General features: G+C 38.1%; 11 protein-coding genes across 13 annotated transcripts; 5 read left to right on the top strand and 6 right to left on the bottom strand.

Moving 5' to 3' along the window:
- Positions 1–2,065: 2,065 nt before the first annotated feature.
- Positions 2,066–8,887, bottom strand: ppie (peptidylprolyl isomerase E (cyclophilin E)). Its single transcript, XM_028438559.1, has 10 exons — positions 8,816–8,887; positions 7,429–7,527; positions 7,292–7,335; positions 6,076–6,102; positions 5,918–5,999; positions 5,739–5,842; positions 5,516–5,639; positions 4,699–4,884; positions 4,415–4,557; positions 2,066–2,242 (listed from the first exon to the last, which is right to left on the bottom strand). Exons 1-10 carry the CDS (start codon positions 8,844–8,846, stop codon positions 2,174–2,176), a joined length of 909 nt encoding a protein of 302 aa, XP_028294360.1. The 5' UTR covers positions 8,847–8,887; the 3' UTR covers positions 2,066–2,173.
- Positions 8,888–9,308: 421 nt separating this feature from the next.
- pabpc4 (poly(A) binding protein, cytoplasmic 4 (inducible form)) lies at positions 9,309–22,307 on the bottom strand. Its single transcript, XM_028438162.1, has 15 exons — positions 21,748–22,307; positions 18,424–18,617; positions 16,866–16,981; positions 15,899–16,038; positions 15,731–15,825; positions 15,515–15,652; positions 15,335–15,430; positions 13,355–13,624; positions 13,144–13,234; positions 12,481–12,576; positions 11,089–11,219; positions 10,928–11,018; positions 9,972–10,102; positions 9,763–9,885; positions 9,309–9,689 (listed from the first exon to the last, which is right to left on the bottom strand). The coding sequence occupies exons 1-14, from the start codon at positions 21,938–21,940 to the stop codon at positions 9,781–9,783; spliced, it is 1,887 nt and encodes a 628-aa protein (XP_028293963.1). The 5' UTR covers positions 21,941–22,307; the 3' UTR covers positions 9,309–9,689; positions 9,763–9,780.
- Positions 22,308–23,424: 1,117 nt separating this feature from the next.
- On the bottom strand, positions 23,425–26,288 carry zpcx (zona pellucida protein C). The gene is made up of 9 exons (XM_028438620.1): positions 25,648–26,288; positions 25,471–25,580; positions 25,332–25,405; positions 25,025–25,196; positions 24,856–24,958; positions 24,709–24,794; positions 24,556–24,638; positions 23,568–24,483; positions 23,425–23,499 (listed from the first exon to the last, which is right to left on the bottom strand). Exons 1-9 carry the CDS (start codon positions 26,062–26,064, stop codon positions 23,478–23,480), a joined length of 1,983 nt encoding a protein of 660 aa, XP_028294421.1. The 5' UTR covers positions 26,065–26,288; the 3' UTR covers positions 23,425–23,477.
- Positions 26,289–27,709: 1,421 nt separating this feature from the next.
- tmem54a (transmembrane protein 54a) lies at positions 27,710–35,048 on the top strand. The gene is made up of 6 exons (XM_028437919.1): positions 27,710–27,892; positions 32,265–32,461; positions 32,581–32,640; positions 33,066–33,263; positions 33,345–33,482; positions 34,732–35,048. Exons 1-6 carry the CDS (start codon positions 27,880–27,882, stop codon positions 34,867–34,869), a joined length of 744 nt encoding a protein of 247 aa, XP_028293720.1. The 5' UTR covers positions 27,710–27,879; the 3' UTR covers positions 34,870–35,048.
- A 1,070-nt stretch (positions 35,049–36,118) lies between these two features.
- On the bottom strand, positions 36,119–45,348 carry LOC114456573 (probable histone deacetylase 1-B). The gene is made up of 14 exons (XM_028438433.1): positions 45,202–45,348; positions 43,085–43,197; positions 42,894–43,011; positions 42,167–42,241; positions 41,921–42,059; positions 41,696–41,837; positions 41,507–41,599; positions 39,947–40,055; positions 39,717–39,857; positions 38,930–39,038; positions 38,712–38,845; positions 38,447–38,617; positions 36,863–36,914; positions 36,119–36,782 (listed from the first exon to the last, which is right to left on the bottom strand). Exons 1-14 carry the CDS (start codon positions 45,251–45,253, stop codon positions 36,755–36,757), a joined length of 1,476 nt encoding a protein of 491 aa, XP_028294234.1. The 5' UTR covers positions 45,254–45,348; the 3' UTR covers positions 36,119–36,754.
- A 911-nt stretch (positions 45,349–46,259) lies between these two features.
- Positions 46,260–61,838, bottom strand: lck (LCK proto-oncogene, Src family tyrosine kinase). The gene is made up of 13 exons (XM_028437817.1): positions 61,641–61,838; positions 60,025–60,137; positions 57,593–57,653; positions 56,755–56,845; positions 56,271–56,369; positions 56,025–56,128; positions 54,981–55,130; positions 54,751–54,903; positions 52,409–52,588; positions 49,899–49,975; positions 47,699–47,852; positions 46,735–46,866; positions 46,260–46,658 (listed from the first exon to the last, which is right to left on the bottom strand). Exons 2-13 carry the CDS (start codon positions 60,130–60,132, stop codon positions 46,462–46,464), a joined length of 1,506 nt encoding a protein of 501 aa, XP_028293618.1. The 5' UTR covers positions 60,133–60,137; positions 61,641–61,838; the 3' UTR covers positions 46,260–46,461.
- A 3,422-nt stretch (positions 61,839–65,260) lies between these two features.
- Positions 65,261–69,992, bottom strand: fam167b (family with sequence similarity 167 member B). The gene is made up of 2 exons (XM_028437917.1): positions 69,662–69,992; positions 65,261–67,685 (listed from the first exon to the last, which is right to left on the bottom strand). The coding sequence occupies exons 1-2, from the start codon at positions 69,956–69,958 to the stop codon at positions 67,422–67,424; spliced, it is 561 nt and encodes a 186-aa protein (XP_028293718.1). The 5' UTR covers positions 69,959–69,992; the 3' UTR covers positions 65,261–67,421.
- A 1,785-nt stretch (positions 69,993–71,777) lies between these two features.
- On the top strand, positions 71,778–77,964 carry LOC114456261 (myotubularin-related protein 9). 2 transcript variants are annotated; one of them, XM_028437907.1, is made up of 11 exons: positions 71,778–72,201; positions 73,314–73,370; positions 74,012–74,120; positions 74,230–74,355; positions 75,140–75,313; positions 75,902–76,119; positions 76,199–76,360; positions 76,501–76,642; positions 77,084–77,304; positions 77,389–77,540; positions 77,628–77,964. In XM_028437907.1, the coding sequence occupies exons 1-11, from the start codon at positions 72,017–72,019 to the stop codon at positions 77,753–77,755; spliced, it is 1,674 nt and encodes a 557-aa protein (XP_028293708.1). In that variant the 5' UTR covers positions 71,778–72,016; the 3' UTR covers positions 77,756–77,964. The 2 variants fall into 2 exon arrangements, with proteins under 2 accessions (XP_028293708.1, XP_028293710.1); XM_028437909.1 differs by lacking the exon at positions 73,314–73,370.
- A 1,391-nt stretch (positions 77,965–79,355) lies between these two features.
- On the top strand, positions 79,356–83,751 carry tdh2 (L-threonine dehydrogenase 2). The gene is made up of 8 exons (XM_028437173.1): positions 79,356–79,530; positions 80,451–80,493; positions 80,566–80,636; positions 80,709–80,858; positions 80,937–81,109; positions 82,161–82,251; positions 82,333–82,602; positions 83,524–83,751. Exons 1-8 carry the CDS (start codon positions 79,356–79,358, stop codon positions 83,667–83,669), a joined length of 1,119 nt encoding a protein of 372 aa, XP_028292974.1. The 3' UTR covers positions 83,670–83,751.
- Positions 83,752–84,584: 833 nt separating this feature from the next.
- Positions 84,585–94,917, top strand: srrm1 (serine/arginine repetitive matrix 1). 2 transcript variants are annotated; one of them, XM_028437717.1, is made up of 17 exons: positions 84,585–84,726; positions 85,649–85,738; positions 87,675–87,797; positions 89,531–89,701; positions 89,848–89,948; positions 90,028–90,252; positions 90,346–90,531; positions 90,631–90,750; positions 91,180–91,388; positions 91,590–91,667; positions 91,987–92,073; positions 92,231–92,366; positions 92,454–92,540; positions 92,634–93,113; positions 93,197–93,395; positions 93,886–94,059; positions 94,154–94,917. In XM_028437717.1, exons 1-17 carry the CDS (start codon positions 84,706–84,708, stop codon positions 94,262–94,264), a joined length of 2,598 nt encoding a protein of 865 aa, XP_028293518.1. In that variant the 5' UTR covers positions 84,585–84,705; the 3' UTR covers positions 94,265–94,917. The 2 variants fall into 2 exon arrangements, with proteins under 2 accessions (XP_028293518.1, XP_028293519.1); XM_028437718.1 differs by lacking the exon at positions 91,987–92,073.
- A 1,706-nt stretch (positions 94,918–96,623) lies between these two features.
- On the top strand, positions 96,624–115,989 carry clic4 (chloride intracellular channel 4). The gene is made up of 6 exons (XM_028438635.1): positions 96,624–97,021; positions 106,890–106,999; positions 111,692–111,817; positions 112,220–112,326; positions 113,292–113,473; positions 114,388–115,989. The coding sequence occupies exons 1-6, from the start codon at positions 96,953–96,955 to the stop codon at positions 114,550–114,552; spliced, it is 759 nt and encodes a 252-aa protein (XP_028294436.1). The 5' UTR covers positions 96,624–96,952; the 3' UTR covers positions 114,553–115,989.
- Positions 115,990–122,174: the final 6,185 nt, after the last annotated feature.

Here is a 122,174-nt window from a genome sequence, read left to right as displayed (position 1 = left end):
CAGCGGCTCGTTCGCTCCGGTGCCCCGCTGCACGGCCCTTGCCACAAGGCCGGTGCGTTGACCTCAGCACACCTCACTGTCGTCTCGGTCCCACTGCCCTCGGTGCCTACGGGCCTGTGCACACGTTGGTCCTCCCTCAAGTCTCTCACGAAAGTGTGTAGCCCGGCTCCAGCTCCTGGTGCTGCAGTACCCGAGCTTCGAACTACAGCAAAAGCTGCCGTCTCGAAAGGAAACAATGTTATCCTTAATGTCTCAGATGGTCTAGAAACACGTTGCCCTGCGTCCCTGCTCGCAGCTAAGCCTCCTGCTCTCCTGACTGCACCGTGTGGTGATGGAGACTACAGCTCCTCTCACCGAGGGAGCGGGACGCTCTGGGGCTCACCTCTGTCCATGTGGGGGTAAAATCTCTGCCAAAGACAGGCACGAAGTCTGTCCCAGCTGCCTGGTTCTGGAACATGCCCGTATGGCGGTCCAGTCTCCGGGCTTGTGTTGGCACTGTGCCTCATTCATCGCTCAGATTGACTGTGGAGAGCTTGATGATGACTCCTCTGAACCTCTCTGCTCGGGTGTGGATGAGGAGGACGAACTTTTTCCTCACCTCGGCTCAGTGGCTCAATCTGTCCACCATACAGAGTGCTCGAGCCCCCTCCACTAGGTCTCTTTATGAATCTAGGTGGACGCTGTTTGAGGGTTGGTGCCTCCAGAGGAACCACATCCCTTTTCAGTGCCTGATGGGAGTGATTTTGTCATTTCTACAGGACCTGATTAACAAAAACAAAGCCTTTTCCACTATATGAAAGTGTATTTGGTGGCGATCGTTGCATGTCACGTTGGCTATGAGGATATATCGGCCAGTCAGCACCCGCTCATCTGCCGGTTTATGAAGGGGGCACGTAGGCTCCTCCCCGTGTCCAGATCACTGGTGCCACCGTAGGATCTGCTGGTGGTTTTGGAGGGACTTAAGCGTCATCCTTTCGAAACACTGGAGGAGGCGGGCCTGAGGTTCGCCTCTCTTAAGGCTGTCTTGTTGCTGGCTCTGGCTTCGGCCAAGAGGGTCGATGACATCCATGCGCTCTCGGTTCATCTGTCGTGCGCTCAGCTTTTCCCAGGTGATGCGAGGATCATCCTGAGACCCAACCCGGCTTTTGTGTCAAAGGTTGTGGTCTCGTGTTCTCCCATTGACCTTTTTTGCCTCACAAGGTGAGCAGCGGCCGAATGTGTTATGTTCAGTTCGTGCGATCCGCACTTATATGGATATGACGAGGGGCCTCAGGAGGAGCGATCAGCTGTTTGTCTCCTGGGCCAATCCCCGTAAGGGGAAGCCTGTTACTAAGCAACGCCTGTCACACTGGGTGGTGGAGGCTATTGCTTTGGTTTACTCGTGTCAGGGTCTGCAGCAATCTACGGGTCTGCGTGCACACTCGACTCGGGGTCTTGCCACATCCTGGGCTTTGTTCAGGGGAGTGTCTGTTCAAGACATTTGTGCAGCGGCGAGTTGGACCTCGCCCCTCATGTTTGTCCGCTTTTACATGCTGGACGTTTCCGCCCCGTGTATGGCATGAGTGGTTTTACCGTCCTGATGTGATCTGACTTCTGCCCTGGGGCTGGTACCGCTCGATGAGCATGTCTGCACTACAGGAGTTTCCATAACCCATAGTGAGACATCTCACAAAATATCATCTTTAGGTTATGTATATAACCCCGATTCTATGAGTAATATGAGTGAGATGTCTCACCAGAATACCCTTCTTGCTCGAACGAGGAGAAGAGTTTCTTATTTTGAATGGTGCGCGTCCTCCTTTTATAGGAGGTGGGTCTCCCCCTAGCGGACGGACGCACTTCACCGGCCAATCAGGATTGGCAGATTGAAATAAATGCTTCTGAGGAATGCAGACAGAGGTTGCATTCCATAGTCAGACATCACATTCATATTACTCATAGAACCGGGGTTATATACATAACCTTAAGTTTTCAGGCTAAAAACTCTGATTAAAAAATATAAAATCATATGTTTAGCAATGGTTCAAATGAAAAATGTATCACTTCAACAGGTTGTGTACACCAGTTACTTAAAAAATGTGTTTATTGACATACATACATACACAGCATGTGGCTTTAAAGTACAAAAGACTGTAAAACAGTCACTCCCTGACACACACAACATTTTATTTATTCACACGAGCTCCCCACAGTCAGAGATGATGACTTTCTGCTTCGGTTTGCCGTCTTTTGCTCCCTGAGCCTGCAGAGAGAAGAGACACAATCAGAACTGATCTTATTAGTCAATGTTTCTGTTGCACAATCATGGACTGAACCTGTAAATCCAAACCACTTAGCATGTTAGCTTAGCTTTCTTTGTATCATTATCATATTTCTATTATAAAACAGATGCTCATAAACCTCTCACAAAAACAAACAAAGTATAATCACATTACTCCTGATGACCCCACTGTGTGGAACATGAAATTCTAAATGATCTTGATAAACTAACTACACATCTGATGTCAACACAATCAGATTAGGTACCACCGAGTGTTGATATCAATGCAAAAAATAAAAATATATACATTTTCTTAAAAAATTGGTGGACCAGGATTTACATGGAAACAAATTGAAGATACAGAGATGAGGCACTTTTACCACAGTAGGTGCCACACAAGTGTGAAATTCTGATCCCAGGGCCACAATATAGAATAGAATAATGAGTAATCTAATCATTGATACAGAACACAGGTTTCTATCAGTTTTTGTCGCTCGTTCATATATTTTTGTTGTAAGTGTGTTTTTCTCTCATTTTTGAAGCCATTTTGAGCAGTTTTCTTTTGTTTTGTGGGTTCATGTCATATTTTTCTGTTCATGTTGTTAATTTATGTATTTGGAATAATTTTGTGTGTGCTTGTCGTTTTGTGTATTTTAGTCCTTTTGTGTATTGTGATGTCTTTTAGTTTTTCTTAACATCTTACAATTTTGGCGTTTTGTGTGTTTGAGCTATTGTGTTTGTTCAGAGGGGTATTTCATCAAACCCAGCTCAGGGTTAAGTCCAGGTTTAACCTGAGAGTCCGGCTCCGTTAAGCCGGGTTCTAACTGGAGCGGTGGTTTCATCAACAAAAAAACACCTTGGTTACCATAGTAACAGTCTGTGGGTCAAACCTGCTCCAGACCAGGTTTAAGCAGCAGGCTTGGCTTAAGCTGCAGACTCACTCTCATGAAACCGCATCATCATTTTTAACGAAGTCATTTAGTGATGCTTTAAAACACTCAGTAAAGATCTACAAAAGAAAAAAGGAGTCAAAAAGACTTCTGTAATACTTTTTTTTAAAATACCGCTTTAATACAGTATTTTAAAAGGAAATTAAACAGAATATCATGGTTAATGTTTTAATATGATTTTAAATCCATATAAATGACGATAGAATCATTGTTTTATTACATGTTTAATGTGTACTGTCTTTTTAATGAAATATCACAGTCTCCATGTGTTTAAACCATCAGTAATAATATATAAGGATTCGTACGGTATAAATGTGTACATTCATTGATCAGAGATTAATAATTTATTTATTCATTTATTTATTTATTCAGTTTATTTTAATGAGAAAATTGTGGCTATAAAGAGAGGGAGGGGCTTCAGGGACAGTCACAGGACAGAGCACAAAGGTCCCCGCTAACAAAGACACACTATCGCTTTTCGGGATGTGCACACACCTCCCGTACACAGCTCACCTACACCTGCAGCGTCTGGATGTGACATCCAACAGCACCGCTGACGCTCCCGATGTTCATTTAGTGCTGAGTTCAACAAACTATTCATCAAACACTCACAAGTCTCATAAATTACACATTATGTAATTGTGAGTTACGTCATCTCTTTTATTAAATGCTGACAGGTGTTAAAAAACTTGTCAAACGCATACGATCAGTGTGTGATCACATGCTTCAGTTGTTTGCTATGTTAAATTGACTAAATAACACCTTCTTTAAACCATTACTACTTTTAAAATGTCTTTTTGTGTATTTTGGTTGGTGTTTAGTGTGTTTGTTTTCATTTTGTGTAGTTTTCTCTGTATTGTTTTGTAGTTTTATCTGTTATTGTTTTTTTAATTTGTGTTTTCTTCTGTTCCTTTGTGTATTTTTCTGTCCCTTTGAGTATTTTTGTTGACGTTTTAATGCGTTTTTTTTGGGATCCGGACAAAATTCGACCCCAAGTTTCTAATCCTCTCTATTTCATTGGCGAGTCAAAATTGAGCACTTCTGAAATGGTAATTTTTTTATGATCTTCAAACAGTTTTCTCACTTAAATAAGAAGATTGGAGAAAGAGCATTCTATGAGTTGAAGATGTTAAATATTGAATATGGTGAATGGCAAACTTTACATCTTTGAAACACTAAAACACGCTTCAGGTTGAACTCTTACCTCCATCGCCCGCAGCACATCCATCCCCTCCACCATATCCCCAAACACCACATGTTTGCCATCCAGCCAGTCTGTTTTGTCAGTGGTGATGAAGAACTGAGAGCCGTTCGTGTTGCTTCCAGAGTTGGCCATGGACAGCTGTCCTGTGTTTACATAACACGCAGGTCAGCAACAGGATGTGATGTCAAAAAAAAGCCCTTTGACATCGTGTTGCAAGAGTGGGTTTTTTCGTTTTCTCTGATTCAGTGACAGGCAACGATTAAAATAACGTTGTTGCTCCTCACCTGGGCTGGTGTGTTTCAGGACAAAGTTCTCATCATCAAACTTCCGGCCATAGATTGATTTCCCGCCGGTGCCGTTGTGGTTGGTGAAGTCGCCTCCTTGGCACATGAACTGAGGGATGATTCTGTGGAAACTGCTGCCTTTATAGCCGAAGCCTTTCTCATGAGTGCACAAGCAGCGGAAGTTCTCTGGAGAAAACAGAAGATCATTCTTCACTGTCTTTCATAAGACCTTTAATCAAAGACTGATGCAGATCATTGACAACATGCATCATGTACAAATGGATTATTATAATTCACCCTCTATCACAGGGGTGTTGAACTCATTTTGGCTCAAGGACCACATATAACCCAGTTTCAAATCAAGTGGGCAGGACCAAAAAAAAAATTTAAGTTTTTGTGACGGAAAAAGTCAACCAATTCAAACAAAATCCTGAATGTTAAGCAATTGATCAAAATTCCATGACTGCGACTCATTTTCTGGAAATTTGCAATGTAATTTGCCAGAATTGTGTTTGATAATTTTCAAAAATGTTCCAGGTTTTTAAAAAAAGAAAGAAAAAAAAAAGTGATTTAATATTACTGTAAATAATGTAGTAGTGCAACCTCCATCATATTTTATCTACAACGTATAATAATTCACAAAAAGTTCTGTTTTGTTGTATTTTTTACTTTAAACAAAATTTTCCAGTGGGCCGGACTAGATGCTCTGGTGGGCTGAACTTGGCCCACAAGCCTTTGAGTGCATGTGCTCTATCAGAAGAAACCATAATAAGCGCACTAAATAAATAAACCATGAACATCACGTGAGTGTAAAAACCTGCTGTCATGGGAACAACGTCCGCCCGTAGTAAGAAGCGTAATCGTCCTGCAGGCTTGTTTCCAATCTTAATGTCCATATAAACCTGCGGGTTGACTCTGCCTTTCTTGGCCGGGGGCTCGCCCTATACATAAAATAAAAAAGAAACATTTTATCCACTCACTTTCTTTCAACACATTTAACATAAACCTGTAATTAAAGGTTGACAACAATGAGACAGCACCTCCTGTGTGGCTGTGTTGGTCGTTTCCACAGCTGCAGCCTCCGCCTCGGCCTCCTCGACTGTCTTCCCGGAGAACTTCTTCAGCCAGTCGTCGTCCGACCACACTGAGGGGAAACAAGACCTTAAGTCAGAATGGCACTTAACAAAAAACACTTGAGGAGGAGGTTTGGATCAGCCACCTGGTCGAGATGAACCCTCTTTGATTCTCATGGGCTTGGCAATGTTGACACGGATGGTTCGTCCAAAAAGTTCAGACTCATTCTAAAAAAGGAAGTGAACTTTATTAGAATCTGAACTGTTGAAGAAAAGAAGGACGTTAGAGAATGTTGGGACTCACCATGTTATCGATGGCTGCAGCAGCATCCTGTAAAGAGACAATATGTCAGCTGATTGTATGAACTGAAGTCACGTCTAAATGATATTCATCTAAATCTAATAACGTGCTTTTGGATGTTTTAAATCTTTTTTAATAGAATATTTGGGATCAACACTAGAATCACTACAGATCATCTCAGTAAACTAATGAAAAACATCAGGGTTTATAGTTTTCTCATGTTGACAGTTCTGAACTCTTAAAACACTACCGTAATTCAATTATTCCAGCCTGTTCATTTTGTCTTCTTTTTTAGATTAACATGTTATTTTACTTTGAAATCAATGTTATATTATTTTGAATTTAATATGTTAATTACTATGTTACCAATCATTTGAACTCTTAAAATTATACAACATCTAACTTGTTCTCTAATTTGGTCTGACCTTCAAGTATAAACCTAGTTTTTAACAATATTTTACCAATTCATCCATTTAAAACATTGATTCCCAACCTTTTTTGGATTATGACCACACAGAAATACATGACAGATATCAAGAATTTCTAACAACCCCACAACACTTTTTTTTTCTAGAATAAGTTTTTAAATCGTGTTTGTTATACTGTATACAAAATTAGTGACAAGTTATGCCAGCTCAAATTTTTTATTTCAACTACTTTTATATTTGGCAACGTAAAAGTATAAAATACAGTTGTTTAAAATTGTGTTTTTCAATTTGAAAAAGAATAATATTTTAAAAATCAGTATTTTTTTTTTTTTTTTTTTTTTTAAATCAATTACTAGACATTTCAGGTTGAAAAACATTTGTAGAGGATAAATCTGAACAGATTTGTGGCTACGAGGTTAAAATGTATATTCTTCTTTCTCTATGCCAGTGATTCTCAACTGGTGGGTCGGGACCCAAAAGTGGGTCGCGGACCTGTACTGAGTCGGTCGCAAACAGCTGGTCAAAAATAAATAAATACTTAAAGTCTCTCGTGTTGGAATTGTCTTTTATTTTGGAAGAAACTTTTCTTTTGACAGGCAAGCTGTGAAGTGCATGTTGCACAGGAAAATATAAAGATTTATGTTTAAAACAAAGAGAATGTGTATTTTCAACAGCTAGTTTTAAAAAACGTGGGTCGCGATTTAATGGCCGTGGAAAAATGTAGGTTCCAGGGTGAACCCACTTTAGAACCCCTGCTCTATGAAACAACATCAGTGACAATCTGAACATACCTCCGCCAGTTCAAACTCAACGAAGGCAAACCCTCTGTGCTTCTCTGAAAATCAAACACAAGACACATAAAACTTCAACATGCAAACGTCTCCGTGTAACTCAGGATAAATTAAAAAAAAATCACTCATGGTCATACCCGTCTCATAGTCCAGAGGTATCTGGATGTCCGTTACGTCTCCAAAGGGAATAAAAGCAGCATGCAACACCTTCTCATCCACTTCTTCAGCCAAGCCACCTAGAAGACATTCACCATTGGTCATCCAGAATGTGATCACACTGATGTGAGCTTGGTTAAATACAGAAAATTAATTTAGTCCAAGGAAACAAATGCGGGAAAATTTGGTAGTTCTTGTGTTAAGTTTGGCAGATCATTTTTTATTTCATCTTAGATTTAGTCCTTTGAAGATTACTTGAAAATGAAAAGTATATTGAGTCATCAGTCCTTTAAGATTTAGTATTTTTCAGGCAACTAAATGAATTCTAAAGGACTTTAGCTGATTAAATCTGCTTCACCTTATTCATTTCCTTGAGCTTGTTTTATTACGTTTTTAAAATCGATCATCATCATTAGATGGGCGACCGTGGCTTAGGTGGTAGTGGGTCGTCTTCTGATCGAGAGGTTGGGGGTTCGATCCCAGTACCTGACTATGTGTCGAAGTGTCCTTGGGCAAGACACTGAAGCGCGGCCGAAGGATTAATAACAAATAATAATAATACATCAATTTTATATAGTGCTTTTTTGGACACTCAAAGTCACCTAGTGGAAAAGCGTCTGATCGTCAAAACAAACGTGATCAGATTTTCCAAACTTCTCTCCTCACACCTTTCCTTAATCCCGTGACGTCATCCACGGGGTTATGGAAAAGCAGATAGGCGGGACTATTTGGAAGCAGCTCAAGACTTATTTAGTCCTTTCCTACCACTTTTTTGAGTTGTTGACTATGTAAAGTAGCCTATATCCACGAATGGAGTTAAATATGTGTATGTGTAACACTGAATAATTCTATCCGAACGCAGCGCCCCTATTTGGCCAGTTTAGGTCACGTGATAGGTCAGTCATTGGCCAGTTTAGGTCGCGTGACAGACTACACCTTACCCTAAAAATTGTTGATATTGATATTGACGTACTTTTACTTCGGTAACCGTACCAATAGCACCCAGGGTTGTCCGTACGGCAACCGTGAAAATAGACTCTTTCATAAATTATACTTTATAATAGCATGAAAGAGCAATGTTTACTTTAATGAAATAAACACAAGCAGAAAGTAGCATAATGTGCTGAAAACACATTAAAAGTAAAACGTAGTAAGATAAATCTCTTTTTAATTCCTGAGACGTCTTATTTAGCAAAACAACAAAGCTATTTTCCCTCTACAACGACGTTTAATATCTGTTACTTCCACAAAATCAGCATCTAGTTATGCTTAGTTTATGTATATAATAATATACATTAAAACACATACATATAGGTGGTAATTAACCGCTAAGGTTGATGCATTTTAATGAAAAAGTTTAGGACTTACCGACATACAGCACTCGTTTGCTGGCCGCCATCTTTGTTTTCACCCCTCAACTCTGACCTCAGCCGCTTCTCATTGGTCGAGGGACACTAAGCGCCGCCTTCAGATATTAATTTTAAATTTTAGCGCCCTCGACTGGCCAAAAATAGTATTACGCCTTATCGTTATATGCATGGTGGTTATAATATAGCGCTTCGCTCTTTGCAATAAAATAATAATGACAAAAAAATATAAATGTGTATGTACAAAACAAAAAAATCAACATAGGGTAGCTTTTCCAAAAATAAAAAAACTACTATTTCATTGCAATGACAAATGTGTTTCAAAAACAATAAATGTACAAAAATATGCCTAAAAATGACCACAAGAAGTGATTCATGATATAAAACCCAAAAATGAACAATCAACATAAGATCAACCTGCTAAATAAACATTGTACCACCTTTACCCTCACACGCACAATAAAATACACCAATAATTAATAACAAAGCCATGGTATCTTTGATAAGTTGTCCCTTTATTCAGAAAACCACACACCCGTGACACACAAAATAAGATGGAGGAGCCCAACTGTTCAAATCAAACATAAAGCTTTCAAGCAAAGATAAGAGACGGAAGTTTTATATTTTATTCAGGAATCAGATCATCTCCTTTGCTTCAATAACAAAAAAATATTTAATTCACATTTGAGCTCCATCATTGCTCTGGATATTTAGCATTGAAGTATTAAATAACTGGAAAATCATGGTATATTTTTCCAAAAAAAAGGTTCAAGCACAGTTTAAAATTTTAACTTCTTAATATTCTTAATATTTTTTGGTGCATGGGGTCGGTGAACCAGTGGATTTTCTCTTTTTGCTGTTCATCCTTCACGACTCTGAAATGACACAGAATCATCATTTTCAGCAAACCAACAACCATACCATGTGTGACGCTATGTGTCATCATACCAAGGCTTCAACAGGTCCTCAGGATGAAGGAGGAGCAGCGGTGGTGGTTGAGATGCTGCCCACTTTCTGAGTGGCGTCTTTCTTTGCTTGATGGGCTTGTAACACTGCTACAGCTTCCTCCACCTGTGGAGACGTGACAGTAAACATGAGCCGAGTGTAGATGGATAGAGCAGCGTGCCAGTATGGCAAAAGTTGAAGTAAGGAAGCACCTTTGAACGCAGAGATTCATGAGACTCCAGCATGTGCAGCAACTCCGAGTTGTCGATTTCCAGCAGCATGCCCGTTATCTTTCCTGCCAGGTTGGCGTGCATGGCCTGAATGAGTGGGAAAAGACGCTCACCTGTGGAAACATAAACATCAGAACGAGGGGAATATAAAGACAGACGTGTGTGCAGGGGAGGAATGGTCATCTGGCATACCGAGCATTGTCTCGGCGGGTCGTCGACCCAAAGTGGGCCGTTCCGTGACTCAAAGTTTTTTCTATACCAGTGAGTGGAGGCAGACATGGTAACAGGTGTCCAAAAATGGTCCAAAAGTTGCAAAAACATGGCAAGAAAAGAGTGTAAAGTGACTAAAATGGGCCAAACGAAGTCAAGAGTGGCCAAAAAAATTGACAAATAGAGAAGGTGGTACGTAATAGAGAAGGTGGTACGTAATGGCAAAGGGCAAAATGTGGCAAACAATAGTGCAAAAGGGAAAAAATGTGCAACAAAAAGAGGCAAAATGTAGGCAAAAAGGGAAACAAGTGGTATTTATTGGGCAAAAGTTAGCTTATTGGGATGAAAAATTAAAGGAAGGACAAAAATTCGAATAAAATGACAAAGAGAACATGCAAAACTTGACAAAAAATAGAAAAAAAGGGATATTTATTGGCAAAAGGAAGCTAAAGTCTGACATAAGTGTCAGAACTTTTTGAAAAGGGGCAAAAATTAGACAAAGGAAGTTGCAAAATGGGCAAAGGAAATAGGTAAAAAAGTTTTCTGGGAGAATAATAATTAAAATGAAGACATAAAGAGCCACATGTTGAGCATCACTGACTTAATAACAGCTTCTATGTGGTGTCGCTGATAATGTAGAGGGCTGGTCTGGAAAGAAAATGCCAGGGCGGAATATTTGTCCCAGTTCAGCCCCGAGTGTGTGTGTGAGTGTGAAATCTGAGTCGTACCTAACATTTGTTTCTGCTCCTGAGGAGGAGCAGCAGCCAACATGGAGGCTGTCAGAGGCTCCTGACCATGAACATGAACAGCTGCTTGAGCCTGAAGAAAGAGATCGAAGGTTTAAGATGCAATGTGTAGAAATAAAGTGACTACAACAACAATATCATACCTGCTGTAAGGCAATAGGCTGCACCACCTGCGGGTTGGGATTACGGACAGCACCGGCATATTTATAGGGAGGCATGGCCCGGGGGCCGGGGACTCCCATTGAGGGGCGAGGAGCCATCGCCTGTCCAGAACCTAGAGGGCAAATATATCATTAGAGATGAAGTCTTCTAACTTCATCTGAATACTGTTTAAAAAAGGTGTATAGGGGGTTTCAACATGTTTACTGGGACTGAGATCTTTGTTAGGACCATTTTCTTCTTTTCAAAATGTAATACTTTTCATCCTAAATGTGATTTGCTGCAAAATATTTTAATTGCACAGTATTTTGAAGTATTCACTTTTGAATAACGTAATCATTTAAAAACAAAAATAATAATCATCATAATTTTTTTTCTACTTTGAAGTTTTTGTTTGATTGGTTAAGTGTGTTATTACTACCTTCTTCATGTTCCTCATATGCACGTTTAAAATCAAAAGCACTAAAAACTAAACTAAATAATGCAGGTTAAACTTTTACTATCTTTTTTAATCATTTAAGAAACAAGCATCCAACTCAAGGACCAAATCTGCTTGCAGGAAAAAATAAAAAGTTAACCATGAATTCATTTATTCAGACAAATTAAACCATATCGTATTATTAAAAAAACTTATCTTGCTGGAATTGAACCGTGAATTATTCTGTAAATTAACTAATTTTATTGTAGATATCCAAGTACGGCACATAAATTCAATGAAACTCCAAAATATTTACAGGGGCTGAAATTTTTCCTGTGCTTCTATTACATGATTGGAGTCAATTTTAATCTCAAATTGATGAAATAATTGAAATTGTTCAAAAAATCCTGCAACTTTCCTCAAATTAATACACAATAATTCCCAATTTATATGAAAAATGCTCACAAAACCAATTCGATTTAACTAAAGATCCTGCGTGGACTCATATCTGACACTTATTGCTTGAATACTATCATGTCTTACATACTTTATATATAATTTAGACACGGAAAGGTAAACTATTTCACATTAATGTTAAAATCAATCATTTTGTGCACCTATAATCTGTGGCACACTTGTGATCAAACTGGTTCACAGTCCCGTCACGTTTGATTGGAAGTCTGGTAGAGGCTACATATTCAGGTATACTGTGTTTATAATGGACTGATAACATGACTTTATTTCATCCTCTTAAACATAAATAACCAATGTTTGCACATTGTTCATGCACTCCTGATAGGAATCCTAGAAACCCCCCTGTCCTTCATGTTCTCTACACTTTGTGAGTCCGATACATGATCCACCTAATTCTCACCCGCAGCAAATATTAAGGGATTTGACTATCAAATATAAGGGGGAACAGAGTGAACGGATGGATGTCCCTGTTTCCTGGGCTCACCTCGTGGACTCTGTGCGCTGCCGCTGGGCGACATGTGTCTCAGATTGGTTCGGGGTCCTGGCTGACGCAGCGAGCTGGGCATTCCCTGGAAATTACCTGGGAATGATCAAAGGAGCGAGAAACACTAAGGACACATGAAGTACTGAGCAGAACATGTACCGTAATGTAGATGGATTTACGGCTGAAATACGACAAACTGAGGAAAAGAGGACAGCGTCACACGTTCTACAAGCAATAACATCAAATGGCTTTTAAAAAAAATTAAATCACGCAATCATAAAACTGATAATTGTTCACTTCGCTGGCCAATAACAGATTATATATATATATATTGTTTTTTTAACCAAATTTTGACTTTAAAATAATCTTAGCAATGTTTTTGCAAAAACATTGAACCTCTTATTATTATAAACAACAAAATGCAGTTAATGGTTTATCTATTTTGTTTAGTAATTATTCATTTCATATATGTTTTAGCAGAAAAAAAAGTCAATAGATTTGCCAATAACACATGAAAATGATAAAAACAAAAGCATCGTAACAATGAATTAACCATCCATTAACTGTCTGATAATTATCGTGTATCCTGACATGAACCTATTGAAATGCAGGGTAATGTAAACGATAACAGATGGATGGCTGCATGACATGCATGAGGCTCACCTTGACCTCTGCCGCCTTGTTGTTGCCATCTAGGGTTGGGTCGCATTTGGGCCATCTGATTGGGCGCATAATACGTCGTCCTGTTCTGAGTCTGATAAGCATACAGAATAAATCCCTTATTAAAAATATACAAAGGTGGTGACCAAATCAAACCACATGCCAGAGAAACGGTTAACACGCACTATTGTACTCAGGAATCCCATTCTCATACCTGAGGCACAGCTGGCATGAAGTAGCCGCCGGTGGGCTGGAACTGGTTGATGATGGCATTAGCAGGCATGGCCCTCATGCCTGCTATACGTTGCATGTACTGATTGGTCAGGTGAGCTTTGCGCTCCTCTTTGCGTTGAGCGAGCGCCACGTAGAGAGGTTTGGACCCAACGATCCTTCCATTCATCTCCGTCACAGCCTTGGTGGCCTCCTCGGGGGAGGAGAAGCAGACGAAGCCGAAGCCTTTGGATCGCCCCTCTTCTAGCATCACCTACGGCATATTCAGGTGGTATGGATGACTTCATTAAAAAAAGAAAGTGTCTATTTGTACAGTTGCCGTACGGACAACCCCGGTGCTATTGGTACGGTTACCGAAGTACAAGTACGTAGCGTGTTAGGGTTAGGTTTAGGGTTAGGTAAGGTTATAATAACCCAATATCGCAACAATTTTTATGGTTAGGGTTAGGTTTAGGGTAAGGTTTAGTCTTAGTCACGTGACCTAAACTGGCCAATGACTGACCTATCATGTGACCTAAACTGGCCAAATAGGGGTGCTGCATACGAATAGAATGTCAGTATATTGATACGGCAACAGTAAGGCTAGCCACTGCCTTCAAAAAAAAAATACAAGTTCATTCAAACACCATGACACAGTCCCTTCTCTAGTGCTTGGAAGTGATAAGGTTATATAAATGCAGCCATTCAAATTCAAGAAGTAGAAAAACGTAGTAACTACTATCAGTAGTAAAGGTGGGATGATATATTACACAATAAAATGGAGCACAGAGGGGAGGGGCGAGGGGGGTAAAGGTGGTGCCGTTGGGGAGGCTACATTCAAAATCATGCTAGCTTTCAAAAATCCCCTACCCTAGCTTTAAAACGTCACAAGGTATATCATCAAAGGTACGAGTGGTATCACAAGAAGATTGTGGGGTCAAGTCAAGAAAAAAAATCTACACAATCTACTGCACATCAGATTGTTATGATTTCTTCTTTTTTTTTTACATTCATATCAGGTTGAGAAGATCATACCCAGAGTGAGTATATCCAGATTTAAAGTCAAATAAAAGCATGGTTATTTTTCAAACTGCAGCTTATTTGGTCTTTTTCCATCCAAAAAGTATTGTAATTGTGAGTCCATTATCGCGTATCGTATCCTGAACTCAGTGTATCGTCCAACCTCTAATAGCATTACAAGAACTGTAGCATTTGTTTGTCAGTTTATTATCTGGTTTAAAGGGTTATTAAACATGTGGCAATATGGGGAAAGGCAAACATGGAAAGGTTAAACATTTAACATATGTAATAACCTTCCCAACATATAGGTGATTAGAGTATAGGATGCTTATTACGGCTGGTCCAAAAACCTTTTTTTTAATTTTCTAATACTCTACCACTCTAACACTCATACAATAATATACTGGAGATCAGGGGTGGGAAACTTTTATCAGATGAGCAACAAAAAAGTGATTTTTGGATCTGAGGGCCACATTATCGACAATAATGAATCTGAGCAGGAATACAGGGAAGAACAATACGTTTATATTTTGTTTTTTATGATCGTTTTGTGTTGATTTATTTCTCATTTTGTTCTTTCTGTTGTTGTTTTGTGTCTTTTTACTGTCATTTTATGTTTTTGAAGTTATTTAGTGTATTTTCCATTCATTTTCTTTGTTTTTTGTTCTTTTGTGTGCTATGAGCCAATCTGTGTATTTTTGTTGTCATATTGTGGTTTTTGCAGAATATTTTTGTGCTTTGATTTTCTGTGTTTTTGTTGTTGTTTTGTAATTTTATAATTTTCCTCTCATTAGGTGTTGTTTTGTTGTTGTTGCTGCCGTTGTGTGTTTTTGGAGTCATTTTGTGTATCTTTGTTGCCTAGTGTATAATAGGGGCCGCTCAAAATGAGAGCAGGGGCCGCATGTGGCCCCCGGGCCGTCAGTTGCCCATGTCTGCTGTAGATATTCCTCATTTTCACTCTCACCTTTGCACTTGTAATGGATCCAAATGGAGTAAACTCCTTTCGCAGTTTCTCGTCATCAATGGTGTCATCCAGGTTCTTGATGTAAAGGTTGACTCCCTGAAAATGGAGACGATTGTAAACATCTCCAGGCCTTCATTGATGACATATTACCCTGATAGACATGATGTAATCCTCACACACCTGATAACGACTGATCCTCTCTTGTTTCAGCATCTCAAACTTTCTCTTCAGCTCCGTCTGCCGCTCCATTTTCTTCTGAGCTCTGCCCACGAACACAGTCTTGCCATTGAAATCAGTGCCATTCATTTCCTCAACGGCCTTTGGGTGACACCGTGTTTATCAGAGGGAGTTTCAAAAAGATCAACACCTGGCACACTTCCACAAAGTCCAAAGTACCTTGTTGGCATCCTCGTGCTTCTCAAAGCTCACAAATCCAAAGCCTCTGGATTTGCCGGTGGGATCCGTCATCACCTTCACGCTGAGAATGTTGCCTGAAAACACGAAGGAAAAAAAAGCGTTTGTGAATAAAAGTTTAAACTCACAAACATTATTTCTACGTTTTACCATATTTTTCAAAAAGCTCCTTCAGCCGATCGTCGTCCATATCGTCTCCAAAGTTCTTAATGTAGACGTTGGTGAACTCCTTGGCTTTGGCGCCGAGTTCAGCCTCGCGTTCTTTGCGCGATTTGAAACGTCCCACAAACCTGAAGACAGCAGGAGAGCAGAGAAATATACTCTTGTAAAAAGGTCCTGAAAAAAGATTGGAAAGTATCCCAGGATCCATCAATTCTGACTTCCTTTAGCGAGCCAAAAACAACTAGAAAATGCAGCAGGAAAAAGACACATTTATATTGAAGTATCAACACGTGACTGGAGTAAAAGATGGACGAAAACATGCAAACAAACAAACAAAAAACGTTCCAAATGCTGTTAATACCACCAATACACTAGGCATGCTTGACAACACACTAACAATGATCTATAGTCTTGGTCCAATAGTTGATGTTGAGGTGGATGGAGGAACAGAGTCTCACAGTACAAAAGCTACAAAGCTGAGGACGACCAAAGGATCTTATATACCTTGCTACGATGACCTCTCCCCTTCCGCCATCCAGAATTGCATTCCTGCACACGATCCATCACTAAAACACACAAGCGTGGTCATACACACACACACACACACACTCGGGGAAGGTTTACCAGCAAGTAGGGAAAAACAAAAGTAACACACAAGGCCAGGACGGGATAAGGTTTTAGTTTGTTTTCTCTCCAAATTTTGAAGTCGCTTTCAGACTGGCGGTGGTAAGAGATGAGCGCATGAGTCAGATTAACACACGAGAAGTCAGAGCGCACACACACCAGCACGCCAAGTTCCCATTTATACGCAGGCTACAATATCACCCATTAAATGGAACCAGAGCTGCTGTTATTAAGGGCACACGGCAACATACAGCTTAGACAACCAGGAGGCTTTCAAACAGCAACACATTCCACAATGTTCACAATGATTACGACATGATCAGACACTCACACCTTGCGGTCATTCAGGAGCATCCCGTTCATCTTCTCGATGGCTCGATCGGCCGCGTCCTGCGTCTCAAAGTGGACAAACGCGTAGCCTTTGGAGCCGTTTTCATCACACACCACCTGGATGGGAGCATCGGATAAAGTAAAGGCATTTTGTGAATCCAATTGACACACACACACACGCACACGCACCAGCACACGCACACACACGCACACACACACACACACACACACACACTCTCACACACACAGTTTTAATTTTGACAAGAATTCACCAAAAACTGGATTTACTTGAAGTCACATTTTAGTCTTTAGTTCAAATTTAGTAAATGGAGATTAGTTTGTTACATTTTATTTTTTTTTAGATAATCTGACAGAGTTCTTATACTGTAATAGATTTGCTAAATGATGTTGGTCCTTGTATTAACATCTTTATTGTAAGCACACCTTTATATATGTGTTCAGTCATTTAAACTAAGAATGTGCCATATTACTCTTGTATGATCAAAAAAAATGTCAAAGGCCAGTCAGAAAAAAGTGCAATACATAACCATGTTATTCACAAGTTGTTGTTTATTTTATATATATTTTACCTATGACTTACAATCTGCAAGGATTAAGTTCTCACCCTGAGAGTTTAAATTTATTTTGGGGATGGTTGCAATCCAGATTGGCCGGCCAGGCAGCATCTCGTTTATTGTCATGTTTTTACTCATCAGTTCAGTTGATAATGAACAGAGATTTTATTTTCAATTGAGTTGTCAGTATTTTTTTTTTAAATGTAAATTTTTGTCATGATTTAGTCATGGAATAAAGGATCATTGATGAAAATTGTTAGCTTTAGTTGACAAAATGAACACTGCTGGAGGCAAAAGTGCTTTTTCCTGAGCAATACGAGCAACATCATCACACCGAATGCAAACATTAGTGAAGTTTACAAAGGAAGCGCAGATTTGAAATACTGATGGAGGAGGAGCCATACTTTCTAAAAATGAAGCATTCACGTTTAAATCAGATGTTTGAAAGACTTTTGACGATTGTGACATTCAAAATATACAGTGTTTCATAGAACTTTTGAGGATTTATGTCCTGTATGTGCAGTAGTATATCATTCCTGTTGTGTTTATTCTTATCATCCCAACTAGTTCAACCTGTAAGTGACCCTGAATGTTAATCATAATGCATTATTATATATTACCGGTATTTAAAAATAAATAAATATCACGGTGCTGTACTTTAACAGCATTATTATTTTAAATATTCTCAATAGCTATGAAATAATCCCAAATACACGTTGATTTTTAAAAACTGCAGCCATCGTTGAGCTCTAATATTCAATATTTTAGCAATTTTCATTACATTATAAAGTCCACATGTCAAATCTGGTTTCATTCGACTACCGATGAGTTCCCACAGCTCTCCTGCTCTTGTCCTCCCATGTTATATGTGATTGTCTTTCATGTTTCTTTAGACTGAAATGAAATATTCTTGCTCTGTTGCTCTGTAACATGTGCAATGGCAAAAAAATAGGATTCTGATTCTTGTCCATCTGATGGCTGTACCTTGCAGGAGAGGATGTTTCCAAAGGCGGAGAAGGTGTCGTACAGAGCTTTGTTATCGATGGACTTGTCCAGGTTTTTGATAAAAACATTGCCCACGCCGGACTTCCTGAGGGAGGGGTCTCTTTGGGACCACATGATTCTGATTGGCTTCCCTTTGACCACGTCGAAGTTCATGGTGTCCAGGGCCCTCTCGGCTTGAGAAGGGAGGGACAGAAAGGTAAAGGTAAAGGTCACAGGTGGTTGTTTACACACAGCACCACACGTGTAGCTTCACATACAGTATTCTATGTGTTATTAGGGATGTCCCAATACAACTTTTTCACTTGCGATATGATACAGATATTGCAGCCTTGCGCGATGGTCGATACCGATATCGAGCCGATACAATATCAGCACGAATCATACATACTTTTATTACTTATTTTATAGTGTGGAATGTTAGAAAAGGTTTGATCAAGTGATGTTACTCAAACAGAGAATAATAGTCAACAATTCAAGTTCACTTGAGTTATTTTTCACTGTGGTGGGAACAACTGAGGGCGGGGACAAAAACAACAAAAACTTGATGTGTCGCTTATATCAGAGATTTTTTGGCTGATATCGGACCAATATCCGATATCAATATCGTATCGGGACACCCCTATGTGTTATGAAGGGCATGACGAAGGCTGGAACAGTAACCTACTGGAGCTGAACGGCCGTTGACACAGCATGTGTCACATGGTTAAGATAATACTGTCGACCAACAGCTGGGACAAATGTGGAAGCAGCTGCAGAGGCTGAGCGTGGAGCACATGTCTCACTGACTGCAGCAGTGTGTGCAGAGCCACACATGGATATCAGGACATAGTTTCAACAGTTTCACCGCCACAATAAGCATTAAGTGGCACATTCGCCATTATCTACACTAGAGCTTCAACTCTTAACCTGACTGTGGGCCCATGTGCCAGATAATGCCTTTGTTAACACACACATACACACACACGCACGCTCACACAAGCACACACACAAGCACACACAAGCACACACACGCAAAGGCCGGGCTTTTCAAGCTAAATGTGTCTGGTAAACAAAACGTAGCTGCTTTGCGTCTGCTGGCATCAGCAGTTTGGTCCACAATTGTACTGTCCCAACCTGTGTGTTTCTATCGATGTCAGATACGGGAACTTCTGGAAGGTTCACGCAGGTGATCCATATATTCCAGTATTTATGTGTGAATGATGAACATATTGTTAAATGTGTAATAGTGCAAACCTCTGGATGTTTTTTTGTTAGGGTGCAGGCAGATTTTGGGCCACTCTGAGGGCTCTATATTTAGAGAGGGGTCCTGAGAGGTATGTGCTGGCATGCTGTGTGAGGAGAGCATGCTCTACTATTGATGGGGACGAGACACATTCAACAAGAACGCTCACATGAGAAATGGTCTTAAACGTGCAAATGTGACTTAAGACAAGGCAAAACTAGCGTGAAAATGTAAACATTTGGATTATTCATTGTGACAACAATCCCTCAAAGTGCAGGTATTTAGTGGACTTAAATGCACATTACAGAAATCAGAGTCTACACTCATATTAGGACATCTAAAATGCACATAGCTACCGCCCCCACCTCAACAGGCTTCCAGGAACAAATGTTGCCTTCTCACATAAATGCTACTATAGCTTCCTGTGGGAGGGTTTGAGACATAACTTAACACTATACTCTGGCCTTTGGTGGCTCAATCTAGAATAGATAAGTTGTGACAGGTGCTTCTTTGTTGATAGGACAAGCAAGCAGAGTTCACTCTACGTAAACAGTGACACCAGTCCTCTCCACCCCACCACACCTGCTACCTTTTCTCAACGTGAAGACTTTACCGAACAGTGACCTGGTATCAACGTTTGCACATTTCTCCCTCTTTCTTAGGCTTTTTTACCTCTTCTCTCAATTTTATTACAATATCAAATTTTTATTATCATTGCAATTGTTTTTATCTATCTTATCTTTTTTCCTCTGAGTAATTGTATCTGTCATTGTGTTGTGTCTAAAAAAACAAAACAAAAAAAACATTTGCACAACTTTAAGAATTAGTTTTTGATCGATTCATATATACAAAATTTGTATTTCTTATCAACTCGTGCAAAGCATTCACAAATTTGCGAGACGTAATAACTTTGTACATAATTAATGTTGTGCCACTATATTCACATAATATATATCACACTGTGGCTCAGATTGAACCCTCAGACATATGGTCTATAAATATAACCTAGGATTCATAAGATATGTTATTAGATTAAAAACACATGCTAAATTTATGACCTACATTTTAAAGTATGGAAAAGACAAACAGTTGTGCAAAATACTAGATTTTTGAGTTGCAGGTAGGCCTACACATTAGTACAGTTTATGTCTGTTGTTTTGCAAGGCTAAAAAAGAGAGGATTTAATAAATTGACGGCTGTATTGTATGCTAAACTGTCTTATATACTAAATAAAGATTAATTATTCTAACCCTTTAAAGTATTTTAAAACTTATTTTAAATGCTGTAAAATATTTAATACACAAAATGATGAGAAAACAGTAAATACTTTCAAAAACACTATAAATAAGAAAAAAGTAGTCAATATACAAACAGCATATAAAGCTGCAGCAGACATATGGAGGTAGATTTGTGTCAAAATGATTCAATTAAAAAAATTAACTTTAAAACTTTTTTTCACTTAAATAAAAAACAATTTTAAACACTTGTTTTCTTCGATTTTTTTTTTTTTAAATATAGAATTGTTTTGCTTTGATTGAAACGTTTCATTTTTTGATTGAATAGTAAACATGTATTACCCATAATTTGCCTAATATACATTCAATTAAAAATGAATGAAAAAACAAAAAAAGAAACAAACATTTTCTATCAAGGAAAAAAAGCGTTCAAATGCAATTATTTAGGTCTCAAATAATATATGCATTTGAACATTTAATTGAAGTGATTGGATTGAAAAGTTTTTTTTTTTTTTTTTTCATTGAATAATAGACACAAATCTCCATATAGATGGATCAAAGAAAGGCTATAAAGTCTGCAGATTTTACAGTTTTGCATGTTATTTATTGTATGTGCATGGTTTTTGCTGCAGAGGCATGACAACTCAGTTATAACTTGTATTTGGGATATGAAGGATTTATGTCATATCCAGGTTAATAAATGCTAAAAGTTTTTTTTTTTTTTTTTTTTTTTAAAAAAAAGGAAAAGTCTGACTTCGTGTCTGTGTGTTTAATAAGTGGTTGAGGACTGAGTCATGCTGATATGTGATGATATTGCATGTTATGGTGCATTAGCAGCAAACTTACCGTCCGCAGGCTGGGAGAAGTTAACGTAGGCATATCCGAGCGATCGCCGGGTGATCATGTCTCTGCACACCCGAATGGAGAGCACCGGTCCGGCGGGGCTGAATTTCTCGTAGAGCATCGCCTCCGTGATGTCCGGGTGCAGGTCGCCAACATAGAGGGAGGCCATCGGATAGCTCCCGGTCGCTGTGTTCATACCTCGGACTCCACACGGAGGATAAAACTGATCTTCACCTCAGAGATAGTGGAATAATAAAAAGGCTGGTGTGATGAAAAGAAGCTTCTGGAAATAAAAATAGAGTTTCTCCTTTCTTTCTTTTTTTTATTTTTATTTTTTATTTTTTAAGACCTAACTTCAGGATAAACCCAAGGCCTCTTATTTATTTATTTTCAAATACTTTTGCTGTTTTTTTCCCACCTTTTTTCAAAAAGTCTTGTTTGTTTTTTGTTTTTCTTTTTTGTTTCTTTTATAATTTTTATATTCTTTTTCAGTTTTTCAGGAGCTGTGAGTTAGACACTCACGGTTGTTTAGTGTCCGGGCAAAGAGAGCGCAGGAGCACAGCATGGGGACTTTATAGTGGGAGTCGGTGTCCAGGGTCAAACTCAGGGTGGAAAAGCCACTGAGCATGCGGTGTAGAGGGAGAGAGCACAGCTGCTGCTACACACCACACAGCCAGGCTCCCCACAGCGACATCTGGGTGGTAGTACCACTCACATACCACCCTGCAGTTTATTCTATACTAAACAAGTCCCACATGATAACAAATCTATATATTAATTGTTAAATATTGTCTCTGTTTAAACTCAAAGCTTCGAGCATAATTTTAGAAGAAATTTGAATATTCAATGACTCATGGTTTAAAAAAAATAAAAACAGGAGGAAAATTATAGGGCAAACCCACGTTTGAGAGAGAATATCAAGGATCAGTAGGTAAAATATAATTGTTGCACAAGCACATCAAAATTGCACATCGCAATAACATTCAAGTACACAAAGATTCAGCCAAACATAGGTATAGTAAAAGTCTGTCAGAACAAAACATTCATCCATATAAAAGTGCATGGTAAAAAATATTTGAAAAAACATTTAGACTGTATTTCATTCTTAATTACACAATAAACTAGGGGACCACACTTTTTTGGAAATGCTTGAATTATTCTAACCCTGGAATTCAGACCAGGTCAAGAGGCCCCTGAACAAACAAGTTTGACTTTTGGAAAACAACAGATTCTTAGCACTCAGTCATTTTCATGTGCTAGGTGGCAAAAACTTCAGTAGATTACCAGTCCATCACAGAACAGTCTTTCCATTAAAATAAAAACCTAATGATAGTGTTTAACACATCTTGGATACACTTATGTTTTTGTACTAAAACATGGCATCAGTAAGTTTGTTCACCTTTCTTTTTTTCTTAGCATTAGTGTCCTAAAACATTTAAAAGATAACTTGCTGGAATTATCCATGGTTTTTTTTTTATTGAGGGATGCTCACTTACTGTCTATTGATCCCATAGTGAGGAAATTAGTTGTTACAGCTCAGAAAGTGCAGTCTAACTTCTAAAACCCTAAACCAGTGTCTTGCACATCCAAGCCTTGATCAAGAATCTTTTTCATATCCACAATACAAGCTTTAGTACAGAAAATGTGTTTGTTCTGATTTACAACAAAAGTGAACACCCATGGAAGTTAAGTACTTTATTCAGTTCCACAAATAAAATTAGATAAAGCTGCAGTTATTCTGCTTTGTCCATCCTCCTAGGAATAAAGGAAAATATTTAGTCTGGTTCCACATGAAGTAAATGCATTAAAATCAGGTAGTTCACCTTAACAAATTTAGGAAAGTTGAATACAGCCCCTTCAGTCCAATCTCCTTTTCTCTTCTGGTATCTTTGTTGAATCTTTTCCCATTCTCCACCTCTTCCTCATAGATTAACATCTTAAAGCCATCCATGCCTGTAGAAAACTGGACCTTAGAGCGAATTATCGGCTTCACTTCAAATACATCATCTTTGTGCATTTCAGCCAAATTCTCTTTTGGCCTAAAATCATTAAAGTCACCATCATTCCCATCAAGCACATTTGATTCCCACTTCTTCCTTTGGGGCTCCTCAGTGGGGATTGCGTCACCTGCTTCTGATGGTGTCTGGTTTCCCACCAGGATCAGGTAATTTATGTCAGCTGGTGCCTGAATGTCAACCTGTGCTTGTTCACCATTTTCCCCTGAATAGTTAAGCTGGTCATTTCTGTTGAAATTCTCAGTAATGACTGAGAAGTCTGGTTTCTGGGGGATGGGCCAGCCATCTACCATTGTCAACAGGCTGAGATCCCACAATGATAAGTCACCTTTCAGATCTAGAGAGGAGTCTTGTTGGACAGGTGAAGGTCGACGTTCAGGTGTGTAAGCCACATCTTCACTTGGTAGCAACTTAACTGCCGTTTTGTCTTCAGATTTAGAGTCTAGAGTATTTTCCTGGTGAGCACTTTGTTTTTGTCCAGGGAGCCAAATTGTCTTTCTAGAATGTGGATTCTGATGTATGGCCACTATGTCATTTTGAGGAGATTTGATGTCGCTTCTTGAGAAAAATGCACCAAAGGGAATAAAGTCCTCAGTAGGTTCATCATTAGAAGGGTTTGATATTAGTGGGATGTTGCCATTTCTCGTTTCAGATGGCAGAATCTTAGGACTGTGCTCAACATCCTCAATTACCAAAAGGTTTGAGCTGACAATCACCTTGGACCCTAAAGTGATAGAATTACAATGATTCAGAATTGTTTCAGCAATCTTGACATAATACAGCTTAGAGTAGTTACCAGGACGATTCTTGGACGAAGAGCCTTTACACTTCGAGCGACAGCAGTTACACACATCTACATCACCACCAAGTTCTTCCCATCTGAAAAAAAGACATTCGGTTAGGCACAATATAGAACCTAGGATTATTTTTCAAGTCAAGATTTTGCTACCTGGACTGCAGAACATTGTAGTTGCAGGACTTGGAGCCATAGGTGACTCCATGGTCAGACACCAGCACACTACAGTGGATATACAGCTAAGGAAGGTAGGAGTTTAGAACCACAAGCCAAGAGAAACATTAAAAAAAGAAAACTCACTTGTGGAAAGAGACTAGACGTGTTGAGTGAAAACATAACCACATCGGCTCCGTTCGATCCCAGGAATTTCACAACAGGATAAGAACCGTCTGAAGTGGCACACCTAGCACATGAGTTCAGTTAATTTGAATATCAGAAAATAAAGTTGCAAGCCTGGCAAATCCCTCACCCTTTGTTAAATATCACTGCACGCCTGGGTCTTGTTTGAGGCTCAGGAGATTCCGAGACAAAGCAAGACTGGACAAAAAGCTGCTGACCTGGCCCGATTTCAGCACCAACCAGAACGTCAACCACCTGCCCTCTTTTATAGGTATGCGGCTTAGCAATGTCGAGCCAGGATGCTGCAGAAATTGAAAGTGTGGGGAGAAAAAAAAAAAAAATACATTTAGTCTTTAGAAACACAAAGACATGTCAACATAAGCACAATACCATTTAACCTAAACAGAAGTAAATTAATTTCACCATTAGCTACTCACATGTCATGATTGTGATGTGAAAAAGTTTGCCGTTATCAATAGGTTTCAGGGGAAAGCTTGGATCCCTTTTTAACCTGAAAACACAAGACTTTGGTGTTTGATAAAACCCAATTATAATGGCAAAACACAAGAAACAAACCTCTTTCGGGTGCAGGAGACATGAACAGAGGGAGGAATTTGCCACAAGTTGGGAAGAGTTTTGGGTTGCAACTGGAGAGAGTTGGTCAAAATCTTTTGACCATTCTGAATCTGTAACAGGTAATTGCAAAGGTGTTCAAATTGATGTAGAAAAGGGAACATTGAAGCTTTAACTCACCGTAGACAAAGTTCCACACTGATCATAGCTATAGGAGAACACATATTGAAAAGGTAACTCTCCATTGGGATAGCAGCCGTCGCCCAACTGCATTTCCCCCTCAGTCCATTCGAGGCCAAAGGATTTCTTGTCGATCAGCAGCGTGAGCTTGGAGTCATCACAGAACACCTGCACTCTGGGCTGAACAGTTAAAGGAAATTCTGCAAAAACACTTAAGTCTGGTGTCCACCAAGACTTAAAGAAGGGGTCACGCGAGGTAAAATCAAAACGCCTTTCAAACGAGAAAGGCAGGGAATTGTCCAAAAACCCTGGATAATCTGTGGGAAATGCAACATCCCGATACTTTCTAACAAACTGAGCATCAACTAAACCTTTAACAAAAAAGCTCAGAAAAAGGCCAATCCAAATTGTCTCCATTGCATGAGCCTCAAACGGAGCCAACTCTGATCACACACCCAATTGAAGCAGGCCTTTAATAAGGAGCTGGAGCACAAGGTGTTGGCAATTAAGGAAATGACACTGGGAGGCAACAGGAAAGCACTGAATAATATCCTCTTAGGATGGGAGAGATAACACACTTTGGATTCACAAATGGTTCTTCTTGTTTTTAAAAGCAATACATTTTTAATGGACTTTTCAGTTGTGCATTAGGCACATACATGTATTGCAAATAGTTAAGTTAAAAAAGAAAAACGATATACATTAAATGTGTTAAATGTCAAAACAATCTCTCACACACAGCCAAGATAAGCTAAATATTAGTTTATATTAACTCTTTTTTCTATGACATTAGTAAGAAATCATGAATTGGATCATAGGATCCAAAAAAAATTAAATAAACACGACAAAAGCTTCTCTATCTTTGACTGAGACTTTTTTTTTTTTCGAGAAAGAAATTTCAAAGCAGCTCTTAGCCATTTGGTTTTTAGTGTTATTATGTTGTTGGATCATAGCTCAAATTTTTAATGGCTCTTCAGGTGGATGGATGGATCAATGGGTATTTGATCAAATGAAATATATATTATCTGTGTAATGGCAACCAATACCAAACTTTTTGAATGCATACAAGTTAAAAAAAAAAAAAAAAAAAATACAGCTTAAAAGGAGTAGTGAGTTATTAGGAGAAGAGCTATTGTTGTCTAGGTACTTTCTTATTTTCTTGTTTTTTTTTGTTTTTTTAAGATAGAAAAGAGAAAAGAACCTATTCCTTCTCTGTAACTCCTATAAATTCAATTTATCACTTAAAAGAAGAAGAAGAAGAAGAAGAAGAAGACACCTACATTGCCTAGTATGAATGTAGTGTGTGAGTGAGTGTTGGTGGTGGTCGGAGGGGCCGATGGCGCACTATGGCAGCCTCGCTTCCGTCAGTCTGCCCCAGGGCAGCTGTGGCTACAAGTAGTTTACCACCACTAAGTGTGGAGTGAAAGAATAATGCCTTAATTCTGTAAAGCGACTTTGAGTGTCTATGATAAAGCGCTATATAAAACTGATGCATTATTATTATTATTAAGAAGAAGAAGAAGAAGAAGAAGAAGAAGAAGAAGAAGAAGAAGAAGAAGAAGAAGAAGAAGAAGAAAAAAGCACATGTTAATATTATTTCCTAATGTAGACAAAAACAGTGTAAACTTTGCATTAAAAAAAATAAAAGCAAGAAGCTAGGATATGAGAGATGTAGTTAATACTTAGTAAAGTTAAATACAGCTGATAAAGTTTTAATATTACCAGTAAATGCTTTAAGTGTTGCAGATCTGGTGTAAGTTATAAGTCTATCAAATTTTATGAAAATGAAACAATTGCTTGAATAATTAGAAATAAAGTGTTTTATGTTGAAACCTCAACATTTCCTACTGCTATAGCCTCCATTATTATCTTACCCTCGAATTAAAGTGAAACTGTAAAAACGTAGTATTTAAGACGTGCTTTTCTAACTGGTAGCCCCTCTATACAGACTATACAGTACCTATGACGTAGCTCACACTTTCAGAAAGGTTGGTAACCCCTGCTCTAACCTTAGGTAAACAAAGCCGCCTTTGGCTCCTCCTCCTCTCAGGGGTGGGTGAGTGGGCGGAGCTTCCGCACAGGTATTCGTCCTCCGGCTGTGCGCGCGCGCTGGTGAGCGCTGAGGAACAACCGACGGAGCGCGTTCATGTTGACTGTCAAATAAAAAGCGCAAACATGACTTCAATGCTTCACGTCCTTTATAACATGAGCTGAGAGAAGACACAAGACGCCATGTTGAATCTAGGTGAGTCTCCCGTCGTGTCTTCCTTGCAGTGACAGAGTGCACAGGCATGTTTGAGCCTATCGGAGTTTTTAGGCGTGGTCTGTCCAAAACTAGCCCTGTTTCCTCTGTCAGTGAGGCCTGTATCTGACCATCCATTACTGTGTTATACACTCCATGTATTAGCTTCTTTATTGACTGTAATTCTACTGGAAAGCCCAAAAAAAGTGTGGACATTTGTTTTAATTTGAGAGTATGGAAACGTGGATGGGGTCTATTGAATGTGGATGTAATTACACAGGAACAGGAATTTATTTACCTTGTTTTTGTCACGGGTAACTGTGTAAATAGTCATTTTTTTGTTTTGCATTGTCTCATTTTTTAGTGAGATAAACAAATTTAGGCACATAAACAAGTGAAAAACAAAGAAAAAAAAAAAGGACAATATTCCAAAGAATTGCTGATGAAATCAAATTAAATTGATTTAATCGACCACACTGAGGAAACCGTATCAGTGAAACTTCTCCAGCTCTCCATTGTTAACCACATACACTCAGCAACATTCTATAATTCACACTAGGGCTGAGACCATTTGATTACGTCCTGATTCGATATTATCACAATATTTACATTGTGATTTTGATTTGTTACATATTGCTATTCGATATGAATCATTGTCGCAATTTTTTTCTATTTCCTCATTTGCCTTATCTGTAAAAGAAACATGCATTTCTAGTCATAGTTCCAAAAAACAACGTGCATCTCACACATCGGTATATTTACATTTATTTCAACTGCACATGAACGTGGCGCATATGACATATTGTGTACGACGTTCATAACCACAGTAATTATCATTTAGATTTGAATGTTCTTATTTTCCTTATCTGCCATGTATTTCAACTGCACTTAAATGTGCATGACACTTAATTTAGCCGTAACCTATGACCACACATTCAGAAATGCTTAAAAATAAAATCAATTATTCACAATTTTATTTCTTTAGAAAAATAAATTAAAAAAAAGGTTTACATTTTTTCCCCCAACCTTTAATTTAATATAGGCTGTTGCTATTGGTCTGGACCCAGACCTCAGACAATCCTGACTATAGTTCCAGCACTTCCACCTTTGATTTATTCCCTTTAAAAGCACCTATGTATGTATGTTTTTTATTTTATATTTTTCTTCATTTGTGTGATGTTTTTTGTTTGTTTGTTTTCTCTATTTTGCTCCTCTGTGTAGAAATTGAACTTGTGGATTTGACTTTAGTATTCTATTCTACATATTTTTATTTCAAACGTTGTATATGACTTTCAAGTGCCTTGTTTTATGTATATATTCTGTACCTTTGCTCAATTAAAAAAAAAAAAGATTCTGCCAGCTACTGTGTTGTGCACATATGGAACACTTAAATCTATGCTCCTGCTCCTGAAATATCCGTGTATCATTCGTACATTCGTTTTTCATTATGTAACAAAAACATGAAAAACAAAACAAAAAAAACAAAAAAACACTCATTATTTGATATTTGTTTCAAAAACCAAAATGAAAAAACGGAAAACGCCTTGTTTTTCAAATTCAAGCTCTTTTGCTGAGACCTTTATTAATTTTCTCCATTACCGATTGGCCAAAGTACGTGTACTCTCATCCGACGCTAACGGCTATGCTAACGGCAGTTCGGCATGACAAGATCGCTGCTTCCAACTGTGCATCCGAAACGTGTCCTTTTCGCTTTAGCTGGTGTTGGGCACAGAACCTCCTCACTGACATTTCAGAGGATTTAGAGACTCGTTAGTGTTGCAAAGCTAAAGATATCACGGAATGTGTAACGCTTCACTTCCGGGTCACGTACTTTGGAAAATCGTAATGGAGAAAAGTAATAAAGGTGTTTGTTTTTCGTTTTTCATTTTCTGTACCGAAGCAAAAGAGCTTGAATTTGAAAAACAAGGCGTTTTCTGTTTTTTCATTTTAGTTTTGGAAACAAATATCAAATAATGAGTGTTTTTTTTTTCTTTTTTTTTTTCTCATTTTTCATGTTTTTGTTACATAATGAAAAACAAATGAACGAATGATACACGGATTCTGAAAGTCCATGAAAAGAAATTTATTTTTTCAATTTTATATAACAAAATAGTTTTGCAAATTGAGGTGAAAGTTGAGATCATTATTAATCAATACCTTCATTGAGCATCAAATAGCTTCAAATGCAGTCATTTGGAAGACAAAAAAAACCAGCAACAGATACGAATGCAGTTTTTTGACTGTGTGTAAAACGTGTGATAGTGTCTGAGCAGTATCACCTCACAGTGTTGTTACTAAAAACACTGGCAGTTTGTCCCTACACCCACTTTATAAAGGAGACGGCAGGTCTCCACCTGACCACTGAGGCTACAAACATGTGATGGTAAATGTTTGCTGACCCCACCCAAAGCCTTTGTCTCATGTGGTTCAGGATTGGGTTACTTATGCCTGCACTGGTTGCTTTACCATCACCCAGGTGTAAATAGTCCAGTGGACTCCAGTCCTGCTCATAATAGCTACAGCTGCATGCTATAGAAGAGATCCTATAACATCTCTATAGGGGTCGGACTAATTGGTATAATGACTTGGAGTGTAGTCATAGTGCGATAACCGCTAATTATTCCCAAAATTAAGAACTTCCGGTCCCCATTTTACTAACCACAAAATGTTAGACATCATCAAATAAAAGACCAAGTTGAATTTTCCTTAATAATGTACTTTGAATAAAAAAAAAAAAAAGATGAATCAATGTAAGCATGAGCTAACATTAAACTGATTTGAAACTCAAAGCCCAGAGGCCAAATCCGTCCCTTTAGAGCAGTGTTTCTCAAATGGGGGTACGCAATGGCACCACAGGGGGTACTTAAGAGACAGAGGAAAATTAACAAACGTAAACATTAAAAATGTAGGGTTTTATAATGTTTATTTTAGTTAAAAATGATAATCACACTGAATATTACCCGCAACTCACAAAACGACAACAAAAACACACAAAATAAGAGAAAAATATACGGAATGATAAAAAGAACGGACAAAATACACAAAATCTCACCAAAAACACACACTGGGAGAGAGAAATACTAACCATTACCAGCAGCAACGCACAAAACAACAACGAGGGCACACTAAATGAGAGAAAATACACAAGATTACTACAAAATACAGAGAAATAACAGAGAAATATACAAAACGACATCAAAAACACACACACTAAGATAGAATATTTGAAAATTTAGGGCAGGGGTGTCAAACTAATTTTAGGTCAGGGGCCAAATAAGGACCAGTTTTAACTCAAGTGGGCCGCAGATTATTGGTCCTAGTTTTTATCAGTCCCTGCAGGATCTTCACTTCAAACATTATTGATTTTATAGCCAATTTTTGTGTAATTTAAAGGAATTTTGTGGAATTGCAAGATTTGTGGAGTTATTTTTACAATTTGCAATTAAAAATGACTACATTCACTCCTGGCCTGTCAGTCAAACACTAAAAAGGTTTTAAGTAGGATTCATGCTCTGCTCACTTCATACCATGAGACCAGCCTGGATGAACTTAAGCGGAAATGGGAAACCGATCTGAATGAAACCATCACGGACTCAGTTTGGCAAAAGGTCCAACAGAACATTAATTCTTCTTCGATCTCACTTAGGCATGCTGTGGTTGAGTTTAAAGTGGTGCACCTTCTGCACTGGTCCAAGGACAAGCTGGACCTGATCCTCCATGTGGGCTTTATTCGTGGTGGTCACTGTAGGCATCAAATCAGCATGATTGCTTTTTGCTCATTGTTTGCTCAAAGGCTTATATTGTATACATGGAAAGATCCACATATGGTCATGGGTGAAAGAGGTTATGGGTCATATGCATTTGGAAAAAATCAGATATACACTGAAAGGATCTATTAATACATTTTATGACCAGTGGCTGCCATTGTTGTCTTATTTTGAAAGTGTGTCTGCTGATAAAGTTTCTTAATTTGCATAAGCTCTGTACTTTGTATACAAATCAGTGCCACATAAATATGTAACCTGATTTTCTGATCCGGTATAGCAGGGGTTGGCAAGGGGGGTTTGTTTTGTATGTGTTTTTCTTGTTTAACATTGTGAAAAAAAATACTGCATTCGTGTGAACATAGGAAAACTGCAAGCCCATAAAACATATTGTAGAATTTCAGATATCTACAACTGGATCATTTGGTATTTTACACAATAATTCATGTTTTCTGGCCTTTTTACTGTCTCCTAAGGGGCCGAATTTGATGCTCTAAAGTGCTGAATTTGGCCCCCGGGCCTTGAGTTTGACACGTGATCTAGGGGATTTTATGCACTTCTGAATGTGTGGGAGGTGGGATGTGTTTGTAAACCACTATGTATCCATACAGGAGTTTGCTGTGCCAGCCTCAAGGACAACAAGGCCCTGATGAAGATGGGTTTGGGGCTGGTGCTGGTCGGACATGTCAACTTTCTCCTTGGAGCGCTGGTTCACGGCGCCGTGCTCAGACACATCAATTTGCATGCGCAGGCTCGCACCTTGGTGTACGCCACTGCAAATGTCATCGCCATAGTGGCAGGACTGCTGGTAAGAGAACACTTTATACACATTAAATCCTGAATCATTGAGCAGTAAGATATTATAATTTTCCTGTGTTTTTTTAAATGTTTTTATTTGTTTTCCCCAAACTTCTCGTCTTCTTTTAGGGAATCATCGGAGGAATAATAGCCATCGTTCTTTCCAAAAACAAGAAAAACAGGATCTTGGTAAATACTATGTGTGGTGCAGTATTTTCCTCCTCCACTCAGCAGTCACCCAATATTAGCTCACTCCTGCTATGACTTGTCTCTCATGCTAACTAAACATAAACAGATTAATCACTTCTCTCACTTAAATCACAGTTATTCCAACATTCAGTGTGTATTGTCATAACTGTATACATGAGATAATATCTTGTTTTATGTTTTTCTTGACTGGGACAGATATTTCTGATATCAATCATGCTTTAAAGGTGGAATAAATACATTCAAATCAAATATTTCCCAAGAATATGAATAATCGTTGAGAATTTGAATAATTATTTTAGTGCATACACACAATGCGATGCTGTGTTTTTTTTTGTGTGTGTGTGTGGGGGGGGGGTCTTGGACTTCCATGCATTGTTTCTTCCACTTGTGTCCTACTGGTGCAGAAGTGGGTCCTGCTGGTCTTCAGCCTACTGGCAGGTCTGCTGGCCGTCGCCTCTGTTCTGGGCCTAACCGTCTCTATGATCACGGCCATCCTTCACAAGGGGCGGAGCCTACTCACCCACTGCAACATCATTCCCGGGCCTGACTTTGGCTCCTCCAGCGTCACATATGAATGTCCCTTCGATCCCACTCGTATCTATGTAAGTGAAAGAGTGACATCGGTCCATTACTGAGTGTTGCTCAGTGTGAAATGATGAGAGTTTTACGTTTATGTCCCTTAGGCGACCACCCTCATCCTGTGGGTGCCACTCATCTTGATGTCTGTGGTGGAAACAGTGTTCAGTTTTCGCTGCTTTGCTGCCTGCACCTCATTCCTCTACCTCTGCCCGTGCAGGAAGAGGCCGACCCGAGCAAAAAGGGTAAGCTGCATTTTAGGTTTATTCACCGTTTTATTGTCGGAAGCATCAAATAGGATTACTTAAAAGTGAAATTATGGAAGATCCAAGTGTAAGGAACTGCTTTCCTTCAATCAAATATTTCCTTTTATCAGTTATTTCTTTATTATGGAGTAAACCAAACACTGTAAAGTTACAACTGGTAACATGTTTTATTGAACAGTCAAAGTAAACAGTGCGGAACAAATTGTTGTTTGCTACAGATTGGAAGACACTAAGTATACTTTTTATAATTGGCACAAGTGCTCCCAAAAGTCACATCGTTTTTCCACAAATGATGAAAAACGACATCACTTTTGGTGGAATCATTTCACATTTTTTTCACATTTTCAAGACTACGATTCTGGCAGGATGTAGCAAACATTAGGTAGCCAGAGCTTTAAAGCTAGGGTAGGTAATTTTATTCAGATACACTTTTCACGTTTTTGGTTGAAATTGTCTTTATGTCCTGACAGAAATTAAGATCTTGAGCCACCAACCCTACCTTTAACACCAACTAGCAGTCAGTTTATGTTTGAAATAGTACAGATGGTCCCTGACCTAATATAATTATTGCTATTATCAACAGTATTTTGCATCATGTTTCTCTAGATCAGGTGTGTCAAATTCAAGGACCGGGGGCCAAATCCGGCCCTTTAGAGCATCAAATTTGGCCCGCTCGAAAATGTAAGAATGATAGAAAAAAAACATGAAACATTTTGTAAATGACCAACTAATTCAGTTGAAGATATCGCAACACCTCCGAATACAAAAATGTAATTAAAAGTTTTCCAGTTCTTATATCACATGGCAGCAGTAATTTTTCATCTCATCAATTGTTGAAAATCCAAATCCAAAACTGGGCAATTTGATTTCGATTAATGTAGATGTCTTGTATTAGAATTTCTATTGTAATTGTATGATAATATAAATTAACTCATTGTAGCTCATCTTAAAGGTAAAAAAGCAGGCTGGGTAGAGACGACATCTGGCTGCCTGGTCTGTTAAGGAACGTGAGCTATCATTCAGTGTGTTGTCATTGAAGACCACATAAAACATGTTGCTCAAAACACATAAAAAAAACCTTTACATATGTGATGAGCAAAGAATGGTAGAAACATGTCCAACAATGATCTTTCACGTCTGTTGTTTTTTTCTTTATTCTGTTCAATACAGAAAAATTAGATGGTTGGTGTGATTTGGTAAAAAAAATAAATCTTCTGTTGTGTTTCAGGTGCGTATCCACAGAAGGGTTGAGAGCCCAACGACACCTGAGGCACGTGACCCAGATAAGGATGCTGAGGCTGATCCAGCCGAGCAGGAGGACCTGCTGGACAGCAGCATGGTGGTGGAGCAGAGTCAGTGGCTTTAAAACTGCTGGACATGGATATGTAACTTTTAGTTTGTTGTTGTTTTTATCGTGTGTGTTACTTTAAAATGTGTTTTGGACTTAAAGGCAGCCAACGGAGCCGAAAGAACCCTACGTTTTTACAAATGTTTAGCAAACCTTTTTTTTACTGATTGTGTTTTGAATACACTGCCAACATGTTTTATTGTATCATTGTTTTCACAAGTTTTATTCTGGTTTAGCTCCAAAAAAAGGGAGTGTTGCAAAGTCAATGCCACTATCAGGCCTTCAGAATAAAGGCTAGGACTCATCCACAACAGGTTGACATTCTCCTCCTCAGGACAATTTGTTTCCCATAATTGTGACTCAGTTTAGAAAGAGATTCTTTAACACTTGTTTGAAAATCTTACATAAAATGCAATAATGGACACTGCTTATATCAGTGATTCTCAACTGCTCTAGCATCAAGACCCACAATCTAGACTTATCAAAATACAACCCAAAGCTAGGAAAATATTTATATTCTCAAATATATTCTGTTGGGGTTTGAAGTTAAAGTAAATAATAAAGTTACCATCACCTATTGTGAGAGGTGTAAACTGACATACTGTATGTACTATTACTGACCATAATGTATGGAAAAAACAAACAAAACTGGAAAGAAAAAGTAAAAAAAAAATTGACACCCCAGTGGTCCTAATCATCTTCCATAATAATGTGATCATAAAATACTACATGAAATACATTTCCTTAAAATAATAGACAAGATTTTATTTAACCAAAGAAAAATGTCCAGAAAGCACAAGTTGGGAATTTGTCATATTTCTCTACACATGGAAACTTTAAGTTTGTGTAATATTTTAAAATATTTCTTAAAAAATTAAAATTAAAATAAATTTTAAAAAAAACCTGCCGCATTTAGGGAACTCAAATGGTAACGAGCTCATGTGTTTAAATTTCAGGAATTTGCTGAACATATGCATGTGAACCCAAAATGGATGAGATTTTAAAAAAACATAAATACATAATTTCCAAGTTTGACATGGTGTCAAACTAACATCCATTTAATCTGGTTTTAGGGGTACACTGCTGCATAACATTAAATATTTAAAAGTCCTTTGACATTAGTGAGCAGGGTGATTTAATACTTCAAGACAATAACACATTACGGTTGCAAATGCTGAGTTGTACTGTAATGTTCTAATGTTTGATGAACTTATCAATTACCCATTAAATGAGAAATGGCTTTTTTTAAAAAGCGTTGAAACAATGGTTTAGAGACATTCCCAAACAATTTTAATCAAACACTTTTACTCGTTTTAGGCAGAATACAAATATATACAACAAATCAAACCATACATCAGCTACTCAAGTCCTATTTACAGACGGACCTGAGGCTAAAAGCAAAAGCCTCCAACATCTGTCAGATACGTTGCTGTAAAGGACGCAAACTAAACATTAGCCTTAAAAAGAAGATTGAACTTACACTGAAAAACTACTTCATAAAATGCAACCTTCTCACCGACTGTATATTACAGAGTAAGCACCTAATGTACAAACATGCTCCGACTACTTCTTTAAAAGGCACCAAACAACAGTGGGGCTGAAAGACAAAAACAGTAGCCAAAAATATCTATGATTTAAATAAATTAAATCCATCAGATATAGAAAAGTGGGCAAAAGGAAAGAAAAAACAAAGTACATATAGCATAAAAAAGGTTCAACATAATACAAGTACAATAGAAATAGTAAAAACACTTCAGTCCATGAACAGCAAATTTGAGAAGTGACAAAAAAAACTTGATGTTTGATCTCAGTCCCTTATTCATGGTGTCTCTCACTGATTCCTGCAGCGGGTGATCTCAGGCTGTGCTCATCACTTGTTTAAGCCAGCCAGGACAGAAGCTCCTCAGGGTGTTTTAGACTCCTCTTTAGGCCTAAAGGAGCCAAAGTAAACGCATGATTAAAGCTGCCATCAGGTCGTGTCCTGGTCAATGCGTGTGCTGTGCATTCTCACTTGGATGTGTCCATCTTCTCCTCCTCTGCCACATTCTCTTCTTCCTTTACTTCTGTAAACACATTCAATGGTACAGATTTGGACCAACTCCATTCTGTGTGCCGATTAGTGATGTAGCGAAAACACTCGTCACCGAAACAGGACGTTGTGTTCACGCGAGTAAACACAGCGGTCAGCGAGCAAGCTTTTCTGTAAATGGAATAACTTGTCTGGACACACGGAGCGGCTGTTTTTCAATACATCAGAGCACTAAAGCATCTTCTGAGCAGAGTAACCCTCGGTCAACACGGACCACACATTTCACAGAGATCCTCTTTACTACATCACAACGATACTTGGTCTCCATTATAAAAATCATTACTTGGATGGGATTAAAGAAATGATGCACGCTGCAATCAAAGCACACAGAGCGTATGTGCGTCTTGGAGATGCACACGCTGTGTGACTTAAATGCACTTTGTGTTTTAATGAGAAAACATATTATAGGTCTGTACATTATTATTTACTCCCATACTTTTTGCGCAATGATTTTTCAAAACTTTTCCAAAAATATTGTACCAAATTTACATGACAGTTTTGAACCACTAAGATCTATTTAAGACCATCACTAGTACATTACCATGTACTAGTATAACAGAGGTCTGACAATGTGCCACGGTTAGTAGTAAAAATATGGCACAGGGAACGCAAGTTGTGTCTATCACTTATCCATCGTACAATGGCGCAATTGCCTTCGACATCCATTTTGCTATATTTTTTCAAAAATAACGATGCATCAGCTATTGAATGTAACGTTAAACAACGACTAGCTAAGTGCTACCATGTTTAATTATGAGATTACAAATTTAATTTGCAGACACATTTAGTAAAAGCGATGTACAAACAATGTGTTAGGGTTAAGGGACTTCATTAACATCCCATAGTAATAGCGAAGATTGGATTTTAAACATTAAAATAAAACAGGCTGTATTTCCAAAACAGTTAAATTATTCCATGACTTTTCCAGACTGGAAAATTGGTTTTTCAAATTGCGTAACTTTTTCAGGAATTTAATTTAATTTAATTTTTTATTTATTTATTTATTCAGTTTATTTCCGACATGGTTACATTCACTTTTTTTTTCATTTTTTTCTTTTTCTTTTTTGTACATGCCGAAAAAGGAGACGAGAGAAGCAGTTTGCTTATCCGGGTCCCGTCCCCTGTTTTACCATCGCAAATTTACATGGGTTTACATGTCTCTCTGGTCAAACATTCTTGAGTTGAACAGTCCTTTTTTGTGTATTCTCATCTGTGTTGTCCTCCTCCTCTCTATCATTGTTCGTGACCTTGGGGACCTTGTATGTAATGTATGAATGAGGTCAAGTCAAACATTTTTTATTTTATTTTATACTGGGCATTGTTAGAATGTCAACGCTAAATAAATGTTTTCATATTTTTAATTGACTTATTTTTGAAGCATTAATATTCATTTATACAATTGCAATGTTTTAATTGTTGTGAGGTTAGTACACATTCAGAGCCATAAATGCAATGGGACTAATAATATACATAGTTCTGATATATAAAAACCATGGGAGATTTTACCTTTTGTCTCCTCTTCACCTTTCTTCTCCTTTTCTTCACCCTCCTTCTCCCCTTCGGTCTTCGCTCGCTTGACTTTCGTAAAGCTGGCTGCGTTTCTGCGACCTCCTTCACCTTCATCCTCTGAGTCGGAGAACTCCTCCTCACACGCTATCCTCTTGTCATGAGCGCGGACTGAACGGTGTGAGAAGATCATGTTATATGGAGGTGTAGGTAAAAGCCAAATGATTGATCGTCTGAATCTCATCCTTATGAGAGAAACACTTACTGGAGATACGCTTGTTGGGATCCTCCTCCTCCTCTTCGTCTCCACTGTCCTCCTGCACAGCGTCCTCTGGGATGGCCTGCATCTGAACTCCGGGGGCGTGAGGCAGCATTCGCAGGTTTTCAAACAAACGCTGCCTGTAGGCAAATAAATCAGGATGTATTACATCAGCCTGTGATTAAATATTAAAACTTTAAAGTTATGTGGTTTCATGGACTTACTTGATCTTTTCCAGGTAGTCGTTGGTGTTCTGATTGGTCATGTTGGAGGGGCTGATGTGCAGCTTGAAGTCAGGTCCAAAATATTCAAAGTAATCGTTGTAGGGCAACTCTATTGATGAAAAAAAAGCTTATTTTAAATTCAAAGATTATCCACTTTGCTCTACACAACTTTAAAACTACTTTTGAATTCAACTTTGCACAAATGGCAGACTGGTTTCATAAGAAATATTCACTTAGAACAAGTAAAACCAGAAAATTATGAGCACGTTAACACTCCTCAGAGGTCTTGACAAAGCAGGTGTTTTTTTTTTTTCAGATGCGTCTCAATAACATAATCAATAAAAACATACACAGCAAACTTAATTAAATAAGTCAGTCTCAATGATTCCAGCAAGTTTATTTTGTCTTGTTTTAATAATATGTTAAGGTTTCATTTAGTCAAACAACGTTTAGCCTGAGAGAACAAGTTGGCCACGCCCCCAAAAAGAACTCATGAGGACACATGAAAGTGATCAGTAGATGCCTCTGAGGAAGACTGACAGTTGGCAGTTGAAACATGTCAGGAAATCAAAGCACATTTCAAAATACATTTCCTAAAAAAAGTTGTCTAATTAAATGAAACCATAACATATTAAGTCAGTTAATACTTTTCAAGAAAAAGTTTTAGGCAAACATCCACTGACCAGCATCACTACTGGTATGGTTAACCTATAACGCACATTAGATATTATTTTTTACAATGACAATAGTGAATGAAAGTAGTTTGAAAATGATTCAAATTGCGTACCGTTGGGGATGGAGCTATCCAGAGCCACGGCGGTCTCGTACGTCCAACAACGCGCCACGTTACGGATGGTGTAGCCGCCCCCGCCCAGCATGAGCAGCGGCAGGTTGAAGCTCTTCATGTATTCCACACACTTGGCATGTCCTGAGCACACGCAGAGACAAACATTTAGCGTATGGGTTAAAGACGTTATCAAACAGTGACGTTGCAGACAGAGAGATTTAATCAGCCACCTTTGATGGTGAGGTTGAAGCAGCCGAGTCTGTCTCCTGACAGAGAATCGGCTCCACACTGAAGGACCACAGCGCTGGGCTGGTACATCTCCATCACCTTCGCCATGATCTACAAAAACAAGCAACCATGACACAGGGCAGGGGTGTCGAACTCATTTTAGTTCAGGGGCCAAATACGAATGTTTGGCCCGCACATGAGGCTCCGACAATATTCAAGCAATAGGTGACAGGTAGGGACTATATTTATTTAATTTGGGGAAAGCAGGATTTTAGAAAAATGAGGTATCTCTCAACAATTTGAGAATAAAAATGACTTCCATCGTGTTAATACAAGCACGGAAAAACTGAACCCCTGTAAATATTGTAGAGTTTCATTGAATTTGTGACAAATTGAGTACTTGTAAAAGTTCTACTTCCAAATAAATCTGTTGAAATGTTATGTTTTTTTTTTTTTTTTTAAAGTGTAGTATTTTGCATGAATGCCAATATTTGTGTGGCTGTGATAGTGATTTAAAATTACACCCAATTTCTTTTTAATTTCAATAAATAATTCCCATGAAAAGCTTTTTTTTTTTTTTTTTTATATTGACAAAATTCCTGAACTGAAGTTCCCGTGGAAATTTGCCAGATATTTTACACTTTTTTGCAACCCTACTGAGATATCCACAACTACATTATTTGGTAATATACACAATGACTCATCATTTTTACTTCCACCTGCAGGCCGGATTCGGTCCCTGGTCCTTGAGTTTGACATGTGACATACGGTGATCATACGTCCAGTTTTACCCAAACATGTCCTCTTAACGTCTTCTCTGGGCTGTCTAGGGATATTTTACAAATTGATTAAATTACCCGAGTTTCCCAGGGACCCTGAACGCATCTTCAGGAAAATGTTAATTTAAAAGACCGTAACTCAGCTAATATTTGCTCTATCTGAGAAATTCTACCAGTTTCTGAAAGCTCAGGAGTTGCTCTTTAAAGCCAATGCTGTTCATTATGAAGATTTTGCTCATTTGTGACAGAATAATTAAAGATGCCAGTTTGTTTTGATGAAATTGTCACACAAAAGAGAAAGAGGACCAAAGTCTAAGAGAAAGAGAGTAAAAGAGACCAAATAACAGTGGATTTAAATGAAAAGGTTATTTTTTTAAGTGAATATTTAATGATTATTTACTGTTCCGTAAGCCCCAAGTTTTTTTAATCGTTTTACTTACTCGGAAGCAATGTTTCTCATTGTTTCAATGATTGAAAGATTTTAAGAAGGTATATATGAGATTTTTGAAGGACAGATTTTTAAAGTGCATAATAAAGATGGTGGACTTTAGTCATCACTGATTTCACTTTTTTTTTTAAGCCTTATGACAATAACTTATTTATTTTACTGTATTTTGCTGTTACAAGGTATATTCAAGAAAATGTCGAATACTTTGAGTATGACGAGGTTGGCCCAAGTCTCCTTTTCTTTTTGGAAATCAAAATATGGTCGCCCTATATGACATCTCCAGGATTCAGACTCTACAATCCAAACACTAGTTTCATTTATTTACATTTACTCACCGGCTTGAATATGGCTTCATACGACTCATCATCGATCCCGTCTCTCAGTGGGTAATTCACAGCGTAATATTTTCCCTTCCCAGCACCAATGTCCTGCACAGATAAACATGTCAACTCACTGCTTTTTTGGAGAGTCAGTTGGAATTGGCTGAAAATTTTAAACCAGTTTAATTCCCATTAATAACATACACGGAGGTCCCCAGTGCCAGGGAAGTATTCTCCATATTTGTGAAAGGACACAGTCATCACACGGTCTGTGGTGTAGAACGCCTCTTCAACGCCGTCTCCATGATGGATGTCGATGTCAATGTACAAAACTCTCTGATGGTACCTGAGCAGACGCAGGAAATAAGATTAGTCTCCTCATTCTCACAGGCCTACAGGTGAGCCGTTCAACCGAATCGCTCAACGTACTTTAGTAACTCCAGGATAGCCAGCACGATGTCGTTGACGTAGCAAAACCCTGAGGCTTCGGACTTCTTGGCGTGATGCAGGCCTCCTGCCCAGTTGATGGCGATATCCGTCTGCTGTTTGTTCAGCTTCACAGCACCAGCTGAGCAAAGCACAGAGACGAGGATGAACAAATGTGCTAGACGACAGGCTGGAGCAACGATGGTAAGATTATGGTCTCGATCAGAAAAATTCATTTAGACGACTCACCCACAGATCCCCCTCCTGAGAGCTGGCAGAACTCAAACAGGCCGTCGAACACGGGACAGTCCTCGCCCACATTGACTGCAAAGAATGAATGTGAAACATAAAGAAAATCAGTCAGCTGAGGTGTGAGGACCAAAGCTATTGAGGACCAAACCTGCTAAAATTAAACGAATAAATAAACGTGAAAAAGGAAAACTGAAAAGAAAAAAACCCACAATAAATATAATTTGAAAAAATTACAAAACTTATAATGTAAAATCATCCTTAAATAAATAAATGCAAAAAAAAAAGAAAATAAATTGTTTTTAACTTTTATTCATTTAATCTTTTAATTTATACATATAAAAATAAATGTATTTAATTTTTTACTTGTATTTTTCCAGTATGTCTGTTTTACTGCCTGCCAAAGAATAAAATAAAAACAAAAAATATTCTATATATATATATATATATATATATAAATAAATTATTAAATTAATAAAAGTTAAAAAAAAAAGTGTATTTTCTTTTTTATTTACACTTCTATTTATCAATCTATATTCAATTTTGGAATTTTTTCCACTTACATTTTTATATTTTTATTTAATTTTCCTTTTTGTCATTTTACATATTTATTTAGTTACTAGTTCACTTTTAATTTTGGCAGGTTTGTTTCTCCATACAAAGTAGGTTGTCCATCAATTCAAACACTGAGAAAACTATGGCACAACTACTAAAACCGTTATCTTACATCTCTGCATTTGCTTGCTGTACTCCGACATGTTGTCTGGTCGAATGGAACGCAGAAATTTGATGTAATCATCACTGTGGTACTTGGTCATCTCCTCCCCACTGGCTTTGTGTGGACGCTTAAAGGGGAAATCACACTTGATAAAAAAAACAAACAAGCTTGTTTTTAAACTTTCTTGTCATTTTACATACGTATATTTCCATCTTTCTGTAGAGTCCATAGTTGAGCAATAGGTTGTGCGTCATGCGAATACGATGGGGCTTCATGGGATGGCCCTGGCCGTAGTAGTAGTTTCCAACATCACCTACCAAAACAACAAAATAAGACTTTTTAGAAATGCAAACTAACAAAACTCATGAAAGTAATGATGAATCTTATACTTAAAAAGTGACAGGCTGGAGCTGAAGTTGCACTCGTGACTTCTTTAATTCTCACATTTACACAAGGGCATCATACAAACGATTTTACCCATAAAATGTAATATCGCTCAACATCATTATTAGTTTTTCCACCGATAATGGAAACCCGATATGTGCTGATGTTTTAAATAAAAAATGAATGGTCCTTTTTCAAGTTACTAAATCAAGTTACTCAAATACATTATTAGGGGTGCCCCGATCCGATATTAGCCTGAAAACTAACATCGGCTTCAAATTTCCAGATTTTCCTTTTTTAAATCTTATTCAATTGTAGAATACTGTAGATATTATGTTGACGGTTAAAATGTATGTAACCAATTGGTTAATAATAAACGGGTCAGTTTTTCTCATACCGACTGTTGCTGACTATTGTTCTCTGTTTGAGTAAAGTCATACCAAAAAATAAGTAATTCTTTTTTTATTTAAAAAAAAAAAAGAGAGAGAGGAAAAAAATAAATAAAATAAAATATATGATTCATGCTGAAATCAGATCAATCGGTATCGGCAGATACGCAAGGCTGCAATATCGGTATCATATCGGAAATGAAAAAGTTGTATCGGGACATCCCTATACATTATCTTCTCGAAAGTGTCTAAATATATGGTAAACAAAACCATAGCCCCCAACTATGGGTACATTTCTGGACCTTTTCTACATAAACATAATGTGCCTGTGTTTTCACCGTGTCTGGATGGCGTCGCACTCAAGGATTCTTCCTTCTGCTAACGTGGGTTCAAGTCACACTTTTGACATGTAATTTTTTTTCATTTTAACATATTTAACACGGCAAATTCCACCTTTAAAAACATATACCGCCAAAAATAAATATTTTAGGGTATTTCCTGGGTTAGGGCTAAAATAAAAGGGTTAGCAGGGTACCTAAAAATAAATGAGCTAAAATACAACTGACAACTTTAAGTCACGTAGTGCACCTATCACGTGACCTAAACTGGCCAATGAGGGGCGCTGCATATGCATAGAGTGGCCTATGGTAGCGAGAACCTGTTATATTACATGGAGATGTACATTATGTGGCCTAAAATCCAGTTGTGGGAGGGGGTCTGACTGTGTATGTATTGGTATCGGTTAATATTACAAACTTAGTGTTGAAAAATATTGGCAAAAAGCTAAAATTAAACATCTCGAACCATTATTGTGAGCTATCGGCTAACATCTACATTTCCTTTCTCACAGGAAGTTGTACCCATAGTACAGTAGTCCCTCCATGAATAAGGTACCATAAGTGCATGCATTAAAATACACACTGTTAAAAATGGTTACTCTGTTGTATGTCATGATAAAAACATATAATGGTGATAATAAAAAGAAGCCACTGTTTTGCAGTTATAAAACAAGAGAGGTAAAATCAAGTAAGCAGGTGAAGAAAGTATGACTTATGTGCTTTAGTCGTGTAAGTCTTCCTAAACTTTACTTTTACATTTCCTGCATGTGTTGCAAGTAACAACATGTGTTTCTAAGCTGTAATTAGTGATTAAAAGGCAGGATGTGGATTTAGCAGACTAATCCGTCGCAGCTCATTGTTAACTAATTGGAGCGACGATGAAGTGGTAGTTTGCCATTGTTAGCCTGCTAGCTGCTGCCCCGGTGATAAGTCTACATTAAGTGCTCATAAACAGCATTAAATTCTCAGTTCCGTAAATTAACAGAAACCGGTGAGTTTGTGAGAAGTGTAGAGGAAATATGAGTGTCCGCATGTGGCGCGATGTAAAAGCCGCTGTAGCTGATGCTACTAGCCGAGACAAGCTAACGAGCCAGGTTAGCAAAGACTCAGCTATCCGACCGTAACTGATCATTCAAGCGCAGACGCACATCATTGTGCTCACCGAGCAAAGCTGGAGCTCTGCTTGCAAACACGGCGGGCACTTACCGTCATAGTAGTAGCAAACTTTTTTCTTTGTTCCTTGGGAAGTGAGCGCCATTTTAGCCCTATTTGATCGCTTTCCCCGAGCGCGCGCACGCACACACACCGCAGGAGAGGAGGGAAGGAGGGCGCTTCGCTGGTTGCAATACCACCAGGAACCACTGGGAGGCGACAGGGCAGAAACTGAAGTAACACAGCTTGAGTCCCAAGTGCGCATGCGCTTTGTTGTTGGTATACAGCTTTATTTCAAAAGGATACCCTTGTCCTTTATTTGGCAAAGGTTGTCAATACAAAAAAAGGAATATTACTCTAGTTAATCTAATCTAATAATAATAATAATAGATATTTGCAATTCTCTGGATCACTGATCCTGATCATCGTATATCTCCAATGATAATGATACAGTAGGTCGAATGTATGACACACCCCTTTTTTTCATCAATCTGATCTGGATGAATCTTGGTAAGTTATTGAGGAACCAACCCAACATAACTGAGTCAAATTTCATAAGTATTGAGCAATTACAAACCGAGATATGAATTTTCAAAATTTCACCCATGATGAGAGTATTTATTTATTAATTTTTTTAAATGATCTAGAATCAGTATATTGAATCGGATCCCCTTCTAAATTTAATGGAGTCTTACATGGCATGAGGTCTTAAAATGTGTTAAATAAAAAAATAAAACACATGTCATTCTTCAATGATAGGCCAGACAGAAAATTATTAATATCCACTTGCTTGGGGTCAAGAGGCCTAAATTCAGGAGCCACAAACAAATAGTCCAAATAAACCACCGCAATGTATCCACTGTTTAAATGTTTTTTTTTTTCAGAGATAGAGGAACGAAAGCATTTAAAACCACTGAGTAAATATAAATACATTTGATTGGAATGGTTACATGTTGTGTGGTGTTGATAATAGTTAGACATGGCTTTCTGATGTTCAGTATTCATATGGTAATGTGACAAAAAGCACAGCTCCTATACAAAAACCTTTATTACAGCGGAGGTGACACAAAGAAGAAACAACTGACTATATTAAAATAACAATAATGTGCACCAGCTGCTTCTTTAGCGCCACAAGCTGGATGTGGTTCAGATTTACAGGTCACAGGAAGAATATCATTATCTAATGGAGGGTGGATGGAGATTTTTTCAGTACTTCAAATTAAAGAAAAAAAAAAAAAACAAAACATTTTGAGAAGCAACTCCAAATATGGAAACAATGTTCACACGTTAAAGAGTTTCTGCATCTGAACTTCTCTACTCCTGGTACTGTCTCTCTGTGGCGGTGAAGAAGTCATCCAAAACACACCTTAGGTACTCAAAAGTGGGTCTGTCCTCTGGGTTTTCCCTCCAACACACAGTCATGATATTATAAAGCCCATCTGGACAATTGTCAGGCTTTGGCATTCTGTAGCCTTGCTCCAAGTTCTGGATCACCTCTGGGTTGGACATCCCTGAGCAACAAATCAGACACTTCCATCAACTACAATGTATCACAAATATTGGTATGGTTGTGAATAAAGTTATTACCTGGATAAGGAATACGTCCATATGTCACTATTTCTGAGAGGAGAATCCCAAATGACCACACGTCAGATTTGATGGAGAAGGTTCCATAGTTGATGGCTTCAGGAGCCGTCCACTTGATGGGAAACTTTGCACCTAAGAACCAAGAAATAAACTGTATTTCTCAAAGTCTCTCATGTAAATTATGTCACTTTTACTGAATTCTAATTTAGAAAAGGATATCGAAAACAAAAAACGATTGGTTATTTGATTTTTGTTTTCAAATAGAAAAAAAATTCTTTATCAGGGTCAAGAAGGGATAAGCAAACATTTAAAAATCGGTTGATTTTCAATTTTTTGTTTAAAAAAAAAAAAGAAAGAAAGAAAAGAAATACCAGAGGACAGAAACAAAAAAGCCAGTTTTTCATTGTGGTGAGACCGGAAGTTATTTTCAAAATAAGAGCACATGTATGAGAATGCTGCGGTTTTTATGAATACGAATTATCTCTATATGTTCCCAGCTGTTTTAAAAAATTTTTTATATATATATCAGAATCAACTTTAATGGCATGTATGTTATACACACACAAGGAATTTGACTTGGTGAACTGTGCTCTCTCTAACAAAGTAAACATTAAATAATAACAATCAACTAGAAAAAATATAAACAGTAATTAGATACTAATATGTGCAAAACTAAATAGGATAACATAAGATAATAATAATAATAATAATAATAATAATAATAATAATAATAATAATGCAGTAGTGCACCGAAGTGGGAGTGGAAGGGGATTTTGCACAGAAAATGGTTTAATGCATCTTGTTTTGCCGATTCGAAAAATATTTTTCGACAGCAGGGAAAATATAGAGAATATTCATACATTTTGGTGCCAGAAAAACAGCAGCGTTCTCATATATGTGCTCTTGTTTTGAAAAGAACGACTTCCGGTCTCCCCATCATAAAAAAACGGGCATTAAAACCTACCCTCTCTGGCGGTGTATTCACTGTCTTCAATGAGTCTTGCGAGCCCAAAGTCAGCTATTTTACAGACGAGCTCCAGTGAAACCAGAATGTTTGCAGCTCTGACGTCTCTGTGAATATAGTTTTTCTCTTCAATGAATGACATACCGTCAGCCACCTGCAGGGGGAGCAACACGATTACTTAGAGCTTAGGAAGCATTTCGTCTTCTTTGGCTCGTTAAAGTGAAGCAAACATCCTGAAACTCAGCAATGAACATAAAACAATCTAAAAAAAAGTGTGCAATATAACATTTTTAATGTATATGTTGTTTTATTCTGTAATTTGTTTGACTGCAAGACACATATGGTTCAAAGGTTTAATTGGACTTGACTCCACTATGGTTATTGGTTCACATGTATTTTAAAGATTTTAAGTGAAACTTGTTTGGTAGTCTGCCAATATTTAATTTAGCTTATTATTATTATTATTATTATTATTATTATTATTATTATTATTATTATTATTTCAATTTAAGATATATGATGAATCGGAAGGATCGAAAAATATTTTACATTTATTGTGATAAAGATTTTATTAAAATTCAGATTTTAATTAAAGTTTTATACAACTCGAATACTTTACATTATATTAAATGTATTTATTAGGTGTGTGTGTGTGTGTGTCTTAGTTTGTTAAAGATCAGATTATGCACAATTTTATGCACTTTAAATAGCTTTTATTATGTCATGTCATTGACAAAGTCCAAATTTCAAATTAATCCCAAGTAGTTTAAGCTTGTAACCTATACAATCCATGACCAAAATTCCTGCCGGACAAAATCAAATGCCCACACCTATCCTGAACTTTGTTAATGTACATAAAAGTGTCATTATTTTATAATTACATATGAGACTAGTATTTCTTTTTTTTTAAAATAATGGTTTGTCCTGTCACCACCTTTTTGAGCAAGATGTGTTAAGTTTGTAATACTTTAATTCTCTCGTTCTTAGTATTTTGACTCGAAAATCAAAGTTAGATCCATGCACTCAGTTGAGATCGTTTTACTTTAGTAATTTCTAATCTTTTTCTGACTCACTGTCCTGCAGGAGGGGAACATTTGTGCATATATTTCCTGTTGGACAGATGAACAGATATTTTCAGAGTTTATCTCTTATTCATTGTAAGTTCCTTTCACATTTTTTTTTCCTCCCTGATGCACTTCAACCGATGAACTTCCTTGTAGGGAAGCTGCCCTCAGCTACAGAAGTGAACAAGGAAACTGCTGCAGAAATGTTGTAGAATCCATGTGTCAACAATCCAGTTTGCAGCAGGTTTGAGAATCTGTCACTCAGGTGCCACTGAACCTCGAGGCTTGTAAGAGGCCTGAGATGTCCGTGAAATCAGTTTGTGTGTTTCATAAGCTACCACGTCGCCATGACAACCACCTCCAGCAATGACAGTTAGTTTCTAACTACTTTTTAATCAATCTGGGAATAATTACTTTGTGATATTTCAAAGGGAATCCACTTTGCACACCTGCAGACAGACGTGGGTTGGTTTAACAAAAGAGAGGTAAATTATCCCTTGAGGGTAAATGGCTTATCACACGAAGCTAAGACTTAATTTGAACGCAGTCAAAAGGACTTGACGACAGCTCGAAAGCTCTCTTGTGTGCAATATGCTTAATTCTGTCATTGGCCTTTTACAAAGAAAAGCCTTTGATCATGTTCAGCTTTGAAACACGGTCTGTTTGTCTTTATGTGGCTGAAGTTTTCTATTCCCACAGATCGACTTTACACACAGTTGCCATAACATTATGAGACACATTCTTATCTTAAGTCGATCCTGCTTTAAATCGCCACAGGCAACAGAAAGTGCTGCAGTGTGTATTTTGCCATTTTTCGCTCTCAGATCAATCTTTGGCCTTTTCAGGGATTTGAGCTGCACAGGCAACAGTGGTTGAATGTATTTGGCAGAAAAGAACAATTGTCCCCTTGTAGACAACAAACCACTACAGTGTCTTGTAACAAACGTCTGCACAAACACACTTAGGACAGGTCTGTTTTTGTAATGAGCTTAGGGATGAACTTGGGTCTCATTAGATATCTTTTCTTCTCATTGGGATCATGCTGAGAGAGGACAAAGTGGGAGAATAAATGAAAGTGACTCTAGGTGAGGGAGGGATGTGAGTGGGGACATAAAGGGAGTATAGTTATGGCTTGCCTGGTACGCCATGTTTATCAGGGTGGTCATGGGCAATTTGCCTCCCTCTGTTGTTTTCAGATAATCCACAAGGCTACCTGTGGGAAGAAAGGACATGTTATCAAAACGTGCCAACGTGTTTTATTAACTCAGTAGAGAAACATTAACACAGAGGAAACATTACATTTTTATATTGTCTCATCATTGTGTTACATAGTTTGTTACTGTTACCCATTATTCACAAACTCACACACGTCAACAGAAGCAGACACAAATCCAACCATCAGTAGATCGATTGTAAGACAGCCTAATGTTCACCCTCATATCTACAGTATCTGATGCCATTTGTCCATTGACTCTTCTGGCTATATGCGGACTGTACAATTGCATAGGGCCCCATGAGCCATTAGGGTCCACCAAAGCCGAGTCCCATGCCCCATCTGCCTCTCTAACGTTCTTATAAATAAATGTAGGTTATAAGAATCAAATAAACCACTGTCGTAAGCTGTGGCTCATGTTTCTGAGATATAATCAAGTCAAAATCCTTTGACTCCAGAGTCACGCTATGTGTTATGTCAACCAACAGATATTATGGGAATGATTGACAGGTATCCATTATTCCCATTAAAGAGGATAATCACATAATGTAATTTACAAAGTGTGGTGGAAAAACACTAGATAAAAACAGTCTGGGTTATCATGCTGTCCTACTTTTTGTTAAATTTACAACAAAAAAACACAGCTGATGTTTTTGGAAAACAAAAGTGAAAACAGGATTTGCCTCAAGGAATGATGAATTCCACACCCCTTTTTCCTTTTTCCTCATGACTCCCAACAGTTATAATCTGGGATGAACCAGAATAGCAGTGTAGGTCTAGGGAACACAACAGTATGAGGAAGTGCACCATGCATCAGTCATGTTGATATAGTGTCTGACAGCTTAGTGTTGGCAATGAAAACAATACTCCAATCAAATAACAAGTCAGTCAAAGGAAATGGTTTAAGAAAAATGGCCGTATTTGGAAAAAACAAAAGGGACCTGCTCTCGTGCATAAGGCTGCAGATGCCTGTTTGAAGTCTGAGAGCCAGAGGAACGCTTTTTGTCAAGGTCACAAAGGGAAGCTGGCATGACACGCCTGTTCTTTTCCATCATTGTTTACGACGGTGAAAGTAAAATTAAGAAAGAAGCGGAAAAGCTAAAGGAGGGGATGCTCTATGCCTTCGTTTTTCCAACAACAACACTGCCAATTGTGTCTCGTTCACACGTGGATTTCAGACAAAGAGGCCGCCTCATGTTAAGTCACTGCTGGTGGTTTACGGGCCAATCACAGGGCTCCATACAAAGGCGATGCATTCAGTTGAACTGCAAAGCTGCTGTTGTGTTTGTCACAGTGATCCTCTTTGTAATTTGTTGTTGTCCTTCTTAGAGTAATGAATGGGGGAAAATGCTTTAGAAGTTAAATTACAGCTAATGCAGTTTTATCTGCCTATGAATGACATGTTCATCTTAATATTGTGCAAATGCTAATCTTCTGACATTTCAATGCATTTCTTATGTTATTGATTCATGGACATATGTTAAATCCATAGTTCAGACGGAGAACTAACACACTATACCACTGTACGCCATGTGGGTCGATGGCAGTTCATGTGTTGATAAATGCGTGTAATCCGTTCCCTGGAAAAGAGCCAGGCGTCATCAGGGGTTGCTTTGCACAACAATTCATCTGCTCTTATTTTAACATCCATCATCCTAAAATAACCAGTGGAGATTTCCTCTTGATGTGTAAACACTGTAACCATCTCGAATGGCCAAAAAAAGAAGCAAAAGTTTATGTTTGGTTGGAAACAAGACGAGATGCTGAAAATAGCTTATCAGATGCCGCTTTATCAGAGTACCATGCTTTGACTCATAAGTTAGTGCAGCTTCTTTTTTCACATCTAATACCAGGTGATAAAGACACGTATACAATCACCTTCACATATATCAAATGATAAGTGTGAGGAAAAAAACCATCTGTGGTTTGAGACCATTGGGCCTTTGGGTCATTCTGCAGATTCACTGAGGCTGAAAAGATGTGAACACATAATGAGCCGGGAACAGATATTGAAGCTCTGAGGGCGGCCAAATCTTTTGTTCAAACTTCTGCTTTTACTCCGAGTCCAACGACAGATCAACATGTTTAATCCTGAAAATCTACAGCCTTGCTGGTTCTTTGTCTTCACTCCAGGTGTGGCAGTGATGTCTGTACAGCTCACAGTTTCATGGACAGGAGATGAAGAAAGTCATTGGGCAGGTTTGGACATAGTTCATTCTGACTAAGATTAAAGGTATAAAAATGAGACTTTGCTGAGTGGAAATTCCCTGAGATGTTTGAGGTAGTTTCATAATGTGAAGCATTATGCTGAAAATCTTTAACAGCAGCGAATGCTAACAATTGCATTATATTATAGGAGTAAAAACTGATTTTACCCACTGTCCACCAACAATACCACATGTATGAATGACAGATGGGAGAGGCTGTACGTACCATTTTCCATATACTCCGTGACAATATAGATGGGTTCCTGGGTGACCACAGCCAAGAGGCGCACAAGGTGAGGATGTTGCAGGTTCTTCATCAGGTTGGCCTCTGCCAAGAAGGCTTCCACCGACATCGTGCCGATCTTCAGATTCTTGATCGCGACGTTTCTTTCATTTTTGTAGACACCTGAATGAAACCATACCACAGGAGGTTTTTAATAGTTGAATTGTTAGTTTGATCCTACCAGTACAGTGACCATAGGAAGTATGTAAAGCTATAGAAAAGTGAGAGGTTAAGTAGCTTTTTCATGGATGGCTGAATGAGGTTGTGTTTGAAGGTGGGACGTCAGAGACATTTATGTTTATTGTGAAATGTGTAGAGTGATAACTATAGTGTTATATATATATATATTGGCTTTTTACAAGGACACTGTAGGGAGTTGAACCCCATCTATTCCGATTCCAGTTTGTTGTCCTCGTGGATCCGGATCTCGTCAGACCCGAACAGACTCGGTCAAGTTTAGTGTCATTAATCCACAACAGTCAGTTTAGATGCACATGAATTTGTAAAGCATTTATGAAATAAATTATTAACGGTATCATTGCAGTCCAAACAAATCTGACGTCACACACTCTTGAACCAAGCAGCAGCCATGTTGAAACTCTCAGGTCAGTCTGATCCTGATCCGCAGAAATATTTAAGGAACACACACACGAAGACAGACAGACAGACAGACAGACAGAGATTCCTTGCTTTTATAGCGGTAGGACTGATGACGTCATCACTGTATAGGTAGGACTGATGACATCATCTCTGTAGAGGTAGGACTGATGACGTGACTGGTAGCTCCGCAGCGGGGAATACTTTTATGAAATTATTTATTAACAGCATTATTGCGGTCCAAACAAATCTGACTTTGCACACCCTTGAACCAAGCAGCAGCCATGTTGAAAGTCTCATGGCAGTCTGATCCTGATCCACAGAGATATTTGTGGAACACACACAGACAGACAGACAGACAGACATTCCTTGCTTTATAGATCGATGGTAAGACTTTACATTATAGACTCAAATTGCAAGCACATCATGAAAGTACTTTACTTATAAAGTAAAGTGTCTTCTATTTAGTCAGAGTCTAAATCAACAAAGTGAAAAGTATTAGTTCAACCAACACAAGCAGAAAGAATGACCTCATCAACAACAAAATAAATGTTGCAGCTACTGCATGCACATCTTGAATGGTAAAAAAAACATGCTCTTTTGAGGAGTTAGGGAGGCTGTGCTCATCAACAGACGACCATAAAATGTGACTGAATACACATTGCAAAAGCGAGTGTGACAAGTGCAAACAGGATGCTGCTTTGCCACTGTGTCTTATATCCTGTCTGCCAAAGCCACAATCATACAGTTTTGTGATGTGCATTGAACAACTCAATTCATGCATAAAGCATTACAATGCCATAAACATTTCTGATTACTGTTTTATTTACTCCACCAATGATTTCTTCAGTCATTATTACTGTTAAATTCCTCATTCAATCACTGTTTAAAAAGGAAACAAAAACAAGCATTCAGATTTCCCTTGGCTAGTTATAGGGAGGGTCTGAGTGAGGAGCAGAGCGAGGTGGGCCAAAGAGAACTTTAAGAATACATTCCTTTTAAACTTTGACAACTGAGGAAGCTGTATCAGCTTTAATTGGTTTTAGAAGTGGACATTTGTTGACTATGAATCCTTGTCAGCTCAAGGCTTCCCTCTTGTCATCAGCCAATAATTGGATTCCATACTTTAGTCCCTCATGACAAGTGACCTTTGAAAGTTAATTCAGAGCTCTGTACATGCAAGAAAAAAAATATGAATAAAGTGGCTGCGAAATTAGGGCAAGTTTCTTGGTTGGTTTTTCTTTGGTCTCGCGCTGTGGTTTGTTTGCTTTGTGACTTTATGGCTAATAAAGATGGAAAAAAAAGCTCAGTATCCTTTCCAACAAAATAATAAGCATTGGAGCACAAAATGTTTGAACTGATTCCCTTGGGATCAAAACTCCTGCCTGATGTTTAACTTAATACCCCACAACAGCCGTGAAAACCCATGCAAGCAATGTTAAAAGACAGTTACTTTGATACATGAGCTCATTGAAAAGCAAACTCATGTAGTTTGAGCAGTCATGCGCAAAAGCTTAATACCTGAAATTATACTTCACTTCAGCAGCTGGAACGAACCTACAATTAGTAGCTTGCTGAAGAAATGCTTTTGTACACAGAGCAGATAAATCCCAGCCAAAGCACAATCAAAGCCAGCTCTAGATTAAATAACTCAGCTCTTATATACAAAGATTGAAACTCATGCTCACCCATCCAGACCTCTCCAAACTGCCCGGCTCCCAGCCTGCGTTTCAGCTGCAGGGATTCACGGGGAATCTCCCACTCATCCTGCCACCAGGGCTTCTGTGGAGTCTTTGACCTACACGGTTTTATGAGCCTCGTGCACAAACCGTCTGTTTCTCCTTGAAAAAAACACACCGAAAAATTTGATAAAAAGAAAACAATTATGGTTGATCAACCTTATGCTGGCTAGGCTTACTTGAGTGATGTTGGACAAGCTCCTTTAGGGAACTGAAGGAGATTTTAGCAGTAATGTAGAAACCACCGCTGTCCAAGTTTCGAATCCTGTAGTGCTTCACTCCCTCACCAGTATTGGGGTCCAAATCTCTAACAGATAAGGAGTACGACCCTGGAGTAATGGCAGAACATGATGGTCAGACTTGGAGTTCATTTAAAGATGTGAGACATGACCTTTTACTTCAAATTAAAATACACCGAAGTATCAAGATACTCATTTTACCTCTTGGTACCACATATCTTGATTTTTATTTCTAGAGGCCTGAGCCTCAGATTGTTGTAATCTATTAGTACCAGCTTCTCTTTTAGGTTTCTATCATTTTTGTGCAGAGAAGTGAGAGAATAGTAAATGGACTACTGTACACCTTATTTTCTTAACTTTTCAAAAGGATATTTCCAAACCAAAATTTATTCTGATTGTGACGCAACCATCACATGATCAAGCCACCATGTTTCTCAATGATAAGATTAGCTTTTGTGTTGCAATCGGGTTGAGCAAATAGCTTCACACAGAGCTTTTGTGGATGGTCACACCTCAAGCGTGACCTCATTCTTACATCATCCCACTAAAGACCATATGACACTATCTCATCTCACTATATTATTTCTACACTTATTATTTCAATCTTTGTAGCTTTAGCTCTTATATTTAGATTTGTGACTTTTTGGTCTTCAAACTAACGGACATGTGAACCCTCATTTTTCTATTACCTTCTATAACTACGTATCCTTTTCTCGGAGTTAGGAGGATGCTAGAACCTAACTGACTTGGCTGCCAGAAAACTTTCATCACTTCATGGTTTCATCTTGCTTTGTCTTGTTATGTCTCATCATGTCTCATATCTTATCTTGTCCGCCCTTTTCTCATCTCGGATTGTCTTGCCACTTGTCTTGTCTTTTTTTTTACTTCAGCTTCATCTTGTCTGGTCATTTCTGACTCATGTTGTCTTGTCTTTTGGGAATAAGAAAAATCAGTGTTGGCAAAAGGTTTCAAAGATCATCGAACCTTTGGTTGTCTCACTCTCCCGGATCAGGAAGGAGCCCTGTGTGTTCCCTGGAGCGAGAAGCATCCTCATGGCTTCACTCCGAGAAACATCTTTAAAGAACCACCTGCAGCAATGAAACAAATCTTGCTTTACTCTTTGAAAATACTGAATCTCCTCCTGGAACATGGAGCATTGCACTGAATGAGACGATGTCCCTTTCGATGCAACAAAGAGAAACCGGGGCTTGTGTTTCCTGTGTGACGTACGGTTCTGTCTCCATTGTTGTCATTGCGACAAAGTTGTATGGGATGAAGCCTCGCTGGCCTGAGGTGAGAGACTCAGCCAGATACCATTCTGGATCATCCCTGTATGTAAAATTGACAAAGATAATAGCATTAGTTACTGTACATTCCTGTGTTACGTCTCAGCAGTATCGACTGGTGGAGATTTACTGTAAAGGCTACACCTACAGAAAAACATCTCTGGTTTCTCCCAGAGGCAGCAGAAAAGCTCAGTGAAGATCACGCCAAGTAGAATGACAAATATCCTATGCAGTACTTCACAGAAAATATAGTCAATATTGTTACTGGCCATTTTCCAGGAATCTTACTCTACATCATTGAACCACAACAATCCCTAACTGTGACTCATGAACATGGAAGATGCAAACTGTTAAGGTTTGAAGAGGCTGTTGTCTTTGTTTGAACAACTGTTTAACTCTTTACTGAGGTTAGTTATGGTGAAGCTTACTTGTTGATGATCTTGAGCTTGTCCCCTTTCTCGAAGCCCAGATCTCCATCATGTGTTGGTGCGTAGCTGTAAATGGCTTCGACAACGTTGTCTGCAATAAAAGGAAAACAAAAGTCTCAAAAAAAAATTTTTCTATACTTATTCTATATATACGTTTGACAACCCTAACCCATGGGTAAAATATCTTACTGACACATACAGGGAGGAGTATTATGTGGTATTATGTGCATGGAGTACAGTACATCATTGTCCACATTTTCTTACTCTGGGACCAAATTCCATATATCCGTACGGACAAGTGAACAAAAGGTAAAGACCTTCTGTGTGAAAAAAAAAAAATTGTAATGTGTAATGACTGAATCCCTTTGTATGCCATTGTTGCAACTGGAAGCTCACAGAAAGTGTATAATCCGATACTTAGCAGCTAAATCGTGTACTTGGCCAATCATTGGCCTTTGTAGCTTTTCTATTCAAATAAGGAATATCACACATTTATTCCATAAAGCCAATCGTACTAGGGCTGGGTTTAAACAAATAAATTAATCAATTTTAATTGACTTTCCTTTAAAGGCCCTAATATCAATTCATGAAATCATAAAAATTGATCATATAATCAGTCTTTTTTACAGTGTGTAATGCGGTGCTGTGGGCTCAACTCTTGATGTAAATGTTAATATTTTTAATTGTGCGGCAAGTTGCAGTTTGAATTGAATTGTGAATCGCATCGGGCCGTTATGACTCAAATCAATTTGGGAAATCTAAATTGATGCCCAGCTCTATTTAGTACACACATGCATGCACACACACATATGCTCACAAATGAGGTCAGTTTTGTTACCTGGCAGTGGGGATGAAGGGGGTGAAAGCGGTGCTGTGTATGGAATCAGCTGTTCTGTGTACTGGTGACGGAAAACAGAAAACCACAAGATTAGTGTTGGATTTCCTGTGCAGGCAGCAAAAGAACCAAAGCACAAACGTATAGGACTGCTCTGGTGAAGAGAGAAACTATCAAATGTCTAATTCCTGCTCAAATCTTTCACAGTTTTCCATTTGTCGTGCAGGCAGTTTGGGGTTTCCTTCCAGGTGAAAAGTGTCAATGTTCCCATGCAGCACACAGATGGCTTTCTCCTTTGATTCTTATCTAATGGCACATCAGGCTCAAAGAAGAAACAAACAATACAGGACTGCCATTTAATTTCACTTCCCTTAGAGTCACAAGGGCCATAAAATTTTGATTATCTAACAAAAGACGCCTGTGTTCATACATTATGAAACAGGGTTAAATGAATGCATGGAACAGAGAGATAATGCAAAGAAAATTGCAATTAGCTCTAATTCTGAATCAGAAAGGCACATTTATTGTATGCTACGGAATTATGAAACCAAGTTGAACATAAAGAAAAAGCAAATTCAATATGTTAACTTTAACGATAAAAGGCGCACGACAGTAAGAAAATATGGAATACTTTAAATAATATAATGGGCATAAAATCTAAAGTTACTCTATAATTTCTAGAATCAGAAGGTATTTAACTAAGCCTTTGGAGATTGCGAATCACCTTAATAACTATTTCATAAACAAGGTAAATAAACTTAGGGATGAGATGAGCCAAGTAAATAATTCACAATCACATTCCCCTATAGAAGATACAATTATGGCAGGCAAAAATTGTGAGTTCAGATTTACTACAGTTACGGTTAGTCAGGTAGAAACATTATTATTGGGATGTAAGGATAAGCCAGCTGGAGTCAATAATAAAGACATGAAACTACATAGAATGGTAGCAAACTTAAATGCTACCCCACTCTGTCATATATTTGATTTAAGTATAAGGGAATGTGTCTTTCCTCAGGCATGGAAAACTGCAAAAATCCAAGAATCCTGCTTCATCATTGTGTGGTTTTAACAGCAGACCAATGAGCCTGCTTCCTGCTTGGAGTAAAATCGTGGAGAAAAATTGCTTTTAAACAGATACAGCACTATTTTTCAACTATTGATTTGAGCACTCCACTGTCACAGTTCTCACTCAAATCACTGATGAGTGGCTGCAAGAAATTGACAACAAACAGTGCAGTATTAGTCTTATTTAATGGAAGATTGTATGAAGTAAAAGATGGATTGTGGAGTCCCACAGGGAAGTAGTCTTGGTCCATTGCTTTATTCAATATTTACTAATGACCAACCATTGACCTTAAAGAATGCTAAAGTTTTGATGTATGCTGATGATTCAACAATATACATAGCAAAACCCACAATATCTGAACTTAGTAGTGTTTTAAATCGGGAGCTTCAAACAGTAGTGAAATGGATAACCATCAATAAATTAGCTCTTAATATTGCTAAAACAAATAGCATTGCATTTGGAGGAACCCTGTTTGGGGAAGTGTCATCAATAGTTTGGTTTTATCACACTTGGATTATTGCTCAGAGGTGTGGTCGTGCGCTGCCACATCACACATACACAAAGAATAAGGCAGCACGATGTCTATATACTGCGTTGTCCATATCAAACCAGTATAAATCAAATGCATTCGTAACTGTCTTTCATGGTTAAAGGTAAGGAACAGACTCACTACTTGTTTTTATTAGGAAAATTTCCGCAACTTGACAGCCAAGGGTTTTATTTCTTTTAGTTCTGATGAACGTGTATATAAAACAAGGCATGCTACAGAAGGTAGATTCACTCTACCTAAAGCAAAGACTAATAAACTGAAAAGTAATGTGATGTACAAGGCCATGGTGACATGGAATGTTCTTCCAAGACAAATTATTCAAGAAAATAACAAATTTAGATTTTAAAAAAATACTGAAAGAACATTTATTGACAAAACAGCTCTAGGTGCCTAATATTAAAAGCTACTGAATACAATTAATTAGGGTAAGTTTGATTAGTTTTATGTGATCTATAAATGTATATGTGTGTTGATAAATAACTGTAAATGTATATTGATGTATTGTAGGTGTATATTGCTAAATAACCAATCATCTGATTGTTAATTGGAACTAGGTCCGACTGCATGAATGTTTTTTTTGTTTTGTTTTGTAAATTGTTTTAGTTATTGTTTGTTTGCTTTGTTGTGTGATGTGTTATATGTAATTGTGTATTGCACTAGTGAGTCAATTGTATTGGGTGTGGACAGGAAGAGTAACAATGGCTCTAGTCAAAGCTAATGGAGATCCAAATAAACAGATAAACAGACATAATTATCACACCTTATGAGCAGAAAAGGATTCATACAATGTGGTGTAGTGTAGAAACATAGACTCACCGGATTGCTTGACTGAAGAGGTATTTGGCAGTTGCAGTGTTCACACATTTCATCCAAGTTTTCAATCCATTCACTGTCTGAATAGTCTGAGCTGCAGTTACAACCCATCTTTTCTGAAATGTGAAAATCAGACACAGATTTTTCAAAGCTTTGGCATGAAGAAAATTGTCGACTTTGTTCATTTTATTACGTTTTGTGTTAAATTAATCGTATATAATCTGTAGTACTGGTTGGCAGCGCTGCATCTTGGTTGGAATGGTTTGTATCTCCTCACTATTGACCTTTCCTTACTGAGTGTGTGTTTTCTCCTGTTCTCTGGATTTATCCTGCAGTCTAAATACATGTATTTATTTGATTTATTTATCAAGTTCATTTGACTGACGTACACAGTAATGTGTGCATTAGGACCTAATGCTTGTGTTTTATGTTGTCTACAAAGAGGCAAATATAAACTAAGTTCAAGCAACCCAAAATAGCATTTTGGCTTCAATATGCACACACAAAATGTGTAATAACATTGCACGAGGAAACCTCTGGTCCAACCACACTCTCCACTTCTGCTTCACATTTGATTAGCAGTCCTTTCACTGCACTGACGTTAATCAGGTATAATCCAACGTCTATACGTGCTCTGTGCTGCACAGTTCAATGAACAATCTTTCTCAAGCTTTCTGAGCTCTCATGGATCAAGGTCAGTGGGTTAATCACAGCGCCATCCCAAAAGATTAGAGCCGTGAGAAAAATCTGAGGTCTTTGCTGCACTTGAAACACATGAGGACTGACTGGGATACGAAGAAACTCTTTTTAGTTTTTATGCAATGACATCCTCTTGTTGATCTACGCCTACTGACCCAATTTTAGGGACATACAAGTCAACATTTTCCACTTAGGAGCTTCCCGTTGTTATTTCAAACTTTTCGGGAAGTTGTCGTTTGAAAAATATTAGGTGTAGATGGTTAGAATGCAATATATACAATACACAAAAGAAAATATCAAAATAAAACTGCACATGTATATCGATTAGGGTGACTGTGGATGCTATTTGGAGGACTATCCTTTTATTTTCCAATTCTTTCAGCCCATTTAAAGGCAAACGAAATAGATTCCTATGAATGGACGGATGATGGATGGATGGATGGATGGATGGATGGATGGACCTTTCCTCATCCTCAGGAGTCTTCATTAGGCAGTTGTTGAAAAGAATGTAAAGCGATTTGATCAGATTAAAGTAGATATAGGCAAAATTATCCAACTGCTGATATTATCAGCCGACTTTAGCTATAAAATTTAATATCGGCCAATAGCGGTATCGGTTTTTATTTATTTATCTATATTTATTTTTATGCATCACATTTAAAGTGGGCTTGACCCGTTATTTCCATGGAGATTTATATCATGTGACCTAAGAATAGATAGGGGGAGGAGGCCATGTGTATATCGATATCGGTTGATATTGGAAATTGGAAATTTAGTGTTGTGACAATATCGGATATCAGTAAAAAGCTAATATCGAATGTCTCTAGTTTAAAGTAAAACATAAATCAATACATGTTAAAACATCAACAATCACTCAAATATTTGTTGCCCGAAACTTCATCAAAAATTTTAAAACTCACCCGATGAATAACAAACCGTCTTCAGGGATGTGAGAAACCAGGTTCAGCCATTGAAAACCTCATTTATTCCTTTGTCTACAAAGCTACTTGTAGTATGACGTGAGTCTGCACACACACGCACACAAACACACACATCTGAGGAGTGGAGGAGAACAACCCGTAAAGCTTCCTGCCGTTGAAAGGTTGAGGGTTGCTCTCACTCTGTCACAGGTGCTTACTGTGCACATGTGTATGAGCAATGATTCATGGTAAAGGGGCGTCAGCGATCAAGTGGAACAAACTCCAGATGTGTATTTTTAAAAATCGGATGTAGACGGCAAAGTGCTTATGTTTAGATTTATAACTGAGGTCAAACGATGTCACTCAAAATTGAGATTTTAACCTGCGTGTGAGGTTGATATTAGATGATGAACATGGATCAACCTTTAGCTAATCTTAGCTTTTCTACAGACAATAATAATGAGCTGTAGCATCTGTGCTATATACAAAAGGCTGCAGTGTTTCCTGTCTTTTGGTTTCAGGGCTCTTAGTTCATGTCATCAACACAACAAGCTCTGGTTGATACTACTAGTGAGCTGTAAAGTATTTATAGATCCGACCTTAAATTCAGTGTTCTCAACTTAAACTCGTCTCAAATGTGCCACCAACAGAAACACATTTCACAGAGTTTCTTTCTGAGCTTGTAATTTGTTCATGGTGTTTGTATTCAGCTGCCATGTGATTCTCTGCGTTCGTTTGCACTCTCACAGCCAGCGCGAGTGCATTTTACACAATTCTTGCTGCCGACCGCATCTCCTCTTTTGTGGTGTTTGCTTCAGAGCACACACAGGAAGTGCAAAGACATACATGTTTAGTAGACTGCCACAGCGTAAATTGAGTCACACTCATGATAAAAACCACCTGGGTTAAACCTTTTTTCCATTAGAACTTAGAGAGAAGTGTGAGAAGAAGTCTTGATATATTGACTTTAATATGTTAATTAATGCAAGGGTTTATTATTATGGACTGGTAGGCCACACATTGTTGGTGGAAATAGAAACAAATTCAAGATTATTGTGCCCTAGTTTGCACTTCCACATATACGTTATATTTATATTTACGAGGTTTTCACTATCAACTATTTTTTCTTTGATGATTATAATCCTGGGAATAATATCCCCCCATACACACACTGTCTCCTTCACTATCAGAGACATTTTGTGACTTTAGATTTGATGCAACAGCTTAATCAGTGTTATAAAACACAAATGAACTTTCTATGCTGAAACCTTCCAAACTCTCAATAAAATGTAAGGATGATGAAGCAATTTGATATGAGTGCAAAAACCCCTTAAACACAACTACATCTGTTTATTTATTTATTTATTTATTTATTTATTTTTTTAATGTTCATTATATTGCTATTTGATTTATTTTTATTAGGATTCTATTGTCTTGTACTGGAAAGAATAGATTAATAATGTATCTGTATGTATTTTAGTTGGTTGCGGTCTGAGTCAATACCAATAAAGGCATATACATAATCAGTGGTTTTGTTATGTGAGAGTGAGTTTACAAGGGGGAGGGGTGTTAGGTTGGTGGAAGTCAGAGGAGCTCAATTAAATGTGAACAATTTTCTGCTTTATGGAGAAGCACAGAAATAATGTGGTGGTGGTATGTGGTTGGATGAAAAAAAAAAACTGTTAGAACACCATCTTTGAAGCTGTGGGAGATTTACAGTATATCCACCTCCAGGGAATCCAAATGTGGTTGGAAATCCCGTTCTGTTACAAGTAAAGGAACAAGTTTTCCTACACCCTCTCCAGTCAGCTGCAGGTGTTGACCTTCTTTCTTTGTGCATATGATGCTTTGCTCTCCATAAACTCATGGATGTTTGTTTTTTTTTTAGCTATACAGTTATAGCTCCTGCTTATATCAGTCGTTTGCAACCTTTTCAGCCCACGACCCCCCCCCAAAAAAGTGCCGGAGACCAGGGACCCCACTGTACCTGAAGGTGGTTGAACACAGACATGAACATTGAATAACAGTCATGTGGAGACAGGGCCATCTATAAGGGGGAATAAAGGAGAGATCTTTTTGGGGCCCAACCATAAAGTCAGCAAAATTATGGTTCATTGTTCTATGAATCTGTAATAACCACATTTATTTATTTATCTGAATAATATCCACTGTAACACAGGAAGTTTATTATTAGTATAGTATAGTATAGTATAGTATAGTATAGTATAGTATAGTATAGTATAGTATAGTATAGTATAGTATAGTATAGTATAGTATAGTATAGTATAGTATAGTGTAGCCATTTTAAAGATGTAAATCCTTGTATTAATCAAGAGAAAAAAATGGAAATGGGATTTTATGAACCACAAAAATTGGTTAAAAGTGGCAAATTAGAGTGGACAAAAACAGTCAGAAAAAGTAATAAAAGCGAACCCCTCCCAGTGTCTTGTGACCCAAATGGGTTTCTGACCCCACAGTTTAGAACCTCTGGCTTATACGATGTCATGTGACAATTGGGGAAACACTTGCTTGCAGAGCTGTATTAGCCACATTGTATCCCCAGAGTAATACTTCCTTTTTGTGTTTTCTAATAAGGTCACCCATGAGGTCATGTGTTTCCTGACTGATGCCACATTATAGTCCCTCAATGTGTCGCCTTTCACGGCCGGATCTCATCCTGAAAAGCAGATTTGGTTTCTTGTTTGACAATTACGTGGAACAATACATACGGTTCTGTGCATCCCTCTGGGCCTCTTAATGTGTTTGGGTAAAACATCAGGTCACGAGCCTCACGTGGAAGGAAAGAAGACACCACTGTGAGCTGCTGGCTTCAGGATGAGGGGGAGGATGATGGAAACGAGTCTAATGAAGCATGTGATAACATTTAGCCCAGATCGTACAAAAATGTGCAAAACAAACCCAAAACTTTTTAAGCATTTGTACTAAAACCATCTACTTTTTCACAGTCTCTTTATGAAAATATGTTATTTGTTTTCTAGAGTAAGCCTGACTTAGAATAAATTTGGCTCCTTTCTGTTGATGCTTAGTTTTTGCTATTTGTAATTAAAAATTAAGAGAAATGCAATTATTGAAGTAAAATGTGCATCAGTTTATAAGATGTGAATCCATAATAAATATGATTATTTACTCGTACATAATACCTGCAGAGTAGATGCTAGCCATATCTACAGTATATATTTCCTTAACTATACTTTGAAATTCTTGTGTGGTCATTATTTTAACTGATTTTTAACATCAATGAGGCTGTTGACAGGTTAACAGGTAGTGGTTATCCTGGTGTTTTTTTTTTTTTATCTCTCACTGGGGTCATATGTTGATCTGGGCATTTAAACTTTTTCAATTTCACTTCTCTAACCCTGAGTCCATCAAGTACAAAAAGTTATTTTATTTTTTTTTAACTAATCCCATCATTTAAACCAAACACAGACAATTGAGTCAAGTTTGGCTTCACACAAACCTAAATAATTACAGATATTAAAGATATTTACTATTGAAATATTAATATATATTAGGCTATGACATATCCTTAAATACGCATACATAGTACACAAAGATGAAGATCTGAATGTTGTATTTATGTCCAGAAAAAGAAGCAGGAATTTCAGATTAAGGTCACTTTATTTCAATATTCATTGACATGAGAGTAAGAAAAACAACAACAACAACAACAACAACAACAATCTGCATAGAATGATATAAACATCTTCATTAAAATATTTCAATTATCTTGTTTGTCTTTGCTAAAGCTATAAAATATGTCATTATCTTTGTCTTAAAGGTCTTGCTGTGCAGCTGAACACAGCATCCATATATAGCATCACTGCTCTGCAGCTTCAAGATGATGTGCTCATGGAAAACAAACTGCACCAGGCACTGCCTCCTGGATTCTGTCATCAGAGGCACGAGGTGGTGGGGATATTTTTGCTTTGTGAAGAAGAGGTGCTCAGCTCTTCCTGTGTGGACTCCTGGGAAAACTATAACCTGGTAAAGGATTGAGAACAGTTCCGTTCAGAAAGACAGTTTTCATCCTGAGGCCCAGCATCTAAATTTAGGACATAGTCTTTAAAAGTAACAACCTAGAGGCTTTGGCTGACGTGCATCTAGGCTGGATATTAAAAAATGTCTTGATTATGGGCGGGGCTTCTGGGGCAGCTAAAACACACCCACTCCGTACTATAAAATCACCAAAGAACAATCTATGCTATGCTAACTATCTACTCAATACTCACTATACCTCTCTATTCACAAATCTATCAGTCCAACCTACTTACTACAGATTTCAGAGTCGACAGGCGCTAGTTTTTCTCGAAGGGGCGGGGCCAACAGTGCTGGTTCGTGATGTAAGAAGCCACCAAAACTTCACAAACCCGCATTCTTAGCCAATAGAGAAATTTCAATGCTCTTGTTGTTTTTATGCTGAAAAGTGTCTTTGAGTGTCTCAAAAAACACTTTTTAAATAAAATGTATTATTATTATTATTATAATAGCCAGGTTTCAACCTATAGAGCGCGGTCAACAAAATATATCAAATTGAAATACCTTGACTTAAATGTCAAAAGTTGAACAAGAATCAACGAGCAAGATTGCTTTATACCCTAATATGTTTGATTTGAGCAGAAAAAATGCAGTTTTAAGATTTAGTTACACTTTAAGGTTGTTGTACAGTACTTCTTGTTGTGCATAAAGGTTGAACGCTCTGATTTCATCCTCAACTTATGGTTTGTAGCCCACAATCAGCCAAACTGGGCCCGATTAGATAAATGCAAAGCCATTAGAAGTCACGACACGTGTCATTTATAGCATGTTTTTCACCTTTACACAGCAGATCTATTTTTTATCTGTAATTTGGTTGTAAACCTGTAAATGATTAACATGAACAAGATTATTGCCAAAAACAATATTTTTTTTCTTCTCAAAGAAATCTAAAGTTGTTGCTATTGAGAGCTGTGTACATGTGTTTTCTCTTTAACACATAACAAGTCAGAGTTTGGCATTTCTGCTAGTGAAAGATATTGCAGCTCTTTTTGATTAATAAGGTTTAAGGCCCCGGTACACTAGAATAATATATTTTCTAAATACAAATGTTACTCATCCTTCAGTCGACATATTTTATTCATAAAACTAATGCCAGCGTGGGAAAATCAGCTGACAGTGAAACTGTTTTCTAGCTGTCAAGTTACAAAACAACAAACTGAAAACAACAATTTAACCCTTTCCTTCTCCTGTCTTAACAAATTTTTCCCTCTACATTTTTTTTAATAATCAGATACACGACATTGACCTGTTGGAAAGGCCACCATCACCTAATAAATAGTAACTGACTAAACTTGACCTTGTCCTCATTTCTGCCTGTTGCTGCACTGGGAATCTTCGTATGCTTCCTGTTGTACTTCAAAATGAATATCACGTTTCCTCCATGTTTGTTTTTGGTGTAATTAAAAATACAGTACCACAGCTTTGGGTCTGGTGTGATGTCTCTCCATATAGATCCATGTCTTTTTGGAAAAAAATGTGTGGAAGGGAAAAATTGTCCTTTTTCTTAATTTTGAAATTTTTGATTGGGAAACTAACATAATGCCCCGACTTGGCAGTATCTTTATCCTCATTGATATTCCAAATATTATCCAAGAACTTTCAATGGCGAAGAAGCTTGAAGTTTCAAACCCTCACAGGTCAACGCAACCAAAAAAACGCTGAGTCATTATTGATTTCTGTTTACACAGGACCTCCTAAATGTGTAGCTGGTGCATGCAATGGGCTTCAGCACAACGAGAAACGCCTGCAGTTGATGTTCATCTTAGTCAGGCCCAGATGCTTCAGAGGAGTGGACAGAGCAAAGGCCGCCTTCATGGGGATGTCACACAGCAGGTCCGACTCCTCGCCGCACTCCTCCAGCTCGTAGGTGGCGTCGTCGAGCATCTCTTTGTGCCGGTCGCACACCTGCTCCACTTTGACCCGGATCAGTTCTCTGCGCAGACGGATCAGCGTACGAGCAATGTGGTTGTCCATGATTTGCAGTTCTCTCTGTGGAAAGAGCCGAGGGGTGGAAAAGTTTAAGGTTGAAAACAAACACTGCCCTGGTGAGAAAACATTCAGATCCCTGGAGATAAGGTTTATCTTCCCAGCAAGTATGAGGGTGATAGGGGTTAAGGGTTTAGACTGGGAGAAAACACACATCTTATTGTGTCACATGCTTGTGGGATTAAATGAAATCTGTTACATAACCACTCAAACTAAATCAAGCTTTCCCACAGAGAAAAATAACCGACAACTTATTAGAGTATAAGGTGAAGTAGAGCAACAAAAAATGGTGATTTAATCTTTTAGGTGCTTGAAAGATGAAACAAAGACAACCAAAGACAACCCCTCCACCCAGGTCGTCTTCTAATCAAGAGGTTGTGGTTTGATCCCAGTCTATACCTGTCTATGTGTCGAAGTGTCCTTGGGCAAGACACTGAACCCTAAGTTGCTCCCAGTGATCGACTAGTGCCTTGCATGGAAGCTCAGTCCCATTGGTGTGTGAATGTGAATGTGAATGTGAATGTGAGCTGATATTTTAAAGCGCTTTGAGACTACTTCAGTGTGGGGATGAAGCGCAATATAAATCAAGTCCATTTGCCATTCACCATTACTAATAATCACTGATCACGGAGCAAGCTATGACCATGATCATATTAACAGTAGCAGCTCCAGGAATAAGGTGCTTCATTGAAACATTTAGAAACAACTTCATAGACTGTCCTGCTCTTCTAAGATGTCTTTGGACTATGAATATACCCCGTCATAGGGTTTTTCAATCCTACATGATAATAAAACAAATAGTTTTAATATGCGACATTATAATATTATAATATAATATAATAAATTACTTAAGTTTTGTCCAAAGTTATTACAATAATAATACATTTGATTGAACAAAATAATAGTTATTAATATTATCAAGTTCTTAGGGTTTATTATAGGACCAGGTTTTCCATGACTGTATAAAACAGGGGTCACCAACCTTTCTGAAACTGTGAGCTACTTATAGGTACAGTATAGTCTGTAGAGCTACCAGTTTGAAAAGCACATCAATTCTAAATATTCACGCTTTAATTAGTAAGTTTATACCTTCCTATTTTGCTAGCTACTAACGTACAACTTTTAACTAATCGTATAACGTAACATTTGTAAAATGTAACAATTATCATTTTATGAAAATCCATCATTGCGTTTTTAAAAATATATCATATTATACTGTGTATTTGGGATAAACTGATATGGATTTTTTAGAGCCGATGCTGATACCGATTTTTTTCTAGCCTTAGCCGATGACCGATACGGACTGGTGATTTTCTTGAGTAATATTTGGAGCCGATACTACATTTGCTCCCTCAATTTACATCATAAAAATGACACAATGATGATAACAAATGGTACGAGTCTCAATTTTTTTTTTTTAAAAAAAGGACCATTTATTGAAATTAACAAAGGTGAGGAAGAACGACAACAAGTAAAACATATTTAACAAATATTTAAAAACAGGTGAGAACAAGAACAAGTAAAAAATATTCTGCTCTCTGTAAATATTGCGGATCAGCGAACGCAGCAGACCGCATCGGCCGATGCCGATACACGTAAAAAAAAAACGCAAAAATCGGATGATAATATTGGCCGGCCGATGTATCAGTCTATACTGCATACCACAATCCATACACCATATCTGCAACACTTGACACTTGTGATAATATTTTAGCGAAAATAAAATTTCGTTTAATACTAAAACATTATCATGTACAGCAGTATTTAACTCTAATAAGTACTAACTACATCTGTCATCTGTATTTATCTTTGTGAGTTTGAATCCTGGAAAGCAAATCCGATTTCAGATGGAGCTCATTGGTGACTGGAGCTCCTGAAGGCACCGCACATGGTCCATGCGGGCTACCTGGGGCCCGCGGGCACCGTGTTGGTAACCGCTGGTATAAACTATCTGTAGGTCAAAGACTCAAAGGACTCACCAGCTCTTTCTTCAGGAACTCCAAAGCATCATCCATGCTGTCAAATCCACAAACGCTGCGCTGCTGTGGTTCTTCATCTCTCAGCCCTGCAGGCACCGGGACCTTGGTCTGATCCTCGGATCCAAGACTTTCAGTCGGATGTCTTTCCTTCCACTGTGGGCTCTGGACTCGCTCCTGCCACTCCAGGTAGGAAGGTCTGCGTGTCTGCAGCTTCAGCTTCTCTGTCAGAGCCTTCACGCTGTCCAGATCCTCCAAGTCTCCATCTGAGGACTCTTCTCCAAACGCTTTGATGTCCATGGAGGCGGTGGATGGAGCGCAGCGGCTCAGAGCGTCCTTTATAAAGAGGAACCGGTGGTGAACCGCCCATAAGAGCCGCTGGAAGGCTGGGAAAAGCCTTCACTACACCCTTAGAACAAATAATACACGATTAACATTAAAACATGCCTGAGAATAACCTGTTCTTATATCAACTTATACCTCCAAATCCAACCCAGACATGTAAAAATATTATCCATTTTTTATATAACTTTTTTTTCATTGTCTGCACATGCTGTCGAAGATCAGCACTACAAGAAGAGCATTTTTTTTAAAGACAGCAATTATTATTATTAATTTTTTTTGCTGCAATTAAATAAATTGTGTAATTGTGACTCATCACTGAACTATTATCATATTATTATTATTATTATTATTATTATTATTATTATTATTATTATTATTATCTTGTTATATTTTCCTATTTAGTTTTGCACATATTTGTCTTTAACTACTGTTTATATGTTCTTGTTGATTGTTATTATTTAATGTTTACATTGTCAGAGAGAGCACAGTTCACCAAGTCAAATTCCTTGTGTGTGTGTATAACATACATGGCCATTAAAGTTGATTCTGATTGTGACCATCACCAGTCCTCCCCAAGGAGGTGTTACACTTTGGTGAGAAGCAAGGGAACGGGGAAGAGGGAGTCAGGGTAGGAAATGGAAAGGGTGGGGGAAAGTTGACTGTTTTAAAGTGAGAGTGAATAGTGATGCGTTAGTGGTGCATATTGTGCCCATTGTGTTGTATAATCAGTTCAGCCAGTCTGGTGACAAGTGTGGAGAAATTGAAGCAGGTGACACAGCATCCAGTTTAAGTATAATGGTGAACAGAGGCGAGGAGTGAGTGGTTATACATTAAACTAGTGTTTGGGATCATCGTGTCTAAGGTTAGGCCCAGTACGAGCTTAATTTTTTAATATAACTTTACAAAGACTGATTCAGCCTACAAGTAAAAATTCATTAAATTACATTAATATTATTACATTATCATTCCCTTTATCATAAATAGTAAACGCTAAATAAAATTTGCTTAAGTGATTTCCAATTCATTTTCTAGACATTCATTTTTGTTTATTCTAAATGTTTACATATATAATAATGTATTAATTTAGAATTAACAAATAATAAATGTCTAGAAAATTATTTGGAAATCACTTTTATTCACATGTTTTATTCACATTTTATTCAATGTTTTCTAGTTACGATAAAGGGCCCCAGTAATATTATTATTAATAATAATAATACTAATTGCCTAATTTTAATGCTTATATGAATGCATTACTAATATATAATTTATGAATGAAATAAATGCTATCAAAACAAAAGCAAAAAGTTTTTGTTTAAAATGTGGTTTCCCTGAAGAGTTTCATCTATAATAGAATAGAATAGAACAGAATAAACCTTTATTGATCCCCATGGGGTAAATTCACATGTTGCAGCAACACCATAGAATAGCAAATGTAAACAGTAAGAACAAAAATAAATGCCAACACATGAAATATACCAACATAGGATAATATTATTAATATAAAATGCTACCATAATAAATTATAACTGATTTTCATGTCATCCTTGTATGTCATAATGCTAGAGTCTATTGGAATTTGGACGTAAGAAAAATCATGGAACAGCTTAAGTATGAGTTTGAATGCTTTGCCATCTAGTGGAGACTCTTGGTATTGCATGTCAAGCTTCTGCGTTCCAGCACTCTGCTGTTCACAGTTGATACACTAACAATTAGAAATATGTTCACAGGAAACGTGCACTTCCGTCTTTTGTATTTCCAGGCAGCATATTTTCCATTTTTCAGTGACGCCACAGAGCAGATCAGTGTGCAACAGGTCACAGCCTGTATTTCTATCTATCTACTCCTTATCGCAAATAAACAGAGCCAGAGAGGCTCAATAGTCAAAGCTCTCACAGAGCAGACGCTTTACTTTCACTTTACTCTCATTCTGAGGAAAGGAAAGGAAGTGATTTGTACTGTGTTGAAGAAACAGTTTCCTGTTGAAGAAGCCTGCATGGTCGCGTGTTTCTAATGGAGTTTTCAGAGCACATTAAAACCGCCAATGTAGAAAATGTTGTTCTCCGACAGCCTCTGCATCCTCCGGCCAGAGGGACCCTGTGCGTCACCGGCCACCACCTGCTTTTCTCGGACCGAGAAGAACGAGGCTCTCCGCAGCTCCTGCTGCTGCTCAGGAACATCGATGCTACTGAGAAAAGGTGAGGAGTATGGAAACATTTTAAATTTTATTATGGTACAGATATGCTTCCATAGGAGAGGATGAGGAGACACATCATACTTTAGATCTATCAATACTTTCTTTCTTTCTTTCTTTCTTTCTTTCTTTCTTTCTTTCTTTCTTTCTATTTATTTCATTGGTTTATTCAACAGGGACATTGTACATAGATATAGATATAGAAAAATATACCAGATTTAGCCAGAAGGCTATTTTTTCCATCTGTCATCCCTGGACAGAATGTTCAAATGTCACCCTAAAATACTACAAATGACAGCAAAGATATACAATAAAATATACAGTGAAACATTTTAACTACATAATAACACATCACACTCCCTTTTACATATTATTAAAACAGTATTTGTTAAGAGACAATCATCAGATATTAAAACATACAAGTTCATAAAATAAAACGTACAATAAATGATTTCTTTCTTTTTTTAATTTTTTATTCATTACCTATTATTTTAATCATTCATTGATTCATTTCTCATTTATTTTTTACTTGAAAAAAAAAACTTGACATTACTTTACTTAAAGTTTGATAAAATAGGGCTGACATTACGCTTTCATTATTATGACACATGACATGTCATTATAAACCCTATCCCTACTTACCCACTAGATCCCTCCACCTAACCCAAAAAATGCCCAAATGTGTAATAATTTAGCTAAAGATGTAATTACTTAGTGAATGACACTTATGGACAGCCTTCATGACACCTTATTCATGCTAATTTTATAATAACGGCAGCATAATATCAGCCTTATGTATAAAACATCATGTAAAGTGTTGCCAAATTTTCTTCTCATTTATTTCAGATTAATTTGTTTCACTTTTTTTTAGCTGAATAATTTTTATTTTTACCTTTCCTTTCAACTATTCACATCTTAATGTGTTTACTTAATTGACTTTTTTGTGCTTTCTGTCATTCTCTTACATGTTTATATCTTTGTAGTAAGAATTTAGTTTTATTTCCACATTTATTCATTTAAATGATTTATTACAGCAATTTTCCTCTCCAATTATAGATTTCTGCATTTTAAATGAAAAATCACCTTCTAACTCTTCCTTAACATCTCTTTAACCAGTGTGGAAAACCTTTCAGGCTACTCCAAGCTCTTCTCTAACGCAGGCCACAAAGAAAGGTTGGACTGTGTTGGTTTTCCTGTATGTGTTTGCTTTGCGCTGAAGAAGGCAAATTTGAAAAACATTCCAGCAATTTTTTTCCATCATTGTTGCTTGCATAGGCCTTAGTTCTAGCTACCTGTTCTTATGTGAGTGGTTTAAAAAAGATGTTTGAAAAGAAAACAACCCATATCTCACTGGTCATCATCCGCCTCGATCAGACAAAACACAAAGAACATCAGCTTTAGTATTAAAATACTGCACCATTTTAATTAATGTTATTATTAATGTAATTATTATTATTATTATTATTATTATTATTATTATTATTATTATTATTATTATTATTATTATGTTGTTTCTTTTTTGTTTTTTGCACCATCCACCAAGTTAAATCCCTTGTGTTGTTTTTAAACGATTTGGTGAATAAAACTTTTCTGATTCTGATTCTATTGATAATACATGCCATGCAACTCACACTTTTGTCAGCTTACGCTTTTGCCCTGATACCACTGCTCTCAAAATGTGCACAGATACAAACATTTGCACTCTGTCTTTCAGTTCCTGCATCCTGCTGTAGCGCTAAAGCCAACGCTTTCATACACAAGGTATTGGTTTCATATCTTTAAATACTAACATTGTGTGTGTTTTTTGTGCAAAGGATGTCTGCGTCATCAGGGACGATTACCATCAAGTGCAAAGACCTGCGTGTGTTCCAACTTGACATACCAGGAATGGAGCAGTGCCTCAACATTGCACACTCAATCGAGGTACATCTAATAATCACATATCTTAACCAAGAGCTTTACAATTCCTTATTGTGATAAAACTATACTATAGATGTAATTTTGAGCTGTTGTCTCTCTTTACTTCCTGCAGACCCTGTCCTGTCTGGGCCATGTGTCAGAGATGTATCCCTTTTTTTACAGACCTGTGGATGTGAACCTCCAGGAGCAGTGGGGTCTTTCTTCTCCTGAAAAGCTGTTTGGTCAAACAAAAGAGTTTGTAAGGCAGTTAATAACACTGTTTCTGATTACAACAAGCCTATGAACACAAAACTCGTACAGATGGACTTTTTTTAACATTAGCGTACCGACCACGTCACAGTAAAATGTCAGGGAGGCTGATTGTCAGCTCATCGTTCAGGATGTCCTGGTTGCTTGGGTTTCATTTGTTTTCCTGTGACTTCAGAATGTGCTACACTCAGCTTAAATTCATGGTCACCGCATGGACAGCTTCCTCTGGGAATGACGGGTTGCTAAGACGATGGCTAAACCTTGATGTTGCCATTGTTCGCGTGTGTTTTATGGGAACACAATTCCCACAACGTATGGGGCAACTATCCTTTTCAGACTGAACTCTGTAGACATTTCAGTCCATTGTTTACAGCTTTCACAACCTTTTCACAGCCAATGTAACTAGTCATGGTGTCCTTTAATATCTGCTGGCCAATGTGTTCTCTGCCTGCAAATTATTAGGTTATTAGCGGTTTATAGGACGCTCAGCAGCCTTTTTTTTTAATTCTTCTTAACCATGGTTTTCATCAAATAAAGTATGGAAATATTCACATTTAAAAATGCATTGAGAAGAAAGAAGACATTAAATGTCTCTGGCCCCTAAGTTGTGAGCAGGAGTTGCGTCCTTTTAAAAGGGTCACCCGTGCTGTGGCCAAAGCCACTAGGATGCTGAGCTGATTATTAGCCAATGTCAAGCAAGGAGAGAAAAATGTTTGATATCTCTTAAAAATATTTGTATGTTCCTTTTCCTCTTCTCTCTTAATTTTTTGCAGCACGACAGATGGAGGCTGAGCAGTGTAAACAGAGACTACTCAGTTTGTCCCTCCTATCCTCCGACAGTTATCGTTCCGAAAGTCCTAGATGACGAATCATTAAAAAAAGTGGCTAAATTCAGACAGGGAGGCCGCTTTCCCGTCCTTTGCTATTTCCACAGGAAGAACGCCATGGTGAGGATTATAATGTTTTACTTTAAAGAGTAACTAAACCCCAAAACAACTTTTTTCTGCTAAAAACAAACATATTTGGTCTGAAGTAGTAGTGCTGTTGATTGATTTGATGCTAGTCCAACTCCTGACATTTTAATCAAAGAATATTCAATTTTGCACATTTTGTTGTAAAAAATTAAGAGTGACTGCCCTTTATGGGTTGAAACCTGGCTATTACAATCAAATTTTGCTATTGGCAGAGAATAAGGGTTTTTGACGGTGTGGTGGCTCCTTATGTCTTGAACCCCTTCTATAAAAACTAACACCTATGGACTCTGCAATCTGTTGTATGAAGGTTGGAATGAGAATATTGCGAATAAAGAGGAATAGTGAGTATTGAGTAGGTAGTTTGCATATATTGTTCTTGGGAGATTTTATAGTATAGACTGGGCGTGTCTTAACTGCTTCAGGAGCCCCGCCCATAATCACGTCAATTTTTAAATGCCCCCACCCCCCCTCTATAGTGGGGGGGGTGGGGGCATCAGCTAAAACCTTGGGGTTTAGTTACTCTTTGACCAACAATCACTAACCACTCAAGAAACCTTCCAGGTGATCATGCGCAGCGGCCAACCGTTGACTGGAGCCAATAGGAGGCGCTGCAAGGAGGACGAGCTCCTGCTCCAGGCGGTATTGGGCGACTCAAACAAAGGTTTCATTATTGATACCCGCTCTAGTCAGCAGGCTCAGCAGGCCCGCATGACAGGTGGAGGGTTTGAATCCAAATCGAGCTACAGCTGTTGGAAGAGACTACACAGACATATGGAGAAGTGTGTGGAATCTTTTGAGCTTCTAAAAGCTCCATCAAAGGAGCCTTTTACACCATGTTGTCTTTAAATGTGTCTACAGGGGCAGAGCCCTCCAAGAGAGCCTGATTAAACTAGTGGAAGCCTGTAGGGATGAGTCCCACAATATGGATCGTTGGCTTAGTAAGCTTGAAAACTCTAAGTGGCTATCTCACATCCAGACCGCTCTGTCAACTGCTGGCCTGCTGGCAGAATGTGTGGAGAGGTATGGATGTTTGCACAAAAAACACTTGAAGTTTGATGACATTGACATAACGCTGTGCAACTTGTTGCTTTCTGGTATCATCTGTGTGAGCATTTTCTGACACGCATGTAAGAACTGCATCATTGATTGTCTTTGTCCAGGGACGGCCATTCAGTTCTGGTTCACGGCTCTGAAGGGACAGACTGTACACTGCTCATCAGCACTTTGGCTCAGATCATTATGGACCCACACTGCCGCACCTTGGAAGGCTTCCTGACTTTGCTAGAGAGGGAGTGGCTACAGGTGAGAAAATGGTAATGCATAGATGTTAAAGACATGTTTCTTTCTTTAAAAAATGAAGTGTCGTAATGGTAAGTGTATGAAGGTTCTCAGTTGTCCAGGTCACAGGATATTTGGAAAAACTGGTGAAGGCAACTGGTTTTATAGGTGTTTAAGGGTGTGTCAGGACTTAGTTTTCTTAGAGGAGTTAATACAAGCCAGAAGTGAAGCATTTGAAAGGTTATTTAACACTTTTTTCATTGTATTGTCATAAAGAAGAAAGTTGCCAGAGGAAGCGGTTGGACAGGGTGCATTGTAGGAATACAGTATAATAACTATAGCCTTATAAACAGTATGGTAATGTCATTAACAATTAACAGTTGCAATTGTTGACTTTCCCCTTTCTTATTTATACATGTACAGGGTAAATACATTTATACACACATCATTTCATGTATGTCACAGGCTGGACACCCATTCCAGGAGCGTTGTGCGCACTCAGCATATTCCCACGCTCATCTCCAGCATGAGTCTCCAGTCTTTCTGCTTCTGTTGGACTGTGTGCACCAGCTGTGGCACCAATTCCCTCTAGCACTGGGCTTTTCTGATTCTCTCCTTTTGCGGCTAGCGAATGAAGCATATGCCTCCAACTATGGCACATTTTTGTGTAACAACGATCAGGAGAGGTTTGAATTTATCGCAAAACAATTAATTTTTTTCAAACTTCTGCTGTTTTGCCTTGTTTTTAAATCTCTGCCCTCTATCCTCAGATGTACCCATGAAGTAAAGACCAGAACCCACTGTTTGTTCAAGGCTTTGCTCAAACCTAGTGAGAGGGATCACTACTTAAATCCATTGTACGAGCCCACTGAACTTGCAATCTGGCCCTCGGTTCAACCTCAGTCCCTCCAGCTGTGGACAGGTAAGCTCTCATTAGAATGCACTCAAATCAAAGCAATTTTATACCTTTAATCAAATCATTCATATTGTCCTATTTCTTGACTTTCAGAGTTTTTCCTGAGGTGGGAACCCCAGATTCAACACATTGAAGAAGCTAAGAAAGAAATAAAAAACATGATTTCTCATTGGGGAAAGCTGGTGCTTGATGACTCCTGCTCAGTCAGTCTGAATGGCTGAAGGTGGTTACAGAATGTTACAACAAAATAATTCAATCGTTGATGACTCTTCAAGACAAAGGCATTTCATTTAACCTACCAGTTTTTATTTAACCAACAACACATCTGATAATAAAAGGTTTTTCATCTGTTACGTTTCTAACCACTCTACAGCTGTTTACCAGTGACATATACTTCACTTTGTTGTTTCACTTGCTGTTTGAATGAATCTTCTAGTCACCAATAAATAAACCATCATTCCTATGCACTCTCTGGTACTGTTATTAGTTATACGTTGCTTTGACAGAAATCTATACAGGTCCAAAGAAATTCTTCTCTGATTGAGTCAACAAGGTGATGGAAACGTTCCCAATAGTTTTTTGGTCGTTGCTGCTATTTTCGGTAGATGTCTACACATCCATGATCTCGGACTATTGAATGGAGTTCTGGTGACTGTTGAAGCCATTGGACAGTGGACTTATTTTCATGTTTGACAAACCTGACGTGCTTTGAGCTTTGTGATATTGGAGACGGGGTGAAAACATTTTACTACAAAGAGGAATTCACCGGTGCTTATTGTTGTTAACATCGAGGTTTGACTTGATCACTATGATGTTGCAAAATAATTAAGACTCATTGGGCCAAACAGCGCTTTTCTTTTCCTTGATTTTTCAAGAACTAAGAGAAAGCATATCTCCTCTTTGCAGATGATACTGTCCTCTTGGTTTGACAATGAATTCAGAATCAACAGCAAAGTTTGAATCCAATGTTATCAGCACATCAAGTCCATAGAGGGAAGGTGAGCCCTTCCTTAATTTGTTATTTTAATATGACAAAGAGGTAAAAAGGCTCATGCCAAGTCAATGATCTACATCCGTATCTGTACTTGAGGTGTTTTGGTCTTCTTGCTATTTAGGAATACCAGGTATGAACAAAGGACCAGATTTCTGGGGCCCAAAACTGAAAACAAAATATATTAAATTGAGTTCCTACAATACCAGGAGACTTGTAGTTGATGTTTTTGCTACTACATTATTCAAATTATTAAAGTAATTTGAGATTGAAAATAGTGTTTTCTACATAGTTTTGTTGTGAAGCACAGGGTTTGCTCACTGCACTTATTTTCGGACAGATAACCACTCAGATATCTTCAATAGCAAAAGGTTGTCCTAACAGACACACCTCCCAGGGGTGTTAAAGTCAGCTAAACACCCCACACAATACAAATCCCTGTGGTCACCGAGTCAGCATGTTTTCACACGCGAAGCTTTGCAAGCAAGAGACGGGAGACTGGAGTTTACGCAAAGTGAAGAAGAACCACAAAGTCCAGTATAACTTTTTACACACAAACAGACGTTACCAGTTGAACTAAAATATTGGCTGCTTATTTTTTGGCTCAGATGTCTCTTGTGTTCAATAGGTATTTACTTTAGGGTTTAGATTAGACGATTAGCCCTGGGTTTACTACACCGTGACTACTGAATCAAGAAACATCTGAAACTTCCTGTTCAGTGGTAACTTTTCTTCTTTTTTTTTGTTTTTGTTTCTTTAAACAAATGGAGGATTTTAGGTGTAAACATATGTTTGATTTGTTGCAACTTTTCAGGACAGACCATTTCAACATGCAGACATGTGTGCGGGTCTGTGTGGGTTTGTTTTGGCGAGGATGCGTCCGCAGGATACAAAGCAAGCCAAGCTGCAGTTTCAGTTCATCATCCAGGCAGTGGAGCAGGTGGAACAGCTGGGAGAACTTGAGCCCTTTGGCTCCACAGGACAACACTCGCATCCTTATCACAGGTACATTTTAAAAGGTTTTCTCAGCACACTGTGGTCACATCAGTCCTGTAGATCAAATTTGAAAGCATGCAAACAATGCTGTCTTTTTCAACCTACAATGACCATAATTAAATATAAAACATCACATGTTGGTAGATAAGCATTACATCTTACTCACTGTGGCATCAATGCAATAATCATATTATTATACTCAAAGAAGCAAGATATACTTAGAGATGTTTTCACTACACAACTTGCAACTGTTTTCAGTCATTACAATAGAGGCTGCACAAACAGTACCAGGGATACAAAGGGGCCTCTGAGGGGCTATAGAGAGAATAATGGCCTATTGTCACTCATTGTGCACAGAAAGCTAAAAGTATTTCTACAATTCTACAATTCCACAATTTCATTTAGCAGACGCTTTTGTTCAAAGTGATGCACAAAACAAGCAAGAATTTAGGCTGAAGAGAAAACCCTTAGTAAGTGCAACAAGTGCTTCAAGTTGAATTAGCCACAGGTGATGCCATCTAGTACTAGAAGTGCCTTGATTTAAAAAAGAAAAGAAAAGATTTTTACAATTCACCAACAGCAACAACAATGTCATTCATCATTCAACAACACTCAAAATATTCACTAAGAGTTGGGTCTTTGACCATCTTACTCATTCTAGCCCTAAGGACAAAGAGGAGAATTGTCAGATGGAGTGCCTAATAGTTCCCTGAACAGTTGAGTCTTCAGACATCTCTTAAAAGTATAACGGGATTCTGCGGATCGAATGGAGTAGGGTAATTCATTCCACCATTTGGGAAGAAAGGATGAGAAGAGTCTTGCTAGGGATTTAAAGCCGTGCTGGGTTGGGAACACAACAGCACAACCTAATACATGGAATAAAAGAGCAGTTTTCCTAACTAATGTATGTGTGAGCTGTGTGTGTGCAGGTGGTCTCGGGCAGCTCGGCATTGGACTTGCACAGATACTGAGGTAAGTCATTGTAGAAACTTGACCTTTTCATCAAAATGGTCAAATTATCATGATGTATTTTCTGTTATTCAGAGAACAGTATGGGTCAGAGAATGTGATTTTGTCAGACATCAAAAAGCCGCCAAGCCACGTTTTGAACAGAGGTACGATTTGAGCAGTGAACAGCTTCTCCCGCACAATTTATCCCATCTCCAATTCATTCTATGTCTCTTTAGGCCCATTCGTCTACGCTGACATTCTCGACTACAAACACCTTCGAGAACTTGTTGTAAACAATCGCATCACTTGGCTGGTCCACTACAGCGCTCTGCTCAGTGCTGTGGGTGAGGCTAATGTGGCTTTAGCACGAAAGATCAACATTACAGGTCAGCTCAAATATATAAAAAAAACAGATGAAGTCTTTTAGACTTGATCCAACCTCATCTTATCTTCTGCCTTTCCAGGACTGCATAACGTGCTGGACTTGGCTCTGGAGAATTCCCTGCGTATCTTTGTGCCCAGCACCATTGGAGCTTTTGGTCCATCTTCCCCACGTGACCCAGCCCCTGATCTCTGTGTCCAAAGACCTCGTACTATCTATGGCGTGTCTAAAGTGCATTGTGAATTAATGGGAGAGGTAAACTGTTGATGATTTGTTGAAATTATGAAGAAATGCTGGGGACAATATCTTACATTTTTTAAACCGTCCCGTGGGTGTTAATATTGTGGCTTCCACTGAAACACCCATATACTGCTGAAATGTAATGTTTTGAGAAACACCAAAAACAAACCAGCAGAAAAATGTTACTGTCTTCTAGCAATTAATTAAAAACACTTTTTAAATAAATGTTTACACTTCAGCACCGTCTTGTTAATTTTCGGGATTCCCAATCCCACAATGCAATGCGCAAAACTTTTTCAAAGTTCAAGTCACACAAAAGTCAAAATTTGTTTGTGAATATATTATTTTGTTTTTTTGAAGAAATACAGTTTATTTATTCATTGATATGTCTATCTGTGCTATAAAAATGTTAGTTATTGTCCCCAGAAGCTTTACGTTAATTCAATTCAACTTTATTTATATAGCGCAAATCACAACAAAAGTCATCTCATAGCGCTTTCAAAATATAAAAGAAAATTCGTAATAAGAAGGAAAAAACCCAACAAAATCCACATAAACAAGCATTTAGTGACAGTGGGAAGAAAAAAACTCCTTTTAAACAGGAAGAAATCTCCAGCAGAACCAGGTTCAGAGGTGGCAGCAATCTGCTTCGACTGGTTGGGGTTAGTGGAGAGGAGGAGGAGGAGAAAAGAACAGGATGGATAGATAGAACATCAAAGTGTACCAGACTAGTTGAGCTGTGAACCACAGATCAGGAACTGCCAGCTCCAGCTTAACGACACCTGAAACAGAAAAGAGAGAGAAGGGCGAGGAGAAGGCACAGACTGCAGAAAAACATGATACAGTATTAGCAGGTCTACCTGCATGGTTTAGGGCTTTGTTCCTAGCGGTTAGGTTAACCCTTGTTAGAAAGGCGACTAAGCTCTTCCCGTAGATTGGTAAGATAGCTACCTTTTAACTATTTATAGTATTTCGTTAGCATCTTATTTTGTTTTCCTAATGCAGTGTAATGTGTATTCAATTTCTTCAGTATGAATAATTCATCAGTTGAGTTCTCCTTTTATAGTATCTGCATTATAAGTACGGCTTGGACTTCCGCTGCCTACGTTACCCTGGTGTGATATCAGTCAACACTCCTCCTGGTGGGGGAACAACAGGTAAAGATTCTGTGCGTTTTATCATTTTAAGCAAACCCACCATGTTCAGGCATTAACTTAACACTTGTCACCCCTTCACAGACTATGCAGTTCAAATTTTCCATGATGCTCTCAGCACTGGCCACCATGAGTGTTACCTGCGAAAGGAAACGCGTCTTCCCATGATGCATATCTCTGACTGCCACCGAGCCACAGTGGAGTTCATGCAGGCTCCACAGTGCCAGCTGTCTCTGCGTACCTACAACATAGCTGCCATGAGCTTCACACCAGAGGAGGTTGCTCAAGAGATCCGCAAACACCTTCCTCACCTGAAGGTCACCTACAATCCTGATTCTGTCCGTCAAACTATTGGTAAGCATAAGGAGAGCTGTGAATCTTTGAAGAATTAGCATGGAAATGAACTAAGATCATAAGTAGGCTACGGTTCCTGGGAATTACTTTGAATTTAATGATGAGTAGAAAAAAACCTCTGCCTCAAAGAAGATTGTAGAACTGTACACTCCTTTACAGAGTCATTTCCAGCAATATGTGGGTGTTATATCTCATAATACCTGTTTGCTGATGTCACACACTGCACAACTTTAGAGTCCAAATATTTCAACTTAAGTACACCTCAAACACACTAGCAACGGTTTGTTTTATTCCTATAACTGCCATTTATTTCCAATCATATTTGGTATGTGTAGCCTCTAGGTTAAGTGTACCTTTAGGGAACTCCTAAAGTTTCACCTTACTTCCCACTGTAAGCTGGGTATTCTTATATACAGTATTGTACTTACAGAGATGCTGGGGTTGCACTTTTAGGTTCAGTCAGAACTTTTACATCAATTTTAGACATTTTGTTGTGCGTCAACAGTTTTTCATGAAATTCATGTTAATGTGACTTCAGGGTCGTATAGTTGTTTCCTAGAGATTATAGATTTAGCTTTTGCTGATTTTTTCCAACGCTAAATTTCAGATTTCCGATATTAACCGATAGTGATATATATACATAGACTCCTCCCCGACCTACGTTTAGGTCACGTAAAATGTATATTCATTGAATTAACAGGTTAATTGTACTTTCAGAGTCATATGTCTCAAACAACAGCATATATCGGTTTTTCCAAATCTGTGACAAACTGACACTGATGTAGAACGATATTACATTTTATGGCTAAAATTGTCAAATAATATCAATATTATTGTCCATCTCTAGTTTTTTCAAAGTTTTGTAAAAAAAATCCAATAGTGTATTAATATAAAGTGGTCCCCTTTTGTGTTGCTGTGTAGCAGATAGTTGGCCTGTGAGATTTGATGACTCCAATGCCAGGAGGGACTGGGGCTGGGAACCGGCCTTCGGACTGCAGGAGCTGGTGTCGGACATGCTGCAATCTATTCGCAACAAGAGGGCCACTGACGGACTTTCCATCAGCTAGCAGGAACCACTCTCCAGAGACTGATTACTTTCTGAACAATTTGTTTTCTTTAACCTGCTTTAATCACATTACCCTTTTTCACACAGTGGCAGCAGGTTTTATGTGTTAGCTTTCTGTTATTTATTTCCCCATTTGTTAGCATTCAGTATCACTAAAGAAACATGTATAAACTTTCATAATTTAAATTAACTATTGCTGTTCCTATGGCATGATCCTATATACCTGTATACACGTTTGCAATTGCCTCAATAGAAAATTTTTAAATAAAATATAAATGGACTGAAGTTTACCATCCTTTGCTTTGGTGTCTTTCCTTTCCTGTGGCATGTGAGAGATCGATTAATATTAATAACCAGTTAAAACCATGTTTATTTTAGACAACCAATGAAATAACGTTGTGTATTTTAATCACACCTTGAATAATACAAATTGTAAATACCCAAACAGGTTTAATTTTCTTTTTGATATTTATAATTAATTGGTAATAACTGTGTGTGAAGCGTTCATCATTTATTCTATTATATCCTGATAAGGGTTGAAACTTTCTAAACTGTTTATCTGATTAAGAGTAGGAAAAATAAGAAATAAATTATTTTTTGTTGTCAATATTTTATTTTGAATTTAAAAATGTGCTAATTTCTTATTATCTTTTTTACACATCGCTGCAAGCTGTAATGCGAGTTTTATCACATGCTGCAATTAACACTTTTTTTGTGCTGTGTACATGACGAACTTTTTTAATCTTGACTTCAGTTTTCAAGGCTATTTATTTATTTATTTTATTTTATTTTTTTATTATTATTATTTTAATTTATCTACCTATTACGTTATTAAACCGCTAGGGTGCAGTAAATTGCTCTTACGCATTTGGTTTTTTCGAACAATAGGAAATTACATCACTTCCGCTACAGTACTGCTTTTGTCCTGTGCTGGCGCAGTCTACTAAGATCTGCTCGTGCTCACCTCTTTCGAGTTTCACCGGAGCCGATCACGTCTGTCCACACTACAACGCTGTGACAACCGATTTACACCGATAATGGACGCGGGATTCTTCCGCGTAAGACCCCCTAAAGCTTTCATTACCGTCGTTAAGTCAACGTGGGCTGAGCTTTTGATGTTTAATCTGAAATTGCTGATGAAAAAAAGGCTGAAAAGCATACGGTCTTTAGCGGGCACCGTCTATCAACTGAAAACGGACAATTCAGGGTTTCACAGTATGTCCTTTTTGAACTGGGCCAGTAAGGAAAATACATAATTCAGGTTTTTAAATGTCATACACCTTATTTCAATCATCTAAATACTACCAAACTAGTTTCAAGGCGTAACATTTCTGTCCACTAGCTGATGGATTTTCGGGAAGTAGACGAGTGAACTTAGCTTGTGCTAACCTGTTAGCTCTGGGTAAAGATGGCGCCCGGGTGGAGCGTCGTCTCTGACCAGCTCGGTCAAACTAACGCTTGCCAACGATATATTTTTAGTTTTATCTTGAACATTCTAAACAATAAACCTGATTTTACAATGGTAATTAAATGTGTAAGTGTATGTGCATACAGAAAAATATCCAGCCAGAAGCTAAATTAATCGGTGTTAGGCTGTTTGATGTTTGTCGGTCCCTAGCGTGCTTTTTGATAACTTGACAAACCTGTCTTTGATCAGACCTGCGTTACTTCCATGCACATTTTAGCTACAGTTCTTTGATCACTTCTGATTCAAAGAATTCCTTGTAATTGGACCCCTTTAAGGTCTATATTAAGATTTCTACTTTAGATGGTGTCTGTTCTAATATGTAAAAGTCTAGACAAATGTCAGTCTATATTTTGAATTAAATGTTTACACACAGAGCGTTAAAACCCTGAATAAGATATAAATGGTATTTCTTTTTATACAGCTACTGAATGCAAGTAATGAAATTATGTGTTTGTGTAGTTTTGTGTTTTTTTTTTTACAAAGCCAGCTAAAAGTGTGTATAATTCCTATAGGGGACAAGTGCGGAACAAGACAACCGATTCAGCAACAAGCACAAAAAACTGCTGAAGCAGCTGAAGTTTGCAGAATGTCTGGACAAGAAGGTAAATAATTTCCATCTTTGACACTATTATCCCCTTCCTGTTTACCAGCTTATCTAGTTGAACGCTACAGTCCAATGAACTAGGAAATCCGGTCTATCACGCTGTTATTTCAGTTTATTTTCAAAGTCTGGTAAAGTTGTCAACAGCAAGACAGGATTTGGGAATAATACATTTTATTCATAAGCGCTTTTTAAAACCTCAGACACTTTACAGCTGTCAAAACAATTACACACAAGTCAAAAAGAAACAAACAAAAACAAAGGTAAACACAGAAAATACATAACAATCATAAGTTAAAAGCTTGTTTTAAAAACGTTAATATTAATAATAAAGTACAATTGGTTGTCATCGTGCCATCTTACATGCGTGTTGTCAAGAGAAGTTCACCCTCTGAGCAGCTTGTTGTCTTATTTCTGTGAAAAAAGGGATTGAGTGGCAAATGGATGCAGCGGGTCAGGGAAAGAACTGGGCGTGGGAGGGAGAGAGACATCAAGACTAAATTATCAGGCTAACCGACTACAACTTTTTAAAAAGTAGAGAAATTGCTTGTGTTTGTGGTATTTCTTAAAACTAGTACAGTGCCCTTCGGAAGTCTGTATTCATATAGTGGGAGCTTAAGTAGAGTTGTCAATTATGGCCAAATGACTGTGTTTAAAGGTTGGATGTCCAAAGAGGTGTGCATACTCAGTAGTGCTATAAAGGGCTATATTTGCAGGTGCAAAGTAAAATAGCGTGTGCGATTCCCCTGGTTTAATCATGAGACATGCACATTATTTGTTTATTTTCTTTACTCATTTTTATGTTTGACGTTTGGTATTTCTGTAATGTAAAAAATTTTTGGAGTCATTTTGTGTATTTTTGCAGATTTTTTTGTGCATTTCTGTTGTCATTTTGTGTATTTTTTTTGTATAATTATTTAGTTTTGGTTGTTTTTTTTGACTCATTTTCATATTTTTGTTGTTGTTTGGTGTATTTTACTGTAATATATATTTTTTGAGCCATATTGTGTGTTTTTGGAGCCTTTGTGTATATTTACACTGATTTTGTTGGTTTTTGTTGTCATTTTGTGTGTTTCTGGAGTAATTTTGTATATTTTTGTGCATTTTCGTTGTCATTTTGTGTACTTTTTGTATAAATATTTAGTTTTTATTTTTTTTTACTCATTTAGTATATTTTTATTAGAAATACCATGTATGTGTGTCTTTCTGTAGCGCTACACACGTCCATTTGCCCTCTTGTTACTTGTGTGTGTGTGTGTGTCTCAGTGTTTGTCTTTCTTTCTATAGTGCCACACGTGTGGGAGAGGTGAAGAGGAAAGTTATGAGTGGAATTTTAGAGCATTTGCCTTCTTGTTACTTATGCCTCATCACTATTAACTCATAATACAGGCTAAAATGCATGACCGTGTAGGCTCCGACTCCTCCCCGGCTCATGTGCCCCTCCCCTGCCAACATGAAATGAAAATACACGTTTTGAAACACCAAAAGGGTCCAAAATACTGCGTGCACACAACTTATTTGCAAGCAGTCAAAAAAGTTTCAGGTTGAACAGACACCACATTGGGGAGAAATTCGTTCCACACGCACACATACAGATCTTCCTTGATTTATTAGAGAAATGAAATTATGGCAGTAAAAAGGTTAAGCTCTGTGTCTAATTACTTCAATAGTTAAGTGAGATCATGCGCAACGTTTATCTACTGGATATTTTATTTTGAATTCCACGCAAATTGTTACGTTACCCAACAGCCTATCTTATAATGAAAATAGTTTTTACATTTATGTTGTACATTTGTCAGCAAACTGTTTCAGTTACTGGGTTTGAGTGGCAGTATAGATATTTACTAAGATATCCATCCAACCAGGAGCAGTGTAATAAAAACCACCCTCACTCAATTATTATGCAATCTTACCGTATACTGTTTTTTGCTCCCCAGGTGGACATGACCAAAGTAAACCTAGAAGTCATCAAACCATGGATTACCCAACGAGTGACAGAGATCCTTGGCTTCGAGGACGATGTCGTCATAGAGTTCATTTTTAACCAGCTAGAGGAAAAGGTAATGTCGCAACTTAATTTTGGTTTAGCTTTTTAGGACCTTTCAAGAATTGTAAGGCATTGTTTTGTCATTAAGAAGGGCAAAAAACAAATTACACACTAGACAAGCTGCAATTGAATGGGTAAAGTAAAGCTGATAATCAATGACATGACCATGTTTTGCTGTTATGTAACAAAGTGCCTTGATTCAGCAGTCTTCTAATAATGATGTGATTTATGATTTAAAAGGCCTGAACCAATATGGATGTTATACCTTGCATCAGAAGTATAGCACCAACATCTAATTAGCTCTCTCCTGAGCCCAAAGTCACTGAGCCCAACTCTCCCTTCATGATGCAGTGTGTGGTTTGAGGTGAGTTGTATGCAGGGATCTCCTATGTCATGTTAGTAGGACATACCTGAACAATGCCATGATCATTATCTTTTAGTGTAACGATAGGCAGCATGGATCCCTTTAAATACAGAAGACCTAAACTAGCTTACATCATGCAACTCAGTATTTTCTAAAAAACTTAAATAATAGATATGGTTTCAGTTTGGAAATTTAGCTTTTGTTGCACCTTCTTTGGGTGTAGGCTGCAGTAGATTTAAGAGATTACATTTAGTGTACCAGGTTGACTCTAATGCTAATTTCATGTCTAACCATTGGAGGTCAGAAAAACTGCTCCTGCTCAAAAGAAACTGAAATGTAATATTGGTGAGAAGTTTTTTGATATTTTCCTCTTGCTTAAAAATGTACTGCCGAGACCTACCCGTGTGCTTTATGGTAAGAACTGCATTCAGGCTACTTTTCATTTATGAAAAATATATTTGTATTTAAAAATACAAACTATGGTAATACAATCATTGACTGCTTTACCCTCTAATATTGTAATTTAATCTATTAAGGACCATATTCATTACACTTGCATTATGCATTAATGAAATTTTTTTCATGTGTGTATTCAGCTTGTGATGGGTGGTACATGCCAAAGCTAAGTGTTAATGGCACTGATGCATAATAAAGACTTCTGTAAGGATAACTGATCTTGGTGTCACACAGTAAATGTGTCAGTTGTTGAAAAAAAAAAAACCTCCTTTCTTGTGTCACTGTGTACTCATTATTGCTTGTTCGTCTCTTGCAATTTAGATAAATGATATAACATTAAGCTCAAGGTGGTTGAGTCTCAAGCTGTAGGGAGGCGGAAGCAAGCCAAGGGAGCTCCGTGCCCACTGATCCCACGGGACTCACGGAAGACACCGGAACTGTACTTGCTGTGTTGGGTTTTAATGCACTCTGTATTGTGGCTAATTGTTTACCTGCTGAAGTGTAGACATTGGGGAGACTGGGGAACAGGGGGACATGTAGAGATGTTTTTGGTTCAGGCATAAACAGAGAAATTACAAGTTTGATAAATGGGATATTTTTTGATAAATATTTTTTTTACAGCTGCAGTATTGCATGCAGTCATCACACCATTAGACACGTCTCCCCCAAGAAAACTGATGTTTTTTAATTAAATGACATTCAGTTAGCTTAAATACTGTATCAAAATCAGGTATTTTATTTAATTTTTTAAATTTTGTATGCTGCTGCTGAGTCACATCTTTAGTCACATGCATAGTTTAGTAAAGAGTTAAAGGGAGGAATCCCCATTGTGGGACCCTACCTCCCACCATTGTGTCGTGTTCAGTTCTTTCAACTGTTTCTGTCTTGTGTTTTTCTTCCTCTTGGTGGGTGGGTGTGTGTTGCAGCACCCGGACAGCAAGATGATGCAGATCAACCTGACGGGCTTCCTCAATGGAAAGAATGCCCGCGAGTTTATGAGGGACCTGTGGCCCCTGCTGCTGAGCGCCCAGGAAAACATTGCTGGTATCCCGTCTGCTTTTCTGGAACAGAAGAAGGAGGAGATTAGACAGAGACAGGTGAGCAAGCAAAATTTATTTTTAATAAGTGGTTTAACCGTTTATAGATTCCATTTTTGACTCTTATTATATATATTTTCAAAAATCTAATGTATTTCATAGTCTCATTTTTTAATAGAATCTTATTATTTTGTGTTTGCTTGCAGATTGAACAGGAGAAGATTGCTTCTCTGAAGAAGGTGGATGAAGAAAAGAAAGAAAAAGTGAAAGAAACCAGAGAGAGGAGTCAGTCGAGGAGCCCAAGGAGGTACAGCTCATTCTACTCTGATTACAGTCAAATATCTGTGCTTTTTTCTTTTTTTACATTCTCTGTATCTTTTACACAGACGGAAGACGAGGACGCCGTCACCACGGCGAAAGTCCCCAGTAAAGAGGGACAGGAAAAGTAGTCCTTCCCCCTTGTCAAGACGTAAACCCAGCCCAGTCCCTAGCAGCTCCCCCCCTCCACCCTTAATGCAGCTTCCCACGAAGCCCTTAGAGCAGCCAGTGGAGCCGGACACTACGGCAAAAGATATGCCAGAAGCAGTTGTTGAAGAAGTTTCCTCCACCGGGTAAGTTCAACAGTTACTGTATTCAATTAATGCATTTATCAGAAATGCTTCCATGTTTAGATAATATTTCTTATCTGCTGTGTTTGGTTGTAGTGACACTGTTGTAGAGGTGGTCAAACCAGACTCCAGGACACAAGCCAAAGAGCCTTCCCCAGAGAAACCCCAGAAAAAAGTGGAAAGGCCAAGGTCTCGTGAAAGGGAAAAGGACACCAGGAGAGACAAACCCCATCACCGATCTCGTTCTCATTCTCGTTCACGTAGACGACGATCACGTTCAAGGTGAGTTCTGTTTATAGAACTTTACATAAGGTCTAGTTTCTTTATTTTGGAGAAATGTATGTTAAATATTGAAGCTTCTCGTCTCTTCACTCCTTCCAGGTCGTACTCGCCTCGTAAAAGACAAAGTCCCAGGCGAAGGATGTCTCCTCGCCGCAGGAGCCCCCCTCGACGTGGTCCCCCTGCCTCCAGACACAGGCACAGGCGGTCTCCTGTCCGCAGGTCAGTGAGCAACTAAACTTGTTTTTAAGGACCAAAGTTTTTTTCCTTCTGCCCATCTGTTCAAAAGAAGCTTTTCCAACTGGGTTATTTCCAGCTTGCTCTGACAGCAAGTTTGGGCACACAATTGAAAGTTCTCCAGTCCATCAGAGCGCAAAATCAATAGCACACACACAATCGATATACTGTTAATCAAGGGTCACTACTTCATGTTATTGTGACTTAGGGCACATTTACTGTTGTATTAAATGTAATAGCTCCAAGCTATTTGACATGCTATTCCTCTTTTTTGGAATTTTTGTGAGGAAGAGAGACTCTAGGAAGTAATATTCTAGAAGTGTTAACACATGTAGGTAGCACATCCCCACAAATATCTTAAATCACCATGCTGAAAAAATTAGGTTTAAATGTATTATTCTGTCTCTCCTGCAGGAGGCGCTCTCGCTCTGCTTCGTCCTCTGGCAGTAGCTCTGCTGGCTCCCGCTCACCCAAAAAAGTTGTGAAAAGAACATCCAACACACCACCTCGCAAACCACCTCATCATGGTGACATTTCCATCAGTCCTGCAGGGAGGAATCGACGATCGCCTTCTCCACGTGGCAGGAGAGCAAGAAGCTCTGCTTCCCCGCCCAGGGCGTCTGGTAGGAGCTCCACCCATCTTTAATGGATACTTTTAATTTTAGATTATTCTTTTAGAAACAATTACATTTTAAACAAGTTGTGTTTTTAAATACTTTTTATTAGTTATTTCCTGGTTACTTATAATTTTGAAAGTACAATTGTTCACTTAAATATAACATGCAGGCGTTAGTGAACATAAAAATGTATGTTTTGTTTTTTAGGCTTTAGACCTAAACCAGCAGGAAGAGCTGCTTCTCCACCTCGTACCAAACTTCGACATTCTGAAGGGTCTGAATCAGGTAGGAGTCCTAATAAATGATCTCTAATACTCAGGATGGTGAAGACTGAGACATTTTCTCTAGCTCAGTTACAGCATGTGCAGATGTAAACTAATTTCACAAGATGTTAAATTATAATTGTTCCATCGGTTAGGTTTTGCCTCATTGATTACTCACTTAAAAACTTAAAAGCTACACATGCTGCAAAGTTATACATGTTAAATACTCTGCTTTCAGTCAGTCATGCTGGGGTTAGACCTAAAGTGAGATTGTATGTAGATGAGGAATGTTTCCTGTCAATTCAGTAAGAACAATCAAACAACAATACTCTGCATTTCAGAGGATGACAAACATGACAAAGGGGCAACAGCAGATTCGGTGCAGCAGCGACGTCAGTATCGCAGACAGAATCAACAATCCTCTTCAGGTTAAAACTTTTTATCATTAGCTATAGTTAAGTCTCCCTTACTTAGAATCTCCCCTAATGCACCAACCTCCTGTCATGGCCTTTCAGTCTGTGTAAATGTTAAGCAGTGACCAATGTAAACTATATCATAATATCTTGTGTCTCATTGGCTTTTCAGATTCTGGATCATTTTCTTCAGATGACGAGGGTCCCAAAAGGCCAACAGCTGGACCAGCGGCTCGAAATGGGGAGGTGAAGAGGAGGCGCAGTCGCACTCCTTCTCCTCGGAGGCGGCACAGGGACCCCTCCCCTAGGTCAGATACTCACTTTAAAGTCTTCCAAAGTTTACCCACCAACAGCTCAGTTTTCTATATATTTTAATAGATTTATTCTTCTTTCAGAAAAAGACGTTCTCCATCCCCGGCACGCAGACGTCGCTCCCCCTCTCCACCAAGGCGCCGCAGATCACCCTCACCCCCCAGACGCAGGTACATTTATTATTTAATGGTTATCAACATTTGAAAAATGGAACTGGCGGTTTTTAATTAAAAATGTTTTTCTTTTTTGCACTTTTTCAACAGGTCTCCTTCGCCACTACCTCGTCGTAGATCTCCATCTCCCAGGCGCTATTCTCCTCCCATCCAGCGTCGTTACAGCCCGTCCCCTTTGCCTCCACAGAAGAGGAGGATGTCCACTTCACCTGCAAAGCGTGCCTCACCAATGAGTAAGCGTCGCCCTTCAAGATCACCGAAGCGGAGGAGCTCTCCTGCCCCGCGGAGACGGACTCCTCTGTCCTCCACATCTCCACCAAGACACAGGAGGAGCCCCATGGGGCCCTCTGGCAGGCCGAGCAGGGATGCCCGCTCACCCATAGCCTCACGAAGGCTTTCACCCTCGCCTGCGAATCGAGGTCGCAAAGTCCGAGCTTCCAGTAGTCCAAAGGGACGCTTCAAACCCTCCAGCGCATCTCCGTCTCAACGACTGAGGCAGCAATCTCCTTCACACACTGGCAAACCTTTTCGACGTGTGTCCCGCACCCCAGAGCCTCGCAACAACCAGAGGTAACACGTGAAAACCTTTAATGTGGCACAAAGCTGTAAAATACCATGGTTTTTAACATTTCTTACCTGTATGTGCTTCACAGACCCTCATCAAGCCCCCAGCCTGTGAAGAGAGTGTCCTCCAGGTCCAGATCAGGTTCTCCTCAACCAGCAGCACTGAAACGTCCAGCCCCGACATCTGCCTCCCCTTCACCGACTCGTTCAGGCAGTGGGTCTCCTCCCCCTCCGGCCAAAAAGCCCAGCAGCGGCTCCGGCAATAGATCTCCAAGCAAAGTTGACAATGTAGAGTATTTTTACTTTTTGCAAAGGAACATCAGTTGCTGTTTTTGATGATTTCGGACACAGATTTAAAATGCATGATGTATTGTAAATAAGTAACCTGATATCATCATACTGTAGAACTGTCATCATAAATCAACACAGGCTTAGTAATCCCAGCAACGTTTTTTTAAATAGTATGTAAAGGTTTCATTTATTCAGACAGATGTTCCTGAGGAAATCTACTTTGATCTCCTGAAATTTTGACTGACAACTGCCAGTCTTCGTCAGACATCTGCTCATTACTTTGATGTTACCTTTGAAGTTTCCTTGATCTCCGCGTAGCAATTGCAGCAAGTTTCTGTTTGTCGTTTTGAAGAAATTGTCTGAATAAATAAAGCCATAACATATCATACAACACAGGCGTAGCCCAATGTTGTCACATTTAATAGTTGTTACAGGTGACAAAAGCCTGTTACACATTTTTCTCAAAAAAACGTTCTTGTCTTTAAAGATTTCCGATGTTGAAGGAAGTGGAAAGAAAAAGAAGAAGAAGAAGGAAAAGAAGCATAAGAAAGACAAGAAACACAAAAAACACAAGAAGCACAAGAAAGAGAAGAGCAGTGGAGCTGCCCCTGAGGACGTGCCGGAGAACCCGGCTGTGGAGGAGGACAGTGAATCAAGAAAGGTAAACATATAAATGTAATGATATTTAACATGAATCTTCTGAGTTGTACCGTGTAATCCAACTTAGCAGAAGGCATGTCTGGATTTGTGTTCAGGAGTCAGAAAGTGACGTTGACGACACTCTGGACGATCTGGAAAAGCACCTTAGAGAGAAGGCACTGCGCTCCATGAGGAAGGCCCAGCTGTCTCCATCACAGATGTCCTGAAAGAAAGGACTCCTCTCTTCCCGATGCTTCAATCACTCACTTTTGATGTTTGTCAACAACCTGATTGAGCTTTAGAATGTACAAAATGTTAAATTTTGTCTCGTTATTCTTTTTACTGGTTTGGTACATTCTGAAGCGTGTTTTCTTTTAGGGCTTTCTCTGTTGGTTAGTGCATATCTGAACTGTAAAAAGAAGCTTGTTGATAGTAATATCCTCCTAAATCAAGTTGGGCAGGTTACATCTAATCTTCCAAATTCTACAATGGAGTGTGTTGAGAAATGATTGCATGTGCAGTCGTCGTGCATGAATCACTAACATGACGTTTTGAAGGACACCACCATTTGGTCGCCTGCTGTTACTGTCACCTTTAAATACTGAACGTAATGGAAATACTGTGGGAACTGTTAAAGGTGCTGAAACAAAAGGTACCAAAAAACGTCAAATTCGCTTTTTTCCTAACTTCAGAGTCATCTGGTTTATAAATTTGAAAGATTCAATGTGAAACATGCTTTAATTTTACCAACGCATTGATAAGACGTTTGTATTGAACGCGCTGTACCAACATTATCTCCATGGGACTTGAGTATAATTTGTATTTAGAAACCTTTGCCCCTGTCATCTCCACCTTTCAGAATTAAAACCTTTTTTAGGAATGGTGTGTTTTTAATTTTTTTATACCAGATAAGAAATAATTGTAATCATTGGGTTTAAATTGTATGCTTCTATACTTTAAATGTGGCATATTTTTAACTGCCAGAAATAAGAGGCTCATAACAATCAGTGTAGCGCTTGTACAGCTGGTCATTGGAACTCCAAAGCACATCGATGTGGATAGCTTTCTGACTTAATGCAAAGTTTCCCTTTTTCTCATTTTAAATGACAGGAAATTAAGGAGTCTAGACGCAAGAACATACAAAGTACAGTAAACGTAGTGATTAGTCATACTTGAAATACATTTGCTGTTTACTTTAACTATTCAGAAGGGATTATTACTCGATATGCTTGAGTTAGTTGACATAAATAACCACTTGAGTCCAGTTAGGCTGTTTAAACTATAGCTTTTACATTTAAGTGTGATCTTTTAGGCATAAGTATATTTTATTTGAAGATGTAGTGTAAAACTTTGTCGCTACATCTGAAAACATACAAGTCTATGGACTGGTTAGGAAACCTGTAGAGAAACCATGCATCGGGAGAACATGTATGCCCGGCTAAGAAGCACCTGTGATTAGGGAATTGTTTAAACCCTCAGAGCTCCCAAGCAGCTCCATCATAAACCTACAGCAGCGTAACAACAAAAAAACAGTCTAGATAATTATTTTTCTTTTGCTAACTGCTGCTTGTACTTTCATACAGTGGAACATAGTGAATAAGTTGCTGCTTGTACTGGGAGGTTTAGTGATTAACCGGGTAACAACAAAAGATCCAGTTAGTGCTACTTTTGTAAAAATATTGCTCCAAAATGAGTAGCTGTTGTAAATGTAAGATGTCTGAATGGTATGGCCCTTGTTCCAAATGTCAGTGTGACACGGCTGTAGATATAAATATGGGCACAAAGTCCTGCGTCTTTGAAGAAGTAGCATATATATATATATATAAATCCTCAGAAATATTTTCTCATGACAAAACCCAACCTGGGCTTTATGTATTTATCACACCTCACAGGAAAAATAACTAAATAACACCTCACAGGAAGTAACACCCATATGCAGGAAGTAGCTGCAGAATTTTTTTTTTTTTTTTACATACTATGTTTAAGTAAGTAATTAATTTATAAAGTGCTTTTTGCAGATAAAATCACAAAATGCTTTACAAAGCAGTGGAGAAATTAATACAACAGGTGCAGCATCATAAGAGTAATAAAACATGGGTGCATTTACATTATAGGAGCAGCATCATTAAAGGATATTTTTTTTAAAATCTGTTTTAATTTTAAGTTAAAGAAAACATAATGCAACACAATATATATAAATCCTCAGAAATATTTTCTCATGACAAAACCCAACCTGGTCTTTATTTATTCATCACACCTCACAGGAAAAATAAATAACTAATTATTATTATTATTATTAATAATAATAATAATAATAACACCTCACAGGAAGTCGCACCCATATACAGGAAGTAGCAGCAGAAAAAAAGTAGGGTTTAAATTTTTAATTGTCTCATTAGACCGTAAAGTTTATGAGTTTAGAGTTTTATCTGCATGTGTTCATGACATTTTCATAGCAGAAGAAGCTTTCTTCTTTAACCTATCCCGATTCTCAAAAGGGAGACTCCCTCCCTCCTCAAACCCGCCCGCATTTTGTGTCCGTTTACGACACTGATGACATCACGCCTTTAAATATTCCCGAGCCTTCTTCTTCATCCCAGCCTCCTCCTCATCCTCATTTTCCAGCAGCAGCAGAGTCGGCGCGTGCGGCCACGCTGTGGTAGCTTTGCTAGCCCCAGTGACAGAGCAGTTACTACTGTCAGCGGAGGACTCGTCTTCGTCCCGCATCGACTTGTGACGGACATACTGCCTCCAGGGCTCGGTTCTTTCTTTAGGAATAGTGAAACAAAGCTCCCGGAGCAGGAAAAAAACAGAGTGGTGAAGGAAACCGAGAGGTCTGAGTGTAGCCGGGTGTGGTAGCGAGGGGGAAAAAAGTCATCTTTGTGAGGGGAACCTTGGAAGCAGCAGGAGCCAACATGTCGCTGTCGGTGCCGCAGAACGGGATTAAAGAGGACAGTGAGCCCGTTATCGAGCTCTTTGTGAAGGTAAGACCCCAAAACAAGTTAGTCCTTTTTAAATACATGTAAAATAATCAGTATATCACCTAATGAATCGCTGCTATTAAGCAGGTTACCGTTATTTTCCGCCCTTGGGCTTTGTGGAGGAGCTTCCAGAGTGTTTCTGTATTTTCTATTATCCACATGATGAGTTAACAGCTTTTTTAATCAAAGCCTGCTCAAATATTTCCCCACAAATGCTTGTAAAGTAAAACTTGATGAAATGCACAATTTAATTAAGTTAATTAAGATTGTTTGTAAAATACTGCCATGGATGAAAAGCAGTAGACCATAGCTTCATACAGTATGTGGTGGAATGAGTGCAGTAGTTGAGCTTTTTGGAAGTTTCATTAAAAGGTGCCATTCAGTCAAAGCATTAAAGACTTATTTTGGTTATGTCTGAATTGTGGTTGTTTAATGATATGGAAAAATCTTTCAATAAAAGTTCATATAAATTGAAGATTAAATTTTTTTCCTCAAATGATCTTTTGCATCTCAAATGATTCGTTGAAATGGTTTCTGATTTGACTTTTTAAACGAACTTATTATATCAAATAAATATATTTTTTGAGTGATATGCAAGATTAATCTTCTTGAGTTAAGAAAAAAGTTTCTTCTTAGAAGTTACATAAAAGATGACTAAAACAGTGTCTTCTGGTGAAGTTTCTAATAAATCATCTTATGAATTGGCTTTTTGAATGATATCTCTAAAACATCTCTTAGCGAAGCTTTTTGACTGATTTAGTAAAACCTCTTGAACATTGTGAAAATATAAAGTTTCTTGAATCATCGCTGATTTCTTCAGTTTTACTTTGGTTTGCCTCTAAAACTTATTCATCAATGTCATACGAAGACTTTCTGTCTTTCTTTCCTGTGAATATTTTTTGATGAAGGAAAGAATCTTTTCTCTGGGGAAGTTCCTTAAATGATAAGTTTGGTGCATCCACCGGAAGCTTCTTTTGAGGGTCCATTTGAATGAGAAGTGAAACAATATCAACGGAAATTTTTGATCAAATTTGGTTGTTTTTCTTCCAACCTTTTGAGTAATTGTGGCTTTTATTTACAGGAGTTATTCATTTGTAGTTTTCTTCTTGTACAGCTTAAAAATCTTGTGAATACAAGTCCTACATTACGGGGAGTACTTTGTGTATTCTGTGCTCTGTATTACATTTTACTTTTGGTATCATTAGATTGGTTTTTAACCTTATTTTAACAACATTAAAGTGGGAAAATCGCAGCAAATCAAGACCTTGAGGTGTTTACATGTCCGCTGTTTGCAATATAGGTATGATCTCTTTTGCCGTCATCATCCAAACTGATATTTTAGTTTCCTGGTTAGATTATAATCCTAGCGTAATGATTAACCTCGCTGAAATGTTTTATAGACCGTAGCTTTGCTGTCTTCCTGCAAAGTGCCATCATGGAGCTCAGGCTGCGGGGAGGCACTGATGGCAGAGCCCAGTGAATGGCTGTTTTCTTTCTTTAGCCTGTTGCTTTGGAAGGCGGGAAAATGGTATTAGAGGGGGGTAATAAGGGGACAAAGGTGGGGAGATTTGAGGGTGTAGGCGGAGTCTGTGGGGTCCTTAAGCAACCGGGAGGTAGGTAGGACCACTGCAGATGATAAATAAATGGGTTGCACTTCTGAAAAACTGTTATAAATGCAAAATATGAGAGTATCAGGTGAGGAATTCTTCACAAATTTAACAGTTTTTGAGATTACTTAGCCAAAAGGCGATTTATTTGAGGTTTGTGTTTGTCAGGCTAAGCAGCTGGCCCTCCAGTATAAAGACAGAACAGATGTGTCGTCAACAACAGTCTACAGCAGAGCTTACATCAGCCCAAGTCCTGGAACATTTACACTGGTGGGCAGTTCCTCCCGCCTTTTCCTCCTTCCCTCCCTCCCTGCTCCTCCCACTTTGGCCTGTGCAGCCCCAAGGTTTTTTCCTCCAAATGACATTTTCTCAACACATTTCTTGTAACGGTATATTGGCCTCTGTCTCTAAAACCAGCATATGACAAGTCCGTATCCATTATCGTTTCCTTTGTTCTCACTGTGTGTCTTAAGACACAGTCGGAGACAAAGGAAGGCATGCAGGTTGCCATAGCTCTATTCCTTGGACTCGTGCCTCTGGTAACAGCTGATAACAATGTGTGTGTGTGCACTCTCGACACACGGACACTCTACCTGAGCTCAAAGCTGACAAGATTTCTCTTCCACAGAAGGTCGCCACAACCTTTTGTCTACATAGACTGAGTTGTAACAACAACATTGTAAAGGGGAATTGATTGGAAATTGGTCTATAATGTTCAGTTATTTTACTTTGTCTTATTAACACGTCCTTGCAAGGATATAGCATTTCATGAGTTTTAGTTTAGCCTCTAAATTTAGATTATAAATTATAGCAATAATTGTATTCAGTATGTTTTTAAGTCTTATTCACAGTTTTCATGTACGCATTATGCTTTTGCCATCAAAAAAGTACCACAAAGTCGAACGGGCTTGTTTAACTTAATTTTCTAACTGTAAAATGAACAACCAAATTAGTTTAGTTTAGTTTTTTTTTTTTTGTGCCTAACAAAACCCACTTTAATCAAATCAGGAGAGGCGTGTAGATGAGTAATTTTTCATCATGCATGTCGCCCGACTGTATGCGAGAGCAGAATGAAAATGAGTGGGAAACAGATGGTCTTTATCTCTGCTTGCGTATGCATTCACTGCCTGAGACAGTGTTATGGTCATGTACACAACGTGTTGGAAAGCCGTCTGGTTCCCTCTGACTGACAGGCTTTCTACCAGCAACGACAGCCAATAAATATGTTTGAAAGGTGCTTTTAATTGTTGGATGGTACAAGCGACCATCTGTTTGTTTATGTATTTCTGGACCCTCCCATGGGTAGAGCTCAATAAGCAATAAGCGAGTCGTTTGGTATTTTTTGGTGCGTACTCACTCCTAATATGTGATGTATAAATGGTTTAATGGTTGCTACAAAAAGCCTTAAAGGGAACTTCTTGTGTCCTCTTAATCTATCTGTGAAAACATGTGACTATTGTCTTGTGATGTGCCCATTTTTATGGCAGTGCTGACCTTTTAGTTTTTTCCAGGTAAAGCACTGTGCTGCTTGTGTTGCTTTTAGCTGCAGGGTTGTACCAAAGGTTTCACTTCAAATGGACAAGTACATACGAGCCTTTAACTATTCTCATTTTAACATATTTCTTTAACTCAGGCTATCCTGTTGGGAGATGTTGAAGTAGTGTAGTGCCACTCATTTTTTATTTAAAATCAATTCCTCCAAGTACTCAGCAATGCTCTAGTCAGCATCATGAGGCAGAGGACAAAGATTAATGGCTTGTGTTGTAGTAAGAGTGCTGTGTGCTGTTTCTGACTCTTATAAGTGCTGTTCTCATCATTATTAGCTCAGTTAAAACATTTTTAGCCATTCACTGATGTGTTGTTAAATAATGTCATCATTTGAGCACTTATTTTGCAGTCAAATAATACTAACTGTTGTTTTTATGATAGATCATAGTTTTAATTGGAGTGAGATGCATGATAAGCAAAGAATAAAATACTGAACTAAAGGCTCTTCAAGACACATGCGCACTTTGTTTTGCACATTCTGCTCTGAATGATCATAATTCAGGGGATCAAAGATGAATGTTGTTTTCTTTTCCCAACATTTTACTTTAATAGTAAACATTTGAATACATTACAGTGGCTTGCAAAAGTATTCATACTTCTTGAACTTTCCCTCCTTTTGAAATATTGCAACCACAAATATTGGTATATTTTGGGGGGATTTTGTGATGTATCATTACAATGTGCTGCGTATTTGTAAAGTGGAAGGAAAATAAAAATGACACATGATTTTCATATCTAAAATCTAATGTCAGTGTAAGAACAGCTGTTCTGTTCAGGCGTCAGACATTTGTTCTAGAAAATATGTGAAAAATGGCATTATGAAGACCAGGAACTACATCAGACAGGTCAGGGATAAAGTCGTAGAGAAGTTTAAAGCAGGAGCACATTGATCTGAGAGGCAGCCAAGAGGCTTGTGGGCTCCACTACTTGAGGCTTTATGAAAGGGTAGCATGACGAAAGCCACAATTCTAATGACTAAATTGAGACCAAATTACATTTCAATCAAAACTGAGGCTGCTACAGTTCTAGAGCAATGTTTCCATCAAGATTCTTAGATTAGAGGTAAAACTAAATTGTTACAAATGTGATTACATCCTTCACTCAATACAGTCTTCTTATTTCCTCATGGACAATGAATGCTATATAGATTCAAGTGGTTATGACCTGGAATATTCAGTTTACAACACATATAGCAGGATAGATTTACTGAATTTTCAACAGAACTTAAAAAATGGCTTCTGTTTTTATTAGTGCAGAAGTGTAATGGATGTACAGTATATTCCATTCAATTGACCAAAGACTCCCCCCATGATCACATTGGGTCAATATTTAGGGGCAACAGTACCCTCCCCACTACTAGCTAGTCCAATGTGTACTACTGACTAAGCAGAAAGCAGGTGGCTAATGAAACCATTTTCCAATAAACCCACTAACAGGAAGTGAGACTTTCCTGAAAAAACATAGAAAGCACCACAGCATTTAAGGAATGAAGCCGTCAGATGCATCTTTGTTGTTAACTGTTGAGGTCTTCCAGGCCATCAGAACATTCAGTTCATGGCTCTGCGGCTCAGTTACATTATCTTCTCTTATTATCCCACTACATGTAATTGAATCAGCTTCAACACGATCCTGTCTGCTTGTGTTTCAGAGTAACTACATCAATGCAGACCCAGTATCGAGACCTTACATTGTTTGGGTTGGATAGGGTGACAAAGGTTCTTTCTTATTATAATACTGGTATTCAACAAGAAAACAAGTATTTGCGTACAAAAAGGTATCAATAGATTTCTGTTAATTTGCAGAAGCAATTGTATGGTTTCTGTTTTTTTCCTCGACTATTCCTTTTGTGTGTGTGTAATTTCTTGTGAATTTGAAAGTGTTCCACTGAGCACTGGAAGTGTGAAAGCAAGTATGGAGGTGCTGATGAAGCTTATTTTCATTTGCAACTTGTTTGTGCGAGACACTTGTAACAGCAACCAAAGGATAGATGATTGTTGGTTCAAGTTGGCTCTCACATGGCCAGCTGTTTGTTTTCCCTCATCATTAACCCTTAAACTGTGGAGAAAAGCATATGCCGATCACTGTTATCTCCTCTACTCTGAATGTGGCTAATAGTAAAGCTTACATAATTACTGCAGAGGGTATTATTATTAAGCCCTTTTAGATGCCGGCCTCAAACTCTCTATGGGTCTTTGTTTTTGTGAAGTATTTTAGTTTTTAGCTTGCTAGACTCGTGTCTGCCTGAAGGCTTAAGGTTTCCACTGAGTTACATCAGCCTGACTCATAGCCAAACCAGGGATGTGATGCAGTTTCCATGTTCCAGGAAACACTGGTGCATCTCCTAACTTAGTCATCGTTCAGGTATAGGACTAAACCTCAGCAACTCTCTGCAATATCGGCTTGTAAATATTCCCATTTAAATAATTGAAACATGTCTTTATCTGAGAACATTTTTCTGACAAAAGCTACAATTAATGGAGTTTGTATTGATGATATCCTTTAACCAAAATACTGATACAAATTCAACTCAACCAGTATTTTCCACATTGGATTTTTTTTATTTGGACCGGATTTTTCATATTTAACCTACTTGGAAATATCAGTTGATGACGTGACACACAGTTCCAGCTTAGTTTCTCATTCTAATTTGAAAATTTCCATCACTATCAGTGTTTGGTTAAGTATTTGATTTACTTTCCCACTATGATGTTTGCAGAAGTTCTCTGATGTTGGACCTTACGTCTCTCAGGAGTAACACAAATAAAGTAACATACAACACATTTTTGGGTCCACCTACACAATCTAACCCTAAACCCAGGATCCCAAGTTAGCCCTTAAACTTCCCTAGCAAAAGGAAGATGCATTTCAATGACACTATGCTCCCCACCCTTAAACAGACATTCCTTCTGCACGTCAGAGACCATGTGGTGGAGAAGGCAGGAAGGCTGCAGGCCTTGCATCGGCAGTTCCATATTCGGTCAAGTGTGGCTTGAAATTACTCAGCAGTACGTCCAATTCAAAGTATGTTAAGGAGAGGGTTGGGAGGAGACCTAGGCTGCCTTGTTACTAAATTTAGGCTGTCAGCTGACACTGGGGGGAACACCAATAGGAGTCATTGTCCCTGACTGCAGAATAACGATATCACGTTGTCTGTCTACAAAGTCCTTGAAGAACAAATTCTTGGTTTTATCTTCTTGGTAACCAACATTAAAACAACATTCTTTTTGTAGCACTTTTGTTTCAGTTCTAACTATTTTCATTTTTAGTGGAGAATATAATGTCAATGATTAGAAACTTGACTCTAGCCTGCTACCTGTTTGGAAAGAAAATCTTCTTTGATGAAGGTTCCCCAGCTTGCCTTGACCTATTACTGAATCCTTTCTCGAAAATTGTTCTGTGTCATTGACCTTGTTTTAACAGAGGAAGTTATTAGCGGTACAGTATAACCTCACTCAGTTGGAGAGGATATGTTATGTTTGCTGACCTCATCACCACACCCGTTTGACTGATTCCCATTGTACTTTTCATAGACCAAACTATCCAGGACATTAACTTCTAGATAACATCCGACTGTGGACATGACTCATGGCCATTTCTGGGCAGTCGTGTGTGTGTGTGTGTCAATGTTTTGGCACTTGATGACTTGGCATCCACAGAGCTTTAATAAAAAATCTGATAGTATTTCTAACATCTGTATCAATTCTCCCACGCATTGTTATTAATGATTCACACTAGAGGAAAATCTCTGGATGAGTCGTCGTGAAAGATGGTGGAACTTCATGCAAACAAAGGAGGTAAAAACAGGCTTACAAACCTATGGAATTAACTGGTGGCCCAACTGTTAATTTCTCAGTGGAAAAAATGCCTTGTTTTAACAGTTTTACTTTCCCTTATAAGGATAGCCTTGGACACACTTTGGTAAGTGGCCCGCCTAAAACTCTCCAAACAAAAAGCTGATTGTGTAGTTGCTCTGTAGAAAGTACGTCAACTCTTCATTTGAATGCCACACTAAAATACAAGCAGCACTATGGAGAGTGAATGATTGGAGGTGTGCCACTGTGTCACTAAAATTATTTTTATTTTACATATGCTTTTTTGTTTTTATAATACTCGTAATCTTTCACCTTCATCTTCTTTTTCCTACCAACTGCTAACACACTGGTTCTATCCTGTTAAAATGTTGCATTTACAGGTCATAGGAGGTTATTGGAACATCCTGAAAGCTGAATATCCACATCTTTGAATTTGGTTTCTGAATATTTGTCTTTTGTTTATAATCCCTGTGCTTTAGTTCAGTCAACTGTCAAATTTAGGGCAATCTGTTTTTTTTGTTTTGTTGTGGAACTGCTACCTCAACTGTATCACGTCTCAAAATCTACCTACAAACTCTCCCTCCTCAGGGAGAAGAACATTTCTGGAATAGTTTCTCCCTCCTTTCAAAATGCCCAACCCCCTACCTCTGACACTCAAGAGGGGCCCAGGATAAGGGAAGAGGAATAAAGAGAAAAGAAGTGACAGAGGCGTACGACCTAAGCTGTGTGCTTACAAACCCATTGCCTGTGAAGGTTGCTATTTCTTTAGTTCGTCAGTTGTAAATCCTTTATTATACCTGCCCAGCCTACTTGGGGGACCTTTTTTGATCTCTAGTTTCCTGTAATCTTTCACTCTATTTCCTGTCATTCCTCTGAAATGTGGCTGCAAGAGCAGAGAAAGTGGGAAATGTCTGTCTCAGGTGCCTTGACCTTTTTCTTGGCCACAGGAGTCATGAACTGAGAGGAACTTCTGGAAATTAGCTCTTCTAAAGCACAAGTGGCTTAGTTCTGTTTAACATATGGCACCGCTTTTTTATTTTTTGTGTCAAACTTTTAATTTCACTTTATGTAGCTCACCTGTGAATCCCTTCTGCACTGTTTCTACTGTCTTTTGTCATAGGCTGTAGCCATCACTATGGAAACTGTTGCCACATTGCATTATAGCTTTGATCCGGATGAGAATGGACCTCTGCAGGTGTTGTGCCCACCTCATTGGTGTCTTTCTGATCACCATTAGGACTGAATAAAGTCAGGACTGTACTGTGTTGATCACGAACATGAAGACCTCTGAGAGACTTTGTGGGCACTGCAGAGCTTTGCTTTCGAATTCAGTCGCGTAATGTGAAAGAGGGAATTTCATTTGCTAAACAATGGGGGTGATCTAATCCAAGCTTTTCAGATATTGAATTCAGACAGGGAAAGGGAGCGGGAGACGATGCTGACAATACAATAGGAGCCAGCAGGTAGATCAAACAGGGTTATCCCACGGGGTGATGCACTAGAGACTGGAGCAGCCAAACAGCTGGGCTTGCTTGAAAATGAAGTCTTTCCTACGTTGTAAACATCCATAACATGAATAAAAAACATAAAAAAATTATTTAACAGAAATTTTGCTTAAAAAAAAAAAAAAAAAAAAAAAACATTTAATTTGCGCTTCTGTGTGTGAGACATCATAGAATGTCTATGAATGGAATAAAAACTGAAGTAATGGACAAAAAGTCCACACAACAGCAGCCATTGGAGTGGTGCATTCTTCAGTGCCAGTAGCTGAATGACCTCTGTGCTTGTCCTTGTTTAGAAAATGCTAGACCTACCCGATATTGGTTTGGCATCTACACATTTGCAAGGCTGCTTTTTCTGCGCGCATAAGACATTATCAAGTGTTGCATGCCTATAGGACAACTTATTTTGAACAAAGTTAGCATGTATTGTTGCAGTTTATTACTAATCTTTGTAAATCAAGGATTATCGCTTTATATCTGGTGTTTGAATTCAAAACAAGAGCATTGTGAAATCAAAAGCAGACTTGTTGTCTTTCATGATGACTGCTTTTTATTGATGTGAGGTTGTGGATTAGCTGAAAATGAACTACCGTTAGCATTTAGCAGAACGATTATACAGTGATAACTTCAAAGAGCACTGTTAATTACATGAAATGCTTATTGTGCTTGAGGATGTAGAATCCAGATTATACTTGTCCCCAAATAGCTGCTACCTGAGTGGAAAGGGATCATTGAAAAGGTAGAACAAAGAAAGATCAGGGCGTGCAATATTCCTGTTAGTTCAAAGCTGTGCTCGCTTTGTACTATCAACAATACATATCTCCACTCATTTGTTATTCCTTGTCCTTTGGTGTTTTGAGCCTTTTAACCAACTTGATCTCCAAACAAAGTTTACTTTGATTTGATGACCTCATCCTTTTCTTCTTAAATCCCTCCCTTATGAAAGCACATGCCTTTCTTATGGTTTGGTCTCTGCTAGTGAGCCTTGTTTTTTTTAGTCCAGCTGAAGAGGAAACAAGGAGGCCTATTTGTGTCTTATGAACTCTGAGTTCCTTGTTTCCTTTGTGCTGTATTTGTGCAAGCCAATGTTTAGGGAGTAATAGGGTCTCAGTTCTTCAGGCTATTCCTTCTACTTAAGTAGTGAAGGACTGTAGGTCGGTAAGACCATGTGTGGGTTGAATGCAGTAAAAACCATATCTCTATCAAGATCACCCTGACCTTTTCCTGTTTAGTTGATTACAAGGACATTTCTACCAGTTATAAATATGAACGACGGAGTACCTTAGATAACAAGGTCATGGTTAATGCCTGCTTATTAAATTTCTATCCGCCCATCTGTCCTTTTCCCATTTGCAACTGCAGCCTGTCAGTGATGGTAGATCTTTATCTCTGTTTTCCTTAGGCGGGGAGCGACGGCGAGAGTATCGGGAACTGCCCCTTCTCTCAGAGACTCTTCATGATACTGTGGCTGAAAGGAGTTGTTTTCAACGTCACCACGGTGGACCTCAAGAGGTGGGTTTGGGTTTGAGACATATGAACAAGTGTCCTGTTATTATTTAAAGAAAACTACGATCCATTCTATACAGTAGCCTTTTTTCAACTAACTTTTATTTTGAAACCTACAGATTAAACTATCTGATGGGGACACAGATAATTCAGTCAAGATGCGATATATCTTGATACTAAACAATACAATATACTTTGTGATGGCAATAATTACAAATTTCACCTTTACAAGTATAAAATGGTATGAAATACTATTAATTTATTTTTTAAACTTGCAAAAACAAGTTATTGGTAAATAAGTTTAATTCATTGTGTTCAATATAAAAAACAAGTGGCATGTTTTTCAAACTGTCACATTATATTTTTCAAAATGTTTATCTTGTGCTTCAACATCACATTCTGATTCTGTTAAGTTCTTAAATTCTTAACAAAAAACTAACCGCATGCATCTATAAAAGTGCCCCGTATGTTTTATGTGTGCAATCAAATTTCAAGCTAAATCTTAAGCATCTTCATTGTCCCTCCTATCTCCTTTCCTATCCACTTTTCCATAACCCCGTGGATGATGTCATGGGGTTAAGGAAAGGTGTTAGGAGAGGAGTATAGGAAAGGCAGTCACGTTTGTTTTGACAATCAGATGCACTTCAACTAAGTGACGTAATAATTTGACCGCCGCAAAGTTTAGTGACGTCTGTTGTGGTGAAAAAGCTACAAATTTCCGAAAATTATTAAAAGCGCATTTATAACACTTTCCCCTGATATAACCTGAAAAATTACACTGTTTGAATGTAAATCAAAGGAAAAGAGGCTACCAGGCCATGAGGAACTAAAAGAACGTCACATTGATAATGGTTGCTCACACCCACCTTCCACTCATAAATATGAATTATGTTGAACAAAACATAATGTGGCTAAAAATGTCTCTGATCTTTTTTTTTCTTGAACCACGGTGTCAATTTTATGTCAGTTATAATCTGATATGTATTACATATAATAAGATATGGATTTTAGATTATTAATTTAAAGTTGTTCGAGGCATATTATTGAATTGGTACGGTCATTGTGAGTTTCCGTGAGCGCTTGAGTGTGCGTTTCCCTTTAAATGTTGTCGCCGCAAGGAATTGTGGGTCAGCATTATCTCGTTTCCTTTGGTAAAGGATGCATCGGTGTTTCCTCGGCTAAAGGAGACCATAAAGGAAGCATTGAGCCTCCTTTTCTGAGTTTAAAGAGAACTCGGATGTTCTTTATCACGGCCGCCACTTAAACACCGACGAGGGTGAAGGAACATTGGATAGTAAAGGAGACAGGAGGTACTATTCGGACGCAGCCAAGGTCTGATGTGGTTCACTGACTCCTAGTGACCGTGCTATGCATGTTAGCCCAAATAAATGTTTTTTTTTTTTTTTTTTTTTGTCAAATGTGATTAAAAAGAATATCAATTTGGACATTTTTTACATTGATACGATAATCACGCAGTGAAATATGTTGATATATCGACAAATCAATTTTTCTTACACCCTTACTGATAATGGATTGCATGATAAATTATATTTTTCTATTTTACATGGCTTATCTTATCCATTGTATTCCTTTATCTACCGGTATATCTTATTAGACTAAAATGCACAGCATATGTTGACATTCATAATGTGCTTTAAGTATTATGATCCACACACAAACCCTGCTAACATCTAATGTTGTTATATTGTTCAGTTCGGATGTTTACACTCCCAGTGCTGCCAATTACTTTTAGAATAATGGGAGCATAACTAGCAGGTTTCTATGCTGACTCACCTTGTATTATGATACCCTGCCAGTAGAAGCAGCAATAACCTTTAGAGTGATGCAGCGTGTGTGTTGGTTCAAACCGCATGGAGCCGCTCACGTGTTTCCATTAAACTTGGATGTTTAGTGCCTTATTGTTTTTTAACTAGGGATGCTGACTGTGAAAAACAAGAGTTGCATTTAGAGATGCTCTTCTCAAGCCATCATAATTGGCTTCAAATCCTATGTTTATTAACATTTGGGACTAGATGTTCACTGCTTAATACTACCCACAGACTAATGATGGTGTAATCAGAGATACTCACTATGAATTACTTCACCAATCAGCTGTAATCTTGTAACCACTGAAAGATTAACACATTCTGCTCCAAGCTAATCAAACATGTTTTTGCCATTGTACCACTAAAAACCCTATGCAAGCACAGGGAGAGCATGCAAACTCCACAGAGCCTTCCTCCTGCACGACAGATGTGCTCACTACTCTCCTTCATGATAAATAACTGTTTGTTTATAAACATCAAATTTAATATTGTGACTAATTTAAAATAATTACCAATAGATCTTATAAAATTTTTTTTATCTCTTAAGATCATGTCTTGAGTTAATTCTTATCTTATTGGAGCATTTTACTTTTTCCCCTGTTGCTTTTGTCCCACATCATTCAAAGATGTTTCCATACAGATCAGTGCTTGCTTTTTGTCATGCTTTGATTTACTCATTTTGTTTTCCCATGACCCCAACACTGAGGAAAATTAGAGAAAAATAAATGCGCAGTCGTCATGAGGCTATTTCAAGCTTCTGGACTCTGCTGGTTTCTTTCCTGTATAGTAATGGAGAGCATATATTATTTAAAAGGGTTGATCCTTTGTACTTTACTTTTTCGTCCCAGCTGCAGGCAGATGTGCTTTCATTTCCACAGTGCAGTGGCTGACTGGTTCTTTACCTCAAATCCACTGTATTTGAGTATGTATGAGTCAAGCAAGCGGGTTGGAAAATAGATGGATGAATGGATGGATGATTCATCCAAGCATTCACATTATTTTCCACGTGTCCAACAGTCTGAGGAGAGCCTGGTTTCCATGATGTGGATTAATGTTTGTTTTGTATGTCTGATTCAGATTTAAGACAACTGCACTTCCTTCTTTATCACAGTCTGTCCTCATAGACTAAAGATTAGCCGACAACAAAGTTCAGCAGTATTTCATATCAACATTTATAATAATGCCCAATCTGAGCAGCAACAGGGGTTGTTTTTGTTGTCATTTTGTACATTTCTTTCTGTTTTTCTGTATTTTTTGTCGTTTAGTATATTTTTGTCATTCTGTGATCATTTTGTGGTTTTGTTGTAGATTTTGTGTTTTTTCTGTAATTTGGTGTCTTTTTTACTCCTTTTGGTGTTGATGCTATATTTAAATCGATGCGTTTCAGGATATATTTTGACATTGTTCTTTACACAGCAATGCTGGAAGCAAGAAAACTATCTCCTGATCAGCTGCTTTTTCCTTGATCAGCCTGAGTCAACATAACAGGGCTGTGTTGCAAAACTGGGCGTCTGTTTGCCATATTACGACTCCTCCATTGTAGTGTTTTAATGGCAGAACAGTTCATTAACAGTTGACGAGTGTCACTGTTGTAAATCCTTTTTTTCCTTTAAGTTTCTGGAGTTTACATGACCTTGGCTTGGATCAGGGTTGTCATGTTAATGTTTGTTCCGTTAGGTTCTCAAGGCAACTCCTTGGTGATATCGGTGGGCGTTGGCATCGCTTCCCCTGCACATGCCTGAGAGATTAAGTCATTTCCTCTTTTTTTTTTTTTTTTTTATTCTTCTTCTTCAGTGCCCTTAAAAAGCCTTTCTCTAAAACTCAGCCAGTCACTACAAACTGGAATTATGTGGACAGATGGTGCCTCAGTATATGTTTACAGTCAAATGTTCTTCACACATCTATCAGCTGTGGAGTTCACGGCTGTGTGTTTGTACACCAAAGGGGTGAGAATCAGTTGTGTTCACAGGACTCATTCAGCACATGCTCATTTGTGTTGTTGTGTCAGTGTCGTCTGTCTGACAGAGACATCTGGTACAAAATGTGCAGCTTGGAGGACACAAAGCAGTCATAGGCGCGCATACACACACACACACACACACACACACACACACACACACTCTTATGCTCCTTGGAAGACCTAAAAGAAAGTCTGTAATATAAAAAATACACAAAGGAATTTACAGGACCTTTATATACTAAAAATATAGAGTTATATCATCTTATTATAAGAGGCTATTATTATTTATCTTGGAAAATTATGTTATGCTGCAAAGAATTGGAACAAACTGCTGCAGAGCTAAAGTCAGCATCCAATGTGAGCATTTTTAAATCAAAGTTAAAGGTATTCTTTTTCTCTCTTATTGTGGATGTGATGTTTTTACTGCTGTTTTTACTTGAGATTTTCATGTTCTTATTGACTTTAAAGCTGTTGTATGTTTCGGGGCTGTCGCACATCGAATTGCCTTGTGTATGAAATGTGCTATACAAATAAATTTGCCTTGCCTTTGTAATAGTAGTAGTATTGTTTTTAGCAGTAGTATTAGTCGTGTTAAAGACAAAAAAATGTATTTTGTAAATTTTATTATGAATGGAAATATTTCTATTCATAATAACAGAAATCCTTATTTTGATTGTATTATTGAAAATAATAGATGGACTTTATTTAACTATGTAGTTTGAGAATAAAAATCAGCCAATTGCAACATTTTTAAGTATAAATGGAAAAAAGCTATTACACAAATTATTGTTGCAGTTTTTGATCTTTCATTTTTCTAAATTGTACAAATTTGTTCATTGATACAATCACACTTTTTTTATGTCGGAAAATGTTGCATTGGTCTAACAGTCCACCTTTTACTTCATCCAACAGAAAGCCTGCAGATCTTCAGAATTTGGCCCCCGGCACACACCCGCCCTTCATCACCTACAACGGCGAGGTCAAAACCGACGTCAACAAGATCGAAGAGTTTCTCGAGGATGTCCTCTGCCCCCCAAAGTAAGTGTGATACTGTGACATCCCTGTGTTAATGAGCTGCCACACCTATTTCTGTTTGGTCTACCCAGTCATGGTCTCAGTATTTTCCCAGTGAAGAGTAGGAATGTAATCCTTGGTTATAGTATTTATACTTTACTTAAAGTGTGAGCTATGAACTCCAGCCTTACGGGGCTAACGACTATTCCTAACAAAGTGGTGTCCTGCCTCTTTGCTTCTTCTTTAGTCTGAGGATAAGCTGTGCTTCTAATTACAACATTTTCTCTGGCAGTGAAAACTAAGTTAGTCTTTGGCTTGACTTTCTTTCTGGAAAATCTGTTTTTCTAGTCACATATTTTGCACTGCACAGGAGTAAGAAATAATGTAACATAACGGGTGGATTTTTACCCTCACTTTAATTTTTAGGTACATCAAGCTAGGTGCCAGACATCCCGAGTCAAACACTGCTGGTATGGACATCTTCGCTAAATTTTCTGCCTACATCAAGAACTCCAAACCTGATGCCAACGAAGGTACGTCACATGGAAACAAATGTTGGATTTTATGTTTCTCTCACTCGCTGTGCCTCACACACACACTTTTACACACACAGGTAGAGTAAGCACTGTAAAGCACAAAGATACAGAAGTGTAGCAGTTGTACGGGAGTCTTCTCTGGTTGCCAAGCAACGCTGTTAGCCCTGCCCTCATTGGTGCATTAGGGCCTGACTAGGGAACACAGTGCTTTTGTTCTGCTGTTTGCTCCTGTGCTTTGCTGACGGTCTCACCTGGATTGTTCCGGGAAAGCACACAGCAGAGATCGAAAACTGGACCAGTGCTCTTCGTCATTGTTTCTCATAACAAGATGTTTTTCACGCTTGAGTTATGGGGAAAAAATATGTTTAAAGCTTATCGAATATAAGGTTACTACTGTTTAGAAACCTTAAATTCAGGCTGCAAATGTAATTACATAAAACAATATGTTGCTTAATTCCTCTTAATAAAAAAAATCAAGACGGAACTAAAATATTTTTAATATTTGTTTTTCTGGTTCTTCTCCTTACCGGGAAAATACTAATCCTCTGCGCAGTGGATTGGGAGAGTTGAGGCTAAATCTCATGGTTCAGTGATAACTTTTCTCCACAACAATAGATCCACTTTCCAGTTTGGAAATGAAATTTCCCTTTACATTCATGACATATTTTCAGACATTGCAAAAAAGAGTGGATGTGTCGATCTGTTAATTAAAGACAAAAATCAAGGACATCAGTATCGCGTTAATTTTTTACAGCATTTCCCATTAAAGAAAAAGTTAATACTTTCTTACCCATAATGTGTAACCACCCTCATAATGACTTTTATTTGATGTGTTAAATTCCCAGTGTCTTAACTCTTGGTCAAATGCCGCCACCTTGTGGTAGATCATCCTAAGGCTCCAGTAGATGTGGGGAACATTCTCAGAAGTGCTGAAGGTTCTATTTTCCACCCTCTGTCTGCAGCTCTGGAGCGTGGCCTGCTGAAGACGCTGCAGAAGCTGGACGAGTATCTGCGCTCGCCACTTCCTGATGAGATCGACCACAACAGCATTGAGGACGTGAAGGTTTCTACCCGCAAGTTCCTGGATGGAGACCAAATGACGCTGGCGGATTGTAACCTGTTGCCAAAGCTGCACATAGTCAAAGTTAGTGACACAACTTTCTCTATTGAAACCAAATCTCTTTATGATGGTGTGAGAACCAATCTGAGAAAGACCTCAGAGTGATCATCCTAGATTGCATTGTTGGACTGATGACAAGTTAGGTTTTTAGTTATCTTGGATTGTTTTGGTTAATTTAAAATTTCCCTCTTCCCGACCGAGGATGCCAAATGCCAGATTATCTTGTTTGATGATATTATCCTGTGGTCTGAGGCGTGTTAACAGTGAATTTAACCCGATAATCGGCTCTGAAACTTTTTGAAATATCAAACTTTTTCAATATTATGACCAAAACTCCTCGTGTGTGAGGAGAAGGCAGACGACTCCCGACTGATGACACTGTGATTTGTGATGTAAAACGTAATGTAAAGAATCAATAAGTGAGCTGAGAAACATGTAAAGCTGTGTTCAAGGCAACTTGGAACTCTGCAGTTCTGAGTTTAAAATTCTGATCTGAGTCCAACTGAGTTCAGCAGCAGCTCATTGAAATATGTAAAACATGGCTGACTGGTACAATATTACGTTTTCCCCCAACTTTAGCAAGTAGGAGCTGCGACTTCAGGTGGCGTTCCAAGTCACTTTTTCAAGTAGGATGTTGGGAAATTCTGAGTTCCGGGTTGCTTGGAACACAGCATTAGATCAGGTTGTTTGATCTTATGAGTTTTCTGGGTTGGAGGTAGATCGGTGGTTAAACAGAATCGTAAGTGTGTTCCATGTTGAGATTATCCAAACAAACCACCTTCAAAACTTTTATGTGCGGGATCTGTAACGGATAAAAAAACTGTCTTTAGATTTAGAAAATCCTTATGTCTGTACCTTGTTTAAGATTGAATCTTAGATTATGAAGAGTTCTGTTCATCTAGGTATTAAAACATCTGCATTCCATCTTTCCCTTTCAGGTGGTGGCTAAGAAATACAGAGGCTTTGACATTCCCAAAGAGATGACGGCTATCTGGAAGTACCTGAACATCGCCTACACGCGTGAAGAGTTTACTAACACCTGCCCCAGTGAGAAGGAGATCGAGATCGCCTACGGAGACGTAGCCAAGCGACTGGTCAAATAAGCTCCTCCTCCGACATGAGCACCTCGCCCCTCACTCCCTCCATTCTCCTGTCAAACTCTCTTACTTGTCTATTCTCTCCATCCTCTTCAGCCCTGGAACTGATAAACAAAACTCTCGCCCTTCCTCTTGATTGAATGATTCCTATACTCCGGTTTTTATGAAGGCCTCTACAGTTGACATGGCAACATTTCATTCACCGTTTAGTTTTTTTTTTTCCTTCACGTGCTGCTTGATGTTAATGAGGCAATAATAAGCAGTCACGCGTGTTTGTGTGATGCAAGTAGCCTCATCTAAGGCAATTACTGATAAGTGACCTTCAAGCAGACTGTGTGTGTGTGTGCGTGTGCACGCAGAGGAAAAGTCACAAGCTGTTTTATTCCTGTGATTTATTTAAAATTGACACAATTCATTCTGGTTCCACTGCAAACAAAACACTGATTGTTCTCTTGTGGTTTGGCTTGTTCAGAGAGGTAGTAATCATCAGTGTTTAACCGACAGTGTTTTTTTTTCTTTTTTCTTCCGGGTCATGTATTTATATAGAGATGGTCCAAATTGGAGAGGTTGATATTTCAAATGAGAATGTTTTGATGTTAATGTTGAACTGGCTGTTAAAACTAATTTTCTGTCACTGCAAGCAAAGCAAACTTAATATCAATACTCGGATTTTTATTTTGCCTCTAATATGCAGTGCCTGTAGCTCGGCTCTGTAGAAATGTTGGACGCAGAATGTCAGGAGGTCCCTGAGGTCCTAAAAATGCTGAGCCGTTATGTAGCTCAGACAATAAAACTGCTCTTTAGGTAAATCACTGCTTTGCCATGGAAGGTGCTCATTTTCATGATGGCACTCATTTTTTCATTCTATGTGCCACACCAGGACAGTCTGACAATAGCCCAAAAAGAAAAGTGATGCAGTGAAACTAAAGGTATGGATGATTAAAGCAGCGTAGAAGGGTCGGGTGTAGCTTTCTCTTCAGTGCATTAATCGATCCCAAAGGTAACGAATGTGCTCAACAAGTGCTTTAGTGTAAAAAGAAACTCAGCAAAACCTTTAGCCATGGATTGTTCTTTTGTTTGTTTTTCTGTCTTGTTATGAAACAAATCAAACAGCTTTTAAAGTAAAGGAATTGTACATATTTGTTTTCATTGATTTCAATGTGTAAATTTGATGCATTTCATCAGAAGTCGGAGGACAAATTTGGCTGCTCAGATTTGGATCTTAGTGAAACCATCTCTTTGCCTTATGGGTTTTTCTCTGCAGGTGTTTTGCAGGAAAGTTTTTGTTATATTCTATTTTTTTTTTAAGCAATCATTTCATGACTGCGCAAAGGAAGCTGTTTTACAAAGTTAATATCCAAGCTCTGTTCTGTATGTTTTTTTTTTTGTTTTTTTTTAACGATATTGACCTAACTGAAATAAACTTCCTATTATCACTCAGAATTGTGTTTTCCATGAGATAAGGTTGTTCTGGGACAAAGTTGGATGAATAAATGTCCTTATCCAATGAAAGAGGAAGGATGGATGGTACGATTCAAGGCTTCCAGCAGATCACCACCTAAAGCACCAAACAATGTTCCTTTTTCCTGTAAAAGCATCTAGTTGCCACGTTATGACTGAGGCAAACCCACACTTCTCTTTCACACATTATTGGACTATTTGTGAGAAGAGGCTGCATTCATTCACAGCTCTATGATTACATTTCAATTTTAATTTAATCTATTCCTGCTAATAAATGCTTTTTTGGGTGATTTGTATTTATTTGAAATTATACAGACTCCTTGGTTGTAGTTTTAGAGACATTCTGAGGCAGTAATGTAGCACAATCACAACATCACTTAATGTTGTCCTAATGGTAGCAGTAGCTGCTCGTCGATAGAGGGCGCTCACATGCCATCCACCCCAAAAACATACGAGTTAAAAAGCTGTGGTGAGTGTCTTTTATTTGTCCCTATTAACAGTGATGCGTAATTTACTCTAAACTTTGAATATATTTATATTACTAGTTACTGGGATAAAAATTTAATATATTTGTATTACAATATTACTGTTTTTTAAAATGTAACTGAGTTACACTACTTTGAGTTACTTTTGGTCCAGAACACTAATTGTATCACACTGATGGTGTTCGAATAACATCGGTCTGTTTCAGGAGCAGAAAGCTCTATTTTTTTGTTCCCCCTTAGTTATATTTAACTATAATGAATATCTTTTACTACTCAAATAATTGCAAAAAGTGACAAAACAAAGCAAATATGCACTTAAATATGCATCTAACTTGAGTTACTTTATTTGTAACTAGTGATATATTACCACTTTTCACTTTTGTAATGAGTTACACTACTGATTTACTTCAAAAAGGAATATATTAATGTAATATATTACAATAATAGTTAGTCCCAACACTGCTGTTGTGTGTATATATATATATATATATATATATTCTAAATGGTAAATTTTCACTTTAATATTAGTGATGTTGCTTTTTGTGGGACAGATTTTGCAGAGATAGAACTGCTTGCACCATCCATCCATTTTATGACCATCTTGCTCCCTTTTTCAGGGTCACAGGGACGATATATCTTGAGATGTTATATCGTAATATCTTCTCGCACAATATATCATCCCATCATTACCAATATCACTGGGGGTTTTGGTCCAACGTGGGTTCAGTAAGTAGACCAAGTGAGTCCCATTTCCAGCAACATGGGAAAGTGGAGGTATTCAGTACAACTATCTTGAATTCTTTTTGGTTTTTGCTTGGGATCCTGCCTTCTAGTTTGATGACTCAGAGAAAGAAACCAGTTAGGGAATCCAACCCCTGGTCCAGCCCATGATGGGCTTGCTTCCACCTCTCTCCTGTGGGATGTCCACCATGTGTGGAGTTGACTGTGTCAGAGAAAAAGGAGTGTTTTTTTTTTTTTTTTTTAAAAAAAAAAAAAAAGAGGTGTGAGGGCGTTGGGTTGTTTTGGACGTTCTCCAGATCATTAAAGTGTCATGTTTCAGCCTCAGACATTCTATGGCTCAATGGTACTGGTGAACACTGTGTCCTCTTGTAACTCAGGGTGGAAATCCACAGAAACCGACAGACACGTGTGTGCGTGTCTGAGGTAAGAAGCTGCACAACAGGACTGGCAATAATTCAGACTACACAACAAATGGGAGTGTGTTGAGGTCATTGTGTAGTGGAGGTGTGTGTTTGTGGAAAGTCATTTTACACACCATGAGAGGGAGCCAACATGTAAGCTAAACACATGCACTAGGCTTATTTCCAGCCTTTCATATACAGTAATTGTCAATTTTGTGTTCATCTCATCTCCCTTTATCCTCCCACTATGATCAGTTTCATTGCACATTCGGTCAGTGGAGCCATCTCTCCTTGGCATCACCTCTTTCTCTTTCTCTGCCAGTTCAGTTTGCAGGTTTTACACAACACCCATTTATACAGCTGACTAAATATTGACTCTAGTAAAGTAGCTTGCTCAAGGGTATACAGTGATATCCCTGCTGGGCTTTGGACCTACAATGTGTGAAAACCCCTCTTTGCATATGGACTCTGTGCACCTGACATCTGATGTGGCCTTAGGTCAGATTGTGTTTGATTTAGCTGTGTGACTGGCAGCCACCAGGCCTGTGGAGGCCCAGGAGACACAGAACATTGGGAAACTGCAGACGGAGTGAGACTCTTGTGTGTGCGATGGAAGGAATGTTAGAATATAGTATTAGAATATTCATGTTCTTTGTTGACTATTTCTTGTATATATTTTAAATTGACAATAATAAGACTAAGACTAATACATGTGAATGGAAATTCACAAAATATGATACTTTTTTTTTTAAAACTTATAAAAACAAAATGATAATGTTCACATGGGACTAAATCCATGCAGTCAGAACTACTTCAGCTGCGTGGAAGGCATAACAAACCAGTAAGTGATTCAATAGCTGATAGTGTTTGCAGTCATAATAAGGCTCATGTGGTCTGGTGCATTAATTATTTGTCTGCATATTTAAAAACATTAATACCATCCCACATCAGGTTGATAAATGATAATCAAATTTTTTTTTTTTTTTTTTTTTTTTTTAAATGCATACACACGCTATCTTTAACAGATTTTTACTAAAATCTTAATGTCATTTTGTTAACTAAAACTAGACTATATATCTACAATGGTCCCCATGACTAAATTTTTGACTAAAACTAACTTGCAGTTTAGTTAACTTAAAATACTATGACTTAAACTAAATCAAAAATCAACACTGCTTCAGTTCTAGTAGCCACTATAATCCATGTCAAGAAAAATATATTCTCCATCTATGACCAATAATGGACTAAGAACATAATTTTAGTGTCTAATTTCTCAGTTTAAAACTCAGAAAAATGTAATCCTAAAATAGAATAAAATATGTAAGTAAAGAAAATAATGCAAAACATAGTGTTGATTAATCAGCAAAATACTGAGAGTTGATGGTGGCCTGTTATACTGTATATAAAAAACCCTTAAAAATAAAAGTATAGTTTAATAATAAAAAAAAAAAAAAGCTATTCCCTGTTTAAGTTTGCTGTCAATCAAATACACATCTGAAGAATGTATTTTGATTTCTTTTACATTTTTGATTTTGGACACCCTTGTACAAAATAATGATGAACGTGAAGAATTCCTATTTTACATCCAGGGTTTAACCAAAAACAGTGGCTGCCCAGTGAGTGTGAACACATGCTTTCAACTGCACAGAGTCCACATTAATGTGGTGATATTCCCCCCAGGCTGCACAGTATCCAGGTTGCAGTCCACAGGCTGGCTCAGGTGGAAAATATTGGCCAACTTAAATAACTTTTGGTTCCATTTGTGAGCTTACTTACTTTTGAACAGTCGTGTACTAATCAAAATGATAATAAATCATCTAGTTTGTAAGTGAAGTGTGAATGTGCCCAAAAGCAGCTAATGAGCCAATGAAATTCAGGCCACAAATGAGGACAGCAGAGCAGCTGCAAGCCTGGCACAGACCACACAGGCTGATGCTGGATGTGGCTGTAGTTTAAAGAGCTGGAGAGAAAATGTCCTCAAATTGTGGGTCGGGGCCCAAAAGTTGGTTGAGGAAGTGATTTCTTGGCAATAGTAAGGCAAGGTAAATTTATTTGTATATCACATTTCATACACAAGTCAAGTCGACACTAGTCGACCACAAAACATTTAAAATCATCAGTAAAAATATTCAAAATCACCAACAAACATATTACATCATCAACAACACGACCCAAAATATACGTGAGTATATAGTAAGTAGTTTACATATCTCTTTGATCTGAAGGGGCAATAATTTGGTATTTATTATCTATGAACGCAATATGTGTGGTGATTAGAAGCAAATTATGTTTTTTATACTTTTATATTTTTACTGATATACTTTTATTTAATATAATTGCAAATTTAGTTTGACTTTTCCTTTCTATTTTAAAAGTAACTAAACCCCCAAACCACTTTTTTTTTTTTTTTTTTTTTTGCTGAAAACAAATGTATTTGGGTTGAAAGTAGTGTTCTTGATTTCAAAGTATTTCAATTTGGTGTATTTTGTTATAAAAATGTAAGAGTGACTGCCCTCTATGGGTTGAAAATGGCTACTACAAGAAAATTTTGCTATTGGCTGAGAATAGGGTTGTGACGCTTTCTTACGCACTAACTCCACTGTTGGCTCCGCCCCCTATGAAAACAAGCACCTGTTGACTGCAGTTTGTGGTGAGTGGGTTGGAATGAGATACATGTGAATATAGGGATATAGTTTGTATTGAGTAGGTAGTTATTAGTTAGCATAGCATAGATTGTTCTTTGGAGAATTTATTGTATAACATCTCCAAGTTCATCAATTACCTTCATATTGGGTGTTGATTTAACGGTTTGTCCTTAATCCAGACCAGAGCTAAGAAGCTGTTTGTGTAGCTACATGAAAATATTTCTAATCCCCTAAATCAGTGGTTCCCAAACTTTTCACAGTCCTGTACCTCTTCAGACATTTAACCTGAAGCCACGTACCTGCTACTCCTGCACACTTAAAAAACATAATAATATAATGTCATATGCAATGTAGCCCTACAGTGAATTTTACCTATCTTGTTGAGGAATAATATATATTAATAACAACAATAATAATAATAATAATAATAACTTGAATATTTGCATTTCCTGAAGAAAATGCAAATGAGGATGCAGGTGCTGGCCTGCGTCTAACTACATTAGCTTATCATTGACATTAGCATTAGCCTAGCAATAGCATTAACCTAGCATCAACATTAACAATAGCCTAGCAATAATATTGACCTAGTATTAGCTTTAACATAGCATTATCATTAGCCTAGCATTAACCTAGCAATAGCAATAACCTAGCAATAACATTAACCTAGCATTAACATAGCAATAGAATTAGCCTAGCATTGGCATTAGTCTAACATTAACATTGACCTAGCATTAACCTAGCAATAATATTAGCCTTGCATTAGCATTAACCTAGCATTAGCCTAGCAATAACAATAACCTAGCATTAGCCTTAGCATTAACATTAACTGCTCTATTTATATTCTAGTTTCCAATGTTGTATTTGTTTTTCATTTTCATTCACGTACCCCCCATGACAATTTGTGTATCCCTGGGGGTACCTGTACCCCACTTTGGGAACCTAGGCCCTAAATGATCTACAAACTGCTGTATGACAAGTACCTGTTAATACCTGTTAATCATTCCCATAACACAGCTGACGTGACACACTGCAGGACTTTAAAATCCAACGATTTTGACCTAATTCCAATTCAAAAACACTCTTTGAGCATGTTAGGTAAGGGATAAAAACAGCTCAAGGACTCGACTCAGCTTTGGGGCCTCCTAGTGGCTCATGGGCCCCTATGCGGCGCCTATGATCAAGACCAGTTGAGGATGACTGCTCTAGACCATGTTATGATCCTCTCCATGTTCTTTATCTACACATCACATGTGTAGTAAATATGCTGGCGAGTCCCTCTTATCTCTTCTCCTTTGAAACACTTTATCCTGCGACTGGTTATGACCTACAGGGCGTCCATTGTTTGTCTCCCAGCCAAACTCGAGGTGTGTTACCGACCTGTTGATTTAACTGTTGTACAACAAAGGTCTGGTGGTAAATTCTTTAACAGTAGAAACATTATTCTGCTGGGTGATGTAGAGTGAGATCGGAAAAACTAGAGGGGGAAAACCATTAAAAATACTAATTATCACATAAAACTACATTTAAAAATTGTGTCTAATACCCAACTTTTGGAAAAAGAGGGGTTTTGTAGATAAAGTATATTTACAGTATTTCAAGTTGTTTAAAGTAATAATTTAATACCTTTTTTTCCTCCCATTTTTCTTTTCTTCCACTGTTGACAACTTACCAGTTTCCCCCAGTTACTCAAAAGCAATGTTTAATTTTTTCTGTGATATGATTATCGTTTTTGAGAGGCCAACTTGGCAATAAAAACTAAAAGTGGGGAACAATTTTGTTTCACAATATATCACAATTTTTGGTGACAATATTAAATATCAATATTTCTCCCTAGAAACATTAATACAACAATTTATTTATCTAAATTTTAGGTGTTTATTTTATTACCATGTATG

The sequence above is a fragment of the Gouania willdenowi genome, chromosome 22, assembly GCF_900634775.1.
Source record: "Gouania willdenowi chromosome 22, fGouWil2.1, whole genome shotgun sequence".
Classification (NCBI taxonomy): domain Eukaryota; kingdom Metazoa; phylum Chordata; class Actinopteri; order Blenniiformes; family Gobiesocidae; genus Gouania; species Gouania willdenowi.
The sequence above is the reverse complement of the archived record's forward strand: the minus strand, read 5'-3'. Positions and strand labels throughout refer to the sequence as shown.

Bases quoted from the DNA above. Each gene is read 5' to 3' on its own strand.
- ppie (XM_028438559.1), bottom strand. From the start codon at position 8,846: ATGGCGGCCAGCAAACGAGTGCTGTATGTCG. The intron at 7,528-8,815 runs GTAAGTCCTAAA...AATGTCTTCTAG, and splicing joins CAAACGAGTGCTGTATGTCG to GTGGCTTGGCTGAAGAAGTG. The intron at 6,000-6,075 runs GTGAGTCCCAAC...TTCCTTTTTTAG, and splicing joins CTGCAGCCATCGATAACATG to AATGAGTCTGAACTTTTTGG.
- pabpc4 (XM_028438162.1), bottom strand. From the start codon at position 21,940: ATGAACACAGCGACCGGGAGCTATCCGATGGCCTCCCTCTATGTTGGC. The intron at 15,826-15,898 runs GTAAAACGTAGA...TCGTGTTTTCAG, and splicing joins GGAGCTTTTTGAAAAATATG to GCAACATTCTCAGCGTGAAG. The intron at 13,235-13,354 runs GTATGAGAATGG...TATGCTTATCAG, and splicing joins TCATGCCAGCTGTGCCTCAG to ACTCAGAACAGGACGACGTA.
- zpcx (XM_028438620.1), bottom strand. From the start codon at position 26,064: ATGGAGACAATTTGGATTGGCCTTTTTCTGAGCTTTTTTGTTAAAGGT. The intron at 24,484-24,555 runs GTAACTACTCTA...CTATCACTTTAG, and splicing joins TTCGTCCAAGAATCGTCCTG to GGTCCAAGGTGATTGTCAGC. The intron at 23,500-23,567 runs GTGAACTACCTG...CTTTATTCCTAG, and splicing joins ACTTTCCTAAATTTGTTAAG to GAGGATGGACAAAGCAGAAT.
- tmem54a (XM_028437919.1), top strand. The intron at 32,641-33,065 runs GTAAATACTATG...CTACTGGTGCAG, and splicing joins ACAAGAAAAACAGGATCTTG to AAGTGGGTCCTGCTGGTCTT. The intron at 33,264-33,344 runs GTAAGTGAAAGA...TATGTCCCTTAG, and splicing joins TCGATCCCACTCGTATCTAT to GCGACCACCCTCATCCTGTG.
- LOC114456573 (XM_028438433.1), bottom strand. From the start codon at position 45,253: ATGGCGCTCACTTCCCAAGGAACAAAGAAAAAAGTTTGCTACTACTAT. The intron at 38,846-38,929 runs GTAAGTCCATGA...ATTTGCCTACAG, and splicing joins GACTACCTGGAAAAGATCAA to GCAGCGTTTGTTTGAAAACC. The intron at 38,618-38,711 runs GTAAGTGTTTCT...CACACCGTTCAG, and splicing joins TCCCAACAAGCGTATCTCCA to TCCGCGCTCATGACAAGAGG.
- lck (XM_028437817.1), bottom strand. From the start codon at position 60,132: ATGGGTTGTAACTGCAGCTCAGACTATTCAGACAGTGAATGGATTGAA. The intron at 55,131-56,024 runs GTTCGATGATCT...CCATTACTCCAG, and splicing joins GGAGAGTGAGACAACCAAAG to GGTCGTACTCCTTATCTGTT. The intron at 47,853-49,898 runs GCAAGCCATAAC...CTCCCCCTGCAG, and splicing joins TGATAAACATGGCGTACCAG to GTGGCTGACGGTATGTCATT.
- fam167b (XM_028437917.1), bottom strand. From the start codon at position 69,958: ATGGACATCAAAGCGTTTGGAGAAGAGTCCTCAGATGGAGACTTGGAG. The intron at 67,686-69,661 runs GTGAGTCCTTTG...CTCTTTCCACAG, and splicing joins AGTTCCTGAAGAAAGAGCTG to AGAGAACTGCAAATCATGGA.
- LOC114456261 (XM_028437907.1), top strand. From the start codon at position 72,017: ATGGAGTTTTCAGAGCACATTAAAACCGCCAATGTAGAAAATGTTGTT. The intron at 74,121-74,229 runs GTACATCTAATA...TACTTCCTGCAG, and splicing joins ACATTGCACACTCAATCGAG to ACCCTGTCCTGTCTGGGCCA. The intron at 77,305-77,388 runs GTTTGAATTTAT...CTCTATCCTCAG, and splicing joins TGTAACAACGATCAGGAGAG to ATGTACCCATGAAGTAAAGA.
- tdh2 (XM_028437173.1), top strand. From the start codon at position 79,356: ATGCAGACATGTGTGCGGGTCTGTGTGGGTTTGTTTTGGCGAGGATGC. The intron at 79,531-80,450 runs GTACATTTTAAA...GTGTGTGTGCAG, and splicing joins CACTCGCATCCTTATCACAG to GTGGTCTCGGGCAGCTCGGC. The intron at 82,603-83,523 runs GTAAGCATAAGG...GTTGCTGTGTAG, and splicing joins TTCTGTCCGTCAAACTATTG to CAGATAGTTGGCCTGTGAGA.
- srrm1 (XM_028437717.1), top strand. From the start codon at position 84,706: ATGGACGCGGGATTCTTCCGC. The intron at 91,389-91,589 runs GTAGGAGCTCCA...TTTGTTTTTTAG, and splicing joins TTCCCCGCCCAGGGCGTCTG to GCTTTAGACCTAAACCAGCA. The intron at 94,060-94,153 runs GTAAACATATAA...ATTTGTGTTCAG, and splicing joins AGGACAGTGAATCAAGAAAG to GAGTCAGAAAGTGACGTTGA.
- clic4 (XM_028438635.1), top strand. From the start codon at position 96,953: ATGTCGCTGTCGGTGCCGCAGAACGGGATTAAAGAGGACAGTGAGCCC. The intron at 97,022-106,889 runs GTAAGACCCCAA...TGTTTTCCTTAG, and splicing joins TTATCGAGCTCTTTGTGAAG to GCGGGGAGCGACGGCGAGAG. The intron at 111,818-112,219 runs GTAAGTGTGATA...TTTAATTTTTAG, and splicing joins GATGTCCTCTGCCCCCCAAA to GTACATCAAGCTAGGTGCCA.